This window comes from Sinohyriopsis cumingii, chromosome 13 (genome assembly GCF_028554795.1).
Source record: "Sinohyriopsis cumingii isolate HCF-2022 chromosome 13, ASM2855479v2, whole genome shotgun sequence".
NCBI classification, from domain to species: Eukaryota; Metazoa; Mollusca; class Bivalvia; order Unionida; family Unionidae; genus Sinohyriopsis; species Sinohyriopsis cumingii.
The window spans coordinates 70,924,406-71,043,700 of record NC_142973.1 but is presented as its reverse complement, the minus strand read 5'-3'; the positions used below and the strand labels follow the sequence as shown (position 1 = coordinate 71,043,700).

Sequence of the window (119,295 nt, the reverse complement as noted above, 5' to 3'; positions counted from 1 at the left end):
ATTTTACAGGGTTTTTGGATCCCATATAGAACTGAACAAAGGACTCAATTTGATATTTGTGTATTCTGATGCGGTGGATTAAAACGTAGTGGGACACACCTCCGAACCGTTACTACGTGTCATTGCTTTCAAAGTGGATTCTACCACGACCAATGACAAGTAAGGTGGAAACACCTATCAGATTAACCGCGAATTTGTACATCCTCACTATTTACCCGTCAGTAAGCCGTATTTTGAGACTGTCAACATAGCTATAAAAGGAGATCTGGGACAAAATATTCCATTCTCCAAAGGGGAAGTCATTGTAAAACTTCATTTTTGAAAACGATTCTCTAACGAGTTGTAAGCCATGTATCCAGTGTACCGAGGCGTCGCTCGACAGCGAGAACGAGGTTTATGAGATATACTGAAATCGGCATTTCGTTCGGTGGCACCGGTTTTGAAACCGATGGTGACACGAGGATTGCACGCTTTGAAAGATGCCGCATTGACGCACGGCAAACAATTTCTCCAAAATGTCATTATCGACAAACAAAACCCCAAAGAATCTTTCTTGAGTGCAGGCAGAAATGTCTTGCTTCAAACGGGCAAAGACAGTTTGGGCCTACGAGAAACTCCTACAAATGCCCTGGACGCTGGTGAGTAAGGCATTCCAGCTTCGTGACGCCACAGCAAGGACAAGTCAGAAAGAGACGACGAAGACACCCTTCCAGAGACCTTCACCCCCCCCCCCAGCTAGAAAGACCAAGAAAAGATTACCTGTCCGATGTTTTGACGTTTTTGATTATTAAAAAACAGAGAGAAAAAGAAAGAAAGAAAATGATGCACCAAGAGTCTTGTGCCTGTTCCAGGTCGGAACTGGATCTGTTTGCCATGCCAGCCACCATGATGTCGATGCAAGAATCCCAATGGGTAGAATTTTATCCCGTCTCCTCTGTCAAGAACTCATGATCAGCTCCTATCGAGTCTGAAATCAAAGGACAGCCCGAAGATTACATCGATCTGAACAGCAGTTGCTTGTACTTGAAAGTGAAAGTGATTGACATATCGACGTTCGGTCCCGATATAAAGGCCAAGATAAAGTAGCCCCCTTCAAGAATTTCATGCATTCTTTGTTCAGTAGAGTGGATTTGTACTACGGTTTACAGCCCGAGTAGGGGCGAGTACCGCCAGTGCGCGGACTGATGCTACACCTGCACCTATCACCCACTTCGGCGCCTTGAACTGTCCAAATGTATAATCAATTAAGCAATGCAAAAGGTGATCGGTAATTAAGTAACCATCATTCATACTAACATCTATCTGCTCTATCATTACTTAAGGCATGATGAATCGTCTTAAAATATGCTAATTATGACTGGCCAACAAAAATAAACATTATAAGGTGGCTTAAATCCCAGCCATCAGGGTCCGCTGCACAATGCGGCAACAAACTGACTCATAAACTAACTAGAAATTAGAGCAAAAACCCAAATTAGACCTATAAGGTGGCTAAAAACCCAAAGCCAGCAGGACCAGTTACACAAGGTGGGCACCAAATTACATAATCAGGAAATATGTCATTAAAACATTAGAAATATAAGGTGACTAAATCTCAGTCATCAGGCACCCCGCACAAGGCGGAAATATTTATTGTTAGAACAGAAACACCAAATATTACTCGATTAAATAACTGTTCCCTAAAATAGACTAGGAGATTCATCTTGCCATCTGTATCTATATCTTCTTCTACAAACAGCACAAATGATTTTCCAAATTATAAATACGGCAAACGACGTCATTTACTATTCGGAAATTAGGGCACAAAATTCGATACCGTGTGGAGCATTCCCATTCACCACGAGTCCCGTGAGACATTAATGTCTCGAAATCGGACTAATCAAATATCACTTCCAAAGTGCATTAATACGTTGGGGATGGGGGGGGAGTGGCACCATTCCTTCCCCCTCGAAAAAATCAATCATTCCCAAATGGGAAATTAAACAGTCGTACATGACCGCAAGGGCGAACACGACTATCATCAAAACGACCGACCGACCGACCAGTCTGACCAACGATTTCTGTCTCATCCTTCTATGAAGATATGCTCAAGACTAGCCAAGCTGAACGAAACGACCGACCGACCGACCAGTCTGACCAACGATTTCTGTCTCATCCTTCTATGAAGATATGCTCAAGACTAGCCAAGCTGAACGAAGCTCACATGAATTTACATCGTGTCAGGCAAAGCACGATACAGAAGCATGAAGAGATAGAGAATGTCATAATGTTGAAAGTGACCGAAGTCCCGAGAGAAGAGCACTTCAGATAAGAAATCAAGAAAGAGCAAGAAGAGTGAACGCATAAGTACAGATATCAGAAGCAAAGAGAGGGGAGAGAACAGCAGCAACAACATCAGGAACCAGACAGAGGATTTGCTGACTGTCGTGGAGCCACGAAAGTATTCTCCTTCTCTTTCCGAAGAAGCAGACCTTATCATGCGGGAAAACCTGCCACCAAACGGGGAAGCAATCTTAGACCATAATAGATTTCCATAACTCCCCGTCCACAAAAACAGCCCTTTTCAGGGTTACCCCCAATACTCTATAAAAGACATACTAGTCCAACTGCCAAACAAATTTGTATTTGTGTTTGTAAGTTAAAAAATAGAAGTGTGCCTATAAGCACTTCGTTTGTTTATTTTAAGTCAAAAAATAAAAGTGTGTCTATATCACTTCGTTTCCGTAGCTTGTCAAATAGTCAATTTTAAACACCAACGGGGCCCAAATATAATGTTTTACTCAGATAACTGTCATTGTTTAATTAGTAATGTTCAAATGTCATAAAAGCTATTTCGACCCAAACATAATGTTCAGTTTCAGTAGACTATAATGTACAAAACGTACTGTTAATTTCCATAACTCCGTTTTTGATCCAAATGCAATTCTAACTTCCCATAGCTGCTTATTTCTCAGTCGGAAACTCATTTTGCTTTTAACTATTGAAAATGTTCAACAACACTTCTAAGAGAGAGAGAGAGAGAGAACTTGTCATAAAATTATAATCGTAATATCTCCCGATGCATTTTCTTTTATCATATTTTTGAGAAAATCGAATAAAGTTTCTGACTTCTGTGGCTAAATGTATTTATTAAGTTGTCTCTCACTATGTGTGTGTGTGTGTGTGTGTGTGAGAGATACCTCGTTCCGGGTTTGCGTTGTCTCTCGTGTATTTGATGAGCCTTTTCAGAACCGGAAATGGGAGAAAAAATGGCGGCACATGGGCGCACAAGCGGCTGGCCCAAATATAGTCAAGGCCAAAATGTTAAATTGGATAGCAAGTACAACAATACTGCAACTCTGGACAGAGTCATAAATTTGTAAGCTGTTCATGTCTTCGTTAATTGGATCAAACTTTTGCACAGGTGTATTCTCTCAAACCTGTTTGGAGGGGGTTGGTGTTGGACAGGGTCCCTGTGGTGGGGGTTATATTTGGATTGATATAAACTGATTTCTGGTCGTCTGTGATCCTTTATATATTGGGGACACTCATCCAGGAAAACTCTAATTCTTACATTGCAGGTGCTAAGTAATACTGACAATTATAAGAGTTACTAACCTCGTAAACCATATAAGAATAACCTCCCTTTACGTAAGTATAGGGCTAGTCCTACAACGTAAGACACATCACCCGATATTTTTGTTCTGGGGAATGATGGGTCTTACTGCCTAAATAACGGCGCTGTGTAGCGTGTTTTGATGTCGACTAACAGTGTAATGAAGTCAAATTTTCAGAAATATCACACAACTGGCAACTAATAACGATGCTTTCCAACAAAGTAATGTTTTTGTCAGACTTTACTTGCCCTGATATCTTTTCTCTAATAAATTCAAATTCTCACTAAAGAAATTGACCAGTTTTCAAGTTTCTTTGGCCTACATTTATGTTGGCTGGAAAGTGATAAAAGCTGAGAATGACGAAATCGGGTTATGTTGAATTATTATTCTTTAACGAAACAAATAAAAATATATTATGCATAATGGAACTGTAAGCAATGTTTCATTTCGTTTCATTCAAGAAACATATCCCAAACATGAACCTATTTAAGCATACTTCGGCATACCTCGACTACCATCCTATTGTAAAAAAAATTCAAATGTATGTGAAAGGAACGTGAAAATGCATCCATTTCCTAGTGTCATATTTTCATTCCACCAGGATAAAGACAGCACAGTAAGTATATTAATTACACGTAAATTAGTGGAAGAGTGCTGCTATAGGCTGCCAAGTGTGTGAGATATTCCTGAAACTTTGAGTACTTATTCCGATGTCATCCAACGTTAGAACACGCTATACAAGCCTGTTATTTGGATAGTAAGACATAGCACTAAAACAAAAACAACTGGGGCATCATGTTGCAGACATGTAGCATGATGTCCCACCCAGTCACATTATCCTGACACCAGGCCAACCAGTCCAAACACTAACCTCGTAATGCTGAGCGCCAAGTGAGGAAGCTGTTAGTACCATTTTTGTAAGTCTTAGGTATGACTTGGCCGGGGATCGAACCCATGACCTCCCGCATCCGAGGTGGACGCTCTTAGGCCACTGGAGCGGTATAGGATGAACTTGGAGGAATATTGGAGAGCCGTCAGTAACTTTAAAAACTGAGCCACAGAAAAACTTAAATTTGATCTTGCATTATAAGCAATGTTTGTTTTGTCATGGCCACATTCTAAAAGAGAAGACATCCTCCATTTCTTCTCAAATACAAAATTATTCAAGGTGAAATCTTTCATGCGTGAAAAAATAATTATTAATTTCAGTGTACAAAAAATTCTGTAAAATAAATAATTTTCATTTTGTGGTTCTGACTGTACGAAAAATAAAGGGATCATACCTGAACAAATTCTATGGAACACGCGCTACTCTACAACCTGATGGTACAAACGTACAAAGTAAACATATTTTCTGTCTCGTTTCAAGAATAATAGTACTCACAAAGATTTTTGTTATTATTAGAATTTGTAGTAAGAACAAGCGATCATGCGCGTTGTTATTCTAATCGGCCAGTAAAGATAATAGAGGGGTATATCATTGAATAGATTTGCAATAAAATGTTAATTATATCCAAGTCAAAACAGAACAAACACTTAAAGATAGTAAATATATGTATATATCCGAATCGATTTAACGGAATCTGGGACTTACAAATTTACAATAGAAAATGACAAAAGCTTTTATATTTTACGTTTGTATAACCGTATTGAAACAATACGACTAGTTGACCAAGGGTCTGTGGTTTTAACTTTAGCATGTACTGTGATGTAATTTGGATAAGAAAACATCAAAGGGCTTACAGACTCATTTTAAAATGCACATGGTGTTTTGTTATGTTGATGATCTTCATAAGGAGAACTAATTGACAATAATATTTAAAGGTATGGTCTGTGAAGTCCTTTATCTATTTGTTAATAAACACCAGTAGATATTGTAATGACAATAAGAGAGCTTATGCAATAATCATTGTATTTTCTCGCCAACAATTAATTATTAATTTTTTATAAAAACAAAATGGAATATGGTACTATCGATCTTTTTTGCAAACGTAAATTTTCTTAGTAGAAATTTTATGTCCGATAATTTAATGGATTTTGCGAAAAATACAAAGTGATATGTACAAAATTTTTTGATATGTTTAAATAATTATGATTTTGATAATAGGATTGTGTATTAAAAATTAAAGGGTACAAAAAAATACAGGAAATATGGTATGTATGAAACTTAACAATCACAATTTAGCAGTGGTCAGTCAGTAATCCTGTGAATTAAACTAAACATTGCCTGTGGATTTTTTTTAAAAAAAAAAAAATCCTAGCAGTTATCTATGAGACTATGCTATTTTCTTCATGGGTATGCATTAGTTAATCACAGTAGATCAAGTAGTATATTTTCTCTCCTGTCACAGTTTCAGACATGACATTCCAGTGATGATCATTCAGATCCTCGGACACCAAAGAAATAGAGTTAGTAGTAATTGCGAGGAGGTGAATAAATCTCCTAAAGTCATAAGAATTCTTGAGTATCAATTAGTGTTGTTCCGAATAACGATTATAATCGATCATGGGTTGGTTGAGAGAACCAATAAGATAATTGATTCTGAAACTCCATAATCAATTGACTTTGTATGGAAAGGGAGACTACTTCTTTTAGTTGCATGCAAAACACAAAGGTTAGAGAAACTTATGGGAAAATACAAAGTGATATGTACGAAAAAAAATTATATGTTTAAATAATTATGATTTTGATAATTGGATTGTGTATGCTGTATAGGACTTCCAGTCCACTACAGTCGATTTGAATTATTTATTCCGATCACGTCTTACAAGTATGAAATCATACCATATTCCATAGGTGCAAACTTAATTAAGAGCATATAGTCATGATTACATGATTTTGCTGTTAAATTATAGAATCAATACATTTAAAAAAAATTTGATGATTTGTTTCAGTTTAAATATAAAATCCTTTGTATTATGTGTAAATAATGACAAAAAAGAAAACCTTGTCCTTCTTTACTTTAAAGGATAGACACATCACATATTAATGAAAAGTTTTTGGGGATTGCAAAAGTTTTTCAGTTACATAAAACTGATCAACTATAAAAAGTTGCATTCATTTAACAAAGTTATAGAACAAAAATAACTTGTTTAAAAAAATGTAATATTTTTATCAGATTAAAGTATGTCATTGCAAGAGATTACTCCTGTAGATTTGTTAACATTTTGAGCAAAGAGCTGTATAACAAACAAAAATTCAAATTTGCTGTTAGTAATTGATTATAATCAATTATTAGTTGGTTAATGGAACCATCATCAGTGATGAAATTCTGACTGATTCCATTTACTAGTATCAGTTACAAAATACTGTACAAGTGTTTACCTTTAAATTCAGCATGAGACAAAGAAATCTTGGACATCAGTTTGCTCCATGAATAACAATCCCATCTACAAAATCCTGATTAGAAAACAAATGATGCCTGATATTTCGGTTTTGACTCAAGATTTTCATTTTAACTCATGAGATTTTGGGGCCAAGAGTCAAATCAGTTTTCAGTTTTTAAATCTCTTGAGAACCTTCTGTCAATATCTTTTGGGAGTTTATTTGAATTTACTTGAATACAATCTTATTGTATTAATTACTTTTAAATATACTTGAATAACATACCAAAGACTTACAAAAATGGTACTAACAGCTGCCTTGCTTGGCACTCAGCATTAAGAGGTTAGTGTTAGGACTGGGCGGCCTGGTGTCAGGATAATGTGTCTGGGTGGGATATCATGCTATATGCCTGCGGCATGATGCCCCAGTGCTAGACATCACTTTAAACTGTAACACTGCAGACATTGTAGCGATATGATTGAAAAATTGTTAAAACTACGTTAAAAATCCAAATCACACACACACACACACACACACATGTATTATATACTTACATTATATGTGCTGTTTTGAATAATTAATGGGCATAATAACAATTTCATATGGTTTCTTGTATAATTCTACAAACCAGTTTTAAGTGAACTATCACAACTTAACTTCATTGTGTTTTTCACTCCATATTAAAGTTCAAAATTTGTTTTTCCACAAACAAAAATCTTTTTCATTCCGAAGTTAAGTCCAGCAGAAAGAATAGTGCAAATAAATGTGTACAAGTCTCAGCTTTCATTGCTGTCTTAATGAGAAATGATATATGACTACATGTTTTGCAGGTATCCTTTGACCAACTACACCTTTGGCACTAAAGAGCCACTGTATGAGAAAGATGCTTCTGTTCCAGCTCGCTTTACGAGAATGCGCGAAGAGTTTGACAAAATTGGAATGCGGCGATCAGTTGAAGGGGTCCTCATAGTCCATGAGCATGGTCTTCCACACATCCTTCTTCTGCAGCTGGGAACAACATTCTTCAAACTGTATGAAATTATTCAATTGTTTTTCAGAAGTTCCTATCATAAAGCGTTGTTGTCATACATTAATGAACACAGAATGAGACATAAGTATCACTTACTGGCAGCAGCACAATGAGTCATAGGTACCACTTACCAATAGAAACATAATGAGTCATAGGTACCACTTACCAGTAGAAACATAATGAGACATAAGTATCACTTACTGGCAGCAGGACAATGAATTGTAGGTACCACTTACTGGCAGCAGCACAATGAATCATAGGTACCACTTATGGCAGCAGCACAATGAGTCATATTTACCACTTACCAATAGAAACATAATGAGATGTGAGTAACACTTACTGCCAGCAACATAATGAAACATAAGTACCATTTACCAACAGCAGTGTCATTGCTCAGAACAGCTTTTCTCGAAGAAATTTTAAGGACAAGTAAAATTTACATGCAGTATCTAGCCTCAGAGAATTTTATGTACAGTGTCAAAAAGTCAAACAGCTACATTGAAGAAGTTGCTATACAAAAAGAGGGGGCCTGTGTAAGCCATTGACAGGCCATGAACATTATGGCATATCCAGATTTTGGAGTACTGACAAGAACGATAGATCATAAGGAGTTCAGTTGGGATAGTTTGATGTCCAGGTTTCCTCTAAATCTAGATTGGGTCCCACCTGTTTTCTAAGTGACTTGCTTGTGAGGCAGGGTAATAAAAGTGTTATCAAATTTGCCTGAAGGAAACCTTGATCATACTGACAAAATTCTACATTTTGATTTTGAAGTGCTTGAAAGACACTGATAATTTATTAATGTTCAGACCTCTTTTTGGGCTCCATTTATAATTACCCACCACCACCACCATTTTATAAAGATCATCTCCCTACTAGTATTGAAAGCTATCTGCTTTGTGTAGAAAGTGAAACATGTGATTTTGTATTTCTTGTGGGTCTTATATAGTTGTTTGACAGTGAAGTTAAGTGAAATGTTAAAGCATTCAGTTTTTTTTTTCACTCTTAAGGAACATAGTTAATTACTGTGATACATTTAGTTCAAAGAGTTGGTAGACACTGTTTCAGAAACATCCACTATACTAAGATATTAATTAATTTACAGAACTTGAAATTATTGTTGTTGAAATGAATTTCAAAGGCTGTCCAACTTAATTTCTGTTTTCAACTTTGATATAGCAATTCGTGGAGATTTTTGCAGTGTTCAGTAAAGTTACTGAATACCCATCCCTACAGATCATAATGAACTACATAGACTGTTCATCAGCTGAAAACATACACTCAGACTTTGCAAGAATACCCATGTTTGTTTCTGGATTGTTGCCTGAATTGTTATATTTCAGAGCTTCTAAAGTTCCAAGATGTGGGCACAGGAAGGCCCTGTAGGACAGTAGTCCCACATGCTTAGCCAGATCAGGGTGTGCATGCATGGACAACTCTCTCTGTTGATTGGTTTTGGTTTTACCAGGTGTGGGGCTTTTCTGAAAGTTGCTGCACATACAGAGTGAGGAAGAAGGGCCTCTCTTCATTCTTATCTTCAGTGGATGATCCCCTCCATTCACAGAAATGGTCTGGATCTCTTCTTGTGTTGAGGAAGATATCTGTCTCTGTTAGGCAAGAACAGTCTGCAACATTCATAGTTTGGAGATCACCAAGAAGCCAAGGCTCCCTGACACTTCTTACGATGCTAACAGAGCAGTTCAGGGATTGATCCTTATCCACTCCCAAGGGATGAAAATACAGTTTCTTTGGCTGCATCGGTTCAATGAAGAGATTTACAAATTACCTGAATTTGTTTGCATGGAGACAGCTTTTTGTGTTATAACAAAATGTTTGTTTGAAAGTCATGCTCACCTTACACTATTTTATGTTTTTTTGTAAGTTAATTACTTAATCATGCTTAACAGGTAAAAAAATTAATTTGGTACGTTTTGTTGGGTTTATTTTCATTCAAAAACTAAAGGATTAAGAAAGTATTTTGAACCCATTGCATAAATGTTATACATATTAATATTGTAAACTGGTGATCAGTTTTGAAAATACTTTTACAATATAACTCACATGTGTCGTATCTGTAGTTAGCAATTTATATGCGTTACTTGCTTTAGTAGCAGTAATGGCATAATCATTAACAATGTTTCAGATTTAGGCCACGCTACTTACAGCATTGTTTTATAAATTTTGAGACAAAAAATGAAGAGATTAATTAATGTAATGAATGTTTCATCTGCAAACAGAGAGAGATGAGTTGTTATGCCATTAAATAGTAGTTGTCACCTACTTTGATTGATGAAACCTATTTTTGAGGTTCCTGTCAGATTCTGTTATTGAAATGATTCATCGGTTTTTCAGATTCAGGGTAAAATGTTTTGATCTTTTCATAAAGTATGAGTATTTTGTGTGATTTAATACTTTGAACTTATTGAACCAGGAAAATACCAGTTGATGGCAAACTTAATTTTCCATTACAAAATTTGACTTCTAACTCAGTTTTCTCTATTTTCTGATCACTTTGCTCTATTTTGACTGAGGGATGAGTCACTTTGGTGGAAATGTGGACTCCATTGTGATCCCACTTGGACAGTCATGTAAGATTTATAATACACTGATGCCCAAAGAATTTTATTTAGACACAAGTCCAAGTCTGTTGACAAATCACAAGCCCTGACTCCAGTTTTCATATGCCCAAAATTACCCCGTTTTTTGGGGGGTTTTTTCTCCATTGCAGTGGGTGTACATCCGATATGAAAAGATTATATATATAGTAGTTCCCCTCTTGAACGGCCCCCTGACCAGCGGCCACCCGCTTCTTATGGCCAGAATCCCTTGGCATCAATGAGTTTGTATTCAAAAGTACCTCTCAAAAACAGCTGTCCCTCTAACGTGACCAGCAGTCAGCATATTAGTACAAAAATATAAAATGTTCCCCTCACAAGCGGCCACTTTTTTCTTCAAATGTATCCAGAACCAATCATTAATATCGTGATGTAAGTAATCAGATTATCTCTATCATCAATACATGTCTCCCAATGTAAAGCTTCCGTTATTGAAAGAAGTGTTGACTAAAGTGCATGTAACAGTAAGATTAATATTATATCATTGTCTATAAAAGCCGATGTTTAAAGGAAATGGGCTCAACAATGTTATGATAGAGTTTTGGGCTTCACACATCTATGGAGTTCTTCTCTTTGATGATTACAACCAGACGTAATTGTCAAGATCATAACAGGGTCAGCATAGGCTAAAAATAGATTTTGTGCATTAACACACACACAGAACTTAACCTTGAACAAAACAGGGTATCAGAGAAAGACCAAAAAATCATGTGACAACACCTTTATGGCTTTCTTTTATGAAAAAGGCATTTCGTCCACTCAACAAAAGTTTCATCTGCATAATTAAATTGCATACAGCTTGCAACATCCAAATAAATCATTACCAGACATTATCATGTCATCACGTAAATGGAGACGTATTATTTTAGAAGAAAGTCGATTATTCTACTTGACGACATCAGGTCATGTGCAGTGGGGGGACTTGCCAAACAATTTTATGTTGAAAAGACTCGAATAAACAACATCATAACCGATAAGAAGGTTATTCAGCAGCAGTGGGAAAATGGAGCAAATGGAGAACAAAAAATATGTATCAAGATTTAAACGATGTTTTTGAAGGGTTTTGCAACGTGCGTGTAAACAATACCCGCTTATCACGCTTACACCAAGAGTAAGGACTATTATTGTATATTCAGTTGAAATAAGTCTATTTTTATAACAAGAAGAACCTTTTAATAATTAATGTTTACTTTTCAACGAAGATATTAAATGAAGATATTAAATGCTTTGAAATATGTAGCTTTCTTACTATGTACATTACATATACTTCTTTAAAAAAATTTTAGTCCCCCTCTGGAAAGGCCACCTGTCTTATAAGGCCACTTTCCCAGTGCAGAAGGGGTGGCCACATAAGAGGGGAGCCACTAACTATATATATATATATATATATATATATATATATATATATATATATATATATATATATATATATATATATATATTAATTTGGCTGTTGTGTTTTTTCAGATCCCAAAATATTTTGCATAAAGCAGTGTTTTCCTCCAGATCCAGAAGTCAGCCATTGTCTGATTGTTCTGTTATGTCTTCCTTTCTGATTGGATCAACAGTGTTTATTAGCATATGAAGCATGTCTTGGTTTATATGGCTTCATTTTTACACTTTTCATGCTGTTCATAGTTGTTGCTCAATATGTTTAACCAGTGTTGCATTACACTGGTATAAGCATGAGAAAGGGAAAGCTCAATTATTATTCATGAAACTTGAACTTGAAACATTTTGAGCAATAGAGTAGCAATGAAACCTGACAATTAAAATAATCAAAATACGTAAGTGTTTCTGCCTAAATCCTTTTTTAGTCGGTCTTTCCTGTTTAGCTCATATCCGCTCAAAGACTTAAATGCCATCATGGATCATTTATGATCCCTTTATTACTTATAATTCCCAAAAAATGTCCCACTTTTAGCCTTAACTCACCATATTATAGCAATAAAGTAAGTAGTTAACAGCTTCTTATGTATATATGCTAGCCCTAATCCCACTACTTGGCACACAACATTGTACCTGTTGCATTAATTGCTGAAACTCTTCCAATACCCACTAGTCTAGTTCTGCTTGGTTCTGTTGTTCAAGTAAATATCCAAAGTAGTATTTTGTCCTACCTTCGGTAGAATCATACACACATTAAACCCAAGTGAGCACTACTTACAGGTAATACAGGCAATCTGTTCCCTATTCAGGTCACTTGTTTTGCCATATACACACAGTTTACAGCATTTGATTTGAAGTAGACAGTCTTAATAAGGGTAAGGGGCATACATGGGGATAAATATTACTAGTAGGGCTGTCAAAAATCACGAAAAACCAACCCGGGTACCTGTTGCGAAATTTAACAGGTACCCGTTAGCACATGAATGACATGTACAACCGTAGACCAACTAATTGTTATCCCCATTTCTTTAATATTTTGTATGGCGATAGAGGCTAACCGTGTAATGCACTACTCGGTCTGATGCGTCCGCACCGATGTAGCTGCGAATGATCTGACCGCATGCTATTAATTAATAAATTTATTTAGAATGACCTTTGTACACAGATGGTAGGTATAATCCAACTTTTAATGATCACTGTGATCAGCCGCGTTAAATCCTTTAGAACACTCACCTTTTTTTAAAGTATAAGTCCTTGTTAGAACAGACCACGTTTATTCATCGGCTTTTGACTGCAGATTTGAATTACCCACACATGCGTGTAAAGCAGCTTTACCACATGTCAAGAGTAATGTGTTAAAACCGTCTTTGTGTGTGTGTGTGTGTGTGAGAGAGAGAGAGAGAGAGAGAAGACCACAAACTGTATTCACTACACAATAATAATAATTCAAACTAGATAATATAATGTTTGTAAATGTTTTTATTTTTATGAGAAAAACTCAGAAAGAATTTAGCAAATCTCAATAATGCCAGTCTGTCATAGTCAACAAGTACATGATCATTGTTCGCAACACATTTTCCAGTTTCTGTTCAAAAAAACTAACATATCAACCGTATCTGGTGACAGCAATGCACGTTTCTTGTTTATAACGTGTCCAGCCATCGAAAATGCACTTTCTGATGGAACCGACGTCGCAGGAATACAGAGATACTTTCGTGCAAGGGCAGCCAGCCTGGGATAACATGGTGTATTGTCTCTCCAATACTGAAGAATGTCACCATTAACATTAAGTGGCGTCTCCGACAGATATGTTGACAATTTGTCTACTGATGAAGCGTTGTCATCTGCAGCACACAGAGAAGCGAGATCATCAAATATATTATTTTCTGCGACATTTTCCAGTTTCTGTCTCTTCAATTCTGGTTCATCCGTTTTGTCAGTGATGGCATCATTAGTTTGCGACACAGTTAGTGGATCCGAGATTACTACTGCCATCAACTCCAGTCTGACAGCAGCGTACGTCTCCTGTCGTGGTGCTTCTTTAAAAAACTTTAAAAGTTTATAACACGGATCGACAACTGCAGCCTTAGCTGCATTGAGCACGCTGTATGCAGTAGGATAATAGCGGGTTTGAAGTTCATTTGTGATTGCTTTCCTACATTCTTTAATTGCAGCTGCGTCATCTGGTTTTAAATCGGAAATGTTTTTCATTATTATGTACAAGTGCACATACACAGACGAGATAGATGGGTACTTTTGTCCAGATGACATGACAGTAACTTGCTTAAAAGGCTTTAGTATTGGTATGAGAGCTTCAGCCAATGACCAGTTTTCGTCCGTCATTTCATATGTAGAAGCGATGCTGCGGACTGTTACCTGTGGGTCAGACAGAACTGCTCTGATCGCCCACCGTAATTTGACGAGGCGTTCCAACATATCCAGAGTCGAATTCCACCTTGTAGAACAATCTATTATAACTTCTGAAACCGTTGTGGTGTCATTATTTTGAAGAGCTTTCTGTTTTTCACGCAAAGCCTGAGCTGCAACTGTACTGCGTTTGAAATGTGCGGATAATCTCCTGGATGCACCAAGCATTCTGGCTATGGATTTCACTTTTAAACCAGCGCTAATTGCCAATTGCAACGTATGCGCAAAGCAAAGTTGATCTGGCCAGTCATCCAGCAAGTTCATGGCTGCATTCATATTAGATCCGTTGTCATGGACTGTAGCAGCTATTTTATTTATTGGAATGTTCCACTCATTAGCACAATCACTCAGACGAACACTGATATTTTGCCCAGTGTGTCTTTCCGGAGCCTCTCTTGTCTGCAAAATTGCCGATTCTAGTTCCCACACAGGATTTATCCAATGAGCAGTCACACACATATATGCAATGTTCTGCAAAGATGTCCACAAATCAGTCGTAAACGCTACATATAAAGCCTTTTCCAATTTCACCAACAGTTTTCGAACGCCTTCATCATATAGTTCCTTTATTAAAGCAGTTGTCATTGTTCTAGATTTAATGTTGTAATCTGGCTCGAGAAAATTATTTAGGCTTTTAAAACCTTCTCCATCCACAATACTTATTGGCCGCCCATCTTGTGCAATAAAGGCCGCAATTCTGCGATCAATTTGTAAGGTCCTGGCTTTTGATAAGTTTGGTTTTCTGACCAAGAATGAAGCAATGCTCTGAGTACTATTTGCGCTCTCATTCTTATCAACGTCGATGCGATGTGTTCCCGCGAGATGTTTCCGCAAAGTACTTGTGTTTCCACCTTTTGCAGAAAGCACCAGTTCACACAACTTGCAACGAGCATTATTATCATTTAGTCGTTCAGCATGCGCCCACACTTTAGAACCTTTGCCCATTACTCTTTCTTAAAAATTTATTTAAATACAAAAATAATATTACTAAGAGTCGCTATAATAACTGTTTTGTTCGACACATGAAGCTCTTCTAAAATGGCAATAACAAATAGGGCTATTATGCCCCAGTTATACCACGTGACCACGCAGTCGCAGAAGTGATATTATTTTGGAAGTATAATTCTTAAGATAGTTATGTCATAAACGTAGTAGTATCGAAAGTAGAAATATCGGTATATGTATGATGGCTAACTTTCAAAATTAGCAGCGCTAGTCGACTAGAAAAACAACGAGCTGCTCAAAGATTACTTTGAGGCATTACGAAGATTTCAAGGTGTCTAGGTGATAATTGTTCATAATATAAATTGTGGGATTTCTTCGACATGTGTGTTCGGAAATCAAAGGTATCCATCTGGATTTCATTAAAAGAGCACACAATGTACCGATCATTTAGCACCCACAATCAATAGTTATCGTCTACAAAGAGGTTTATTACCTGTAGAACAATGCTATGTTTTAACCTTGGTATATAATGCCTCGGGGATAACGGTTTGTCCTGTTGCACAATGCCAATGAATTTTATTAATCCAAACAGACTCTCTGATGTATTGTTTATTTATATTAAGCAGGGATCTGGTTTCTAATTAAAGCCATAGCTGTCACACCTGTTTGAAGTGGTTGGCGATTGTGGCGATTTTTTTTTTACGGGTACCCGCGTTTACGTTTCAATACCCGGGTTTTTCAATACGGTCGGGTACCCGAGTACCCGTTGACAGCCCTAATTACTAGTTTACTAGTCTTACAACATCTTGAAAACAAATTTCCCCATTTCATCAGAGTGATCAAAATTTTCTGAGGCAAATTAGATATTTTATTTTGATAAGCCCAGTGGGTGCCTAACTTAGAATACAGGAGGGGCCTCATAAAAGATTAGATGGTTGTCAGGTGGTCTGATATTTTTAGCACAGTACATCTAGCACAGTTTAAGGTCTGACATACTCTCTACTTTGGATAACTAAAGGAACAAGAGTTGTCTTTCTTCTCATTACTTCCTATGCTGTAAGACAAACACAACTATGTTAGCTCTTAGCAAATTTTTTTATTACAGCAAGCTATATAATATTGATTACGGCTAATATACCTGAATATCTAACCCCTCCTCCTTCATGATAGTTAAATGATGTCTCATCTTTGATTAATTCAATAGATTTTGACAGCAATTCATACATATTACATGGGTTTACCTGCAGGTGGCAAATATTTCCTTTATTTCAGTCCTGGTGGTGAATTAAGCTCATCTGAAGACCAGGTAGAGGGATTAAAAAGGCTGCTTACAGAGGTAACAATTTACTGAAAACAGATCTCAGTTATTTCAGCTTATTATATTTTACTTTTTGTCACTTGTACTACATTAACACTTCTTACAACAATGTACTTTCTACAGTTGAGAAACTAGCATTGTATAGCATCATTAATCAAAATATTTGGATCCTCTAGTTTTCCAGACAAAATGTATTTGCAGTAAATTTCAGTATTAAATAACATTTCTGGATGCCCAGTATGTTTTTAAAACCATCAGAAACATTCTAGATGGAATATATAGTCTTAAGGAATGTATTGGCCATACTGAGAAACAGGTGATGGAATTAGTTCCCACTGGATCTAGAAACTTCTTTGATTACTCTAGTTCTGGCTCAAGTTCCTCTTGCCCTACTGGCTTTATCTTTGAAGTGACTCAGAGTGCAAGAGAGTGGCAGGTAACCAGATCTGAATGTTTTTATCTCTCTGAGGGATCACCGTATTCTTGCCATTTTGTGGCTTGTTCTGAACAGTTAATTGTCATGATCTTGTATGCAAAGGGTGCTAAAATAATTTTTCTTCCTGTACAAACTGCATTAAAACAAATTATGCTTCCTTTTCTATGTAGAAGCCGTTAGATCTTAAGGATAGAGATCATCAGTTTCTGTTTACCATCACCATTGTTTTTACTCAGAAGAAGAGGGAACTTATTGTTTCTGGTTGGTCCTAAATGAAATTGGTGCTGATCTGACCTCCAATATGGCTCTCATCTCAAACTATTGTTAACAGGTTTTCACCAAAAGACATTTTGTAATACCCTTTTGATCTTAAATGAAATTAGGTTTGCTCTGACTGCCATTATGGCTGCTATGTCACCCATCTTTAAAATCTTATCATTGTGCCTCCTAGATAGTCATAGTGACTCAGGTTTTCATCAGTTGTTGTTGTAGGGTTTAACGCCATTTTTTCAGCACACGATAGGCTGTACATAGCGGCCAGTATTAATGGTGGAGGAAGAACCCAGGAAATCCCCAGAAAGAACCACGGACCCTCGAGAAGCTACTGGCAAGCTTTCTCACATACCCACATTGGCCGAATCTGAGACTCGAACCCACACAGACAGGTGAGATGGCAGTGGTCCATAACGGAGAGCACTTTCGGCCACTCGGGGCCCAGGTTTTAATTAGAAGACTTTTTATGGTGCCTTGTATGTCCTAAATGAAAATCATGCTGATCTCGCATCAAAATAAGTGACCATAGTGGTCATCTTTACAGTAATCATGTTATCACTTCTCAAATGGATGTATGGTCACATGGAGTTTTAATCAAAATGCATCTTATTTTTTCTAGTTGGTCCTAAATGAAATGGTGCCAGTCTATCATCAAATGTGGTTGCCACCACACTCATCTTTAAAATCACTATTTCACTAAAGGAAAAAGTCCCTAAAGGTGATGAAATCACTCAAATTTGGCAGAAAATATTTAATAAAAGGATACAATCTGCAGCAGAATGATTAATCCACACAACAGATCTAAAGTAATGCTGGATGAATCAATTACAACATGAAAATGGCTTGGATTATTGAAGGATAAACTGTATGATGTGACCAGTACAGCAGTGACGCTAAAAACTTGTGACACTTTGTGGTGCAAAGGGGAGGTAATGGACAAGAGTTAATGCCCCTTGTTAATAGGAAAAGACTATTTTTGTCTTTTAGCAGGGCTGGATTCAAAGAGTAAAAGGCTAATATTCCTAATGTAATGTGGTTGAGTAACATATTTTAAGGAGAAATCTGAAAATGCGCAGTACCAGAATGCTTTCTGTAACTAGAGCCCCTTGAAGGCACTGACAGTGTGCAAAACAAATTACAGGAATCCAAAATTAGACTCTTTTTTTTTTTTTCTTTTTAACTGCCAAGTGTTGAAACCATATCTAATATTATTGAACTTTTATGCCAATGTGACCATACATTCAGGAGGAGTAAATGTAACAAGATTTTCAAGATAACTATTCTAGTCGTCATATTGGATAAAATCTCGGCACCATTTTTATTTTGGACAAACTTTATATCACAAGAATTACAATCTGGTTATGTTTGTTGCCAGAGGATATGACAGCTATTTCAGCATGGAGTGTTGAGTGGTCTTCAATGTTGTAAACCATACCCTTTTAGCTGAGCCATCAGTCTGCCCTTCTGGCTTCAACCTTCCATGGCATCTGTGGACCACACTGAAATGCTTCCGGACAGGACGGGGTTGTTGTGCACTCAACCTTGTCTGATGGGGCCAGGCCACTGAGTCATCCTGTTGCTGAGGAGCTCTACAGACCATGTCACACATTGTGAACAACGGTCCACTGACAAAAGTTCTCCATTGGACTGCAGGCTCTACACTTTGGTGATAATAACGATGTTAAATGGCGGAGCACGCACTGCACACAATAAATAAATAATAAATACAGCTGTTATTACAAAAAAGGGAAAATCTTTTTTTTTTAAATCATCCAGTGGAATTGGACTATATTTTTCAGAGTGTTTTCATGAAGGCTTTCAAGTTTTTACAAATTATGCCAATCCGTCATGCTGTTGCTATTAATAGAATGAAAATAAATTCTTTGAAACAACTGATTAATTAAATTTTACAGAAATTGTCCAAGCTTGAAGTATAAGATGCTGTTCCACCCTCAGGTATAGTCACCAACACTAAAACGGGAAACATTTGCAGAACTTTATGCCAGAAAACTCGGAATAGAATCTGATCGACATTGACAGTGTCTTGGCATAATGGCCTTTTCCTATTGGACAAATCATAATATGCCATCAAAGTTGGATGTAGTTTTTTAAAAAAAACTAGAGAAACTTTAAAATGGAATTTAAATAAAAAGCATCTCTCCAATTTAGATCTCTTGGCCAGCTTCTCTTGTATTTGATTATTTGGCAGATGATAACCTTAGGTCAGCTTGGGTCTCTTCTTGAATCATGAGGTCATAATGCTTATGATAAACAATATTCTGGGACAACGATAAAAAAAACTCTAGTATGAACCTGGATCGATTTTCTTTTACAGACATTAGGTCGACAAGATGGTGCCCCCATGGATTGGGTGATAGAAGACACAATTGGTAACTGGTGGAGACCAAATTTTGAACCACCACAGGTAAGTTAGCTTCATCTTGTGCCAAAATATATATATATATATATATATATATATATATATATATATATATATATATATATATATAACAATTGCCATTCTAATTTCCTATGTAAATGTCCTGTATTTAATGGTCACCTGCAGGCAGTGACCAGGTGTTTTGCAATCAGTGTTTTGATCCTGTCTTAAGCAGTCACTGGAGCTTATCAGCAGTGATTGCTCCAAGTATGCAAATAATACACCTCTTTTGTTTTAGTAGCAGGGAATTGTTTAGGTAAAGGCTGATAGTGCAAATCTATGTCAGACTCAAAGTTATTTTCAAAAGCAATGATTTTTTTTTTTGTTTTACTGGAGAAGATTGAAGTAATTAATTTGCTAGATGGTTGTAAAAATAGTTGTGTTATCGCAGCAGAACTAGAATAATCCTTTTGTGCCAGTTTGATAGGTATAGTTAGATGTCTTCATCAATTTGCTTGAAGCTCTATCTCAAGAAAAAAATGTTTAACTTTGAGAAGAGATGATTTTCATTAGGTCTTGGGTCATTCAGTATTCAAAATGTGTCTGTAAAGGCAGATGAAGTTTCGGTTCATGGGTCACAACAAATAGCTATACACCTTTGATTTTCTTTTCGTCATAGGCTTCTCCAGACATTGTATTTATAATGTGAACAAAGATCAGTGTATTTTTTAAAGTGGGTGATGATTTTATTTCTTGGATAGATTAAACTGAGCACGGTACAGTAATCTTGTGTGGAACATAAATTTGGGAGAGAATAACATACCTTTGATTATGATTTATTCATTGAACTATCTTGATAATGTAATAATTATAATATGTTCAAAAAGTCAATTTTAAAAATTGAACCTTTTGTACAATAGTCACTCAGGGATGGTCCTGGCTTTTAAAAAGCTGTCGCCAAAAAAATCGCCAACCTCAATATTTTCTCGCCAATTTTCAAAAAGTGTCGCAAAAAAAACTAGTGTACATTTTTCCAAGTGTTAATTTAGTCTATTAATGTAACAGGCAATGAAAATTACAAAAGATGGATTAGTTAATACTTTAATTACAACAAGCATTAACAAAATGTTACAAAGTGTTACATGAAGATCCGTCGCAATTTTAGGGCTGCCTACTTGTTGAATGCAGTTTCAAAGTCTAATTTTTCACGTCTGTACATGCTGATTCTCATTAAATTCTCGAGAGATGAGATGCAGAGCTTATTTCTGATGTCAGTTTTTATGAGGTTCATCTTACTGAATCCACGTTCACAGTCCTCAGTGCTGACAGGTGACACCAGTAGTCTCTCAGCAGCCCCCCCCCCACTTATGGCTAGCTTCACAAAGCTTGTAGCGAATTGCTTCCTAAATCCCAAGAATGATCACTGAATGCTGTATAAATTTTCTCGACAAGAAAAATAGGATCTCCATTCCCACGAATGAAACTTACACGAGTCAACACCTGGCAATATTGGACTGTATATATAAGCATAAATTCACACCCAATTTAAGGATTCTTTCACTCCTGTATTTTGAGAAATAAATTATTAATTATGCAAAACTGTTTTTTTTTTTGCTATTTCTTGTTGCGGAGTTTAAGTCTCTGCAGCCGTAACATGGGACTGATGACAAAAGGAAAATATCAATGAGTAAAATGCTGCACTGGCGACAGATGTAATTGTGATTGAGATTTTTTCCATTTGCTTTGTATTTATACACAGTAGTCGGTACTTCAAAGGTTATCAGTTTTCTATGAAGGTTCAGCAAAACTATTGTCTTGGTATATGTATTAAAAAAACCAGAAGGATTAGCCATACAATTAATTGTATCTGTTCTATTTGCGTCTTCAGAAGTCGGTCAGTTGTAGGTATAGTGCAGTAGCATGATTGACTGTATCGCAGCATACAGTTCTCAGCCCAGATGTCAGCATAAGCAGATTATGATGTAACAATGCACTTTAAAGATGGGGTTGTCAATAAGAACAAAGGATCGTTTGTGTAACAGATTGATCCAATGCATTGCTTAGTCAAGTTTGTGGCTTCCTTTCGTTCTGCCTTTTAATTTATCCAGTCCAAATCCATGATTGTATGTACAAATTAAATAACCAAAAAGTATGTCGCCAAAAAAATCGCCAGATGGGATATTTTTGTCGCCAATAAGGATAAAAAATCACAATTTGTGACATTGGTGAAGCCCAGGGCGATCCCTGGTCACTTATTTGCAACAGTCTGTTTTGCCTTTTCCCAATAGTGACTACTATTGACAAGTTAGACTGTCTCTTGAAGAGAAAGGTATCAAAACTAACTGCTGTTGAAACAGTGGCATTCAGAAATTTTTTAAAGGTTGTATCACTTTAAAAGGGACTTTTTAGAGTCTTTGAAAAATCTTTATCTACACACAAAAAATACCCTTTCCCAGTATCACAGGTGTCAAAATATTTTACTTGCCCAGAAAAAAACTTTGGGTTGTCCAGCTAAAAGAAAGAAAGTATATGGCCCATTGTCCACTTATGCCTGTGTATTTTTCACTGATTTGTACAATGCTGTGCTGTTATCTCAAGTCCATGCCTGACCCGGCTGTTGTGTGAGACTGATTGATTTTTAAGATCAGTGGAGTTGCCACCTGCTATGAATCCATAAAGGCATATAATCTACCATACAAGTTCCACAAATTGACCATGTGGACTCCATTTTATACGTGTGGAGTTGAGTTATTTACACTCCGTCACTGTAGAATGGGTAGTGCTAGAATATTATACTGGTATATGTCAGTTAACTACACCAATTGTCACTCAACAAGTGTACACAAGTGTAAAACGGTCAATCAACTTTGTATGTATGGTATTTTGGTGTACTTTAATTTGTTACAGGGTGGGGGTCTATTGCATGGAGGAAGAATTTGAGAGACTTAGGTTTATTTCTAGAATTCTAATTTTAAACTATACCAAATACTTTTTAATGCTCAAAAATGTGAACACTAAAACACTAACATGTATGTATTGCTTGAGATGAAAGATTATTGTCATTCTGATAAATGTGGCTAGGAGAGAGAATGGATTAAAAACAGCAGAAAAATACTTGTAGTATTAGCAGGTGGGTATAAGAGAGAAGATGTTGGAACATGATTACATTGTCTGTTTAGTGAATGAAACAAAGAGGAAACATGCAGTGATCTCGTTTCATTCCATCGACCAGTTTTAGTCATTTGCTTGGCTGTCATTGAAATGCAAATACCGTTATCCAAGATAAATCCTTTGTCTAACACTTCTGCATCAGATATACATTTACATGACAAATTTTCTCAGCAGATGAGGAGAATAAGTACGAACAGATTTATTGTAAACCTGCTGTTATAAAAAGTGTTATGTGTTTAGGCTCGAATAAACAGTAACACAAGAAAGAGTGAAAACAACATGCTTTGAAAAAATTAACAAATTATTTATTTCCCTGGAAAAATACTGTAAAACTGGGAAAAAATTAGAAATTACGGTTTTAAGAATCAAATCCAAAAATAATCCACAAATAAAATTTTAGAAGTCCTAATATTGAAATGTTTTAATGAATTCAAGTTCAGATCTCTCATACATCTCATGTCTGCATCAGTTCAAGTCTTGGCTTGACCAAAGTTTATAAATGACATAGCATGCCAGTAGCTACCCATGTAGCCTATCATATACTGAAAAATGGTGTCCCCTGCCAGCCCATCTTGACCCAGTTATCATTTTTGCTAGGGACTTGTTGGATATGATACACTGGAGTTGTAACACTGCAGGCAAATAGAACAGATAAGACACTATTTCACTTTGTCTGTCAAGTCAAGTGATATTTAAATTGATTTGTTATAATAAGCTATAAAACTTACAAGTTTCAAAATTGACAATGATAATGATGGTCATGGTTAGTGTTGACCAACCAATCCAACAGATATACCTATTATGTAAACTATGTTGTGAAATGTGACCAACCAATCCAACAGATATACCTATTATGTAAACTGTGTTGTGAAATGTGACCAACCAATCCAACAGATATACCTATTATGTAAACTATGTTGTGAAATGTGACCAACCAATCCAACAGATATACCTATTATGTAAACTGTGTTGTGAAATGTGACCAACCAATCCAGCAGATATACCTATTATGTAAACTGTGTTGTGAAATGTGACCAACCAATCCAACAGATATACCTATTATGTAAACTGTGTTGTGAAATGTGACCAACCAATCCAACAGATATACCTATTATGTAAACTGTGTTGTGAAATGTGACCAACCAATCCAGCAGATATACCTATTATGTAAACTGTGTTGTGAACTGTGACCAACCAATCCAGCAGATATACCTATTATGTAAACTGTGTTGTGAAATGTGACCAACCAATCCAACAGATATACCTATTATGTAAACTATGTTGTGAACTGTGACCAACCAATCCAACAGATATACCTATTATGTAAACTGTGTTGTGAACTGTGACCAACCAATCCAACAGATATACCTATTATGTAAACTGTGTTGTGAACTGTGACCAACCAATCCAACAGATATACCTATTATGTAAACTGTGTTGTGAAATGTGACCAACCAATCCAACAGATATACCTATTATGTAAACTGTGTTGTGAAATGTGACCAACCAATCCAACAGATATACCTATTATGTAAACTATGTTGTGAAATGTGACCAACCAATCCAACAGATAAACCTATTATGTAAACTGTGTTGTGAAATGTGACCAACCAATCCAACAGATATACCTATTATGTAAACTATGTTGTGAAATGTGACCAACCAATCCAACAGATAAACCTATTATGTAAACTGTGTTGTGAAATGTGACCAACCAATCCAACAGATATACCTATTATGTAAACTATGTTGTGAAATGTGACCAACCAATCCAACAGATATGCCTATTATGTAAACTATGTTGTGAAATGTGACCAACCAATCCAACAGATATGCCTATTATGTAAACTATGCTGTGAAATGTGACCAACCAATCCAACAGATATACCTATTATGTAAACTATGCTGTGAAATGTGACCAACCAATCCAACAGATATACCTATTATGTAAACTGTGTTGTGAAATGTGACCAACCAATCCAACAGATATACCTATTATGTAAACTGTGTTGTGAAATGTGACCAACCAATCCAACAGATATACCTATTATGTAAACTGTGTTGTGAAATGTGACCAACCAATCCAACAGATATACCTATTATGTAAACTGTGTTGTGAAATGTGACCAACCAATCCAACAGATATACCTATTATGTAAACTATGTTGTGAAATGTGACCAACCAATCCAACAGATATACCTATTATGTAAACTATGTTGTGAAATGTGACCAACCAATCCAACAGATATGCCTATTATGTAAACTATGTTGTGAAATGTGACCAACCAATCCAACAGATATGCCTATTATGTAAACTATGCTGTGAAATGTGACCAACCAATCCAACAGATATACCTATTATGTAAACTATGCTGTGAAATGTGACCAACCAATCCAACAGATATACCTATTATGTAAACTATACTGTGAAATGTGACCAACCAATCCAACAGATATACCTATTATGTAAACTGTGTTGTGAAATGTGACCAACCAATCCAACAGATATACCTATTATGTAAACTATGTTGTGAAATGTGACCAACCAATCCAACAGATATACCTATTATGTAAGCTATGTTGTGAAATGTGACCAACCAATCCAACAGATATACCTATTATGTAAACTGTGTTGTGAAATGACTTTCTGCAGTTATAATTTGTATTGGCTGTGAAATAATGAGTCCTAGTTTTTAAACATATTTTTTGTAATAGTTTCTTCTTAAATTTAAACTGTATTACATATAAGCTGAACACATCATTCTATATACATATAAGCTGGGCTGATTGTTTCTATCAGTAATGCTTTGTGTATTGCACCAAATTACTCAGCCATGTATTTGTCAAGGCTATAAAATCATTCTGTATTTGCATAGAATACTCCTAATGTGGTCTGAGTTAAAGATCATTATGAACGAAAAAGAAAAATGGTTTAGTTTATGTATTTTTGTTGGAGACCATGTATCTTGACCAAAGTTCTTGGATGGCTTGCACATAAGGTTTAGAAGAGACCATTTAATTTTTGAGTCAAAGGTCAGGGTCATTATTGCTCAAGGAAAATTGGTTTTGCAGAATAACTTTTGTTTTAGAAATAAGTTCCTTGACCAAACTTTGTGGATAGCTTGCAGTTTCGGCTATAAACAAACCCATTGAATTTGGGGTTTAAAAGTCTGAACACATGGTAAGTCTTAAAAGAAAACAGTGGTTTTTATACAATAAATTTAATGTCTTAAAGCTCAGAGGACTGTTAAACATGGCACGCATATGATGAGCCATTCACAATACTCTTGTTTGAAAAAGAAGTACAGACATTATACCTTTTGGAAATGATGATGTTTAATGTTATCATACACCTTAACTAATTCAAGCCGTTTTAGTAATACGTGACTTTCCAGTTGTAGCATTAAAACTTAATCCATCCGCTGTGTGCCTGCAGTGAACAAGGTTATAAAAATCACAGTGGCCATGATGCTGGGTCCATGTGGACCCAATGGATGGATAACTTTTCAAAATGGCAGTGTTTTTTTTTCTTTCTTTGAAGAATGCAGTGCATGTTCAGTATGCCCATGAATATTATTTGTAATATTATCTAAAGCAGTCACATGAGAAAACTTATCTTTGAGGTTGACCGTTGTCAGATAAAAGCTTTACAAGCGGAGATTGAACAATGAAGGTGTAGTGGCAACATCATTTAGGGTATAATATGGCTACAAACATGTTGGGAGAACACTGAAATTGAACATCTGAATTTATTTGTCTGTTTGTACATGGATGCTACCAAAGAAAATTAAGTATACCTGTAAGAGTTCTTTCCCTTTCATCTTTACCATAGTGATGTTAGAGATGAATGAGTGTGAATCAAGACTATTCTTCAGCACACAAAAATGAAATGTATATGTAAATCCTTATCCTTGTCATAATGTATAACATGGTTTTAGTTTCATTTCTGACAGACTTTTGAATTGGGCATGCTAGTACATTATTATTCAGATACACTTACTGTTAATTATTCAGCATTTTCTGAAATGTTGTACCCACATGCTGCATATTCATGGCACTGACTCCTGCTCAAGTTCAGGAGAAATGGTTTTACAAAAATGAGTTATGTTCTTTATTTTTCAAGTAAGTTTCTTAGTATTTCCTGTTTTGCAAGCAGATGTTCCTATATCCATTAACTTCTGACCATTTGCATATACAGTACCATTCATGCTTACTTATAAATTGATTCCAACTACAAACTGCACAGACCCAGATCTGCAATTGTATTATGCATTGGCAGATCTGGGTCTATTCAGTTTATTAAGAGTTAAACAAACACCATTGACCTTTTTATTCTGCATCGATAGATCAGTGTCCATGTTGTTTGCCATTGGGCTTAACTTATAAATAAATATATATGGTACCTGTTTTACTGTACATGAACATTCAAACTCAGTCTCGCAGTCTCCATGAGAGTGGTAGCACAAAGCATGCTAAGCTTCACTTATTTTGTTTGCTGGTTTATTACCAGTACTGTTTATTGATTGGCAATCAAGGAAATAAGCCAGTATTGATAACATCCTAGCAAAACAACATAGTTTTGGAGCTTTGACATCAATAACAATGCCTTTACTAATGCATGCTATGATTGCCATATTGACCTGGGTATGATCATGCAATGCAAGCAGTGTAGAATCATTAATGCACTTTTTTAGTGCTACTTTCAGTTATGAGTATGCTGAGTTCTGTTAACAACTGAAATGAAAAATTATTCAAATTAAAATGCTTTTTGTAAATATTCAAATTAAAAATAAAGTTTTCAGATATTTCTTTACCAGATGAGTTTGCAGACTTTTGTGAAAGAAACAAGGTGAAATATAATGAATGCAACCATGCATTAGTATACAGGGGATTAACTTTAAAGCCCACTAAATCAGCTGAACTTCAGAATCTTGCTCACAAAGTAAAATTGTTTATTAGTCATATTGCTCCCAACATTACCATTTCCGGTCATTGTCATTCAGGTACTCTTGAAAAGATAATATTTAATAACAAAGTCAACAAAGCCTTTACATATCACTCAGTGCAACCAAATTTAATTATATTATCAAATTAGCTCCATGTCTGTGATTTTCATTGTGAGACATATCACTTACCAGATCATTTTTGTACACATAGCTGTCACGTTAAGAGAACAAATAATTGAATTACAGATGTTCTTTACCTATAGTCCTATCTTCAGCACTGAAGTTTGAAGATAAGCATGAATAATAACACCTACTTTCATTTGATTATTACCCTGAGTATTTAAAAAAAGTAATAATTATGGAGAAAAAAAAGAAAATTAATCAAGATCTCAAAAATGTCATCTAATCAGATATAGCTGATGGTTTACTGTGTTTTAGGGTTTGTCAGGGCAGGTGGACAGGTGCTTGGGCAGGTGGACAGTAAGTATGAAAAAGACAAAGAAAAAGAATGGTTGTGATAGATTTGTTAGCATCAACAGATATTTAAATTCCCTCAGAATACATTTAGTGAATATTCAGACAGGAAAGTTTGTATTGTTTTCATCGTTAGTACTGTTTAATTATTCTGCTCATCAAAACACATTGGCAGTTGAAAGAGAATAAACTTGAATAGAAATTAAATTGAATTTTAATCTTTAAAATGGAGAAACTTTTGTATATTTACACCACTGACATGGCTTCCAAAACCAAGTTAAATGTTTTGATTGTTTTACGCAAATAAAATTCTTTTTATGCATTTACATCATTATGAATTTGACTTAATCGTTCATGTTTAAAACATTAGCACATTGTTACAATCGGTCTTATTTGCATGTTTATTTGCGAGTTATGACCATATCTTGGTAAGGGGTGTGGGAAGGAGAACAAAAATAAACCAGTCCATTTCTTTGCTACCATAAGCATAAAAGTGTTTCAGGTGTACAGTATATAGAAGTCAGTATTCTATAAATCACAGAATCCACCATAAAACTGCAAATATATACCTTTTTATGTTTTCTACTTTAATTTTCAGTACCCATACATCCCAGCACATATTACAAAACCGAAGGAGCATAAAAGATTATTTCTAGTACAGTTACCAGAGAAAGGTATGTCAAAATATTTATATAAAAACGTGATGAGCTTCTTACATGGCCATCAGACAGTATAATTATAGGCTACAGCTAAAGTTTGTTCCTTTTCATCCTGATATGAAGACCTTACAAGTTAGTTCCAGTTAAAGTTGGTTGACTATTCAATACTGGGGTTTCTTTTTTTAGCTGTCCTTCAAAGTCGACGAGAGATATTGTAATACACCAAGATTGGCATCTACACATGTGAAAGCATACAAGTATGTACAGCCTCACTACATCTCAACTAAGCATCTTTATTAGTTATATACCTTTATAGGCAATAAAGGTCACTGTGACCTACATTTTACACCTTACTGACTTAGGGTATTTGTTCTTAGCTCATGCCATAAATTTTTTGCACACCCTTTTTTGAAAATTCCACAAAGCAACAGAGTTATTTAAGACTGCATGCCTTGACCAAATGTCCAGGTCATTGAGACCCAGTGGCCAATAATTTCTCAAGTTATTTGTACTTGAGTTTGGGTCCATTATTGTTGGAGAAGCCACTTTTGTATCAGATTTGATATGTTGCAGCATATTGATGAGTCCTTGAAAGTGTTTGTATATGGACGAGTCCTTGCAAGTGTTTGTACAGTGTGTCCCCTGCTATGACATGATGGTTGGAATCCATAGAACCCAACCATTTTATGCACCTAACCGTGTTATAACCAACCAAGTCAATTGATGAAAATGTTGCATGTACCCAAAACATGGCTGAGGTGGAGTTTAATAAAAGCAGGTGCATAAATTTATGCTTTTGATTAAATGAAGACAAAACTAGTCTGAAGTACACTTGTATACTGACAACTTACATTTATGTAGTACAATCCATAATGCATTAAGTATATGAAAAATCCATAAATTTGATTATAGATCACATGATGTAAAAAGACATGTATCAGTCATAACCCATTAGAAAACACAATTAACAGATATAAAAAATGGTAGTTCTCGTTTAATATATCCCATCGTGAACAAACATGTCACCAAACATTTTACTTTGATATTCATTGTAGCCAGTACATGCTACATGTACCTGTACTGTACTAGATTTTGGTCAGCTGGAGACATTCATCATCTTGCTGAGGCTACCCAGCGGATGAGAGTACTCATAGGGAAATGAAAACATGTGAACAAATTATAACATTTAACAAAGATCTTTGTGAGGTTCCCCATCTTCAGTAAACTATGGCCAGATTTCTATGGTTTCAAAAGATTGGAAATTTAATTTGCGTGTTATGCCAACATTTTTAGCAGTTGTAAGCATAAACTTTTTTCCTGCAAAAAGGAAACTTTCATGGCACAATAAACTTGTTCTGGTCACTTTGAAAAATGCAACAATTCCCCAAATTCCATTGCTTTTATTTAAGTTTAGTATTGATTTTCTTTGATGAAAGGTGCTTTTTTACTGAAGATTGTAGTCAGTTTGCTTTGATGTACAATTGTCCATTCTACTGACATTGTTTGCATGTGCATTACCTACCTCTGAACCTAGCCCTCCTGGAAAGATGGAAATGTCTTTCTGTCATTATATTATACAGGCAAGGGAAGCTGCTCTAACAGGTTAACTCCCCTTTCTACCCACTGGTTGTCTTCCATTATACCAACTATGAGCCACTACTTTTACTTTAGCTGCCATGTGCTAAGATATCCTCATACAATCCAGATAAATTCAAGAAATTTTTAATTTTACCACATTTCTAGTTAAGTGGTACAGTATGTCAAAACGTTTTACATGATGCATACAACATTTTTGTAAAACCCAGTGAATTTCTTCATATTTTAGAAGTTATTGTTCCATTCATTTTTGTCACATTTTGACATTGAATGGCAACATACAGTTTCACAAGTGGAATTTCCTGCACAGATTTTAGGCATTTACTTTAATTGTAGCTAGTTTTTATAAAGCAGACATATACATTTTTTGTGTGTACTTGTTTGTTCATTTGCTTTTCGTTAAAGAGATCATAACACAGTGCAACAAATGCAAGAGATTCAAAGTAGTAGTGGACCTTAATGAAATGTGCATTCTCCATACCAATTGTTCTTCATCACACACTTGCAATGGTGACAAAATTCAAGATATAATATCCTTAAATGACAACTCAAGAACCACAAAAAGAGCAATATCTATTCTCAGCATGAAATAATGAGCCTTTGTCACACTTCAGAATCTTCTACAAGTCTCATGGAGGATGCTGAGATTTCCCTTCCACCCACCCACCCCCATGAAGATTCAGAAGACTGTACGAAATCTTAATGCAGTTAGAATCAGAGACAATTCCAATCAAGAGTTGGAATCATGGATGCTCTCTGATAAATAGGGCAATATCACCAAGATTGTCGACAATCGGACTGGAAGAAAATTATCTGGATCGCATTGCCAGCTATCATCTGATGTCACTTGTATTAATCACACTCAGATGCATTCTGCTTGGAAATACCTAATGTTGACAGGGATGTGGATGCTTTTGGCATGACTAGACCACTTGTATTAATCACACTCAGATGCATTCTGCTTGGAAATACCTAATGTTGACAGGGATGTGGATGCTTTTGGCATGACTAGACCACTTGTATTAATCACACTCAGATGCATTCTGCTTGGAAATACCTAATGTTGACAGGGATGTGGATGCTTTTGGCATGACTAGACCACTTTCTTATGAGATGGATTGGCAAGTCTTCACTGCCACCTCCAAGCTAGTGAGGAATGCTATATCAGCTTCCTCACTACTTGAATTTGAGTCCTTGGTGAAGGAGAAGGAGTTATGCCTGTGATTCGGTGAGTTGTTTTACCATGGCTAATGCCCTGATCAATTGGACTTAGTCAGAAAAGATGCAATCTTGCACTCCTAATCTCTCAAGTCCCACCATGCAGCAGCTTTGTGCACCCTCCTGTTCAGCTCTTGCCATCTCTTTGGGGTTGAATTGAGGAGGGCAGGAAACAAGCGGATACAATCTCCAAAGACAGTACAATAAGCCTGGCAAGGCAAATTATAGGTGGTGATACACCCCTTTCTTGTCACCCTCAGGCAAGAAGGGCTGATAGAAAATGTTTCTCATCTTCTAAGCCTCCCATCACCCATCAGTGACTTACTGTATACCCCAGCTGCTTGTGACCCACCTGTGATTGCTAGACTCCTTTATCATCTGTTGTGGATTGACCTCTTCCTGCAAAACAATTGGGTGATCCAAGTCAAGTCAGAAAGCTTCAGAATGTCATTTTTTTAGGCAGCCTCCACATTCAGTGTCCCCCTTTATGAAAGAAACTCCAAGTTGTCCCATGAAGGCGGTAATATTACTGTAGGAGATATATCATTTACTCATAAAGCAGGCAGTGATGATTATACAAAAACTATGCTCTCAAGGTTTCAACTCCAGACTGTTTCTGGTGATGAAATGAGACCTGTGATTGACTTCCGTATATTCAAACAGTTCATTTTGTCCCCTAAATTCAAGATTGAAATTGGGGCAAAGTGTATAAATTCCATGTTCTTCCTTTCCGTCTCAGCCGAAGCTCCTGGACTTTCACAAAAACACTACATGATGACCTCCTCCACTGTAATGGTGGCATACCTCGATGACATTGTTTTAAACAATTGCATAAATTTGATTTTGTGCCATTATATGAATAATGGTTTGCTTATTTGCAGTCTAGGGTGAATAATAAATATCAGGAAGTTCTACCTTATTCCCTTTCAACATTTTAGCCATCTCTGGAATTTTCACACACCTCATTATTGTACATATCCCTCCCAAGCAAACTGAATACATTATTTATGTGTTGAAGAGTAATTCAGACAAAACTTTTATCAAAGTGGCAGAGATTTGTTACACCATGGCTGCCTTTACGTGAACCCATTACAAATGGTCTTTCTAATCCAATTGTGACCTTTCATAGGCCATCTAGATCAGAATATTATGATCTTGACCCTCATCAAAAACTTTCTTTTTATTGGCAAGACAACAGTAATACCCTAGGGAAACACACAGCTGAACATAAAAATTTGTACAGATGTTGGACCATCTGGTTGGGGAGCACACTTACTACTGGAACTTACCATGATCGATGGCAAGTGGATGTGTCAAGAGATGGCTTTTCACATCAGCCTTCTGGAAATGGAAGCCATTCTCAATGCCATCAACAACTGAATAAAACACTTGAGCAGACTTATTGTCCTGTTGCTGTCGGACAGTTCAGTAGTGGTCACATACCTCCTCAAACAGGGAGGGATGTGCCTTCGGTGGTGTGCCCAATACCAGGTAAATATTCAGACCCACCACATACCAGGACACCTCCGCATTTTAGCTGCGTCATTGTCAAGGAGAGGACAACTGCTTAACACAATGGTCTTTTCATCCTTCTACATTCATTTAAGTCTGCACCCAATGGGAATACCTATTGATAGATCTTTTCACAACAAGGTGGAACAACATAGCCCACCTTCATGTCTACTTTTCCAGACCCAGATACATGGGCTGTCGATGCTTTGTCAGTCAGCTGAGAGGGAATGTGGGTTTATGCCTTCCCTCTATCAATCCTACTACTAAAAATAGTTTTTAAAAAGTGTGGGACATGAACTGCCAGATAGTTCTGATCACCCCTTTATGATGGCACAAATGTTGGATCATTGATCTTATCTCCTGAGCGACAAAGACATACAGGAAAGTTATGGTGATCCCCACCCTGCTCAAGCAGCCTACATTGCTATGTTTCCATCCATGTCCAAAGAATCTCCTCCATTATGCCTAGCTCTTGTCAGTGATGACTTGCACAGAAAGGACTTAAGTTGCAGAGTGGATCACAACAGCTAGTAGCCCTTCCACTCTGAAGGCATATGATGGGACATAGAAGGTTTTTAATGACTGGTGTCACATCATTGAGATCACACCACTCTGTGCCTCCATTCCTCAGCTGGCCAACTTCTTTTTCTTTCTCTTTAAATACAAGAAGTTAGCCATCATCTTCATAAGGTGGTCAGTGATTTCAGAGACATTCCAACATCATGGCGAGACGATACTGGACAAAACAAGGACCTTTCTGACTTGCTTTCCAATTTTAATATGTCCAGAACATGCTCACTCTATTCCCAAAATGGAATCTCCCCTGGGTGTTGACATGGCTTAACTGATCCAAATCACAGATGCAGAGGTAGGATGCTCAGCATTTGTTCCTCCTCTTACCTATTCTCTTAATGTAATGTGATCAGTAATGTATGTTGAGGAGAATGCATATCTTTTAGTAAATTATGTTTTTCCTATAATACTTACCTAGTTGCATTACAAATAATCCCTTTCACCCTTCCCTGCAACTTAAGTATCCTTTTAGGTGTCACTCAGGGGGAAAAAAATGTGTTAAGCCAGGTGTAGGGTTGCCACCTAGCAGATTGAAGGGGAGTTAATCTGTCAGAGTTGCTTCCCTTCTGTGTGTGTGTGTGTATGTGTCTATATATATATATATATATATATATATATATATATATATATATATATATACCACAAAAAAAGATATTAGCCTCTTTACAAATTGTAACATTATGGATAGCTGCTTCTACAACACTGTAGCATTTTTGTTTACCTTGTTGTATTTTTGACCCAGCCTTTTGCATCTGAATTCAAGTCTGTCACATAAGAAGATGACCAGAAAGCTGCATGACCACTCGCATTCATATGTCATAGTAGGATGATTAACGTCATTGCTATTTCTAAGCCGTCTACTGGCAAAAATATGACAGTAAATGGTACCTAAGCATATAATGCATAGAATTGTCCTTTAGCTCTTATCACAGTTTATAATTGTTTTGGTATGGGATCTTAAAGTCCTCTGGTAGAAGGTTGATTGAAGGAGGCCCAAATGTCATGAACAACACAAGTGAGATCAGCTCCAGATTTGTTTTCCAGGCCTAGAATTTAACATTATTTTTCTTAGTAGCCAGATGGACTAGAATAATACAACTTTACTAAAGATTCAACGTTTTATCATTTCTCTGCTGTTTTCACCCTTCTAGAGACATGGACCAAGTTTTCTTATTATCCTGGATCCGAAACTCTTTTACAATAAATGGCCAGATTGTCATCAGACATGCTGATACACTTATCAGAGTCAATGTGGCCCCAACTGGGTTAGATTTCTGATGTTGAATGTGTGCACTGTACAGACCTAAACACAGGGTTCCCACACTACTGGGAAATCCGGAAAAAGTTGGGAGAAATTATTTTTTTTCTTTCCCTACTGTGAAAAGTCCTTGAATTTTGCAAATATTGATGAAAGTTGGGAAAAACCCAGGAATTTTCCTCTACAACTTGACACCCGAACCAGACTATTAGGAGGTTGGCAGTATGGATCATTTGGCTGCTTGCTATAAATATATTTGTTGAGACAATCCAAACGCTCAGTGGATTAGATTGATCTAGTAGACTTTTTGTTTCACAGACAGCTTGATATCCATATTTTTTTTCTTCATGAAAGGTATGAAAACCAGTCTAGCATCACGAAGCCAGCATGGTGGCATTAAAGCATAGCCACTTAGCGGATGGGCTAGCAAACTTAAAAGTTGTTAAATTGAGTTTTACTTGCAAGAAATTGATATGAAAATTATTTATTTTCTCAGAAATTGTGAGTATTAAAATTATTATGTCTTTAATAAGCTGAAAGACGATAAAACTACAGCGTTGATGAAATTTGAGCTGGTACTAGCGATTTTGATTGTTAGTTGCATGAGCACACAGTGTCTCACCACCATCATTTTCAAATATTGTAGAATTTTTCAAAAAATCAAAGTTGTATACTGGTTGTAATAAAAGTACAAAAACAAAAGAGCACAAAATTCTCAACATTTATTCCAAGACCAACTTCCGGAGCTTTATTGTATCACGTGACTACCACATTGATATGTGCTCTCTCACGCAGGGAGCATATAAAGCAAAGAACCAGACTACTCCGCTTGATGAATCAGACTGGCCAAGTTTCTTGTAGTTGTTCTTGAAAAAAATATGTTGAGAACTATATGTTCTTTCTAGTTTTTACAAAAGTTATCAGACTTTCATTTGATATAATTGAAATTTTGTACAACATGTGACTATTAACGCAAATGGTGGGTACTGGGTCAGGTTTCGTTTATGCTGAGTTTTGTCTAGTCTATCAGTGGATTAAAGACATAACGATTATAATACTTGGCATTTTTGAGAAAATAAATAATTTTCCTATTGATTTCATGCAGGTATAAGTCGATATAACAGTTTAAATTTGCTAGGCCCACTGGTAAGCTATATTACGGTGGTGGCAGATTCCAAATTTTTTACATGTAATTGTTCTGAACCTACACTCCATCCTAAATGTCCAAATGTGAAAAGTGGAGTTGGAGTATTTGGAGGAAACCTAGATTAGACAAATTTCAAATCTTTGAGTTGAACTTTGTTCTGAAACTATTACACAGTGACATGTAGCTTGAAGCATTGGTTTCAGATCTTAAATGGAATGCAGGAGAAATGGGAAATTGTTGTCCCTTTTATTATATATCAAAAAATGATAAGAGCCCATGTATCAATACAGGTTTGGGGACTGGTTTATTGTACTACAAGAAGACAAGTTGATTTTACAGAAAATTCAGGTTTTGTTTATTTAACAATATATATTTTTTAAGGTCTTTTGTCAAAATTTAAATCAACCCTTTTGTAAATATCCTTAAATGATGGAATTTTTAACCAAATCATCGTAAGTAGTTTAGGCTGGTTGAAAAATCTTGTTTGAGATTTTATTGACACACTCAAATTCAGGTTTAAACTTTTTTCATTACAAGATTCTAATGCTTTGCATTTATTTTTTTTTTTTTTTTCACACTGTGATTGGAAATGTTTACTTTGTATAACATGCACATATGTTGCTCTAGAATTCTTTAGAATTAAAGTTTTGGAAGGAAACAAAATAATTTATGCTCATTATGTTGTTTCTATGTAGCAACATAATGCATGTCAGCAAAGTAAAGTTAGAATTTGTAATTCTGTACACTGAAATGGCTTTAAATGCCAATTTATAGGAATATGGTCAGATTTGTTTCGTGTGACTCATTTTGTGGTTTTGTACATGATCATCTTTTCTGACATGTTTTGGAGAGTCTTGAAAGAGAAACATCGTCAGATTTGGAAAATGCATGTTTTATAATCCAAAATGTTCTTTACTGCCGATCAGTAATGGTCATATGTTAACCTTGAAAAAATTGATTTCATCCTGGAAAAAACCTGGAAATTTATATTTAGAAAAGCGTGGGAACCATGTAAACACTCACGTTGACATTTCTCATCCAAATATGAAGATGATATTTGGTCAGAGCATCTTTAGATTGTTACGACTGTATTACATGTAACAGAAAGGAGCCTAAAACAACAAGTTTACTAATTTCAACAAAGAATTTATACCATAGAATATATTGTGAAAATATAAGAACTCACAGTAGTATGAATTAAATCCCAAATAGTCCAGAAGTATAAAGTATTCCAAATGAATTCAAATGGTGTTTTGAATAAATTGCAATTAAATGTGTTGATGTACCAGTAGACTGGACCGCTCCAATGGCCTAGTGGTTAGAGCATCCACCCTGGATGCATGAGGTCGCAGGTTTGAACCCCAGTCGAGTTATACGAAAGACTTATAAAATAGTACTAACAGTTGCCTTGCTAGGTGTTCAGCATTAGGAGTTAATGTTAGGATTGGTCGGCCTGGTGTCAGGATAATGTGACTGGGTACATCATGCTACATGTCTGCGGCATGATGCCCCAGTGATAGACATCACTATAAACTGCCACACTGCAGACATTGTAGTGATATGACTGAAACTTTTTTGAAGCTATGTTAAAATCGAAATCACACACGCATGCACACACCAATAGACAGGAATAGTTTGATTTACTAACAGTCCTGATGTATCACAATGATATAATTGAGAAATGCCTTTAAATGAATTTACAATAATCCCGAAATAGTGATTTAGTCCAAAAGTATAAATGAGCACCTTGTAATTCCAATGAATAATTTAGATAAATAAATCCTCTCAATTATAATTGGCTGAAAGACTGATTCCACATGAGATGCTAAGATATGAATGAATAATTATGATGTAAACAGACTTCTTAGATCCCTACTCAACCTATGTTGCAATAATCATTTTCTTAAAATACTCTGTCATCTAAATGAAAAATTACTAGGGGAAAACCAATGTTCAGATCTCAAATCCAAGTAAACATGTTTACAAACATCTTAAAGTTTAGTCTACATTCAATGACAAAAGTTAGCTATGTAATATGTTGTTTTGTTTACAAAATGACTGACCACTCCGGTGGCCTAGTAGTTAGAGCATCCGCCCCAACAGCTGCCTCACTAGGCGCTCAGCATTAAGAGGTTAGTGTTAGGACTGGTTGGCCTGGTGTCACAATATAGTGACTAGGTGAGACATCATGCTACATGTCTGCGGCATGATGCCCCAGTGCTAGACATCACTTTAAACTGCCACACTGCAGACATCGTAGCGATATGACTGGAAGATTGCTAAAGCTACGTTAAAAATCTAAATGACACACACACACATATAAAATGACCCTTACAGTCTTAAATCATGAACAAAAAATTAAACGCAATATGGATACACATAACAAGATTCAACTCTTCAGTGCTTTTTCTCTGTTGATGATTTATATCATCTTTTACACTATAAAATACTTGGTGCACAATTCTGTTGAGAAATTGTGCTTCCCTGCAGTGCATCTCTTGAAACTCTTGAATTTTTTTCTACCATTGCTGTCACAAACATGAACACTGACAGATTCTTTCAAAGCTACATTCAAGTATTTCAGTATTGTCAAGGACTGCAAAAGATTGCAATAAACAAGATGAGTACAACCTTTTTGTACAAGGGTTTTGGTCTTCCTGATTATTTGTTATTTACTAGGTATTTGTATGGCCTCTGTTCAAAATACTGAATTACTATTTTTCTACCATAAAAATGTTCAGCAATTAGAATTTATTCTCTGCTGTCAGTTCCTTACAGTGTTTTGTTTATATACTGGTAGTATCTAATTACAGGGTTAGTACACTTTTTAACAATTATTGAAGTTTCAAGGTTTTCTTGAAAAGTGATGTTATTCAAGGTTGGCTCAAACAAATAATGGAAAAACATTTGAAAATGGTCTTTAGAGCTTGACAAGTGCTAGAATTTTGAAACAGATGCATTTTACTGTTGAACTTGTAATTGTGTCACTCATTTTTGCACTAGTACTCAGCCTGATTTAGGATTATCATCACCTGATGATGTTAAATCAATTGTTATGACTCTATAGTTTTAAACTATGTAATAGAAAGAAGCAAAACCAAAAAGTTTAGTAAAATCAAGAAATAATTTTCCTAGGATACAAGGTGAAAGTTCAAAAGACACAGTGTTGTGAATTAAATCCAAAATAATCCTAAATCTTCTATCACAAGACCAAACGTATAGAATGTTTCAAATAAATTCCAGTAATCTTGAATGTCCTGACGTTCCGAAGTTAGGCCTTGAAATCAGTTTTAGTAGATAATCTTGTTTACTTCTTAGAATTATGACAAAAATCAGATAGACAAAACTCCATTTGACAACCTTCAATCGTTGAACGATAAACATTAGGTACAAAATATAAATTTAATATACATAACAGAATCAATACTGTGTTGACTGTACTATTATGGCTGGTTCAAAAGTTGGTCACATACTCTATGATGGCAGGTTTCCTTCACTCTCATTTTGAAGAGGGTCCAAGTCAGTGCCCAGGTAAGTGGTCATGGGCAATACCATCGTGCCTTACCCCTCCCTGCCTGCCAAAAATTATTTGGAGGGTTATTGAAACCTGTCTTTGTTACTTTGAGAAATTTCCAATAAGCATTTAAGAAAATAGAAAAGTTCATTACAATTTCACTTGCAAATACATGCTGGCAATTATTTGCTAATTTATATTTAATTAGAATTAAAAACTTGCAGCCCTTTCATGGCACATGTACCCCTTCGTTTCATTAATTATAAAAGAGAAATAAATCTGATTGCATTAAGGCAGGAGTAATAACTGGAATGTAAAATTGCAGAGTGGATGTTCCTGTTTTTGTTTGGATATCTCTAAAGTGATTGATTTATGTATCCAGTTTTTCATCTTGGTTTTAATTACTGTTTTGGCAGCACTTGGTAGAAACCTCGTTGCCTTAAGAAATGAATGCTCTGATTGGTCAAAAGTACCAGTTCTTCCATGTATTATCTCTCAAGAACCAGTGAGGGATGCTGCCTTAAATATATGGCTTTCGTGTAACTGGTACATTGAAGGTCAGTCAAAGCAATGACAAAGTTGTCCTTATATAGAGTTAAAAATCTTGTGTGTTTTGTTGTTTGTCCACTTACGTTTCTGAGTGTTGCATAAAAGCAAAAGAGTAATGGTTCTTACGGATAATAGGATTCAGTTTGAAATAATTTACTGCACTGTTGCTTTCAGTAAGAATGAAAGTCTGTTATGTGTTTAGGCTCATAAACAGTAATAAGAAAAAAGTGAAGACACCAAGCTTTGTAAAATTTAACAAATAATTTATTTCCCTAGAAAAACAAAGTAAAAATGAGAAAAAGAACTTATGGTTTTCTGAATCAAATCCAAAAATAATCCAGGAATAGTCCAAGAGTTAAAAAATAGAAGACTTAGTAATAAAATGTTCTAATGAATTAAGAAAGAAAAAAAAAGAGAAAAAAGTTGTTTTCTTCAAATCACCCTGATTTCTGAATCAAGGCCAGCAACTAGGTCAGCATTATATACAAAGTTTCCATTATTAGGTGTTTACAGGTCAAACTGAATTTCTTGAAAATGTCAAATCCAGTCAATAAAATTACATTACAATAGCATGTAACGGAATTTAAAAAAAAATAAAACTAACAAACAAATTAAATATAAATTAAATCAAATATACATGACAGTCTTGGACTGTCATTAGTTGTGAAACAAAACAATGAAATTCAAAGTAAGTGAAAAATTACAGTAAGAATTGTATTGCAAATGTTAATGCACTAACATGTGCTTGGACCTTTTATACAGATCATTAAATAATTGTTTAAAATTAAAATTGCCAAAACTTCATTTATACCTTGCCTCACTGAAAGGTCAAAACTCAAAATATGATATTATTTGATTCGAACATTTGGTAGTTTTATCAGCTGTGATTTGTGTGAAATCTAAATGTAAAACTGTCATCATTTATAGTATATGCTTTATTTGTAATTGACTGTACAATCTTCCTTTTATAAAGCAAACATTGCAAACTTAAAAGACGTGGCCTTTTGATAACAGTTGTCCTAAACCTGATATAGACAAGTTCGCATGCAGTGTACTCTTAAAATATTTTGTGTCGTTAAAGAAATTTTTGTATGGTTATACTTTCTTTATGTAAGAATTATAATTGAGAATACTTTGCTTCTTTTAAGCCAAATCTGGTTGCCCGTACTAACCAACCAATTAATTTAACTTGATGCAAAGATATTAATGTATCCATCACCATCACTGTACTCCATTCAATGTAATTGAAATAAGATCATATCATTTGATGCCAAGTGAACTTGAGAGGTAACTTGACCTGTTGGAAATGGTCTACGGATTAGTAAATTTTCCAAACCATGCTGGGCCACAGAAATCTGCATACATTTGATATTGACGGTGGTGAGCTGTTAGAGAGGAAAACCTGAGCATGTTTGGCCTAAAGATAATCATTTGCTATATTAAGTTGATACTGCATTATTACCATATGTCTGTAGGGGCCCCGAGTGGCCGAGTGGTCTAAAGCGCTCTCCGTTACGGATCACTGCCATCTCACCTCTGTCTGCGTGGGTTCGAGTCTCGGATTCGGCCAATGTGGATATGTGAGAAAGCTTGCCAGTAGCTTCTCGAGGGTCAGTGGTTCTTTCCGGGGATTTCCCGGTTTCTTCCTCCACCATTAATACTGGCCGCCATGTATAGCCTATCGTGTGCTGAAAAATGGCGTTAAACCCTACAACAACAACGACAACAACCATATGTCTGTACAGCGTCTTGACATTAAATAAAATCTTTCCCCATAATGAAGGCCACCAATAGTCATTAAATGTGCTTAGTGAATTATTTTAATAATGTTCCATTTTCATATTTGGCTTTGATCAATTTTGATCTCTCCCTCCATTCCATTCTGTTTTTAAAAAATATAGTTTATATTGCTAATAATAATAACAACAGACTTTATGGTCTTTCTAAAAGTAGTAGCGAAGTATAGATTAATTTTATATTTCAAGGTAGCAAAACTTTAAGTAAAAGAGTGGATTAGTTGTTATCTCCCTTGAATATTGTGCCACTAATGGTAATACTTGGGGGACAAAAAATTGCTTTTAAAAGGAAATCACAATAATTCCTTCAATAATTATTAAAATGTTACAATATATTTCTGGTGGCATACATTAGAAAGGAAAATTTTGAAAAATATAAAGTTTATGGTTCAATACAATGCTGCACAATTTTGCTAACTCCTGCTTAACACATTAACCCCTGGAGGTTTTTGTCATTTTTGCCTGAAAATCGAGTAGGAAACACATTTTGAAAGCTATTTCTGAATAGATCCAAAAACACCAAATCCCCAGTGATCTTTCAATAACATACTGCCTAGATGCATTAGAAACATCGTTTTTCATTGGCTATTTGACTCGCGCATGAACAGAAGGGTAAAAGTTGGATTTCTAATTAAAAAATTTTCTTTGCTAAACAAAGCCATTATTTTTGTATGGAGACCACTCTTTATTCCAAATGCCCAACTTATCCTACTTTTTGCAAAGGCTCATCTGTCTGTTTGCAGTTCATACCGGTTTGCCTTAGATCTGAGATCAAAAAGTCTAAAATCTTGACACAAAATTGGATTCCGACCACGGACAAATTTTGGGTTGAAAAAAGTCAGGTCCAAAAAGTGAGGTTTTTTATCTATATTTTGTAGTGCAACTAGATATTCTGGAATTATTTAGTATCATTGTGGAGCTACATCTGTCTACCTTTCTATAATATGACACACTTTAGTGTATCATGCATGACCATGACGCTACAGAGCGCGGCAATAGGCTACTACATCCAGCCCCATTAAGTCGTTGGTAGGGGTTAATGTGCTAAAGCTTATGCCCCATGGTTTCTTTGAATTCCATCTTTTCAGTAGGGATTATGATCAGACTATGTACCATAACTGTTCAGATATCTAACATGCAATTATCAAGGTCAGAGGAAACTATCATTTTTGGATGTAGGATCTTTAACACATAATTTTATCAATATAAATTTTCAGTTTTCACAAATCAAGTTTCTGTTTTTGTCTTATTTTTTAGAAATTATGTTTTTAACTGTCATTGTTAGACATATGGTGGCATAGTTTTTTTTTGTTACTTTTTTTATACTTGACTGTTACTGATTATGCACACTGTGTGCTAACAGGCTTTTGAGATACCATTACCCCCACCCACCCCAAGGGCAAGAATTTCATCTTTCAAAGAAAACATAATTCCTCAAGATCTAAAATGTCTTCATGTGATTTATAAATCTTTACTTGTCAACAGTGCCAGCTGTGTTGCTATTTCCCTTTCAGGACCCGTCTGTAATAATGGCTTTTCTGTTGTATGTACTATATTTCCAAGTAGAACCTATTTTTGAGTGTATACATTCAATGCATGCATTGAAGCAAACCACAGATTGTTATTGTTTAAGAATTCTGCTTGTAAACAACACTACAGTCAGTAATTCTTTAAATTCTTTAATAAAGCAGACAATAAAATTTTCAGTGCCTTCTCCAATTGCATTATATTGCTGCTGTTTCTTAATGCCTTTTTCTGCTTCATTCAGTTATTGATAATTCACAAAAGAAGGTAAAGACACTAATGATTTAGCTCACTCAAGTGCTTACCTCAGCCTCAGCTTCCCCATCTTTATCCCACCACTGCCCACAAATCTTTGTCCCTGGGGTCAGGATGCAGATAGGTAATAATAGACTTTAATACTTCATATTAATTCATCTTTTCTTGTTGTCAAAGTGTATATATAGTTTTAGTGTGGGGATCTGAAGTTATTACCTAGGGGCTATGTCTGGAGAGTGTGGTGGACTCAAAGTCAGTTGTGCATTTAAAGGTGACTTTTGTGAGCACTAAATGTATATATGGTAATGGGTGGGATATCTTGATGGTTTCCAAGTTGTTACCCAAAGGCCAAGTCCTTGGAGATTAGAGATGTATCTTTGGACCAGATACATCTTTGGACCAATGTTAGTTGCATGGATAGATTTGTCTTTGCATAACTAGTATGCATATATGGGTATCCTTTGGGGATCTCACTAGTTTCATTTTTACAACCCTGGGGCTAAGTCCCAAGAAGTAATAATAGACCCAGGAACCAAAACTAGTTTTATATCTGAATTCATCTTTTCATGTCTACTAAGTGTATATAATATTAAATTGGTAGGGATCTCAATGGTTTCTATAGTGTGACCCAGGGGCCATAACTGAAAATCCCTAGGCATGACCTAGGGGCCTTATTCTAACCCATGTCTGATGTGTTGACATGTGGTCAATGATCACACACCATTGCTTAATAAATGTTATTATTGTAATTTTTAGTTATTTTAAATTTAAGCAAAAGTACCCACATTTGCCTTCTCCCATCCACAGGGGCTATATCTATAATTCTAAAACTGTTGTGCTCATCTACAGACCACACCTGATCATATCCCATTGTTTGAAATATGTCTTGAATCTTGTAAGAGATGTGCAGCATGACGAGAAAAACAATACATTGAAGAAGTTTTACGTATAGCTTGGTGTCTTCTTTTTGCACAAATTACAAGTGGATGTAGGCACAAACAAGCATAATAATGCAGAATATTTCATTTCACAGCATTTTTAAGCTTACTGTGAAACTTGGGATAAAGGAGTAACTTGACATATAACAAACATATATAATTGGACACTTATCTGCAGAACATACATAAGATTAACGTTTTCCTACTTAAAAATTCTGAAAACTTTATTATTTAATCTGATCTGTGCTATTTACCAGTATTCAGTGGTCAGGTATGCACATGTGAAAAAACAATATTATATATTTTGTTTAAAAACTACATTTGTTTTGCATATAACATGGGCACCAAATCCAAAATTAAGATGGCAGATGATCTATAAATATTCAGATATAATAAAACATTACATTTGATGTTGGAAAATCTATAACTTCATAAAAAATGATAATAGCAAAATAAATAAATTGGCGGAGAGAAAATATATATTTATGTCAAATGGTTCTGTGAAATAAAAAAGGTGTTAGCATGTTTTCTTTCAGCTGTTATTTTCTTCCTGGTGTCTTTGTTGTAATTATACAGGACAATAAATAGTGCATGGTTTGGTGGACATGACAAGTTTGGTTTGGTGGACATGACAAGTTTGGTTTGGTGGACATGACAAGTTTGGTTTGGTGGACATGACAAGTTATATGCTTAACCAATATTTCTGGGTCTTAAAGATTGCAAAATTTTTAAGGTATGTTTTTCTGGCCATTACAGTTGTTGGACTAATCAGAATTCTTAGCTGCTTATTCAATGCCATTGTAATACAGTCATCAGCATCATGCAGTTGGATACAAATTTGTGCTGTGAATCAAGTAAACCCATCAAGAAAATATTCCAATATAAACATGATAACTGATACAGTGTTGCACTTTAGAGTGAACCAAAGAGATATTATCCCACCCCAAAAAGCTAGACTTCCCTATACTTTTAATAAATTATGATTTATTGAGGATTACAGAGATGTGGAGATGCATAAAATGTCCCCCTGACAGCCCATCATGGTGTAGCATTGTAGATATGTGCAGTGGGACCTGCTGGTCACAGACTTAGGTTTAATAAATTTCTGCGTTCAATGGAGTATGATTTAATATCAATATAAAACTTTTATGCCTCAAATGTGCATTATGCTGGTCTCTAGAATTTTTAGTTCACCTGACCATAAGGTTAGTTGTGGTTATAGCATCTCCAGTAACAGTATTCAGAACCAGACTAACATTCCAATTGAACTGATGCTCTTCTATTATTTATAAGAGCTAAAATTCCTGATGATAATTATTTTTCAATGGCTAAATTAGTGAAGCTGATGTTTTTGATATGCTAATTAAGATGAATATTAATAACTCCTCTGGATTGGATGGTATTGGTCCATGAATTCTTAAAATTGCTACACCAGTAATAACTAAGTCATTAACGCATAACATAAACTTAAGTATAATGAGTGGTAATTTTTCAGGAATACTGAAATGTGCAAAGGTTACACCTATCTTTAAGAAAGGAGAAAAGGAGGATCCAGGGAATTACAGACCAGTATCAATTCTACCTGTATTGATAAACTTATTTGAAAAGCATGTAGCCATTCAGGTCTATAAATTGTTTTGAAACATACTCTCTTATTCATAAAGCGCTATCAGGATTAGAAAGTACCATTCGTGTCAAACAGAACTTACCAAATTAATTGATCTTTGGCTGAAGGAAATGGATAATGGACATATGACTGGGATTGTTTTCCTTGACTTCAAGAAAGCCTTTGATCTTGTTGATCATGAAATTCTGCTGCAAAAGTTGAACTGCTAAAGGTTTGGCAATCCATCTTTAAACTGGCTTAAATCATACCAAAACGAAAATTCTCAACAAGTAAGCATTGGCAATATTAGCTCTCAAACTCACACTATAATCTTACAACAATGGATTAATACTCGAATATATGGGGAAACTGTGTTAAATCTGAGCTTGACAGGATTTATAAACTTCCGAAACAAGCAGCATACATGATTTTAGATGCATCACATGATCATCCCTCAAAATCATTGTTTACAGAACTCTGATGGTTCACAATATATGACAGGATAGATTTTCATAAGGCAGTTATTTTATATAAATGTCTACATGGAATTGTACCAGAGTATCTTCAGGATTTATTCAGGCTTTTTTCAACGCAATACCGGTTCAGATCAATATCACATGGAAATCTTCTGGCACCAAAACTAAAAACAGCAATTTAAAAGAAGCTTCCAGTGCTCTGGTACAGTTCTGTGGAACAAGCTTCCACTACATGTAAAATGTGCTGAAAATATTAGAGTATTTAAGAAGAGATATTATGATCATATATGTGTTTCTAATAGAAAATGGAATTTAGTATTTTAATACTAAACATGTTAAAATAAACAGTAATTATTGCTATCTTCATATAATGTGCATTGTTATGCTCTCCTTAAGAGGGCCTCAATAGAGAATAGTCCTTGACTAATGAGTCACCTTCTATAAATAAAGCATTATTATTATTATTATTATTATTGTATTTTTCTGGTGTCACATGTTCACAACATTTCTTATTTTGCAACATCATCTTTAAAAAACTTCTTTACAAAGTTTTGGCATCAAAGTCCTTCAGATTTGTTCAATGGATGCCAATCCATTAGCCATTTTTGACACTGATTCTACAACAAACTTTGAATGCCAATAATAGAAAAATCTTTACACAACTCTCATAAACTACTCAACTGAATTTAACCAAATTTGACATCATTCTGAAATAGAAGGCTTTTAGTTTTATGCAAATGATGCTGATCTGCCTTCAGATATGGCCACTGATACTATTAATAGAAAACCTTTATATGACTTCTTCTTAGAATGTGCCTATCAGTATTAAAACAAAATTCTGCAAAATGCATTCTGGCTTGAAGGCCGTAAAAGTTGTCACAATGGAATGATACCAGTTTGTCATCAAACTGGGCTCAAGAGAGAATTTCTGGCTTAAGAGTCCAGGGTTTTCAACTCCAAGAACTTGAGAACCTTGATGTTTACTAGAGTCAATACCACAATCTAGAGAATCTCCAACTTGACTGATTCGATTAAATAAACTTTTTTAGTTTGCAAATTATTAATTAATGATGGATAGATATGTGGGTAAACAGCTGTTGGTATCCTGGTTGGGTGAATCTGTCATACAGACACCCTTAATATTGTAAGTTTTAAAGATAGTTTTTAAATGGTTATATGCATTTCAGAGATTTAAAATTTAACCTAATCTTCATATTTAGATAACACTAAAATTTAACCTAATCTTCATATTTAGATAACACTAAAATTTAACCTAATCTTCATATTTAGATAACACTAAAATTTAGCATTATCTTCATATGAAGATAACACTAAAATTTAACCTAATCTTCATATTTAGATAACACTAAAATTTAGCATTATCTTCATATGAAGATAACACTAAAATTTAACCTAATCTTCATATTTAGATAACACTAAAATTTAACCCAATCTTCATTTTTAGATAACACTAAAATTTAGCATTATCTTCATATGAAGATAACACAGAAATTTTAACCTAATCTTCTTATGTAGATAACACTTAAAATTTTACCTAATTTTCTTGTGTAGAAAGCACTAAAATTTAGAATAACCTTTATACTTTATATGTTTTCTGATATGTCAATCTTTGACAGAAAATAAAACTGAACAGGTTGCATAAAGGAGTTAATGTAAAGCTCAGAAGTACTTTGCTAATTGTTTTTAAGTGTTGTCCCTCCCCACAGCTTACATCATGTTGAAGAGCAGTGTCATATTATTGATGCAATTAAAGAAAACTGACTTTTCAAGCAAGAAGTCAGTTGGTTCATTTATATGGGGGTTAGAGTTTATGGGCCCATTTTGGTCCTTACGTCATGTATATGTGTTTGGGCCATACGACATAAACTAAGCACAGCTGAAACAATATATTATAATTAATTGTAACTGATAGGAGTACATGAATTAAATTGTAATTACAAATTTGCAGGATTACAGAAGAACCTGTCTTGAAAGAATACCGATTTTGTCAATAGATCATGGTCTCTCAAAACAGGTTATCTCTCGTAACAGATCATAATGCTGTATAATCAGTAAATTGTGCATTGATAATCTAGTCTATCAGGAGAGGTGGTCTCATCATAGCAGCGTTCACTCAAGACAAGTTTTGCTGTTTTTTTTTTTTAATAAACTACTACTTGATCAGAGAATTTTTTTCTTTCTCTAAAGCATCACCAAAACATTCATCTTGAATTGTCCCCATAAACATGTAGTTCTTAAGTAGTGGTTACTTATTTAATGCATCAGTGACACCATGGTTTGAAAGACTACAGCATGAAGATATCTAAGCATGTACCATCTGCAGTACATTTAGAGAGGTTGAAATGTTTTGGAATATGGCCATCTTGAAAATCTTGTTATAGCTCCTCCTGAATGGATTCTCACATCAACGCAGAATTTCCATGAAAACATTTCTTATGATATCTAGTTGGTCCTAGATGAAAATTGGGCTTCCAGTATGGTCACCAGAGTGGCCATCTTGAAAATCTTGCTATGTATTCCTCCTTAGTCTGTGGTCATATCAACACAAGGTTTTCACTATAAGTCTTTTTATAATGTCTAGTTGGTCCTAATTGAAAATGGGGCCTTTCTGAAGTTCAATATGGCTGCAAGTGTCCATCTTGAAAATCTTGTTATTGCTAGCCTTCCTGAATGAAAGGTCAAAACAAAAATGGCGATATGATGCACAGTAGGACCACCAGAGTGGCCATCTTGAGAATCTTTTTAATGTTACTCCTCCTGAATGGATCATCACATCAGCATGGGGTTTTCATTTAAAGATGTAATGTCTTGTTGGTCCATCTTGAAAATATTGTTATCACTTTTTCTAAATGGAGGGTCATATCAACATGGGATTTTTACTCATATTAGCATGGAGATTTCACTGAAGGACTTATTGCGATATCTAGTTAGACATAAAATGAAAATGGTGCCAATCTGACTTTTAATAAAATTGTCAGCATGAAAATATTATCACTATTTCCCCTAGATGGCTGGTCATATCGACATTGTACTTTCACTAAAAGGGTTCTTTTGATATGTAGTTGGTACTAAATAGATATAGTGCCAATCTTATATTGAGCATGGCTACCATGGCATCCATCTTGAAAACCTTGTTATTGTTGCATGGCATGTCCACCTGAAGACTTCTTATGATGTCTTTTTGGTCCTAAATGAAAATGGTGCCAACTTGACATCCAGTATATCCATCACAACAACCGATTTGAAAATATTGTTATTGCTGTAGACCAGGGTTTTTCTTATCTCATGTGTGCCAGGTGATTTACCTGTCTGCTTGTACTTTACACCTGGCTACTCTAAAAAAAAAATTGTTTCCCCTTTGGGGGAGGTCTCTCAAGCCCACCCCCCAACTTTGGCAGATCACCCTCCAGGTTTAAATCTAATGGCAAGCCCTGCGTTAGACTTTCAGAGATGGTTAACTAGGCACAGTTAAAAAGAAGAAATAGGCTATTCTTGAATTACAGGAAATTCTTTTCAGCTGGTAGAACAACATTCTCTTCAATGGGACTCTTGTTAGCAATGTTTTATAAATACATAGAACTTAGGTTGGTGGTTCTAGTGACATTTTATTAAATATTTGCCCTTGTTAGATATTACCTTAATGTATATATAATCTAGCCAATCATATAAGAATTAATGTCTTACATTATAATTTCTGCTTTGATCATCTGAAGTCATCATGATTCAAATGCAGAGACGAAATCGGATACATAAACCACAAGTCACACTCTTTGCATGATTTATGCCTCTGTCCTAGAACACACTTCAGTAGCAAATACAGATAATCTTGGGGAAATTAGGTACATTGCAGAGATGCATGAATAGAAACTGAGTATTCTCTGAAAATGTCACTTATTTCATGCTGGATCCTGTAATTATTGAGAGCCCTGAATCAAATAAGGATGTACTAAATATAGAATCCTTTAAATGACTTCTTAAAAACCACTTGGCAGAATTGTACCAAATTTGAAAAATTCATTGGCATTATTTATAAAACATAAGACATTTTTTTTTTGCCTAATGTGCTATGAAATATTGATGAGAGTATAAAACCAGAGAAAGCTTGAAAAAAAATTCTTAGCATAAGCAATTGACAACACTGCCAGAAATTTCCACAAAAAGCATTATATTTGCCAAATTTCTTGTTCAGGTGCATTTAGCTGTTAGGCAGTGTCGACCAGGTGAGCAATTTCATACCCATTTTGGCTTCTTGTTTATACATGTGCAAGGGCAATTATGCCTTTGGAAATTATTTTTTTATATCAGTTGATGGTGAATTGTTAGGATTAAGATGTTAGTAACATTGGCAGCAAAGCAGCATTGTTCGTAAAATTGTTTTGGCTACTTCCTTATATTTTGACAATGATTTTTTTACAATGTTTATATTGGGGATTCTTTTTTGCAGCACTCTTCGCAGTACCAAGAAATTACAAATTAGTGGCAGCGCCACTGTTTGAATTGTATGACAACTCAGCCGGATATGGCCCTATAATATCCAGTCTCCCTCAAGCTTTGTCCAGGTACGTGTACACTTGTATTTCTTTATAAGTGGATTTTAAAGTGTTGCAAGGAGACAAAATGGCAACATTAATTTTGCCAAATATATTACATGGTAATTGCATAATTGAACTTTAATAAAAAAATTAAGAAAAATTTCTCTTTACCAATCATAGGCCATAAGAGCTTATGGAATGGCCTGTTTGTTGCCAGACAACCATCCATTTGTTAGCAAAAGTTTGTTATAATTACAGGTCCTAATCAACTTGTAGGATCGTCATGAAACTTGAGACACACATTAATCCCAATGTTTACAAGGTCTAAATGAAAATGGTACTGTTCAGACTTCCAGTATAGCCCCACGAGCCATCTTGAAAATCTTGTTATTGCTTCTTCAAAATGAATGGATGGTCCTGAGTTTTTGTTAAAAGTTTTTTTTTATGATGTATGGCTGGTCCTGAATTAAAACTGTGCCAGTCTGATCTCCAATATGGACACCACAAGAAACATCTTGAAAATCTTATTGCTACTCCTCCAGAATGGAAAGTCATGTCAACATTGGGTTTTCAACAGAAGACTTCTTATGATGTATAGTTGGGCCTGAATGAAAATAGTACTTGGACTTCTCAAAATGTTGTTATAGCTACGTCTTCTGAATGGATGATCCTATGAACATGGAGGTCTTACTTAAAGACCTTTTATAATGTCTACATGGTCCTAAATGAAAAAGGTACTAATCTGAGATCCAGTATAGCCATCATGGTAGCCATCTTGAAAATTCCTTTATTGTTACTTCTGAATAAAAGGTCTTATCAGCTTGGGACTTTCACCTGTGAAACTTAACACACACATTCATCCCAAGGTCTAGTTCGTACTAAAATGTGCTTCTCAGACATCTAACATGGCTACCAAAGTGGTCATCTTTAAAATCTTGTTATAGCTGCTCCTAATGAATGGATGGTCATTTCAGCATTAAAGACTTTATTCGATTTCTACTTGGACCTAATCGAAAATGGAGCCTATCTGTTCTTATTATGGCTACCATGGCAGTCGTCATGAAAATCTTGTTATCATTACTTCTCCCCAACAGAAAGTCAGACTGAGATATGGCTTCACCAGAAGTCTTAGTATTATGTCTAGTTGGACCTAAATGAAAATGGTGCCAGTCTGAGGTTCAGTATGGCTACCATGACAGCCATCTTGAAAATCTTGTTGTTACTACTCCTCTTGAACAGACCGTAATATCAACTTGGGGTTTTCACTGGAAGACATCTTATGATGTCTTGTTGGTCCTAAAGGAAAATGGTGACACCTGGACATCCACCAGATTGGCCATATTGAAAAGTTTCTTACAGCTACTCCTCCAGAATACATGATCTTATGAACATGGGGTTTTACTGAAAGACTTCCTATGATGTCTATTGAACCTAAATGAAATTGTCTGATTTGGCATCCATTATGGCCACCATGTCATTTATCTTGGAAATATTTTTAATTGCTATTCTTCCTAATGGAAAGTCGTATCAAAGTGGGTTTCACCAGAAAAGTATGATAAAACTGGTACTAATCTGACCTCAGATATAACTGCCACAATGAACATATTGAAAATCTTGTCAGTAATTCTCCTGACTATATGGTCATATCAATATGGGGTTTTCACTAAGGTCTTCTAATGGTGTCTAATTTGTCCAAATGAAAATGGTGCTGATCTTACATCAGATATGCTTGTAACAGTGGCTAGTTTGAAAATCTTATTACTTAAGATCATGTCAGAGATGATTTCAATACTCAGTAAAAAAGGCAAAAATGATCTTTTCATGCATTCCTGAAAAATTCTTTTTGGACAGTAGATCATCAGTTCCATCAAGGGACTCTTCTTTAATTTTAATATGTAGAAAGCGACGCATTAGAATTAAGTTTCCTTGAATAAACAATGGTTTCCTTTTAGAAGGCTTATAGATTGATTGCCTGGTGGTTGTGGTGGGGTAACGAAAATGTAGAATTGCCTCAGAATAATACTAGGTTGCCTCAGAATAATACAGTCCCTTTACAAGACAGGTTTTGTCGTGGATCCCATTATGTTGAACAGTAGTAATACTGTATATAATATACCTGATATAAAGTGCCTCAGTATAACAGCCCCTTTTATAAGGTGGATATGGTCATGGATCCCAGTACAGTATGTAATAGTAATATGTATAATATACCCCAGTATAAGGTGCCTCAGTATAACAGTCCCTTTTATAAGGTGGATATATTCATGGATCCCATTACAGTATGCAACAATAATGTGTATAATATACTCCAGTAAAAGGTGCCTAAGTATAACAGTACCTTTTATAAGATGGGTATGATCAAGGATCCCAGTACAGTATGTAATAGTAACATGTATAATATACCCCAGTATAAGGTGTCTCAGTATAACAGTCCTGTTTATAAGGTGGGTATGATCATGGATGCCAGGTTAGGATGTAATAGTAACATGTATAATAAACCCCAGTATAAGGTGTCTCAGTATAAGAGCCCCATTTATAAAGTGTTATGACACTTCGGCCTTAAAATAAGTAGCAGAAAAGAGGGAAAACAATAAGTTTTGTAAAAATTCAACAAATAATATATTACCCTAGAACACAAAAGTGAATTTTTTTCTCCACAAATAAGTATTGTGAATTAAATCTGAAATAGTCCTAAAATTACTATCACAAGTCCAAATATATCGAGTCCAAATGAATTCTAGTGGTATTCCAAATAAATTCCAATTTTGAATGTGCTGATGTGCCAGTAGCCTGGAATATGCTGCTTTGTTAACAGTCTTCATGTATCACAGTGATATAATCCAAATTGTCCTTGAATGAATTCATAATAATTCCAAAATAAAGATTTTATTCCAAGAACTATTAATGAGCACTTTGTAATTCCAGTAAATAATTTAAATAAAATAAAACCTCTCAAATATTAACTGAAACACAACTTAAATTGATTCCTGTGAAAGACTGATGTTAAGATATGGAATGAGTAACTTTTTGAAGTAAACAACATTAATATTAAAAATTACGACCAAATAACGGAACCAGGATGAAGGGCAACTTCCTTTATAAAACAGTCTGTTGTCAGCATGATGAGGAATTTCCAAGTGAAAGGCTTATGTCCTAAACTCAGACACAAGTAAATATTTTATCTCAATTAATAATATATAATATATAATTAGAAAAATGATTGCTATTTATTATGTTGTTTGCAAAATAAACGTCACTAGTCTAGTAGGCCCTTAACTCAATTACTGACCAAAACAATCATACTAGATATATATATGTAGCATATAATCATGCAGAAAAGACAACAAACAGTATAAATGAAATATACACAACAAAGGCAGGTATAATCAGGGATTCCATTACATTGTACAGTATTAATACCATTTATAATGTAGAAAATATACGGTGACCTCACTTATAAGGACACACTTTATGATACCTTCAATTGTGTTATAGTGGGGGATCACTGAATCTTGTCCAGCAGAAGGTCACAATAAAATTTACAAAATATCAGACAGCCAATAGGCTAGTTTCAAGCCAAATAATATTGGAAGATTTTGTAGAACGTTACACTTGTATCCAAACACACTGTTTTGACATTTTCTTCATGAAGTATATGGGCAGTGTCACTTGTACAGTTTTCATTCTGGATGTTTGCTTGGATAACCATCAAATTAAGCATAATCCAAAGTGAGATACAAGAAAGTACCTAGAATTAGGTAAATGAGATGGTATAGCATATCACATTGCTTCCAATCTATATAACTAGAATTATGGCCTGATCCAGGGGCAAATTTTTTTAGACTGTAAATGTTTGTTTCTCTTTTCAAATCAATCAGTGTATATATGGGTATTAGGTGGGAATCTTGACAATATCAAAGTTATGAGCCAAGGCATGTGTTGGATGTAAAGTTACATATATTCCCATGTGCCTATTATAAATTTCTAGGATGCTGATCTTAACAGTTTCAGAGTTATGGGCCATGGTGAGTTATGTGCTGGATATATATCTAATTTTGTCTTCTCGTCCCCTGACTGTAGAAGCAATGGTTTTAAAGTGCACACAGATAGTGGACAGGAAAAAAACCCACTTAAATAACAGCTTGTGCACATTCCAGTTTATTATTATTATTATTATTATTATTATTATTATTATTATTACCCCATAATTATTAGTTTCATAATTAGACAAATAAAACTTATATACAGTTTGTGGTTTTTGTATGAAATAAAACTTGTACAGTTTGTGCATTAGTGCTCCTTTAGCTAATTTTAGTGAAGATCATCCCAGCACCCAATTAAGTGATGTTATATCTGGTTTTTAACTGACTGGGTCACAGGACACATTGATTTAATCATTCCCCTTTGAACCACTGTCTGGTTACCATGAGAACTGCTCCACCAAAACAAAGAAGTCAGCTTGCCACAGACTGTCATTGAGCAAGCAGACTAGAAAATTAAACTTGAGCTTGGGAGATTTGAGATTGCCTCAAAATATAACAACATATTATCACAAAAATTTTAACGTATGGTAAAATAAAATATGGTATGTTTTCTTTCAATTGTTTTACAAACATTTTTATTGTGTTTTCTTCATTACATTTTTGCACATTAAAACCTAATGGCAATAAATAAAGATATAACAGATATATATCTAATTGTATTGTATCTGTAGATCAATATGTGGATGAGAAAATGGATGTTTGAGAGGAGAATGCAAAGCTAAAGAACAAAAATATTTCAGAGCATCATTTTGACAATTTTTCTTTACAACAGATTCATTAGATTTATTTGTGAAAACTTGGACAAGATTCTCTTTTGGTCTTCATCAAACGTGATAGAAAATGCAGGTCAGGTCAGGACAGATGAATGAATTTCTGGAATCTTGTCAAGAGTTTTCACCTCAAAAGAGGAAGAATTTTCATTGACCCAATTTTTAGCATGCAAATAGACAAAACTTTCAACTCTTTAACAGATGTTCATTTTTTTAATATTAAAATATGCACATCATCTCATCAGATAAGTTCTTTCAAAGTAATTTGTTGCCATTCATACTTTCCTTTATATGTACCACAAGATTTCAAGCATTTCTTAGGAGAATATTTGGATTACTGGATTAGGTGGCAGTCCTCATCAGTGTTGAATCTTAACATTTAGAAGACTGTACATGTAACTGTTACTAGAAGACTGTACATGTAACTGTTACTGGAAGACTGTACGTGTAACTGTTACTGGAAGACTGTATGTGTAACTGTTACAGGATCCAGGTATTTTTGTGTTGAATCTTAACAATCAGAAGACTGTACATGTAACTGTTACTGGAAGACTGTACGTGTAACTGTTACTGGAAGACTGTATGTGTAACTGTTACTGGATCCAGGTATTTTTGTGTTGAATCTTAACAATTAGAAGACTGTACATGTAACTGTTACTGGAAGACTGTACATGTAACTGTTACTGGAAGACTGTATGTGTAACTGTTACTGGAAGACTGTATTTGTAACTGTAACTGGATCCAGGTATTTATGTGTTGAATCTTAACATTTAGAAGATTGTACATGTAACTGTTACAGGAAGACTGTACGTGTAACTGTTACTGGATCCATGTATTTTTGTGTTGAATCTTAACATTTAGAAGACTACACGTAACTGTTACTGGAAGACTGTACGTGTAACTGTTACTGGATCCATGTATTTTTGTGCAATATCTGACTTCAAAAACATTATTTTGACTAGATCTGAAAAATTATATGCTACCAGAAACACGAGGTTTATGTTTCTCTATAAAACTGGCAAATTGCGTTTCGGCACATGTAACTTGATCAACATTTGGTGCAGATTTCTCAAACATGGATTTCAATGAGGCATATTTGCTGTCACAGTTAATATTTTTATGTTTCTGCATGACCCATGATGTCATTCTTGTCACATAACAGATTTTAAATTGAGTTTTACAAGAAAAGCAGACTATTCATGTCCCTTTGAACTTGATTTCAACCACTGAAATTCTTGTTTCCATCACTCATTGAATTTCCTGGGATATTTCAATTTCTTGGGTTTTGGTATTTGGAGATAATCCTGTCCAGTTGCATTTAATCATGCACCGTAAAGACATTTTTTATTCCATCTCAACAACTTTAAGCAGAACATATCTTGTAGAGAGAATCAAGGTAATGTTTATTGTTTTGTGCTGTTATAGCTCTTTTTAGTGACCCAACAATCAATTCTAATGTCTTTAGTGACCCAACAATCAATTATAATGTCTTTAGTGACCCAACAATCAATTATAATGTCTATAGTGACCCAACAATCAATTCTAATGTCTATAGTGACCCAACAATCAATTATAATGTCTATAGTGACCCAACAATCAATTATAATGTCTTTAGTGACCCAACAATCAATTATAATGTCTATAGTGACCCAACAATCAATTATAATGTCTTTAGTGACCCAACAATCAATTATAATGTCTATAGTGACCCAACAATCAATTATAATGTCTATAGTGACCCAACAATCAATTATAATGTCTTTAGTGACCCAACAATCAATTATAATGTCTTTAGTGACCCAACAATCAATTCTAATGTCTATAGTGACCCAACAATCAATTATAATGTCTATAGTGACCCAACAATCAATTCTAATGTCTATAGTGACCCAACAATCAATTATAATGTCTATAGTGACCCAACAATCAATTCTAATGTCTATAGTGACCCAACAATCAATTATAATGTCTTTAGTGACCCAACAATCAATTATAATGTCTATAGTGACCCAACAATCAATTATAATGTCTTTAGTGACCCAACAATCAATTCTAATGTCTTTAGTGACCCAACAATCAATTATAATGTCTTTAGTGACCCAACAATCAATTATAATGTCTTTAGTGACCCAACAATCAATTCTAATGTCTTTAGTGACCCAACAATCAATTCTAATGTCTTTAGTGACCCAACAATCAATTATAATGTCTTTAGTGACCCAACAATCAATTATAATGTCTTTAGTGACCCAACAATCAATTCTAATGTCTTTAGTGACCCAACAATCAATTATAATGTCTTTAGTGACCCAACAATCAATTATAATGTCTTTAGTGACCCAACAATCAATTATAATGTCTTTAGTGACCCAACAATCAATTCTAATGTCTTTAGTGACCCAACAATCAATTATAATGTCTTTAGTGACCCAACAATCAATTATAATGTCTTTAGTGACCCAACAATCAATTATAATGTCTATAGTGACCCAACAATCAATTATAATGTCTATAGTGACCCAACAATCAATTATAATGTCTATAGTGACCCAACAATCAATTATAATGTCTATAGTGACCCAACAATCAATTATAATGTCTTTAGTGACCCAACAATCAATTATAATGTCTATAGTGACCCAACAATCAATTATAATGTCTTTAGTGACCCAACAATCAATTATAATGTCTTTAGTGACCCAACAATCAATTATAATGTCTATTAGGCAATTAAATAAATGTGTTTCCAATTGCACAGTTTTAAAATTAGGATAGGTATGTAGGTGTTTTTTAAAAAAAATTAACATTATATATATATATATACTTGATTTTTTAACAGATTCAACTCACTGAATACTTGAACAGTCATGAAAGCTTGAGTTGCTGTATTTATGGGAGTAGTTTTTTAATGATTTATTTATTTATACATCTGAATGACTTGAGAAGAGCAAATTTTATCAGTGTCATTATTTTTTTCAACAGTAAGCATATGTCAGTCTCCTGCACTTGTTATGTAAACAATAATGATAAAGAGACATGTAGATGTTTCAGTACATTACATGCACTTTTAGAGAAATCCATGTAGCTAATCATTAGAGACATCCATATAATTAAACATTAGAGACAAGTGCCTTTTATTTTCAAACACATCTGTAACAGAAATCTTTGTCATTGCCAATTGTCAGCTGGTTGCACTGACATTAGCAACATGCATTAAGACATTATTTGACGAGATGTCTGACTGAGAGCTGCTAAGGAGATTACTGAACCACTGCTTGTGGTTAGGTGAGGACTTGAAAATCAGTATATCCCATATGCATAGAAATACAGGGACTAAAATGTGACTGCGCTAAAATATAAATATTTATTCCATATTTGTCAAACTTAAATAGTAAGTATTTACATTATGTTATCTGCATCATAAAATGTCGCTCTGGCCCTAACATTCACTTCATGATGAAAGTGACTGACTTTGACAGTAAAATAAAAGATTGACAGATGAATTAAACCAAAGCATGCAGTATTTACATGTATAAGTGTTATATAAAGTTGCTAATACAGACATGCCTACCATCCCACATTTTGCATATTAGTCCCGCAAAATGCCCAAATTTGCCTTTGCGTCCCGCAAATACGCATTTTGTATTGAAATTCTGCAAAAGTGGGGATAAAAAATCTGCATGTCATAAAATATGCTATCACCGACCAGAACATGAAATTATCACATCTGCGCATGCGGGATGGTTTCAAATAGCCATTGCAAACGTGTGTTCTGAGATGGTTCTAATACAGAAATCTATATTCACAGATTATTTTACATTCTGTTTGCAATGAGTTGTCTTTGATTCTTGGCAAAAAAATTCATGGCTTCCAAAAAGCAATTAGATATCAATGAAAGAGATTCAAAACTTACATTAAAAAAATGCTCACAATGTTTTTGTAAAGAATACACTGAGGAGTATGAATTCATAAAGCCAGGAAACAATGCAGACACAGATGCTTACTGCAGCATCTGTAGTGAATTTTCAATAAAGTCTGGAGGAATGTTTGTATGCAGACACATTATGGGAAAAAGGCATTTCGACCTTGAAAAAGAAGTTAAACACTCGAAAGAAAATTGTTGGATGTTTTTCATTACAGCTGGATCTAGTGTGACTTCATCTTCCATGCCTATGTCTGATATAATTAGAGCTGAAGTTATGTTAGTAGATATTATTACTGAACTCAATCTACCTATTAGCACACTTGATACATTTTCAAAGGCTTTTAAAATTATGTTTAGTGACTCTGACATTGCTAAACAATTTCGGTAGATCAAAAGGAACTGCTATTGTTAAAGAAATAGCAGCCAATGCTACATTAAAATTAGCTGAAAGAATGCGGAATTGCCCAATTACTGTTTCTACAGATGGAAGCAATGATCGAAGAAACTTCAAGATCTTTCCTCTTGTTATCAGAACTGTTGATCCAGTATCATCATCAGTAACATCAGACATTTTCTCTCAATCCCTGTTTGTGAAGGCTCTGCAGCAGGTGAAGAAATATTCAGTCTGATACAGAATGAATTACAAGTTCATGGCATTCCTTGGTAGAATTGCTTGGCTCTTTGGTCTGACAATGCCCCTGTGATGGTTGGGAAGGACAGAGGGGTTCATGATTCAAGAGCAACCCAATTTATATCTTTCAGGCTTTGTGTCACCTGATAGTGGCAGAAAAGGATCTGCCTCTTAATGTTGACCAGCTTTTGATTGATGTATATTATTAATTGGGCAAAAGCAGTAAATGGCAAGCAGTGTTCAAATATATGCAGATTCTACATGATACAAAAGCAAATAAGATTCTAAAACATGTTTCAGCTAGATTGCTAAGCATCAACAGGTGCTTACAAATACTTCTGGACAACTGGGACCCTCATCATGAATTTTTCGGAGAGCAAGAGAAGTCATCTAAATCTTTAAAAGAAAGAAAGTAAGCTGAGACACACACCCTCTTCTCCAACAAATCGTCTTGTATGTCTTTTCTTGGAAGATGCTCTAAAACCATGCAATGCACCATTAATACATGTGCTAAGATGTCTTGAAAAGCTTCTTAAAACCATTCTTTTGAAGTTTGTGAAGCCTTCAGCTATGCTTTATCAGTCTGTAACAGAAGTCCAGTTTGAAGTTAAGCACCATCAGAAAGAGGATAAGATATTTTGGTTGGACAGCCTGCAACATACTTTATTGCCAGAAAAGATTAGGTCCACCTGGGAGAACAGGCTGCAAAATTGTTATGATGGGGCAAGAAAGTTTTTTTCAAACATCAGCAAATTTCATGAGAGACAAGTTGCCCCTTAAAGATGATTTATTAAAGCATGCAGAAATTTTGGATTCAGCATTGCAACTAGAAGCTAAAATGGCATCTTTGAATTATTTCTTTGAAAGTTTTTCATTATTGTTACCAGAGGAAGTGACTGCAGCAGATGTGAAACTGGAAATGGCACAATATCAGTCCACAGATATTGAATCATGTCTGAGAAATAGAATTGATGAAACCTGGGTTGTTATCAGCCAGTTGAAGGAAGATGGAACAACGGACTTCAAAATATTGCCAAAAATAATGCTTTCATTAATGACATTACCTCATTCATCTGCACACTGTGAGCGAGTTTTCTCCCTAGTGAGAAGGAGTAAATTGAGTGCAGAGACTGTAGAGGCATTTTTTATTTCAAAATGTAGACCAGGGTCAACTCCAGACAGGATCTACACTGAAAATGAGCTGCAGGACCTGAAAAGTGCTTACTACAGGTCCCTTAGGATGAATTGAGTAGTCCTGGACTTGAATTTTGTATATTTGTTTATACTGTAAATAGGTGGGTACTGGGTTTTATACATAAATATTTATTATAAATATGCATTACTGGTATTTAATGATGTCATCAGAGAATTTATTATGTTTATTCATGCTAACATACTTATGTTCCTCATTTTCATGCTCTGTCCCTCATTTATGATGGTGGCATCCCTCAAAAACATTTTCTTGGTTAGGCATGTCTGCTGATATATTTACAGTGGCAGTTTCACAAAGTATAAAACTTGCAGAATATTTAAACATTACAAATTGATCACAACCTCTCAGTAATTTTTGGACTTGTCCACAATCAATTAACTTGCAAACTTGAGCGTGTCTGATCCAAATTTGAGCTTGACCAGGTTGTTGTTGGGCAAGTTGATTAGTCCTGGCATGTGACCATTTGAAATTGTCACTTGAATGCCATGAACCAGATGAATGTAGGACAGAAAGTCACAGTACATAAAGTCACACTTGAATTTTGTAATGTTGCAGATTTATGTATGACACAGTTAATTGCACTGAGATATTAGCATAGTAAACTAAGTAGCTACTGTGAGTTTCAGGCAGCCGTGACACACAGAAAGACATGTGCAGGTGTTTATATATATAAAAACATAATGCATGTCTAGTATACAGGTGATCGTAAAAATAGAGTCTATAACCACACTTGTTGCTTGTGAAAATCCAAAGACCTTATGTTGTTATATATTTTTTCAATCAAAGATAAGGTGTTTTTTGCTCATGTGTCCATGTGTGAAGCCATTGAAAGTAAAGCTATTTAGCAAAAAAAATTCATTTTTATTTGCATATTCTTATAAAAGTTTAACTTTTGTGTAAAAAAGAAGCCTTAAATAAACCTCAGTAATTTCCTTGTTAAATTTGTTTTACAGTTTGCCAATAAGACTTCATTTGCTAAACAATTTCCCATTTCCTGTGAAGTTGTCCATTTATTGTAATTGAGAATTATAGATAATGCTTTTAATACTTTATTTTGAAAACTAACATATTAGCATATTATACTATTAAAAATTATTTAAAAAAATATTCTTTGATGACTCTTTATTAAAAAAATTCCAAGTATGACTTTGTCCTGTGCCTTTTTTATTGCATATTTGTTACTGTTTGTCCAGTGACATTCTGTTCATTTACCAAATCAGATTTCAATTCAGAAATGACCTTTGATAGATTACAATAATTTTATGATTGACCCAAGAGTAGGCCACATTTACCCATGCATTTTGAAGGAGTTTGAGATGTAGGAATGAAGCCTGCTACATTCATCAGGTTCCAGGCTAGTTATTACAATTTATAAATCGTCTCTTGCCAAAAAAAATGTATACAGTGTACACCAAGCAAAATTCATTTAAATACCAACTTAAAACTATACCAGCTGTTACTGTGGAACTCTGACCTGTTTTATATCAACTTCAGTGAGAGAGAAAGGAGAGGGTGTTGTTAAGATCATGATATCAAAGCATATTTTAAAGGGAGTCTGGAGTACCTAAATTAAATCCTTAATTTATTTTTGGATACCATTGATGATGAATGTTAAATTTTCACCAGCTCATTTCACAGTTAAGTTGATATTAGAGTTTAAATGTACGTGTCACAAAATTTTCCACTCTGCCAGTTTCCATGACCATAGTCAGTGTGTCACATCATTTTGGGAAGACCACATTGCAGAGTGCCTGTTATGTCACTTCAGGAAAACCACATTGCAAATTTCCTGCTGTGTCACTTTACAAGACCACATTGCAGATTGCCTGTCATGTCACGTTGGGAAGACTCCATAGTAGATTGCTGTTGTCATTGCTGTCATTCACTCTACGAACATGTGAGAAACCAGGCCAAAAGTCTTGGTTTTGTTAACTTGGAAAAACTAATTAAAAGGAGTGTTAAACACAGATAGGTTTTAAATCAAAATGGATTATTGAGTTCACAATTAAATGTGGCACATGAAGATCATCACTGGCTAGATTTGCTGGTGTCAGCAGTCCACAAAACCATTTGACATGCAATTTATAAGATCTGAATAAACATCTTTGATAAGTCTGTCTGAAAATTGTAGATGAAATTGAGTCAGCTTAAATAAACATCTTCGATAAGTCTGTCTGAAGACTGTCGTTGAAATTGAATCAGCTTAAAATACAACTTGTTCGATTGGACAGGCATCTTGAAAAAGTGACATCCATCATCAGCCACCACTTGTAAATAAGAGCAGACAAGTAGAATTTTTTAGCCCCGCATTCTGCCTCTATCTCTCAGTCTCGCAGATGCTTGGAGATCTTTTGTGTCAAGTAGCATATTCTACTTGTTGCAAACTAAGGCTGTAGCATCACTTTTGCAGAAGATATCAGCACATTTTTATTTTGTATGTATGCAACTGTTCTGCATAATCAAAAGACCTGTAAATTTCTCCCAAGTGAGTTTGGGAAATTGATGACAACACACTCTCTCACACACACATAGTTTGAAAATTGTCAGCCCTCACCTTTCTTTTTACAACTTGGTTTGAGGGCAGATTCATCAGACAACACACACACACACATGCACACCTTTGAACATGAAACCAGTTATATTCATGACTAAAATAAACGGGATTAATGTTTTTGGGTTGTTTGTTTTTTTAGTTCTTCATTTTTATCACAGTTTTATACATATCAAACACCTCAAATAAATAATAAAATAACACCAGAGATGTACAAGACATGCTTCTTTTATAATGCATTTCTGACTGCACATACAATTGTAAGCAATTTGAGGCAGAACTGAAATGACTAATGTATCATTTGATCAGAATACTTTTTTTAGGGTGAATATTCAGGTTAAAAAAACTGGTATTTTAATATTTGGCTTTTTATACAGCGAATTTGGCAGCATTCTATAAAAGAAACAATGTAAAATGTAAACTATGCAACATTTTATGAGACAACAACTTAAGACACGCAATATCACCAGAAATTTAAACTCTGACTCACAAGCTAATCCAATCTGAATGTCAAAATTCTGTTTTGTTAAATTGCTAACATCATTGTATTTATTGTCATTCAGACACTTTCAAAATGATAACTTATAACGTGGCAAGTTGATGAAGAAAAAAAAATAGAATAGGGGTCATATCCAAGCCAACAAAACCTTACTGTATAAATCAAGAAAATCAATGTACCAGGTATCCAGATGTAATTATAATTAAATTTGCCACATATCTATGTGATTCGGAGTGTGAGCAAATCACATTCCAGAGAAGTTTTTTCGAAATATTTAATGCATTTAACTGAACTAAGTGCTTGGCCTCTTTACCATCCATCTTCAGAACTCGAGGAATATTTATACTGAGATTGAAGATAAACTGTCAATGTTAATGATGATATTGAGATTGAAGATAAACTGTCAATGTTAATGATGATATTGAGATTGAAATAAACTGTCAATGTTAATGATGATATTGAGATTGAAGTAAAACTGTCAGTGTTGATGATGATATTGAGATTGAAAATAAACTGTCAATGTTAATGATGATACTGAGATTGAAGATAAACTGTCAATGTTGATGATGATATTGAGATTGAAATAAACTGTCAATGTTAATGATGATACTGAGATTGAAGTAAAACTGTCAGTGTTGATGATGATATTGAGATTGAAAATAAACTGTCAATGTTAATGATGATACTGAGATTGAAAATAAACTGTCAATGTTAATGATGATACTGAGATTGAAGATAAACTGTCAATGTTAATGATGATACTGAGATTGACGATAAACTGTCAGTGTTAATGATGATATTGAGATTGAAATAAACTGTCAATGTTGATGATGAAATTGAGATTGAAAATAAACTGTCAATGTTAATGATGATATTGAGATTGAAAATAAACTGTCAATGTTAATGATGATACTGAGATTGAAGATAAACTGTCAATGTTAATGATGATATTGAGATTGAAATAAACTGTCAATGTTGATGATGATATTGAGATTGAAAATAAACTGTCAATGTTAATAATATTGAGATTGAAAATAACTGTCAATGTTAATGATGATATTGAGATTGAAGTAAAACTGTCAATGTTAATGATGATACTGAGATTGAAGATAAACTGTCAATGTTAATGATAATATTGAGATTGAAAATAAACTGTCAATGTTGATGATGATATTGAGATTGAAGATACGCTGTCAATGTTGATGATGATATTGAGAATGAAAATAAACTGTCAGTATTGATGATATTGAGATTGAAAATAAACTGTCAATGTTGATGATGATATTGAGATTGAAAATCAACTGTCAATGTTAATGATGATACTGAGACTGAAAATAAGCTCAATGTTAATGATGATATTGAGATTGAAGATAAACTGTCAATGTTGATGATGATATTGAGATTGAAAAACTGTCAATGTTGATGATGATATTGAGATTGAAAATCAGCTGTCAATGTTTATGATGATACTGAGATTGAAAATAAACTGTCAGTGTTAATGATGATATTGAGACTGAAAATAAACTCAATGTTAATGATGATATTGAGATTGAAGATAACTGTCAATGTTGAAGATGATATTGAGATTGAAAAAAAAACTGTCAATGTTAATGATGATATTGAGATTGAAGATAACTGTCAATGTTGATGATGATATTGAGATTGAAAATAAACTATCAGTGTTGATGATGATACTGAGATTGAAGATAAACTGTCAATGTTGATGATGATATTGAGATCGAAGATAAACTGTCAATGTTGATGATATTGAGATTGAAGATAAACTGTCAATGTTGATGATATTGAGAATGAAAATAAACTGTCAATGTTGATGATGATATTGAGATTGAAGATAAACTGTCAATGTTGATATTGAGATTGAAAATAAACTGTCAATGTTAATGATGATATTGAGATTGAAAATAAACTGTCAATGTTGATGATGATATTGAGATTGAAGATAAACTGTCAATGTTGATGATATTGAGATTGAAGATAAACTGTCAATGTTGATGATATTGAGATTGAAAATAAACTGTCAGTGTTGATGATGATATTGAGATTGAAGATAAACTGTCAATGTTGATGATGATATTGAGATTGAAAATAAACTGTCAATGTTAATGATGATATTGAGATTGAAAATAAACTGTCAATGTTAATGATGATACTGAGATTGAAGATAAACTGTCAATGTTAATGATGATATTGAGATTGAAATAAACTGTCAATGTTGATGATGATATTGAGATTGAAAATAAACTGTCAATGTTAATAATATTGAGATTGAAAATAACTGTCAATGTTAATGATGATATTGAGATTGAAGTAAAACTGGCAATGTTAATGATGATACTGAGATTGAAGATAAACTGTCAATGTTAATGATAATATTGAGATTGAAAATAAACTGTCAATGTTGATGATGATATTGAGATTGAAGATACGCTGTCAGTGTTGATGATAATATTGAGAATGAAAATAAACTGTCAGTATTGATGATGATATTGAGATTGAAAATAAACTGTCAATGTTGATGATGATATTGAGATTGAAAATCAACTGTCAATGTTAATGATGATACTGAGACTGAAAATAAGCTCAATGTAAATGATGATATTGAGATTGAAGATAAACTGTCAATGTTGATGATGATATTGAGATTGAAAAACTGTCAATGTTGATGATGATATTGAGATTGAAAATCAACTGTCAATGTTTATGATGATACTGAGATTGAAAATAAACTGTCAGTGTTAATGATGATATTGAGACTGAAAATAAACTCAATGTTAATGATGATATTGAGATTGAAGATAACTGTCAATGTTGAAGATGATATTGAGATTGAAAATAAACTGTTGAAAATAAACTGTCAATGTTAGTGATGATATTGAGATTGAAGATAACTGTCAATGTTGATGATGATATTGAGATTGAAAATAAACTGTCAATGTTGATGATGATACTGAGATTGAAGATAAACTGTCAATGTTGATGATGATATTGAGATCGAAGATAAACTGTCAATGTTGATGATATTGAGATTGAAGATAAACTGTCAATGTTGATGATATTGAGATTGAAAATAAACTGTCAATGTTGATGATGATATTGAGATTGAAGATAAACTGTCAATGTTGATATTGAGATTGAAAATAAACTGTCAGTGTTAATGATGATATTGAGATTGAAAATAAACTGTCAATGTTGATGATGATATTAAGATTGAAGATAAACTGTCAATGTTGATGATATTGAGATTGAAGATAAACTGTCAATGTTGATGATATTGAGATTGAAAATAAACTGTCAGTGTTGATGATGATATTGAGATTGAAGATAAACTGTCAATGTTGATGATGATATTGAGATTGAAAATAAACTGTCAATGTTAATAATGATATTGAGATTGAAGATAAACTGTCAGTATTGATGATGATACTGAGATTGAAAATAAACTGTTAGTATTGACGATGATATTGAGATTGAAGATAAATTTTTGAGATTGAAAATAAACTGTCAATGTTAATGATGATTTTGAGATTGAAAATAAATGGAATTTTGATGATGATACTGAGATTGAAGATAAACTTAGAAAGTTGTTGTTGTTGTGGAAATTTGCGCCATTTTGCAGCACACAATAGGCTATGCATGGCGGCCAGTATTAATGGTGGAGGAAGAACCCGGGAAGAACCACTGACCCACAAAATTCAGTATATGTAATCAGCATTACAGTTACATTGAATACATATCATTATTTCACAGTTTAATTTTGATTTATGTTCAGCTCTTGTATCACCCCTTTGGTGTTAAATGTTCATTCAAATATGTGCCATTAGTCCCACAGCTTTTTTCATCCATTTGGTGTCAAATGTTCATTCTTGTATGTGCAAACTAATCCCACACCATGTTAATCTAATTAGCAATGTCCATGAGCTTCCTCTCTACTTTGAATAATTTGAAAATTATTATTAAGCTTAGACATTTTATCTTCATGTGGGGAGCATGGACACCTGCACATATGGGCAAGGGGATGCACTTGCCCCACCCCCTAATGTCACTCCTAACCATGATTTGATCTACATATGTAAAACATGGCTGACCACTACATGTATGCCTCCACCCCTTTCAAACATATTTCTGCGGGCGCCCCTGGTGGGGAGGAATCTGGTTACACTACCAATGAAGAAAAATGTCATAATTTGTGGAACTGCATAGCCTGTTTGACAAGGGGATGATAGTTATCATCTGTGGTGTGATGGGGTTTGTTATGCCGACATTGTGGTAGGTGTGTTATGGTTGGGGTCGGGTGCTCCCAATATACTATTTAAATTATTATAGAAGTCTCACCCAGGCTCAGTTTTGGTTGGAAGTTAAATTAGTGAAATATAGATGTAAAGCAATGCTGACGGTTAAATGATTAATTATACAAAAAAGTGAAATTCAACTAATAACAATTTAATGACAATTCAATAATCAAATGATTAAAATTTCCCAAGTACTCTCCTTCCGCTTGACCCTGTGATAGCCTATTGCATCATTTGATTTGTAGTGTGAGATAGCTTTCCACCTGTCCTTGTATTCTACTCATCTGTGTATTCTTCACTCCTATCCCTCCAATTCCTTCTCCTTCTCCTCCCGACTTTCTCCAAATTTCTTCTCTCCACCGACTTCTCAATACTCCTCCTCCACTTTCTCCTCCTCGACTTACACACTTCAACCATTTTCCTAATTCACAATTCAAGCATGTGTAAAATGAACATATCACATGAATAAATGCACTAATTTACCACAAAGTAATCTAATAGCAAATTACAAAATTCTGACCACAAGCTAACAATCTACATAATTCTCTATACAATACTCAAGCTCATTTATCAAATACGTGTGTAAATGAAACACTACAAAGGTAATTCTACATACTGAACAATCCTGTTAATTAAGTATACATACTACACATAATTAGAATTACAATGCCATAATATTCTGCAAAAATCGAGCAAATAATTTACTGACCTATCCGAAGATTTGTCTTTCCTTCAAATCTCTAAGTTTTACCACCAAATTATAAGTGGCTTTCTCGAAGTAATCCTATTTGCTCAGCAATCTTCCCAGGAGAACTAAATTTTCGCTTGCTAGTTAGAAGTTATAATTCAGATTGAAATTGTTACCACATTCTCCATCACAAATCTGATTGGATGTCTCTTTGATTGATCCAATCAACTTAGCAGACAGTGTCTTTGCTGTCTGTCCACGTGGGGACAGATTTAGAACACGCCCTGGTCCCTCGTATTTCCTCTGATCTTGGACAAAACTGTAACACCTAGGTGGGAAGTCACTTGATCTTATGCCTATGCTGATTCAAGATGCCAGGTTGTCTCTCAGGTCATGGTAACCTTGCGTAAAAGATTGACTCTAGCCTGTGGCATGTTCAGACATCAAACATGGCTTGTAATAATAATTCCTTAGTTTATACACAACTTACGAACTGGCACTGAGCAAACATGACATTATCACTTAAGACTTTTTGGTATGACAAAAAACAAAGTATATTCAAGCCAAAGAAAATATACACAGATGGAAAACTTAATGTAAAATCTTCACATACTCCGAAAGTTATATGTTTACCAATATTATGGCTAGTAATTGGGACAATGAATGAAATATTTTTAGTCATAGTCTTCAAACAAAAGTCACGTCTCCCCGAGTACATATTTAACAATGTCGGTAAGATTCTCCATTGACCAAAGACTGCTGTGCAATTGAATGATATTCACTGAGAATATATTTTGCGATAATTATTATCAGTACCAAGATACCTTCATCATTATTCACACACACACACACACACACACACTCTCTCTCTCTCTCTCTCTCTCTCTATCTCTCTCTCTCTCTCTCTCTCTCTCATACTAGAATGATTGCACATAGACTTTCTTTCCTCATGTGTGCAGATATCTTGTTACAGAACCTGGTGGTGATCATTTTAAATTATAAGTAGTGTGTAATCTGTTTGACAGGGTGATGATAACAGCCTAAATTTGATTACTCAGTTTAAGTTGACCAAATTTCTTTTGTCAAAGGACTGTTTGGCCCTTTTGCAAAGTTCCGTTTTTGCTTCTCATTATAAAGAAGTTTCATTTAAAGATGAAAGCACCACATATAAAGAAGTTTGCAGATATAAGGACAGAAGCACCGCATATAAAGAAGTTTGCACATATAAGGACAGAGGCACCACATATAAAGAAGTTTGCAAATCATATAAGTACAAATGCACATCATATAAAGAAGTTTGCACATCATATAAGGATGAAATCACCATACATAAAGAAGTTTGCACATGTAAGATCGAAAGCACAGCATATAATGAAGTTTGCACATTATATAAGGACTAAGCACAGCATATAAAGAAGTTTGCACATCATATAAGGACAAAAGCACAGCGTATAAAGAAGTTTGCACATCATATAAGGATGAAATCACCACACATAAAGAAGTTTGCACATATAAGATTGAAAGCACTGCATATAAAGAAGTTTGCACATCATATAAGTATGGAGGCACATCATATAAAGAAGTTCACACATCATATAAGGATGGAGGCACAACATATAAAGAAGTTTGCACATCATATAAGGATGGAGACACCGCATATAAAGAAGTTTGCACATCATAAAATAAAAGTTATCATCTTAAGACAGCTCTGGTGTTCCATACCCTGTAGCTGACTTGATATTAGCAAGGAAGGAAGTGAAGATTTGATCTTATTTTCATGCAAAACATAAGAGCTCTGTATGTGTTCAGTTTGCTGGTCTGGGTAAAGTAGCTTGGAGAAAACACTAAATCTCATATAAACAGTAAACAAAATTTGTCTTTGTTTTACATAAAAATTATCCAAACTATATTGGTGCAAACTAGAAAGAAAGATTATAATTATGTGGCCCAATCTTCGCTCCTTCCATTGTGGACTGTAGATACATGGCTAGAAATATGAATAAAGTAAGAAAATGATGAAATAGATGATTACAGGTTTTGATTTTGTCACATAAAGTGGAATTTATAATGAACAGATTTTGTTAATTTCTTGTCACAGCAAAATTGTTTTTCAAGTCCAGAATATAATGTAATTTTAAAAAAAAAATTAGTGTAAATAATTCTAAAATTTTAATTTAATTCATAATGAGTACTTTAATCTTGGGGCTATGGAGTTCTATTGCCAACTTGTTCTAGTCCACTACTTTTCCACACAGTATATTATATTATATTATATTATATTATATTATATTATATTATATTATATTATATTATATTATGTTATATTATATTATATTATATTATATTGTATTGCATTGTATTATATTATATTATTCTTACATATTTTTTTTCATTTTGTACTATACTGTCTAAAATATGATGTTTTTTAGCATTCATTTTGCCTCCTTAATTATGGTATTAAAAATCCTGATTGAATTTAGTGATAGAGAATTTAATTATGAAAAATCTTTTATTTTTTTTTTTTTACTATTGTCTGTATTTCCTGGAAATTATTATTTTTTATTCTTAAATCTTCCAGATCTGCAACACAAAGAAACCAGCCAACTGTTAACAGATTAAGACAAATTGTATTTCATTGACCTTATGAGTCATAACCCTGCTAGAAACTGCTGAAAAAACCCAAGAAGTACAGCTCCCTCTTTGTTCTTTTTAAGATACAGTAGTAGTCTTTTGTGTGCTCTAATAACACCCAAACTCCATCTCAGTCTTAGGGACAGGAAATGTACGTTTGCTCTGCCAGATTTAGAGCAATTTCCTTGCTAATTATACCCATTAGACAAAGAAATGCCAAAATTGCCGATAGTCCCGTTTAATTCTTTCACTACTGAGTGTGTCAGACTTCTTTTATCATTTTGAATAGTAGAGCATTTTCAAGGTTGAATTAAACAATGAAAGGAAATTGCCACTTTTCAACTTTTTTATCTCATATTTCAGAGAAAGGAAGTCTATTACAATATTATATGATAGAGAATTTATTCATTTTTTTTGTTGTTGACTTAATTTGATGTTAACAGGCAGGTCTAGATTTATGATAATTTGATTATTCAGGATTAGATTAAGTGACCATGTGTAAAGCATTGTAGACAGTGCTGATATTTGTGTATTTAAATTTTGTTTCTGCTTAGAGCAATTGCATGTAGTCAGACATGACATTAATAAAACTAGCAAAGTTTAATCTTTTATATACTTAATTTCCAGTACAAAATTTTGGCACAGTATTTAAAACATACATGTACTTGTAAAATTGTGTATTGCTTAACAAATAAACTAAAACTTACAAGGTAATTATCAGTTTTTCACCAAAATACCTTTTTATGATGTCAAGTTGGTCCTAAATTAAAATGATGCTGATTGCACATTCAATATGGCTGTCACTGCTGCCAATTTGAGAATCTTGTTATACATGTATCTGTTCCTTCTGAATGGAGTCAGCCACAGTGACCCCATGCTGGACTCACAACCAAAAGGGTGCCGGTATGAATCCTACCAACGGACTAGCCAGGGTCAGATATCTTAGCATGTCCTTCGGCAATACACTTAGCTCCGTTTGCCTTGGAACTAAATAACTTACTTGTGTTGCTGTGCTATACAGCACCAAACCAAACCTCCTGAATGGACAGTTTTGTCAACATGTTTTTTTATATTAAAAGATCTCTTATGATGTCTAGTTGGTCCTAAATAAAAATGGTGCACTAGCACATGCATTATGGCTGCAACTGCTGCCAGCTTGAGAATTTTGACTCCTCCTTAATAGATGGTTGTATCAGCATGGATGGTGTTGTTCAGACATCCAGTTCAGCCACTACAGTGCCATCTTGAAAATCATGTTATTGCTACTCCTGAACAAACGGTCATATTATGGAGTTTGCGCTACAAGTCTGCCTGATTGATCTTAAATGAAAATGGTGCTGTTTACACATCAGATGGGTTGCCACTACAGCCATCTTGAAAATCTTGTTATTTCTGAATTTCATATCATTATGGGTTTTTACTAACAAACATTTTATGTCTGATTGGTACTAAATCAAAACGGTGCTGCTTTGATGTCCAGTGTGTCCATCTTGAATACTTGTTATAACTGCTTGTGTATGAATGAACGTATCAGCATGGGGTTTTCGCTAAAAGTCTTCTTATGATGTCTAGTTGGTTTTAACACTTAGCAGGTAAAAAGAAGAAATGATCTTATCTTGAATTCCATGAAATCCTTTTTTGGACAGTAGAGCATAATTTCTATCAAGCGATTCTTCTTTTTCAAAGCACTAATTTGATTGGACTATTCCAGTGGCCTAGGGGCACCAGAGTGGCCGAGTGGTCTGAAGCGCTCTCTGTTATGGATCACTGCCATCTCACCTCTGTCAGCATGGGTTCGAGTCTCGGATTCGGCTGATGTGGATATGTGAGAAAGCTTGCCAGTAGCTTCTTGAGGGTCGGTGGTTCTTTCCGGGGATTTCCTGGGTTCTTCCTCCACCATTAATACTGGCCGCCATGTATAGCCTATCTTGTGCTGAAAAATGGCATTAAACCCTACAACAACAACAACAACAACAACAACAACCAGTGGCCTAGTGGTTAGAGAATCCGCCTCGGATGCGGGAGGTGACGGGTTCAAACTGTGACTTAGTCAAACCAATGACTTATAAAATTGGTACCAACAGCTCCTTCGCTTGGCGCTCAGCATTAAGAGCTTAGTATTAGGACTGGTCAGCCTGGTGTCAGGATAATGTGACTGGGTGGGACATCATGCTACATGTCTGCAGCATGATACCCCAGTGCTAGACATCACTACAAAAATTGCCACACTGCAGACATTGTAGTAAAATGACTGGAAAATTGTTAAAGCTACCTTACAAATCCAAATAACACATACACACTATTTGATTGGATATATCCCTAAGTCATTCAATAGACTGTTGCATATATTTAATGCCATGTGATATTATTTAAGAAAGTGGTACTAATGAGTGTAGATTGATTAAGACGAGAGACAGCAACAATGCTAGAAAGGTATAAAGATCTTCGTTTAACAGAAATGGAAAAGGATGTACAAAAATCAGTTTAGAATTTGGTGTGTTAGAGCAAAAGTATTTTCTGTCGTGGGAAAACTCACAAATGCTACACTGCTGACTTTGGTCAGTGCATTCGAGAAAAGGGACTATTCCAGGAAATGTTTTGCACATTTTCTGCTGTGATGTTCAGTGTAATGGATCGAGAGATGGAAATGCTTAATAACTCTCTGGAAAAACTGGATTTTTTACTTTAAAATTGTGACTTATCAACTTTGGCTAGGATAGTTTGTTATACTCAAAGTTTATTGTCAAATATTTAACAAAAGTGATCATTAAGTAGCAAATTAGCACACCAACACTGAGTTTAAATTGAAAACCCAACTTCCTTTTAATGGAAGTTATTGTCTTGTTGGTTAATTTAAAAAAATATTTTTTGGTCCAGTTCCAAGCTGTGCTGGACATAAAGTACTGCCCACAGCGTGTTTGTATGGAGCACTCGGATTGAAACTAATCAGTTTTTACTTGCAAAGTTTGGTTTATTACTTCCTCAGTTGTCAAAGGTTTATTAATTATTGATCTGTTTAATTTCTGCAGTCTAATTTATTATTCAGGCTTACCCTTGCAGCTTTGACAGGGTTCAATTTTTAGTTTTCCCAAGGAAACAAGTGGACATTTGATTTAGTTGAAATACACAGTCAGGAATCTGTAGCACTGCATAGCTAATGTTTTGTCACTAGGTTTGGTGGATAGGAATATCAAAGTTACTGATAAAGGGACAGAAAAAAATATTTTTAAAAAGAAATAAACTTTTTTTTTGAAATTTTTTAAATAATTGTCACTTGGATTTCTTACTGTGGTTATTTATTGTCTATAAATTGCCTTTAGAAAATAAAACCATCAAGCTAATCAGAATATGTCTTGAGAATTCGGACCCAAGTAAAGTATACAAAGGAGCCAAATCTATTATCCCTAGGGTGGGATTGGTAGGGTACAAAAATGAACCAGGACAGATCAGTATTACAATACAATAACAGATAATCAGTCTTAACTGTATCATTTCAATAAAACGTTTCAAAATTCAATCAAACACTTATCATAAAAAATTATTGTCAGTAAATAGAAAAAATTATTTAAAATAAGTATTTTCCATGTGATAGTTTGGCATTTGTCTGCAGAACTAATTGTACAGCTAGTGATTGCCATATCCTTATTGACAGAAACATTTCGGTTAAATATGACCCGATATGTTAGGCAGCTATTGATACCGATATCCTTGATTGTTTTGATGTAATATGACTTAATACTTTAGGCAGCTAGTGATTCCCATATCCTTGATAAAAGAAATGTTTTGATGTAATATGACCTAATACGTTAGGCACCTAGTGATAACCATGTCCATGATAAAAGAAACGTTTGGTGTAATATGACTTAATACAGTAGTCAGCTCGTCTTTGCTATTCTGTGATAAAAGAAACATTTCGGTGTAATATGACCTAATACATTAGGCAGCTAGTGATTCCCATATCCATAATAAAAGAAACATTTGGTGTAATATGACTTAATACAGTAGGCAACTAGTCTTTGCCGTTCTCTGATAAAAGAAACATTTCGGTGTAATATGACAGTCTCATACATGTTGTCAATAAGCATTCGTGTTACATGCATATCTGCCTTGATAAAACAACCTGGCAGTTTCCCAGGCTCTCTGCAGTACAATGACTGTTGTCAATTTCCCAGGCTGTTGGCAGTACAATGGCTGTTGTCAATTTCCCAGGCTGTTGGCAGTACAATACCTGTTGGCAGTTTCCCTGACTGTTTGCAGTACTTCTGTCTTGAAATATATCCCTTGGATATCATGATAATTGACAGTGGCTCAGTGGTTAGCTCGCAGGACTTGTTACCAAAAGGATGCAGTTTGAAATCCTGTTAGTAGATAGCCTGGGTTGGTTACCATTGGCTAGTATAGTGTGTCCTTGGCACTTTACTCCAATTTCCTCGGCACTAAATAACCTACCTGTGTTGTTGTCCTAAAACACTGTACCAAGCCAAACCAAAACCTGAATATTTTTTAATTACCTTGTTTTTCATTTCTTTATACAAATACTGAAACTTTAATAAACACATCACCCATGTTACAAATGATCTCAGTCAAGACAAATTTTTGTTCTGTAAGACAGAATAGTAAGCTGTTTATTACACACCCATTTAATCTTACAGCCTTGATCTGGCGTTTGATAATACTATTTAATCCATGTTTCCATATAACACTCCCAGATTCAAACTACCTTGGTTTTTTCTTTGACATCTGTTCATAGATATCTTTACTTGCTTTGAATCTTTTATAAATTTGTTTTGAATTGCATACATTACATCAGTAAAGCTAAAAATATTAGTGTAATGGTGGGGGTATGTAATACAAAACTGCATTTGTGTTTTGTTCCGAGCTGGGGAAATAAACTCATTTGATATAGCTTATAAATATGTATCTGCCTGACAGCCTCGACATGCCATATGAAACTTATTTTTCTGCTGTCTCAGAACGAAATGTATATAGTTTTCTTATATTTATCACCCACAACAAATGTTACTGGTACTTGACTATATTTAACCAATTCTGGTTACAAATTCTTTGTATTTTCTTCTTTACAACTCGGCTCTGAATACCATAATAATTTTGATACAGAGTTGGAGTTTGAGATTTTTTGTCAATCAATCACAATGTATTTTACTTTTTGATTGACTGAGTTTGAGTAAAGCTCCCATCTCATACTTCAGCTAGGTGTTTTATGATCTCCATTAGTTGAGCAAGAGTAAACTTTCAGATTCAAGCTAGGTGTTTTATGATCTCCTTTGGCTGAATGAGAGTAAACTTTCAGATTCAAGCTAGGTGTTTTATGATCTCCTTTGGCTGAGTGAGAGTAAACTTTCAGATTCAAGCTAGGTGTTTTATGATCTCCTTTGGCTGAATGAGAGTAAACTTTCAGACTGAAGCTAGGTGTTTTATGATCTCCTTTGGCTGAATGAGAGTAAACTTTCAAATTCAAGCTAGGTGTTTTATGATCTCCTTTGGCTGAATGAGAGTAAACTTTCAGATTCAAGCTAGGTGTTTTATGATCTCCTTTGGCTGAATGAGAGTAAACTTTCAAATTCAAGCTAGGTGTTTTATGATCTCCTTTGGCTGAATGAGAGTAAACTTTCAGACTCAAGCTAGGTGTTTTATGATCTCCTTTGGCTGAATGAGAGTAAACTTTCAGACTCAAGCTAGGTGTTTTATGATCTCCAGACCAGGTCCTTCTGTCATAAAACAAGACTTGACTCCAGATTGACGTTCCAAATGACATTTCTGTGTCTGGAGTAAGATTTTGAGTAAAATTCTAATGGAGGTGTGTAGTCTGGGTATGAACTCATCCTTTGGAGTCAGATTCTGCCACATATATTTGTGTCATAATGTCATGTTATAAAAAAAATTGCAAAACATATTAACACACAGCATCTGGAATCAGTTAGAGTATATGTATAGAGCAAGTTCATAAAAGTATGTGAAGTAATTGATATCATGTGAAGTGAAATTGATTTCATGTGACAAATCAGACCCCACTTGTTTTATTTGGAAGTGAAATTCAAGAAACTCATTCCATGTTTATAATATGCCATTCACTAGTGGCAAGCAGATTGTGGCATATGAAATTATTCAACTTGTTCCAGAAGTTTTGTATCCAATGAACAGTTATGCCCTTATAAAGATTATCTCATCATTTATATATGAATATGTTTTTCAGCATAAAAATAACATTATCAGTAAGAAAACTCTTTTCTTGCACATCTGAAAAGAATGGGGCCTAATTAAGAATAGTTACAGCAGGGCTTAAGTCATTACCAATGAGCAGTAGAAAGTTTTAATGACTCAGCTGTAATTATCTTGGAATCTTTATTAAGCTGGTGCGTGCGATGCATGTCGTAATCTTTTCACATCCAGATGTGCTTTCAAGCAGCACTTGTCAGGTTCCAGAAGAATTTGCATATGGCCAAAAAATAATGAGATTTAATTGGTTTCTCCCGTCTGTGAGATTTGTCTGATTGCTTCAGGGCTCAGGGTACAGGATGAACAGGCATTCGTTTGTTGCATTATTTCTTTGAAAATTAGAGTTGAAGAAAATTGACAAATTGTACAACTTGCTCACTGGCTTTTGTAATACATGTGGGAACTGGAAAAGATTGAAAATAAAGAAATGTATGGATAGTGTACGACATACATAATTTCACCTTTTAAACTGGAAATAAAATCTTTGAGAAGAGTGGCACTTTTGTGAGTTAGACATGATGAAATATTCAAAAGACACTTTACTTGTTAATGTTGGGGATCCTCCAAGATAGTTTAGGTTAATGATTTCACTTTTGTTACAGCACTAATGCTAGTTGCTCAGAAAAATCTTGAACGTTTTATGGTGGGTTTTGTTACTTTGCTATCTCTTATATTTTATAGTCAACTTGGCCATAATTTATGTTTTTGAAAATGCAAATTCTTTAAAGCATTTAGTCAGTGCAAAGCAGGTATGAATGGCATTGGAAGAAATTGGGTTAGGTAAACAGTTGGCTGCCTGGCAAAAAGTAATCAAACTTGTTTCTAACTGCTTGTTACATTTAATGTAATTGCTAGTATAATATATATATATATATATATATATATATATATATATATATATATATATATATATATATATATATATATATATATATATATAATGCATTTCATTATTCCAGGCTTTTCTATAGTTTGATTGTTAATCTTTGGCTCCAGGTGTCCGACTGGTCTTAGGCACCCAATTTTACAGATCACTTGCATGTTCACCCCTGTCCGTGCTAGTTCCAATCTCAGATTGACCAATGTGTGTGTGTGTATGTGAGAAAACTTGTCAGTAGCTTCCTATAGGTCAGGGGTTCTTCCTGCGTTCTTCATATGAATATACTGATTGTGATGCATAGCCTATTATGTTCTTTAAAAAAATGGCGTTAAGCAGCACTAAACCTTGATTAGTAATTTCCCACAGATATGCATACAATTTTCTGCCTAAATATATGCCCTCAGCCACCCCATTTAAATATAAGCAATTGCCTACCTTTGACTTAAATATATCCAGTAAAGGAATTCAGTCAATAAAGCAAACTTTGCAGCCAATTTACATACATGATATTGTAGGACAGAGTTGAAAACAAAATATGTTTTATATGTCATGCCAATTTTTCCCTTTATAATTTTACTTAATACACATATACATTTTGGTAGAAAAGTGACATCTGCACATGCTGTTGTAGTTGCCAGAGCATGAATGATGATTTTTTTCTTGAATGGACAATATCAACAACTGAGAACTGTCAGTCACATTTACTTAAAAGCACACTCAGAGACAACAAGATGAAGGATTCTTAAATAGAGCCACTCTTGTCAGCCATCTTGAAAATCTTGTTTCTGCTTCTCCTCAAGAATACAAAGTCATCTTGAGAATATTATCTCAATTATTTTTATATCTATTCCTGGATGACAGTATCAACATCAGGTTTTTACTGGTAAATTTTTTAATGATACCCAATTGGTACTAAATGAAAATGGTGTCAATCGTACATCCAATATGGCTGTGACAATGAAATCTTGTTACTACTCCCCCAGAATGGATGATCATTATGACATTGGGATTTTACTAGACTTCTAAATTTGTCCTCTTTTTTCTAAAAGAAAATACCACAACAGCCAATTTTAAAATTGTTTTATCACTGAAGAATATCAAAAATTGCTTCAACACTCAACAGTTGAAAAAAATACATGGTTTTAAATTTAATTCCTGGAAATTTGTTTATTTCAGTAGAGTGGCAGTCCCATCAAGGGACTATTGTTTATGTATGAAATTTATCAGATTGTCATTAATAATAGTATTTGATTTGTTTAGTCTGACTGTTGTACAAAGACATTTAATCCTTAAGCTGCTAATCTAAATCCAAGAGTTGATTTACTAACACAGCATTTAGTAACTATTCCAGTTACTTCCGACATTTCAAGTATTGCTATACCAGATATTCTAGCAAGTGCATACAAATGAGGATGAAAACTCTTGCACATAGCATGGTAGCAACAGTGTCTTCAGAACACACAACTTGAAAGGCATGACAACAAGTCTTTATACTCAGGTGACCTGTTAGTATATTGGTTGACATTTTCTTTATTTGCCAAAGGTCTGTTAGTTTAAGGAGGCTAGCTCTAGCTGCAACACACAAACAATGAGTCTCCTCTGTTGTGTTTGTATATATATAGAGAGAGAGGGGGAGAGAGTCAGTCAAAATCAGATTAATTCCTGGAATAAGAAATTATCACTGGAATTTTTTAAAAAGTGGTTTGAAGCACTAATACACTAAAACATTTATGTAAGTGTTATTATTTTCCAAGTAAGGATTAAAGACCTAACCAACAAAAAAAAAGCTTTGTTTCTGTTTCCCCAACCAATCCCATTTTTTTTTGTCTGTCACTCATTGTGATATATAATGTCATATACTGTAAGAGATGATGTCATAAATATTTGAGGACTGTAAATAACTCTCCTCAAGGCAGGAGAACTGTTCACAACTCTATTAATCACAAGCCCTGATTCATAAATGAAGAATCATAATGAAAAGTTGAATTGTGGATTTTCTAATGCCATAACCAGTCAAGATTTCATTTCTTTCATACATAACATTATTCAACATCGTGATGATGCTTACTTTTACTCACAATAGTTTTAAGCATCTACTGGATATAGACGTGAAAAAAGGTTATAAAATGATTACCTTTGCACACTGTTCACTAATCATGGTCAGTTTCAAACTTTTACAGCAAGTTTTATTTGTTATATTTGTTTAAAGCCATTTCAGCAGAAAATTATTCAGAATCAAGTCAGAATTTATGCCCATAAATATCACCTTGTATTTTCCCGGAATGTTTTTATGTATAGTCTGTATTAGGAGGGGGCCATGGTGGCTCAGTGGTTAGCATGCAGGATTCACAACTTAAATAGGTGCAGGTTCAGATCTTACCGTGAGACCAACCTGGATCGGATACCATGGTGTGTCCTTGGGCAAGGCAATTTTCTCCATTTGTCTCAGCCCTAAATAACCTACTTGTATTGCTGTGCTGTGAAGCACCAAACCAAAATCTTTACACCAACCCAAATGCAAACCACACGGACCCAGATCTTCCAATACATAACAAACTGGTTAATCAGGTTCTTTGTTGTTTACTTGAAAAGTAAACCATGCATAAATTGATCTTGGTGTGCAGGCAAATCTGTGCCTACGAAATTAGCAGTCTTGTGTGCATCATTCACATGCAGAGAAGGCACATCCAAGGAGCAAAAGACCTTTTGCAGCCTTTTGACACTACATACAGGCATGGAAACATTTTACAAAGAAACATCTGTATTGCCCACACTGTCTGCATGAATTAGAGTTCCTTGTCAACTAAATTAGGCACTGTCATAAGGAGACAATAGCAAAATATCTTTGGTTTGAATCACATCTCTTGGAGATGTGGGGCTCTTTATAGAAGGGGTCAACAACCTGCTACAGTGTTGTGTAAATGTATTATGTCTTGCCTGTTTAAAAGCAACAATCTTAGTGCCATCTTCTTTTGAGCTTTTGGACTTGGTTCTTGTCAGTTTTGCTTTGGTGTGTAGTTGGAACATTTACACTGAAAGTATATTACATATTTCTTATGTTCGAAACTTCATTAATAACCACCCACCGACTTCAGGATGTGCAATATGAATATGTGTATGTATGATTAACATAGCTTTAACAAATTTAGTCATATTGCTACATTGTTTGCAGTGTGGCAATTTATAATGATGTCTATTGTTAAAGACACATGGGTCATGTATGTGCATTTATTCACTTTAAATTAAAAATAAGTAGTTCTTTTAAAATGTAGAAAGTCTATTCAGTCCTGATTATAGAATGCTTTGCTCCTTAACTGTCATCAAGAAACTTCCAGACAAAAATTATCAATGTCTGTGGTCTTCAACAATGGTGGCCATGTACTAAACTCGGGTCAAGAACAGAGCATGTCATGCAGAATCATCACTATACAGGGTAGTGCATATTTGTTTATCAATATGCATAGCTTTCATTGTGACATCACAGCATGTGACATTCAATCCTGATTGTACTGGATCACACCTTTAGGTTCATTTTGTCAGAATATGGATGTACAAGAATCCAAATGAAGTGAATACTTGCCACTTAAAGGTATGTAGAATCAAATTCTTGAAACTGACACCCATTGTGTTGAACACATATATGACCTGTGTGACTTTTACTATAAAACTGGGACATTATGTCACCAATGTGTAGCATCATGTCCCACTCAGTCACATTATCTGGACACCAGGCAGACCAGTCCTAACGCTAACCTCTTAATACTGAGTGCCAAGCAGGGCAACTGCTAGTACCGTATTTATAAGTCTATGGTATGACTCAGCCGGGGTTCGAACCCACAACCTCCTGCACCCAAGGCAAATGCTCAAATCATTTAGTGCACCAGAGTGGTCCAGTCTGCATATGTGTGCAGAAATCAAAGGGTGTATCTATCAAGTAAGCTTTTTTATGTATTGTATAATGTTTGCTTACATGAAAAAGATGTTTTTTGCAAGTTTACAAAGTTCATTCAATGTGTATCTGCAAATATTTATCATGATCAACCATCTGCTTGCTGCTGCTCTTTTGAATATTGCATATCATTGTCCAATCATATGGCCTGTTTTGAATATAGCATAAAATGCCCATTGCTTGTTGTGCATATCATTGTCTAATCATATGGCCTGTTTTGAATATAGCATAAAATGCCCATTGCTTGTTGGGCATATCATTGTCTAATCATATGGCCTGTTTTGAATATAGCATAAAATGCCCATTGCTTGTTAGGCATATCATTGCCCAATCATATGGCCTGTTTTGAATATAGCATAAAATGCCCATTGCTTGTTGGGCATATCATTGTCCAATCATATGGCCTGTTTTGAATATAGCATAAAATGCCCATTGCTTGTTGGGCATATCATTGTCCAATCATATGGCTTGTTTTGAATATAGCATAAAATGCCCATTGCTTGTTGGGAATATTGTTATCCAGTCATATAATTTAGTTTAAACACAGTCATTTGTCTAAGTGACTAAGGTTTGAGCAATTAATTACATCTTGTCCGGGACTGCTCTGGTGGCCTAGTGGTTAGCATGTCCGCCTCAGATGCGGGAGGTCGTGAGTTCGATCTCTGGCCGAGTCATACCAAAGACTTGGAAAAATGGTACTAACAGCTGCCTTGCTAGGCGCTCAGCTTTAAGATGTTAGTGTTAGGACTGGTAGGCCTAGTGTCAGGGTAATGTGACTGGGTGGGACATCATGCTACATGTTTCATTGCTTAAATAATACGATTGAAATTCTGAAATTGTGGACCTGTATCGTATCCATATTGTGGCCCATATTGAGGTTTGGACTCGTTTTCACTGTATACAAAATGAAGAATAATAAATTAGAAACGAGCAAAAGAGTTGAACAATTTTGAAACAAATCATTTCATCAGTTTTTACAAAATTGGATATAACATCTTACAATCCAAGCATTAAATATCTTTAATAAAATGATGTTGGTTTTCAGCTTGTACTTTGTATGGAAGAGAAAAATGCTTATTTGCTCAAAGCACACGTTTACTTTGGAGAAATATTAATAACATTTCTTTAATCTTACAATTTTTCATGCTAGAGGCTCATATACACATGTTTCTATTATTTTATAATGGCACATCAGCACAGTAATGACCATATGGTACCAATGAAATGTAAAGTTCAGTGAATGTAGATACAAAGAATTGCAGAAAAAACTAACAAAGATAAACATGTTCAAAAAAAACTGAAAAAAGGTACAGATGTGAAATTTTATACAATGCTTAGCAGAGGCCAGTTCACCAATGTTTGCATCACTCGATTTGATTTTCACTTTACAATGGGGCCCTGGGTGGCCAAGTGGTCTAAAATCCTTGCCTTTACTGATCATTGCCATCTCACCTCTGTCTGCATGGGTTCGAGTCTCTACTTGACCATTGTCGGTATGTGAGAAAGATTCCATTAACTTCCTGTGGGTCTGTGGTTCTCACAAGATTTTTCACAGGCTTTTCCTCCATCAGGCCACTATGTACAGCCTATCATGTGCTGAAAAATGGCGTTAAATCCAAAACAACAGATAATAATATACAAGCAAATCATTTCACGTTTCTAATAGGAAACAAAGAGTGCTTTTATGCAAAACTATTCCCTTCTTTATATACTCACATACAAGCTGGGACCAACAGTTTGTTCTACTGATTAATCCTAACAATGAGCGTAACCTCGGCACTGACGACCCATTGTTCAGCAGCCTAGCAAAGAACATAACCTCTGCACTGATGACCCATTGTTCAGCAGCCTAACAAAGAGCATAACCTCTGCGCTGATGACCCATTGTTCAGCAGCCTAACAAAAAGCACAACCTCTGCACTGATGACCCATTGTTCAGCAGCCTAACAAAAAGGATAACCTCTGTACTGATGACCCATTGTTCAGCAGCCTAACAAAAAGCATAACCTCTGCACTGATGACCCATTGTTCAGCAGCCTAACAAAATGCATAACCTCTGCACTGATGACCCATTGTTCAGCAGCCTAACAAAAAGGATAACCTCTGTACTGATGACCCATTGTTCAGCAGCCTAACAAAAAGCATAACCTCTGCACTGATGACCCATTGTTCTAGGCCTAACAAAAAGCATAACCTCGGCGCTGATGACCCATTGTTCAGCGACCTAACAAAGAGCATAACCATGGCACTGATGACCCATTGTTTAACATCCTAACAAAAAGCATAACCTCTGCACTGATGACCCATTGTTCAGCAGCCTAACAAAAGCATAACCTCTGCACTGATGACCCATTGTTCAGCAGCCTAACAAAGAGCATAACCTCGACACTGATGATCCATTGTTCAGCAGCCTAACAAAGAGTATAACCTCGGCACTGATGACCCATTGTTTAACATCCTAAAAAAGAGCATAACCTTGGCACTGATGACCCATTGTTTAACATCCTAAAAAAGAGCATAACCTCAGCACTGATGACCCATTGTTCAGCAGCCTAACAAAGAATATAACCTCGGCACTGATGACCCATTGTTTAACATACTAACAAAATGCATAACCTTGGCACTGATGACCCATTGTTTAACATCCTAAAAAAGAGCATAACCTTGGCACTGATGACCCATTGTTTAACATCCTAACAAAGAGCATAACCTCGGCACTGATAACCCATTGTTCAGCGGCCTAACAAAGAGCATAACATTGGCACTGATGACCCATTGTTCAGCAGCCTAACAAAGAGCATTACCTTGGCACTGATGACCCATTGTTCAGCGGCCTAACAAAGATCATAACCTCTGCACTGATGACCCATTGTTCAGCAGCCTAACAAAGAGTATAACCTCAGCACTGATGACCCATTGTTCAACATACTAACAAAATGCATAACCTCTGCACTGATGACCCATTGTTTAACATCCTAAAAAAGAGCATAACCTAGGCACTGATGACCCATTGTTTAACATCTTAAAAAAGAGCATAACCTCGGCACTGATGACCCATTGTTCAGCAGCCTTACAAAAAGCATAACCTCGGCACTGATGACCCATTGTTTAACATCCTAACAAAGAGCATAACCTCAGCACCTATGACCCATTGTTCAGCAGCCTAACAAAGAGCATAACCTTGGCACTGATGACCCATTGTTCAGCAGCCTAACAAAGAGCATAACCTTGGCACTGATGACCTATTGTTCAGCAGCCTAACAAAGAGCATAAATTTGGCACTGATGACCCATTGTTTAACATCCTAACAAAGAGCATAACCTCTGCACTGATGACCCATCGTTCAGCAGCCTAACAAAGAGCATAAACAGCAGTTTGATCAGACTTGTTTGCAAGTACATACAACACGTCACATGCACCTGTTCAACATAATTTCAGATTCAGCTTTCATAAATGCATTTGCAATTGAAGTGAGGTCCTAATTTTGATTACCTCTGTATTTTGTATCAGAAATAGTTCTGTGCACATACAATGCATTCTTGTAATGATGTTCCAAGGGTTGCAGAGAGGACCATGTGATGTTCAGTCATCAGGCTTTGGTTTGGCAGAACTATCGAGGTGCTTTTGGAATTTGAAGAATTTTTTTTACTGTGTCACACTTATTCCTTATCAAGAAATGTGCGTCACACCAACTGCAGATAAAGAATTAAGAATTCTTTGTAGTCATTTTAGTAACCAGTTAGCAAGAAGCTTGTGACTTACCTCAGGCAGTGTTGATACAACTTTTTTTTAATGTAGCTTTAAAAAATGTTCACTCATATTGCTACGATGTCTGCATTGTGGCAGTTTATAGTGATGTCTAGCACTGGGGCATCATGCTGCAAACATTTGCATGATGTCTCACCCAATCACATTATCCTGACACCATGCCACCCAGTCCTAACACTAACCTCTTAATGCTGAGTGCCAAGCAAGGCAGCTGTTAGTACCATTTTTAAAAGTCTTTGTTATGACTTGGCCGGTGTTCAAACCCGTGACCTCCCGCATCTGAGGCAGATGCTTTAACAACTAGGCCACCAGAGCAGTTTCACAAACTTTAAACATTTCTAGTCATATTTTAGTACTTTAACTTTTAAATTTTTGTAAGGATTAATGTTATTAAACCTTAGTTTAAACCATATTTTATTTTAGACACTTTGTCAAATGCAATTATAAACAAATGATTTTGAGGGATTCACATAAGCTAGCAGTCTCCCCAAATGTAACAAAAATATAACATCAGTGATCTCGATGCCAGTACAAAGGTTTGTACAGCAAATATGCATAAATTTAAATGCAAAGCATAACAATGAATAAGAACTAATTGATTGAGATTTAAAAGGTAAAGCTAAAGCTTATACATATATGTTGCAATTGTGACTGAGAGAATGAAAGGCAAAAATATTTCACTGATGAGTACTTTATCTTCTCTGGTAAGTTTGCCCTTCATTGAAAACATTTTTATTGAAAATGGATAGAAAAATAAAAAAATTCTCAAATGATAAAAAAAATTATGGAACATATTTATAAATGGGCTTATTTTATTCATTTGAATGAACTCATTTTGTATGTTAATGAATTCAGTTCATGTGTATTGGTCCATTTGCAGGTCAAAGGCTACTTCTGCTGATATCTTGGACCTGTGTATTGAATCTTATTGTGTAATGCGTCTCCTCTATAGCCTCATTTGTGTTCTCATTTCTTTACCACAGCATGTTGCTTCCTTTGTCTCAGGGTCTAGGCTTGAGGCCATCAAAATTGTCTGATAGGGGTTATGAGTAATCCTGTTTCCCATAAGACCTGGAGTTGTCAAAGTAAATTTGATTCAAGCAGTTGTTTAGGTTCTTTTGTTTCCACACTCTTAATTTGTATGGCTTGAAAATATGTCCATCCAGCCTAATGTGTGATATTGAAATATAATCCCCAAAATGAGTTACAGAAACTTTGGTTAAAAGCTTTGGTCAATTAACTTGTGCTGAGTTTCATTTGTCCAGTTTGCCTTATTTAGTGGTTAATCAAGCTAGCGATCTTGAGTTGTAGGCCTTGGGTTTAATGTATTCATTGAGACTGTTGATATTGGCAGATAATAGTTGGACTTCTGTTTTCATCACCATGCACCAGCTTTAAATGCCATACATAGATAGACTTGTACATAAGTAGAGTCCACATAGATCCTGATCTGCCATCATCAGAGCATAGGCAGATCAGGGTCAGTGTTCTGCTGATTACTCCAGACACACTACATAGATCCAGATCTGCCAGCACATTATGAACAGTAGATCTGGGTCTGTGCAAATATATTCAAATAGTTCTGATAGTTTTAAATAATTTTAACTTAAAATTCACTATATTTAACTAATATTGCTGGACTATTAATTGTACAATTTCAGAAGCCAGATACTTGCATGCAGTAATATATAAACCCATAATAGACATTTTTAATTCATAAAACTGTTGGGTTTTTTTCCTCTTCAAAATGAGAGTTGGATCCATTGTGCTAGGTGGAGGAAACATTTGTGGTCATATTACACAGTTCTCCCATGTCAGTCATTCTGGTTCCACTGTTTCTGTCATATATGTGAGTATTAAATCTGATTGCATGTACTTCCTTTTATAGTATGTTAGGGCTTTCTTTGTCAGCCAACCGTTCCAGTGGCCTAAGTGGTTAGAGCATCCACCTCAGATGCAGGATGTTGCGGGTTCAAACTCCAGCCAAGTCATACCAAAGACTTTTAAAAATGGTATTAACAGCTGCCTCACTAGACGCTCAGCATTAAGAGGTTAGTGTTAGGACTGGTCAGCCTGGTGTCAGGATAATGTGACTGGGTAGGACATAATGTCGCTTGTACTTTTCATCTCTGTGAAACGTCACATACAGTGATATCAGTTTCTAAAAATAGCCATTCGGACAAGGCAAATCGGCGTAATGGCGTTCAGTGTTCTTATCTGTGTTATTTTCTTATTATTGTTCTTACTGAAAACCATGTACCAGGTGTTACATTTGTTAATCTGAATATAGATGTGCATTCCAATATTTAGTTACAGTGGTGCTTAAGCCTGCAGACTGCATAAAACATATAACCAGTTTTGATGAATCTTTCTAGAACAGTATAATAAACAAATTGCTTGCATTTCATCACAGATAGATATACCCTGAATATTTTGAAATGAAAATTCCATGGGAACTGCCAGCCCTCATCCCCATTAAAAAATGTCGATGAAGTATTCTTATATGATTTATGTTTTAATTAGAGCGGGGAGCATGTAGGAAAGTGAATATTTCTTATATCCTGTTTAGCGCATAAAACTACACTTGTGTATTTGATGTGATATTATACATGTATAATCTAGAAATGTTGCATAGATATTCCATTTATTTAAAAACAATGCAGCAATGTTTGTTTTGGTTTGTTTCTTTTTTGGTATTCTGATTTAGTGATTTTATTAAACTTTTCTGATTCTGATGTCTTAATCGGTAACAAAGTTAAGAAAAGAGGAGAGAAAATTTATGTGTTTATTTCAATGTCTGTTTTACAAACAAATCGTAACTTTGAATGACAGTTTAGAACATATAAGAATGCATTATGTTTGTTAGAGTTATGGTGTTGAAAAGAGCAGCACTGGTTGATTATGTTTATATTACGTGGATAATACATTTCCTTAATTAAAAGATATATACAATTTAATTTTGTTGGGAGATATGCATGTATTGATGGAAATGGCCATACAAAAACTGCTGTCCCTAATGATAACAGCCACCCATAAAATGATACACATTTTACACAAAAACTAACTGAAAAGGAAACAAAGTAGATATAAATGAATATTATTGGTTTCAACACATTCATTTGGGACACACACACACACACACACACACACACATATATATATACATTCCTTTAATGTGCACATACAAGAGTTCTACTCAATGTAGATTTGAAAACAATACAAAAGGATGACAAAGAAATGTACACAATTATTACTGTACTCACTCATATATTATTTATTTGTACCGATATGTTGTGAATTACTACGTGTTACTAAGCGTCTCTCGGTGCTTTATCCAAAAACAATATGGTGGCACCCGGGGTACAGTGATGTTATAGTCTATTTTTAGCACAAGGTAGATTCAAGTACAAACACCATTCCATATGTCAGCAGCATCACTATAAACTGCCACATTGCAGATATTGAAGCAATATGACTGAAAATGATTTTAAAACCTGTTAAAAATCCGAATCAGACACACAAACACACAACCAGGAGCTGGCTACTTTTACTTTACACCCAGCTACTAAAAAAAAGAGAAAGAACTGTATCCCTTTTGGGGGATGTCCCCCAAACCCCCTACCCCCCCACTAACTTTTGTAACTCACATTCTCCAACTTTAGATTTAATGGAAGGCTCTGGTATGTCCAAAATTTTTATAAATACTTTTGTATATTATCTGATTAACCTCTGGTGCCACGTTTACGTGTCAGGAGGTAGTAGCCTAATGCCAAGCTCTGTAGCATCAACATCATGTATGATACACTAAAGTGGGTGGTATTATAGAAAGGTAGACAGATATAGCACTGCAATGATACCATATAATCTGGACGTTCTAGTTACACTTCAAAATACAGAAGGAAAAACCAAATTTTTGGGACCTGATTTTTTTTTCCACCCAAAATTTGCCAGTTATCAGAATCTGTTATTTTGTCAGGATTTTAGACTTCTTAGCCTCAGATCTAAGGCAGACCGGTCTAAACTGAACACAGACAGGCAAACCTTTGCAAAAAGTAGGATAAGATGGGCATTTGGAATAAAGAGTGGTCTTGATATGAAAATGATGGGCCTGTTAAGCCAAAATTAAAAAAAAGAACTCCAACTTTTACCCTTCTGCTACTGTGCAAGTGAAATAGCCAATGAAAAATGAAGTTTCTTACACAGCTAGGCATTAGGTTAACGGGAAAATCTCTTGGAAGTCGATGTATTAGGATGTATTCAGAAATAGCCCCCAAAATGTATTTCCTACTCACATTTCAGGCAAAAAGGACAAAAATCTCCAGGGGTTAATGAGTTAAATTGCAATGGACCCATCTACACCTTCCTGCTTGGATCTAAATGTTGGAGTTTATTTTGTAACAGTTGCCAACACCTGTCTTCCTATTTTAACACATAAAAGTAAATGGAAGAGAATTAAATTATCTCTACTGCCAGCCCTCTTCACACCTATTTATAGATTATATTAAGTTGTATGCTATTAATGATCAGCTAAAATCAAGGCAGCCCAATGGATTCAGTTAACACCTGCCAGAGTCATTTGTTAAAGACCTCACATGTCACACAGTTTCCCCATTCAAACATTTGGTGGGCCTGGGGTCGTTTAATTTGCTATTAATGAGCTCAGCTACAAGGGTTTTATTTAGAGGAATCAGTATTTTGAACCCAGAATTTTAATGTCAGTGTTTAACAATATTTTTATAGCATTCTGGTTTTCCTGTCATTCTTTATAAAGAGAAAGAAATCTTCCAGTTTAGTGAAAGGATTTCCTGTACCTTTGGGGTCAGTGGGTGTTAATGAAAGTATTTCCAGTATCATGTTATTTAAAGACAAGATTATTACAAAGGTCACATCAGGATAGCAGATTTTTTTTACAGGTAATTAAGCTGATCAGCAGGTAACACTTTGGATAAGTGATGGAAATATTAATCTCTCAGATGTTAGCAGGGTGGGAATTGCCAACATGATCCATCTCTATACAATTTTAATGGAGCTGTTATTTTTATAGTCCATTGTTAGTGTTGGTCATACCCATATTTTTTGGAAAAGTGAGGCTGCCATTTTTTCACAGGCATTTTCATCATCAACATTGACGGCTTTGGTGACATTTTTCATTTTCATATATTTCCAATCTTTTTGATACGTACTCATACCTGGTATTAGTCATTATAGAGCCAAGGCAATTGATTAAGTTCAGGTTTGGGTTCAGTTTTTTTCTTTCTTTAGTTATATCTTTGATGGGGTTTTAATTATACCTCGGATGAATAATTATACAATTAAGACAGTTCATTCCGCATGTTTGCTCCTTTGACCTTGACATTACAAGTCATTGTCACGGTTAGAAACTCTTTCTTAAGGTTTTGTTCTTAGTATTTTTATTAGCTTATATTTGCAGTGAGCCGCTGACATATTTTGTTCATACTGTATTCAGGATGAATCATGAAGTTAAAACGGTTCATCCTGCAACATGTTCATTTGCCTGTTTGAGACTGGGGTCAAGGTCATAGTCAGAAAATATGCATTCGGGTTTGAGCTGAAGTTTTGTTCTCTGCTTATATTTCCTAGATCCTTTGATGATTTTGTTCTTTCCTGTGATAAAGTGTTATAAAGCTAAGACAATTCATACTGCAGCACTCTCGCTTGCCCAAGTAATCTCAGGATCAAGGTCGCAGGGATAGAAAATTTAAGATAAGGTTTTGGTTTTTTGCCATTAATCTTGTGATCAAGGTCAGAGGAATAGAACATTTAAGAAAAGGTTTTGGTTTTTTGCCATTAATGTTATGATCAAGGTCACAGGCATAGAAAATTTAAGATAAGGTTTTGGGGTATTTTTTGTCATTAATCTTGTGATCAAAGTCAGAGGAATAGAGAATATAAGATAAGGTTTTGGTTCTTTTGCCATTAATATTGTGAGCAAGGTCACAGGCCTGGAAAATTTAAGATAAGGTTTTGGTTTTTACTTATATTTCCTAAACCCCATGCTGTATTTTATTCAGATAGGGATGAATCACTATGAAGCTTAGACATTTTTGATCTTGGGGTTAAGATCAGCTGATTTTCACTAAACAGTATGGTTGCTTGGAGTGAGATCTACGCAGGATAATGAGCTTTAAGTAAAGACAGGACTGAACTTCATGAAATTATGAATGGAATCCTGGCATTTGAACCCATCTTTGGTCATAAATCCTTGTTACAAGTGTCCAAGAAAGGATCAAACTGGTAGGTTATTTTATATGTGCATATGCGGACAAGAAACTGGATTGCAGATTTTATTCCTGAATGACTGAATATAGTAACACCTGTAAAAAGAAATATCATTATCCTTTAAGTCTTAAAACGATGATCTTTATTTAAAAAATAAACTATATGCTAAAAATGTGAACTTCTGCTTTAAAAGAGATCAAATTAAAAAACAATTATTAATCTTTGTTCCAATACTTGGGATTTTTATTTAGTCATATGAAAATTATGTACACCATTATATCATAAATATTAAATACTCTAAGATCCTTGGTGTTCAACATGGTTTTGCCAATCCAAGAAAAAGGAAACTTGACGAGAATAGGGAATAGCATGGAAACTACCTATATTTTTTACTTTGATGGTGATAATAAAATTCATGGGTATTTTTTTAAATTACATTATTTATCTTAAAATAATTGCATCATTATTTGTCGATGAATAACAATTTATTCCACCACCCCCAAGTGTGCAAGCCACAAATCTTCATTATTGATCAGTTTGAAAGTAGACTTTTCCTGTACCTGATTATGAGACGGTCACAGACAAATTGAACTAATTTGTTGAGAATGCTAATTTAATTTCTTATATTTATACAGTACAAAATAAACATGTATTCGCTGTTTATTTTAAATTATCTTAACTTTAAGGGTATTGAAATATGAACATATAAGATGCTGAAAAATAAAATAAAGCTTACAAGCATTCCTTATTTCTGTTGGATACAGGCATTAAAATTAATGGCAGTGTACGTAAAGAAAATGCACAACTAAAAACAAAGAACTTTACAATAATATGGAAAAGTCGGCAAAAATTGGCATGCACAAAGAAATGCATTGCGAAATTGAATCACAAGTAAAAATGAATGTAAAGTCATTAAGTCCTTCATCAAATGCTCACAGGGGCTGAAAATCCGAGTGAAGTTGTCTTGGACCCTAAGATTTTTACCCAGCTGGAAAGTCTGGCGAATTTGGTCATGATTGCTGTGCAACAGCTATGATAAACCATGCAGATGTACAACAGACAAGAGCAATCAAAAAAGTTATAACTTAATGAGTGGTGTGACTACTGAGACCCAGGTATCCTAGGATCAGACTGTACCTAAATTGGATTGAAAAGTCCAGGATCCAGCAAGGAATCAAGAAACAAACTTCAGCAAGTGACCCAATTTGTTTGAGATGTGACTGTAGAGAGGTGTCCACACATGTTTAATGGTTAAGCTAATCATTTTAATCATAGAACAAATAATGGACAAACATAATTGTCACTTTTCTATTGAAGCTATGTAATTAGTTTTTAAAAAATTAAGTAATGCTGTACCTAAATTTGAGAGGAGATAAAAGTGAGGATGAAAATATCTGGTTTAAGGTGAAAAGCTCCCTGACAGGGTTGGACATAAGCCCTCTGGGGTAAAACCACTCATTTGGGGGGGAGGGGGTACATTTATATTTACAGTATTGTGCATTTTTATTGTTCATTTTTATAGAACTATTTATATATTTTATTGAGATTTTATTTTTATAGGGCCCAGGGTGGCAGAGTGGTCTAAAGTGTTCACCTTTACCGATCACTGCCATCTCACCTCTGCATGGGACTGAGTCTTAGGCTTTGCCAATGTGGGTATGTTAGAAGGCTACCAGTAGTGTCCCTTGGGTCAGTAATTCTTACAGGGGTTTTCCCTGGGTACTTCCTTCACCAGTTATAATGGCCCTATGTAGAACCTGTTTTGTGCTGAGAAATGGTGTTAAACCCCAAACAATAACAAAATTTATTTAATTATTTATTTTCACTATATTTATTTTATTGTAGAGTGGTCTCCCTTGACCCTTTATTACATTGTTATAGTGTGTAATATAATGTGTATCTTGTATAATGACTACAAAACAGTTTAATAAAACTATTTTATATATTTTTTCTTTTGATACAACACAGGCATATTTTCATAAATATCAAACAAAATAATCAAATTTATTGAACTCATCTGTGTATTTCATAACTGGATATAAATCATTGCTACATGAGACTAGTCCAACATGCATACTATATCTAAGCACATTCCTATAATCACTTTAATGTGTAGAATTATATAATTAAAAATAGCAAGCGTATAATAAAAGATTATATTTTAACAATTATATTACTTAGAAACAAAATTTATAAATACTTTCTTGCTTCAATCAGACAAACAGTGATTTCGTGTTATAACTGAGCTGTGATTCATAGCAAATAAATAAAACAATGAAAGCCATATAACAATTTTTGATTTTAAGAAATGTGATGGGGGGGAGGACTTCTGTCTATACCCCACAATATCTGATAGCATATACATGGTGGGAATTCAGAAACTTCAAAGTGAGGATGAAAGTATCTAATAGTATATAATAATAATAATAATGAGGACTTTGTATAGCGCCTAATCTTTAGAAGCTCTAAGTGCTTTCCAACATTAGACAACACCTATAAGATAAAAAACATAATGATATGATTACAAAAACAAACACCATTAAATGAGAAAACATTAAAAAAAACATGCTTAGAATATTTAAGGTAGGAAACATTATTAAGTCTTTAAGTTTGTTCTTGCAGTCGAAATAAGTGAGTTTTGAGAGCCCTCTTGAATGTGATCACTGTTTCTTTGTGTCTAAGTTCAGTGGGCAATTCATTCCACGTTGCTGGACCCTGGTATGCAAAAGACCGCTGTCCATATGACTTTGTTTTCATAGTGGGAATAATGAGTATACGATTGTCAGAAGAGGAGCGTAAGTATCTTGCTGGTGTGTACACATGGGTGAGGTCGGATAGATATGTTGGACTAGAGTCCGACAGTGAAATGTAGCACAAAGAACAAATTTTGTGTTTGATCCTGGATCAAATGGATAGCCAGTATAGGGTACAAAGCAGTGGGGAGGTGTGCTCTAATCGTGGTACTCTAAGTATGATCCGAGTAGCTGTGTTTCGAACTTTCTGAAGTTTCTGGAGTAGATATTGAGATGAACCAGACAGAATTGAGTTACAATAGTCCAGTCTTGAAAGTACTAATGAACACGCAAGTGTTTTAGTGGCATCAACTGAAAGATATTTGCGAATTGAGCTGATGAGTCGCAGCTCAAGATATGCAGCCTTGCATATGTTCATGACATGTTGGTGCAATGTGAGAGTGCTGTCCAGAGTAACACCTAGGTTTCATACTGATTGTGTGAATTTAATGTTGGTGTTGCTGATATTTATTGTTTGAGGTAAAGGATGTGAATGAGAAAGTCTTTGTGTTGTGATCAGAATGGCCTCAGTTTTATCATCATTCATCTGCAGCTTGTTACAAGTCATCCATGATTTCACATCAGAAATGCACCTCTCTACACCTTGGATGGTAGCATCAACTTCAGTTGGGTGGCTAGATTTGTATATTTGGGTGTCATCAGTGTACAGTTGGTGAGACACTGGATGATGATTTATGACACTTGAGAGCAACTGAGTGTACATAATGAAGAGAACAGGTCCAAGAACAGACCCCTGTGGAACACCACAACATAGATCAACTGGGCTGGAGTGTATTCCATTTGCAGATAAAATTTGTGTACTGTTGACCAAGTAGGACTTGAACCACAGTAAGGCTTTATCATCAATGCCAAATACATGCTGGAGACGGTGAAGTAATATATCATGGTCTGTTGTGTCAAATGCTGCAGACAAATCAAGGAGGGTGAGGACTGTAATCTTTCCGCTATCCAATGCAGAGAGAATGTCATTAACTGCTTTTAGAAGAATAGTTTCAGTACTGTGGCAAGGGCGATATGCAGATTGTACATTGCTAAAAAGACTATTTGAATTTAGATGAGATACAAGCTGGGATAGAACAACCTTTTCTAAGATTTTTGATATGAATGGGAAATTAGAAACTGGGCGGTAGTTCTTTAAATCATTATGGTCTAGTGTTGGTTTCTTCAGCAGAGGCTTTACAATTGCAGTTTTGAAAAATGATGGGAATTTCCCAGATGAGAGAGAGAGGTATTAATAACATCAGTTAGTGAAGGCAGTACTGGATCTAAGCACTCAAGCAGCAGTGATGTTGGAATTGGATCAAGTTCACATGACTTTGGTGCAATCTTCATCAGGATTGAATGTACGAAATCCACAGAGACAGGTTCAAATGTTGCTAATGGTTGTTGCTCAAATTCTGTATCCCAACTGTATGGTGACGACGAGTCAATTGAAATTGTGGTGTCAGGCTTATCTCTAATGGTTTGTACTTTGTCACTGAAGAAATTTGCAAACATGTCTGGAAGGTCGACTGGAGAGAAGGTAGTTGGAAGTGGTGTAGATTTGTTCCTTGACATTAGCTCATTAGTAATCTCGAAGAGCTCTTTGCAGCTGGAACTTTCCTTGATCTTAGTAGTGTAGTGGGCTGATTTCGCTGCATGGACTATATTTGTGACATTCTTCTTAGCGGCTTCATAGATTTGCTTATGAATAGTGAGTCTGGTGGAAAGCCAGAGCCTCTCAGCTTTACGGCGGTCTCTTTTAGCATTGTGAAGCTGGTCCCTAACACTGCTATACCATGGAGAACACTTTTGAATTGATACTCTGCACTTGGTAGCTGGTGCATGTTTGTCAAGTAATGAACGCAGGCAGTTATCGAGTTGTTCTGCGGTAGGAGGTAAGCAAGTTGTTAGGTTAGCTTGGATGTCGTGCATTAGTTTAGTTCTGTTCATCATACGGAGGATTCTCTTAGTAGCAGATAAAGGTGGAGGGTTAGGGACTGATAGGTCAAGATGGCATATAATGCAGAGGTGATCTGATGCAAGGTCATGGGATACTACGGAGGACTGTAGAATGTTATCATCAGGTCTATGAAGAATCCAGTCTAAAATGTGACCATGTTTATGGGTGGGTTGGTTAACTGACTGTTTGAGGTTGAAAACATTAATGGAATCTACGAGTTTTGATATATTTGAGTTTCCGGGACAGTCAAAGTGAAAGTTGAAATCTCCAAGAATAATCAGGTTGCCACCTATCGAATTTCCATAGTCCAGGAGATTCAGAAACTGCTCCAAAAAGAGAGAGTCAGTCAGCTTGTTTTTTCTACTAGAAGGAGGGCGGTATAGGCAGAAAAAATGGACTGACGTTTGCTCCAGTGTGAGTGTGGTTTGGACTAGTTCAAATGATGTGTGGTTGAAATTGAATGTTGTGATGTGGTTAAGACGTTTTATCATGGAGTTCTTTGTGACGACAGCAATTCCACCTCCGCGAGAATTACGGGGGAACAACTTGATGGAGTAACCAGTGGGTGTTAGGTCCGCACACTCATGCTCATCGCCTGATGTTTTTAGCCATGTTAAATAATTGTCTATGTATTTATTGTATAATTACTTTCTTGGGTCTGTGTTACTTGTATCCATTATATGCCCATCCAATTCCTAGATTTTAGTTGTATTCGAATAATTGTCTATGTATTTATTGTATAATTACTTTCTTGGGTCTGTATTACTCGTGTCCATTAAATGCCCATCCAGTTCCTAGATTTTAGTTGTATTCGAATAATTGTCTATGTATTTATTGTATAATTACTTTCTTGGGTCTGTATTACTCGTGTCCATTAAATGCCCATCCAGTTCCTAGATTTTAGTTGTATTCGAATAATTGTCTATGTATTTATTGTATAATTACTTTCTTGGGTCTGTATTACTCGTGTCCATTAAATGCCCATCCAGTTCCTAGATTTTAGTTGTATTCGAATAATTGTCTATGTATTTATTGTATAATTACTTTCTTGGGTCTGTATTACTCGTGTCCATTAAATGCCCATCCAGTTCCTAGATTTTAGTTGTATTCGAATAATTGTCTATGTATTTATTGTATAATTACTTTCTTGGGTCTGTATTACTCATGTCCATTAAATGCCCATCCAGTTCCTAGATTTTAGTTGTATTCGAATAATTGTCTATGTATTTATTGTATAATTACTTTCTTGGGTCTGTATTACTCGTGTCCATTAAATGCCCATCCAGTTCCTAGATTTTAGTTGTATTCGAATAATTGTCTATGTATTTATTGTATAATTACTTTCTTGGGTCTGTATTACTCGTGTCCATTAAATGCCCATCCAGTTCCTAGATTTTAGTTGTATTAAAATAATTGTCTATGTATTTATTGTATAATTACTTTCTTGGGTCTGTATTACTCGTGTCCATTAAATGCCCATCCAGTTCCTAGATTTTAGTTGTATTCGAATAATTGTCTATGTATTTATTGTATAATTACTTTCTTGGGTCTGTATTACTCGTGTCCATTAAATGCCCATCCAGTTCCTAGATTTTAGTTGTATTCGAATAATTGTCTATGTATTTATTGTATAATTACTTTCTTGGGTCTGTATTACTCGTGTCCATTAAATGCCCATCCAGTTCCTAGATTTTAGTTGTATTCGAATAATTGTCTATGTATTTATTGTATAATTACTTTCTTGGGTCTGTATTACTCGTGTCCATTAAATGCCCATCCAGTTCCTAGATTTTAGTTGTATTCGAATAATTGTCTATGTATTTATTGTATAATTACTTTCTTGGGTCTGTATTACTCGTGTCCATTAAATGCCCATCCAGTTCCTAGATTTTAGTTGTATTCGAATAATTGTCTATGTATTTATTGTATAATTACTTTCTTGGGTCTGTATTACTCGTGTCCATTAAATGCCCATCCAGTTCCTAGATTTTAGTTGTATTAAAATAATTGTCTGTGTATTTATTGGAATAAATTCATCAGTTAAAAAGTGATGTGAGACTGTCTATCCATTCTTCTGTCCATCTGTACATACATGTTTAGTGTATCCTCAAACACCATAAAAACTGGACACTTTTGGCTAATGATGTCATAATGGTGTAAATTGTGTTGTCTCAAACACTGTTAAATTTAGACACTGGTTAATGATGGTCATAATGGTGTAGGTTGTATTGTGTCTCATACACTGTTAAATGTAGACACTTTGGTTGATGATTGTCATAATGGTGTAGATTGTATTGTGTCTCATACGCTGTTAAATGTAGCAACTTTGGTTAATGATGGTCATAATGGTGTAGATTGTATTGTGTCTCATACACTGTTAAATTTAGACACTTTGGTTGATGATGGTTATAATGATGTAGATTGTGTTGTGTCTTATACGCTGTTAAATGTAGACACTTTGGTTGATTGTCATAATGTTGTGTCTCATACACTGTTAAATGTAGACACTTTGGTTGATGATGGTTATAATGATGTAGATTGTGTTGTGTCTATGTGCAGTTAAATTAGACACTTAGCTAAATGATGATCAAACTGGTGTAGATTGTGTTGTGTCTTATACGCTGTTAATGCTGGACACTTTGGTTGATGATGGTCACAGTGGTGTAAACAGTTTGGTTAATAATGATTACATGAGTCTGAACACTTTGGTTAATGATGGTCATATGGGTGTCGACACTTTGGTTAATGGTTTTCCTGTGTGTTGTGGATTGTACCAACATTTATTTAATTTTGATCTTGTCACTTGGATTACTGGTGATCTTACTTACATAAAAAAAGTCGGGATTGTTTGTCCCACATGTCTGAATATCATCATTTGAGGTCAGTAATAAGAATGTGAACATGTCAGACATGGGACCCTGGATCTTGCTTTCGGGTCTGTTCCTAACATCCAGGTACTTAGCCTCTGAATAGTTGAGATCTCTATCCTATAACCAACCATATACACTTTCTGGAATAAATAAGAATGTGTGTGTGTTTATATATATATATATATATATATATATATATATATATATATATATAGAGAGAGAGAGAGAGAGAGAGAGAGAGAGAGAGAGAGAGTTGGAGAATTGATTGTGTTTTCATGATCTTTATTAAGGGACCTTCAAAGAGATTGTAAACAAAGAAATATACATTTGACAGGGGAGGTCAAATGTTAATTAATCACTTTATTTCAATACTGCAGTGGGTAATTTTAGTAGTTGGTATATTTATAGTTTTAGAATTCACTGATGCTGACATATTTTATCCAATAAAGGTCACATGCAGGGTCATGATCAATAATTCGCTTTTAATATTTTGGGGGAAAATTGAGATATTTTGGTAAACATTTAATTACTATCATCAGAAGATTAAAAGGAGACCCCAGTAACCTTTGTCCTGAGAGGCAGGTGGGCAACAGTTGGCTTTGACCAGCGGTCATTCAGTGGTCAGCCATCAGTCTATAACAAACCCACGGTCATCTGCTCAGATTTGAGGTTATTAATGTCTGTACCATAAAGTGTGTTATTGAAGCAGCTGGAAAATTTGGCAGATTTGATCTTAAGGATGTAAAAAGAAATTTTACAGTTTTAATTGATGGATGTTATGAATTTGGTGTTTAATTTAGTGAATTTTAGATGACTTTATTTTGAAAATTAGTTACTTTCCAAATGGATGGAATATATTTAAAAAAATTAAGATATCCATGTTATTTTGATTATTTAATTGAGGCGCATTTTAGGTACATGTAAACTAAATACATAGTAATGTACAGTTATGAAGTTTATGCAATTACATCGAGTGACAAATTGATGGAAAATGTGTGGAATAGGTTGCATATTGGCCTTTGCTATTTGCTTTTCAAAGTAATTCTCTCCCTTAATTTCCAGTAACAACCGAAAATAATTTTCTTTTCATGTTTATTGGGTCTTTAAGAATGCTTCATTCTATGTGAAGATGATTGAGTTTGTCCTGGCTCCAGATAATGGCCTGCAGACCATGCTGACCATTGTCCTGAGAAGCAGGTGACCATTAGGTGACCTCAGACTAGGTCAAGACTGGCCACATTGCACTAACAGCTGTACATTTTGACATGGCTAAAAAAAAAAATAAAAAAAAATCTGGCATTACTGTCTTTAAAGTGTGCAAAAGTTTGAACTTAGCTTTAATTTTTATTGAAGTTTGGCTAGATATAAGAGATATTAACATTCCGCAAGAATTTCTTTGTTTTACATTGATCTTTTATTGATTGTTTAAGTATATTTGAGATAAAATGAGCTTAAAATGATTTTTATATATATATATATATATAGAAAAACATTTTCCATATAGTCTTGAGAAATTCCGTTTTTAAGTTTATAAACACTTTGATAATTTATTAAAATGTGTAAAAATTCTTATCAGTTAAGGAGCATTTTGGGAAAAACAATTCCAGCCCTGAAATGGCTTGACCAAAAAAACGTTGAGGTAAATTAAAGAAAAATGCCTAACCTAAGACTTGAACACCTCAGAGGAAAATCCCAGACCCCCTCCTGAAAATTAAATGGTCAGTCACTCAGCAGAAGGCACAATGCAAAATTCATGTGCATTTGGATTTTTGTCAGCTGTTACTTTTTGTAGGATTGATTGTGAGAAGACAACTTTAAAATAATGAGCAAGATTTAACTAATAAATGTACCAATACCACTTTTACTGTCCAGTCACCTTCAGACAGCACCAGCTTCAGTAGCAAATGGACAGCCCCTGACTGACCGCTGTCAGGGCGTCTAGAAGTCAGCTTCAATGTGTCTGGGTTAATACAGAAATGGAGAGGAATGGAGTTAGCATTGTGAACCAGTACCATTTTATTACCGGTCAGGTACAGACTTCCAATACAGATGACACATATTAATTTACCCAGACATTTTATTTCTTCCTGTAGACTCAGCCACAAACTTTTGTCAGTAAAACTATTTTAACTTATTGATTGTGTAACTGTTTCATGTAGGAAGTATTTACATTTATTTAACCCCCCCTCTTTAAATTTAGAATTGGATTTGGAAGTGAAATACATGGATAGAGTGAAATTTAAAAATTGCATAGATACATTCTTGTTTGAATTCGTAATTGCACTAATGTGTAAATTACATTAATATGATTCTTCATAATACGAATATTAGCTGAATGTGGACATATCGTCTTCAGATGTAAATTTCTAACAATGTTATCAAGTCTATGCATGAATCAATTTACCAGTAAATGTTATTGATAAGCCAAGTATTGAACTGACTTAAATTACATTTGCAGCAAAGTTGTTTTTCATAAATCAGCTGTCACTGTCTTTTTCAAACTGTCTGCTTCATTAAGCAATTGCTGTAATTGTGTGGCAGAATTAGTTGAATCTTCCATCCTTGAGATCACGAAGATTATTCACATGGCCTGTGATGGTGAAACAGACTGCTATTTTCACACCCAGTCACCATACTCACTATGAAGGCAGTTGCATTACTGCATTACTCATCTTATTTGCAACTGATTTCTAAAGAACTTGTTTCCAACAGTATTTCAGTGCCCTAGTGGGTGACATCCATTTATAGACTTGATTGACTGAAATAAACTAAGGTACTATACAAGACACAGCAGTTGCAATTTGCATTACATTACATATTGAAGAAATGTACTAATGTACTAATCTCTCTCTCTCTTTCCCCATCCCTCCCTCCCTTAAAATTTTTTTAACCACTCCGGTGGCCTAGTGGTTAGAGCATCCGCCTCAGATGCTGGTGGTCATAGGTTCGATCCCCGGCAGAGTCATACCAAAGACTTTTAAAAAAATGGTACTAACAGCTACCTCGCTTGGCACTCAGCATTAAGAGGTTAGTGTTAGGACTGGTCAGTCTGGTGTCAGGATAATGTGACTGGGTGGGATATCATGCTACATGTCTGCGGCATGATGCCTCAGTGCTAGACATCACTATAAACTGACACACTGCAGACATCATAGCGATATGACTTAAAAATTGTTAAAGCTACATCAAAAATCCAAATCACACACACACACACATTGAAAATTTTGTAACCTAATTCTCTAATGGCGCTTATACTTCTGTGAAACGTCACAAGCAGTGATATCAGTTTCCCAAAATAGCCATTTGGACAAGGCGAACCGGCGTAATGACGTTCATTCTTCTTTTGCGTGTTATTATTCTTATTACTGTTCTTACTGAAAACCATGTACCAGGCATTGAATTTGTTCATCTGAATATAGATATGCATTCCAATATTTAGTTACAGTGGTGCTAAAGTCTGCAGATTGTATAAATCATATAATCAAATTTGATGAATCTTCTAGAACAGTATAGTACACAAATTTCTTGTATTTCATCACCGATAGATATACCCGGAATATTTTGAGATGAAAATTCTAAGAGAACTGCCAGCCCCCTACCCCCAGTTAAAAAATGCTAATAAAGTATTCTTATATGTGATTCATGTTTTAACATATAAATAGAGAGGGATGTATCTAGGAAAATGACTTTTTGTTATATTTTGTCTAGCGGCAAAAATTACGCTTTGCTTAGTTGATATGATATTATGCATGTGGAATCTAGAAATGTTGCATATAATCCATAAGTTTGAAAACAATTTATCAATTTTTTTAAAATTTTTTTTTTGTATAATGCATTAGGATTTTATTAAGCTTTCCTGATTCTGATGTGTTCATCGGTAACAAAGTTAAGAAAAAAGGAGAGAAAATTTATGTTTATTTCAATGGCTATTTTACAAACAAATCGTAATTTTGAATTCCAGTTTAGAACATTATGTTCATTAGAGTTATGGTGTTGAAAAGAGCAGCACTGGTTGATTATATTTATACTAAGTGGATAATACATTTCCTTAATTAAAAGATATATACAATTACATTTTGTCGGGAAGTGTAATTGTATGCATGTATTTATGGAAACAGCAATACAAAAACTGCTGTCCCTAATGATGACAGCCACCCTTAAATAGATTCACATTTTACACAAAAGCTAACTGAAAAGGAAAAGAAGTAGATATAAATGATTATTACTGGTTTCAACACATTAATTTGGGACACACACACACACACACACACACACACACATATATATATATATATATATATATATATATATATATATATATATATATATATATATATATATATATATATATATATAATATGTACATACAACAGATTTACTCAACGTAGATTTGAAAACAATGCAAAAGGATGACAAAAAAATAAAAAGTCCAAAGTTATTACTGTACACACTCATATATTATAGTAGAATAAATCAAAACATTACATATTGAGGGAAGAGCAAATAAAAACAACTTTATTTTTGCCTCTATGTCATGTATTACGACCTGTTTCTAAGCATCTCTCAGTGCTTTGTCCGAAAACAATATGGCAGCAGCCGGGCACAGTGATGTCATGGTCTATTTTTAGCAAAAAGTTGAATTCAGTACAAGTGCCATTTAAGGATTGAAATCATTTTGTCTTCAAAGATTTCTTAAATATTCAACAAAGGAAAACAAGAATGTCACATTGATCAATAATGGCATGGTTGAACAAGGTTTCTTTTTGGTTACAATTAGTGTTGGGAATCATTTGCTACCATAATATGGTTGTTTTGCATTTGGTCAGTACAGATGAGATACAGTGGTAACCTTTATTTAAAAAAATGTGCTGAAAACTAGATAATATAAATCAAAACTATCCACAAGCATAAAATTGGGGGAAAGTCAGTGACACAAAATTTCACTTAAACATTTTTGTTCACTGTTTTATAGACATAATAATCTTGAAATATATATAATGTGTGAACTAACAATTGTACAGATCTTACTCTGTCAGAAAATAGGCAAAAAATTTTATATGAATATTTCAGTGACCCTAAAATATAAATATTTGCAATTTTGTTCTTTGATAATGAATGTTTTGGTAGCTTAATGATATTACTGTTCATCCTTCATAGTAGCATTTCTAATTATTCTCATTCAACAAAGGCGTAAAATCTCCATGTTTACTCTTCTGGGAGCCCATTTGAGCTAATTATATTATTTATAATGAATTCTGGAGATAGAGAACCCTAAAGGTTACAAATCTCACGCCCCTCATGCTCATCTCTTGTTGCAGAATTAATCCCTTTGTTGTCTGCCAGTATTTGCTGGTGCAGCAAATCTGTGCTATATTGGAAAGATGTTCCAAATGATAGTTTTTAAAACATTTGTGTTTCCCCAGACACTAAGAGTAATGTTCAAGAACGTAGAACCGTGATGCATTACAGATACAGTATGTAATACTAAAGAACAGGACATTAGTACATTAGAGATACAACATGTAATGCTAAAGAACAGGACATTGGTACATTACAGATACAATATGTAATACTAAAGAACAGGACATTAGTACATTAGAGATACAATATGTAATACTAAAGAACAGGACATCAGTACATTACAGATACAATATGTAATGCTAAAGAACAGGACATTGGTACATTACAGATACAATATGTAATACTAAAGAACAGGACATTAGTACATTACAGATACAGTATGTAATACTAAAGAACAGGACATTGGTACATTACAGATACAATATGTAATACTAAAGAACAGGACATTAGTACATTACAGATACAATATGTAATGCTAAAGAACAGGACATTAGTACATTACAGATACAGTATGTAATGCTAAAGAACAGGACATTGGTACATTACAGATACAATATGTAATACTAAAGAATAGGACATTAGTACATTACAGATACAGTATGTAATGCTAAAGAACAGGACATTGGTACATTACAGATACAATATGCAATACTAAAGAACAGGACATTAGTACATTACAGATACATTATGCAGTGCTAAAGAACACAGGACATTAGTACATTACAGATACAATATGTAATGCTAAAGAACAGGGCCATATTACATTACAGATACAGTATGTAATACTTAAGGACACAGGACATTAGTACTTACAGATACAATATGTATTGCTAAAGAACAGGACATTAGTACGTTACAGATACAATATATAATGCTAAAGAACAGGGCCATATTACATTACAGATACAATATGCAATGCTAAAAACACAGGACATTAGTACTTTACAGATATAATATATAATGCTAAAGAACAGGGCCATATTACATTACAGATACAGTATGCAATGCTAAAGAACACAGGACATTAGTACTTTACAGATACAATATGTAATGCTAAAAAACAGGACAATATTACATTACAGATACATTATGCAATGCTAAAGAACACAGGACATTAGTACTTACAGATACAATATGTATTACTAAAGAACAGGACATTAGTACATTACAGATACAATATGCAATGCTAAAGAACACAGGACATTAGTACTTTACAGATACAATATGTAATGCTAAAGAACAGGGCCATATTACATTACAGATACAATATGCAATGCTAAAGAACACAGGACATTAGTACTTTACAGATACAATATGCAATGCTAAAGAACAGGGCCATATTACATTACAGATACAGTATGCAATGCTAAAGAACACAGGACATTAGTACTTTACAGATACAATATGTAATGCTAAAAAACAGGACAATATTACATTACAGATACAATATGCAATGCTAAAGAACACAGGACATTAGTACTTTACAGATACAATATGTAATGCTAAAGAACAGGGCCATATTACATTACAGATACAGTATGTAATACTTAAGAACACAGGACATTAGTACTTACAGATACAATATGTATTACTAAAGAACAGGACATTAGTACGTTACAGATACAATATATAATGCTAAAGAACAGGGCCATATTACATTACAGATACAATATGCAATGCTAAAAACACAGGACATTAGTACTTTACAGATATAATATATAATGCTAAAGAACAGGGCCATATTACATTACAGATACAGTATGCAATGCTAAAGAACACAGGACATTAGTACTTTACAGATACAATATGTAATGCTAAAAAACAGGACAATATTACATTACAGATACATTATGCAATGCTAAAGAACACAGGACATTAGTACTTACAGATACAATATGTATTACTAAAGAACAGGACATTAGTACATTACAGATACAATATGCAATGCTAAAGAACACAGGGCATTAGTACATTACAGATACAATATGCAATGCTAAAGAACACAGGACATTAGTACTTTACAGATACAATATGTAATGCTAAAGAACAGAGCCATATTACATTACAGATACAATATGCAATGCTAAAGAACACAGGACATTAGTACTTTACAGATACAATATGTAATGCTAAAAAACAGGACAATATTACATTACAGATACAATATGCAATGCTAAAGAACACAGGACATTAGTACTTTACAGATATAATATATAATGCTAAAGAACAGGGCCATATTACATTACAGATACAGTATGCAATGCTAAAGAACACAGGACATTAGTACTTTACAGATACAATATGTATTACTAAAGAACAGGACATTAGTACATTACAGATACAATATGCAATGCTAAAGAACACAGGACATTAGTACATTACAGATACAATATGCAATGCTAAAGAACACAGGACATTAGTACTTTACAGATACAATATGTAATGCTAAAAAACAGGACAATATTACATTACAGATACAGTATGCAATGCTAAAGAACACAGGACATTAGTACTTTACAGATACAATATGTAATGCTAAAGAACAGGGCCATATTACATTACAGATACAGTATGCAATGCTAAAGAACACAGGACATTAGTACTTTACATATACTGTATGTAGATCTTAATAAATGGAGTCCAACTGCAAGCATCATAACCCTGATTTGTGATCAAATATTGTTCTAGCAAATCAGGGTCTTGTTGTTTGTTCTACTTATTGCTCCTAGATACGACCAGATCTGCTGGTGCATTATTTGACAGCACATCTGGCTCGATGCAGTTAGCAGTGGGATTCAACTTATAAACGACTATGTATGGTAGGTATTAGATCATGCATTAAAAAGTTGACCAGTAAATTAACATGTATAGAAGCAGATTCTTTATTTTTCATTACCTGTTTTAGTGAATAGATTTGTTTTAGATTGAGAGAGAGAGAGAGAATACATATGTATTTTATTAGGTCTAATGACACATCAGCACAGTCCTGGTTAAAGTTTAGGTATATGAAAAATGCACATAAAACAAAGATCAGGGCAAAAAAACCATTAAAAACATTCAACTCAAACCACATCCCAAAACCTTTTGAATTGGAAAATTATGGGATGCATTCTAGGGTAAAAGAGGGGTGGGTGGGGTTTCTGATTCAAAGAAGTCTCTTGTTCCTGGTCTTGTGTTACATTTTCCATCAGACTTTCCCTTCTGCTCTGTAACTTTTAGAATTAAATTGGTGTACTTGTAAGTCATCACAAGAAGGCGAGTAGTTTGCCACATTGGGGATGCAACTTAATTATCTTCATTTATTAACACAGCTTTCATGTTCATGTGTTATGACAAGGGCACTACATTAGAAATGAATGTAACAGCAGACACCTTCAAATACTGGATGGCCACCATTGTACAACTTTGCCAAGTGCAATTTTAAAGCTTTTGATAGCAACATAATCAGTGTCTCCCGGTTCATTTACAATAAGTCACTTAGTAAAAATGTTTGATTATGGTACTTGATCAAGAAGTGAGGCACTTGCAAGATTAAATGAAGCTTTGTTAATGCTAATCAGTGTTACGGGTTTCATTTTTCTCATGGCAAATCTGTGTGTGATTTAAATCTTGCCCATTTTTAAGAGGAATTCATGAAATTAATATGAAATTTGTTTATTCATGCGTTCTGGAGAAAACATGTCACTGAGTTGTAGTACAAAGTGCTGATACAGTGACTAACATTGACTTGCGTTATTCCCAATAATGCAAATATTGACAGTGACATTTGACCAAAGACAACCACAGGAATCACATGAAAGTGGAAAATCAGCATTTCTGGATTAAGAAAACCACTAATGAATACTGGTAGTCTGATGTTAGACTAATATTGGAATATATATGGTAGCAGCATATCCTGACAACATTCATCTTGGAGATTGTTTCTGCAATGTAATTTATTATGAGACAAATTGTCCCATCTGTTCTGCGAAAAGCAAATGAAGTATTCTAGTTTTAACATGGTTTCAGAATGTTTGGAGACTTAAGTATAGAAAGTGTTACCATTTGGAGAAAGTGTTGCGATGATTAAAGAAAGCTTGAAATATCAAAAAATCAATAAAAATTAAAGAATCATTGTCAGTGAAGGATGGAAGAAAAACAGAACTTCAAAACTATATACAGATGAAAAGAATCAGTATTTTTGTCATCTTTGAAAGCAATAACCTGGCCACACTACTTCCAAAACTAAATATTGTTTACTTAACACAACACTTGATGGTTCTCAAACCATCTGGTTGGATCTGTTCAGGTGGTACACAAGACCTGGTAATCATCAGGCCATCTGGTTAGACCTGTCCTGGGTTTTATAATTTCCAAGCTAGGCTTGCTTATGAAAACAATAAAGCATGTAATTCACTAATCAGGTGCCACAGTAGTCAGTTAATGCACAGTCATGGAGAAAATAACATGGTTTGTTGATACCTGAATCTTGTCTTGTACTAACGTGATGTTCCTGAATCATGTGTGACTTGTACTATGGAGATGACACTGAATTCTGTCTTACCTGTACTAACATGATATTACTGAATCATGTGTGACTTGTACTATGGAGATATCACTGAATTCTGTCTTACCTGTACTACTGTGATGTTGCTGATTCCTGTCTTGCACTATTGTGATATCACTGAATTCTGTCTTACCTGTACTAATGTGATGTTGCTGATTCCTGTCTTGCACTATTGTGATATCACTGAATTCTGTCTTACCTGTACTAATGTGATGTCACTGATTCCTGTCCTGTACTAATATGATGTCACTGAATCCTGTCTTGTACTAATGTGATGTCAGTGATTCCTGTCTTGTACTACTATGATGTCACTGAATCCTGTCTTGTACTAATGTGATGTCAGTGATTCCTGTCTTGTACTAGTGTGATGTTGCTGAATTTTGTCTTTCCTATACTATTGTGATGTCACTGATTCCTGTCTTGTACTTATGTATCTGAATCCTGTCTTGCTTGTACTAGTGTGATGTCAGTGATTCCTGTCTTGTACTAGTGTGATGTCACTGAATCCTCTCTTGTACTAGTGTGATATCAGTGATTTCTCTCTTGTACTAGTGTGATGTCACTGATTCTGTCTTTCCTATACTATTGTGATGTCACTGATCCCTGTCTTGTACTGATATGTCTCTGAATCCTGTCTTGCTTGTACTAATGTGATGTCAATGATTCCTGTCTTGCTTGTACTAGTGCGATATCAGTGATTCCTCTCTTGTACTAGTGTGATGTCACTGATTCTGTCTTTCCTATACTATTGTGATGTCACTGATTCCTGTCTTGTACTGATATGTCTCTGAATACTGTCTTGCTTGTACAAATGTAATGTCAGTGATTCCTGTCTTGTACTACTGTAATGTCACTGAATCCTGTCTTGCTTTTACTAGTATGATGTCAGTGATTCCTTTCTTGTACTAGTGTGATGTCACTGATTCTCCTTCCTATACTATTGTGATGTCACTGATTCCTGTCTTGTACTGATATGTCTCTGAATCCTGTCGTGCTTGTACTAATGTGATGTCATTGATTCCTGTCTTGTACTAATGTGATGTCAGTGATTCCTGTCTTGTACTAGTGTGATGTCAATGATTCCTGTCTTGTACTATTGTAATGTCACTGAATCCTGTCTTGCTTTTACTAGTATGATGTCATTAATTCCTTTCTTGTACTAGTGTGATGTCACTGATTCTCTTTCCTATACTATTGTGATGTCACTGATTCCTGTCTTGTACTGATATGTCTCTGAATCCTGTCGTGCTTGTACTAATGTGATGTCATTGATTCCTGTCTTGTACTAGTGTGATGTCACTGAATCCTGTCTTGTTTGTACTAGTGTGATGTCAGTGATTCCTGTCTTGTACTAATGTGATGTCAGTGATTCCTGTCTTGTACTAGTGTGATGTCAATGATTCCTGTCTTGTACTAGTGTGATGTCACTGATTTCTGTCTTGCCTGTACTAATGTGATGTTGCTGATTCCTGTTTTGTACTAAGGTGATGTTGATCACAATAATGAATAAGTGATCTCAGTGTGTAAATTATATTTGCAGGATACACATAAATCACAAATATGTAATCATTAAGAATCTGATTTAATTGGAACTAGGGACTCATCCTTGAAACAAAGCATATCTTTCTTAACACATTAACCCCTTGTTACGAGTTTACATGGCAGGAGGTAGTAGCCTACTGCCAAGCTCTGAAGCATCAATTTCATGCAAGATACACTAAAGTGGGTGGTATTATATAAAGGTAGATAGATGTAGCTCTACAATGATACCAAATAATCTGGAAGTTCTAGTTGCACTAAAAGATACAGAGGGAAAAACCTCATTTTTTTGGATCCGATTTTTTCCACCCAAAATTCGCCCATGGTCAGAATCCGATTATGTGTCAGGATTTTAGCCTTTTTTATCTCAGATCTAAGGCAGACTGGTATGAACTGCAAACAGGCAGATGAACCTTTTCAAAAAGTAGGATAAGATGGGCATTTGGAATAAAGAGTGGTCTCGATACAAAAATAATGGGTCCGTTTGGCAAAAAAATAAAAATAATTATAAAAAAAACTCCAACTTTTACCCTTCTGCTCATGCACAAGCCAAACAGCCAATGAAAAACAATGTTTTTAACACAACTAGGCGTTATGTTATTGGAAAATCACATGGAAGTTGATGTATTAGGATTTATTCAGAAATAGCTTTTAAAATATGTTTCCTACTCGAATTTCAGGCGAAAATGACAAAAACCTCCAAGGGTTAATGTGTTAAGCAGCTTGGATCTTCAAACAGTGTACCATATTTACTTGCTTACAAATCGAGTCAAACTGTAAACAACAAAGATCCCGATCTGCCATAGCATAATGCACCAGCTTATCAGGGTCTTTGTCGTTTGTTCTACTGATTATGTCTTACAAACTACACATACCCAGATCTGCCTGCACATTATGCGATGGCATCTCTGGGTATGTGCACTTTTTATGTTGGACTCGTCTTATAAGTGTGTACAGATTGTATTTATTTTTAAGTTCACCTTGATTTAATATTGCAAAATCTTTGATCAGTTTGTTTCCAGGAAACTATTATCATTTCATGTGCTCCTCGACGGCCTTTTTTACATGAACTTTTTGAAGAAACTGTATGATGATGTATCACCTGAGGAAGTGTTTGACTTCTTGAAGGAATAGAATTTCTATAAAATATTTTGACCTTATGTTTTAAAGATTTTACATATATTACCACTCAAATGGCCTGGTGGTTAGAGTGTCCACCTCAAACGCAGGGGGTCTTGTTTTCAAACCCTGGCAGAGTCATACCAAAGATGTATGGTACTAATGGCTGCCTCGCTTGGCGCTCAGCATTAAGAAGTTAGTGTTTGGACTGGTTGGCCTGGTGTCAAAAAGGTTCATGCAACAATCTTAAAGGAGTGACATACTTGACCCAATTTGTTCCTCTTCCTGTCATCTGTCTTTGTCCCGATAGATCTACCTATCTGTCTGTTTTATTTGTTTAATTGACTAATAGATAGATAGTAGCTGTTAGATTTTGATGACATCTTGTATTTAAAGCAAAATATGTGAAAATGGCCAGTAATTTGGCAGAAACTTAAAGGAGAATACAGTAGATCAGAAATAAACTTTTATATGATCATATAATGTAAGCCTTAATGACCTGGTCACTTATTCCATTGGCCAGTTTTGTCTTTGCAGAGCTAATCAAATCTCATGCCCTCTAAGGTGAATTTTACCACATAATGGAGAATTAGAAGTTCCCACATAAAAATTCATTGACTTTCATCATGTGATTGAAAATCACATTTCTGTGAAAAATGTTGATGGGTTCTCAGGTTGAAAGATTTGCTTTTGTGTTGGGAATTCCAATAATCAAAGATGGTAATCAAATTATGCTGTATTTTTTCAAATGTAGGCTTTTATGAATGGTATGAGCCAAATAGGCGCAAAATGAATGTCTAATGGGAACAGAAGTTTCACCTGGCTGTTGTGACCAGTCTTAGATTTTACTTCCATTGCCTGTGGTGGCATATGTCATGTAGGCACCTCTTAGCCCTGTCCCATTCTTATCTTTCTGGTTAGGACTTTGTCCGCTCGTGTTTCTAGGGTTAAAAATTTGAAAATATGTTTTCCCTTGTCTTCCCTTCCAATTATATTGTTATAGTTATAAGAATAATAATAATAATAATAAAATAATGAGTTTGGTCTGAAGAATTTTGCCAAGGTTTCTCTTTGTTTTGCTTATCCCTTTGTTGCGCTGGCCTGGGTTTCTGCTTTCTCCTAATGACTAAAAGATTTCCAAACCCTTAGCCTTTCCTTATTTGAACCTGTTTTGTACTCCCCTGGGTACAAAACAACACTAACAGTTTATTAAAGTGAGACCTGTTGGAATGTAGACTGTACATTTTAGTACCAACAGTATAGATGTGCAAGTCAAATTTAACTGCAACCTGCATAGACCCTTATCTGCTATGGCATAATGGCATAATGTGCCTGCAGATTTAGGTTAATGCAGTTTGTTAGGGTGATCAGTTGAATGAACAACATAAACTCAGATCTATATACACATGATGCGAAGGCAGATCAGGGTCAGTGTTCTTTTCTGTTGGAGTTGACTTACAAGTGAGTACTTACAGTATCTTAAATGGAGGCAGATTTACTACCTATGGAATATAAAACAAGATTGAGTTAGTTAAATGGGAATAAGGCTTTTTTTTTTAATTTGCAAAATTGCAAATTTTACTTTGTCAAATGAAATGAGAGGTTTGACTTATTCAGCATTTGCAAGGCTGGTGTATATCAATTTGTTCATTACTTCATGTATTCTTGTTAAATCATTTACTTGACAAGAAAAATATCTCATCTTTTATTTAATTGAAAATGAAAATATTCAATAGTTATTTTAATTGTGTCATTTCAGATTCAACTTTATCTATAACTGATGCTCCCATTATGTGAAATCGGCTGGGCCTTGGCTCCAATTATCAATCCATTCCGATGAACAACTGGTGAATTTCTGTGGAGTTTGTTACATCAGTTGACAAGTTTGATCCTTCATATTTTTAGTTCAGCAGATCATGTGACGAGCCACTGCAGATAAAATGCATAGGATCAGCTTTAAAAATCTAAACTTACAAGAAGGGAATTTTATTTGGTATACTTACAAATTCTTAATTGACATCATTGACTGCATTTTTAGTCATTTAGCTTTTGATCTTTTTCCCCTGAAATCTACAAAATATTGTCAATTATTCATGAAGGGGCAAAATTATTTGACCTCATGATGACAGATTTCTCAGAATCCACAAGAGTTTGGTTTTAGTGTTTTAATTCAGATGGACATTTCATTGTAACTTACAAAGAGTTGAATCATTTAGATAATTTTAGTGCAAGAAGATACTAAGTCTTTTCCCACATTGATCAGTCTTTCCAAGCAGAGTTTGTCAGTTGCTTTGATTTGGTTTGTTTTTTCCCCAACTCCAAAGACATTTGTATGTGGAGCAATTAGGGTGCAGGACAGATTGGAATATTTTATCATGCATCGTGACTTCACTGAATGTAAGCAGAAACATTTCTGTATGAAAACATGTTGTCTTCAATGATAAACTGTGTAATTTTATTTGAGGAAAGAAGATTCATATTGAATATCATCATGTGTGTCATTTGCATTTCAATAAATTTCATTCTTTTATGTACATATATTTGTCTGTGTTGTTTTATGATGGTTATGATTCAAGCTTGCATGGAAGATTCTGTACCATAGATTTTAAAAATGTTGAATTTACCAGGTTTCAGATTTCAGATTAGAATTATGGTCAAACCTGTAATCAAATTTTGGACTAGTCAAAAATCTTTTTCCAGAGAGCCAAACGTAACTGCAACCACTCATTGGCATATCACATTATACAAATAATATTTGTTTCATTTATCAATTAACCAGAATGAAAGTGGTGATTTCAGGGGTTCTTCCTCCAAAAAATATACAGGCTGATGTCTATAGCCTATCATGTGCTGAAAAATGGTGTTAACCCATAATAACATTAAACCACAACGAATACCAAATATATACTGAATATGTCATTACAAGTTGGTTACAACATGACAAAGTTATACCCATTTTAATTTGCTTGCATTACTAGTCAGGTGATGGACATCACACCAGAATGCCCTCCAAAATTACCATTGTGTCTGCTTAATGCCTAGCAGTAGTATTGATCAGAGGCCCATGGGTAGCGTTATGTGTTTGAGATTCGACAATAGGGTAAATGGCACAGGTCACATGATAATTTTAGGTGTCTTTGAAAGGCAAGTTAGACGGTTCTTTTAATGAGCAGAATAATGATTAGCAAGACAGAAAAGCTTAGAAAGTATTTTTTGCTGAATAATGAAAATATTCTTGGTGTATATTTTCATGCATTATTTGACCTAAAGCAGTAAAATAATAGACTGTAATTGAAACCTTTAGCGATAAACACGTAGGCTTTGACCACTGTATTAAGTAAATAAGTGACCATTATGGATAGATTACATTTATATGGAGGTTGTGTTTATTCTGATATCAAACTGTTTATTGAGTCTGATAAACTGGCAGAGTCACAGTTTTATGTTATAATGTGTTCCATGTATCAAATCAGCAGATGAAATTTATGCCTAGTAAACTTACATTTTGGCCTGGCTGAGTTTGATCCACTCTTAGATGTTTTGCCAAAAAGCTTTGATTAGTTTTTGTTGGACAATGAGAGTAAAGCATTTTTTCTAATGACATAACATTGAAGTCAAGCCAGCCTCGATTGGGATTTAAACCCAGTACTACTACAGTGGAGTCCAGCAATCTAACCACTAAGCTACCATGCCCTCAAAGACACCTAAATGATCATGTAAACTACACCTTTACCTTTAATCTCAAAATCATTTTGTGATTGAATAGTACATGTTTTTTGAATAATTGAAAGCAAGAATATTTTCCAGTACTCCATTGTTATTTAGTACTGTGTATATCTCAGTAAATGTATGTGCATACTTTCTCTTTTTTTAAATTACATAGGTGTAAATGTTATCTTAAGACTTTATACATGTGTGTTAATTTGCATGGGTACAAATTTAGACAATGTGTAGAGTTGGTAAACAAGCAGATTTACACATTTGTGTAGATAATTTTATCATCTCAACACAGTGCAAAATATATATGTATATTCATGTTATTTATATGATTTTTTCAGTGTAGAAATCCCATAATTGTTTGTTTTAGCTGCATTGTTTTGGTCCATATCTCAGTTTATAAATAGATACATAAGCAAACATAAATACATAAGCATGTAATGCTGGTCTGTCTTTATATAGTGTTACATCAAGTCCGTGTATGTTTATGATGTCTGTATGTATGTATCGTTGCAAGTATATTAATATTTCTTACCATCTCTTTTTCATACGGATATTTATGTTGTTTTGTCATACTAACCAGTTATCATGCCAATCCTTTTATTCCCTTTCTGACAGCTTCTCTCTATGTTTTTTATGGTACTCTGAATATGACAGACGAAGTGTAGTAACATTCTCACACCAAATTCAAGCTATTACCATCTTCATGTCTGCAAAATAACTTTAGTTTTATATACCATGTACCATTTCTAAACTTTGTTGATGACATGCACTTGCAGTAAAGAAGTCTGATGGGGGGGGGTCTAAAATTCAAAGTCACTCTGACTGGAAGAAGAAAAATGGTTTATGCACAATAACTCTTTTTTTGCATCACAGACCTGGCCTCAACTTTGTGAATGGCTTGCACTTAGAGTAAGGAAGATGTAAAATAAATGATTTCTGCACAAAAACTTAACTTCTCAACTATATACCTTCACTGTAGTTTTTGAATTGTTAGAGTCTATGTAAGAGCAAAGCCTATTGATTTTGGAGTCAGAGGTCAAGGTCACTAACTGAAAGAAAGAAACATGGTTTAGCTTTGAAACATATACAGTGTCTAAAATTTATTAAGCACATGGACAAGTAAGAAAGTGGACTTGTGATTTGGTGGTCAAAAAGTCAAAGGTCAGGGTTATTGTGACAGAAAAATGGGGGCTAGACTACTGTTCCTGAAAGAGGATCACAATCAGACATTTTTATGGGAGTCAAAGGTCAAGGGCATTTTAAGTCTAATAATAATAATGGTTTCGGCACAGTTATCAATACTGCATGCTTGCATTGGTCATTCATACTACTGCTTACATAGCAGATTATGAAACACAAGGCAGTGTAATCTCTGTACTCTTCGTCAAAGAACAAATGGCTTGTAGAATGTTGTCTTGTCAATGGAAATCTTTAAATAGTATCACAAAACAGAAGATTTTAAATCTTTTATCTTTTACAAGTATAAATTCTATTTAGATGCATGAAAAGATTTCTGTCATTCTTGTGCAACAGTGCAAATATTTCAAACA

The 119,295-nt window shown here is 34.7% G+C and overlaps 1 protein-coding gene across 1 annotated transcript; it reads left to right on the top strand.

The window, feature by feature from the left end:
* Positions 1-3,229: 3,229 nt before the first annotated feature.
* LOC149785810 (cleavage and polyadenylation specificity factor subunit 5-like) lies at positions 3,230-116,561 on the top strand. The gene is made up of 7 exons (XM_089979751.1): positions 3,230-3,358; positions 7,752-7,952; positions 16,600-16,663; positions 19,690-19,779; positions 28,925-29,000; positions 51,413-51,527; positions 115,785-116,561. Exons 1-7 carry the CDS (start codon positions 3,237-3,239, stop codon positions 115,804-115,806), a joined length of 690 nt encoding a protein of 229 aa, XP_089835877.1. The 5' UTR covers positions 3,230-3,236; the 3' UTR covers positions 115,807-116,561.
* Positions 116,562-119,295: the final 2,734 nt, after the last annotated feature.

Coding starts and splice junctions, on each gene's coding strand:
- LOC149785810 (XM_089979751.1), top strand. CDS start 3,237: ATGGGAGAAAAAATGGCGGCACATGGGCGCACAAGCGGCTGGCCCAAA. Junction 3,359..7,751: donor CTGGACAGAGTCATAAATTT/GTAAGCTGTTCA, acceptor CATGTTTTGCAG/GTATCCTTTGACCAACTACA. Junction 19,780..28,924: donor CAAATTTTGAACCACCACAG/GTAAGTTAGCTT, acceptor TTTAATTTTCAG/TACCCATACATCCCAGCACA.